This window comes from Haliotis rubra, unplaced genomic scaffold (assembly GCF_003918875.1).
Source record: "Haliotis rubra isolate DU_JTF1 unplaced genomic scaffold, ASM391887v1 Scf226, whole genome shotgun sequence".
NCBI lineage: Eukaryota > Metazoa > Mollusca > Gastropoda > Lepetellida > Haliotidae > Haliotis > Haliotis rubra.
This window is the reverse complement of record NW_025766292.1, coordinates 806,060-927,914: the sequence shown is the minus strand read 5'-3', so window position 1 is coordinate 927,914 and position 121,855 is coordinate 806,060. Positions and strand designations below refer to the sequence as shown.

Here is a 121,855-nt window from a genome sequence, read left to right as displayed (position 1 = left end):
AATAATATACAAACAGAAGATTGGTACAGCCATTTTAGTAACTTGTTCTCTGACTGGGATGACAGTGAATCATGTGACCAGTCTGACACAGGAGTGAGTAATTCTGATCATTCTGAAATTAATTCAAGCTTCGTAGAAGATATTCTTGACACCTCAGTTACTAAGGAGGAAATACTTCATAGTATCACAAACTTAAAAGGTAATAAATCTTCTAGTATAGACTCTACCATATCTGATTTTTTTAATCACTTTACAGATTTACTATTGCCACTCTTAGAACTGATATTTAGTATCATCTTGGAAAAGGGATACATGTACCCAAATCCTGGTGCACTGGCATAATAGTTCCTATACATAAGAACGGTGACCTGAAAACTATAGGGACATAAGACTATTAAGCATATTTAGCAAAATATTTACATCTACAATAAATAAGAGATTAGTTAAATGGGCAGATACCTTAGACAAGATAACAGAATCACAAGCTGGCTTTGGAAAGGGATACACCACTATTGAAAACATATTTTCTTTACATTCTATTATTCAGAAATATCTTTATCAAAAGGGACACAAATTCTATGTCTTATTTGTACATTTTTCGAAGGCATTCGATTCAATAAACAGAAATACTTTATGGAATCTCTAAGACAAGCAAGGTGTCAGTTGCAAAATGGGAAAATTACTGCCAAATATATATGACAATGTGAGAATTTGTGTAAGGAGTAATAATGAATTATCAGATACATTTGTGAGCCAATTAGGAGTCAGGCTAGGCTGTATATTTAATGATAAATGATTTAGCAACCCAAATCCAAGAAAACTGTTCAGACAGTATCCTATTACATCCAGATATAATACAAATATTCCTGTTACTATTTGCCAATGACATCATATTGTTTTTCAAGCACAATTAAAGGCCTAGAAAGAGAGATTATTGAATTAGATAATTATTGTGATAATGGAAACTAACTGTAAACCAGGCTAAAACATATATAGTCAAAATATGTCCAATTTTGTTATATACTGCAGACCTATGGGGTTTTCAAACGTTTGATGTTATAGAAAAAGTCCATTTGTATGCATGCAAGAGATATCTGGGCGTAAACACAGCCACGTCAACTTGTATGGTTTACAGAGAATGTGGAAGATATCCATTGAAATGGAATCAAATATAATAATTATTAGATACTGGTTAAAATAATTAACAATTCCTTCATATTGATTGCCAAGAAAATGTTATGATATGATGATACTATATGATAGCCTTGGAAAACGTAATTAGGTAACAGACATAAAACACTTGGTATCAACTGTCCGCGATGACTGGCATGAATCTTATTCTCATTTTGTCTTTTCAGTTAAACAAAGACTTAAAGATATATTCCTTTAAAATTGGTGAACTCATCTCTCATTATCTAATAAATGCTATCATTACAAAATGATAAAATATTCCATATATACAGAAGATTATCTTTCAGTTTTGACCATAAGGGACCGTTCATAATGACCCCCAGTAAAATTTCATGTGCAAAGTAAGTGACCCCACCATGTCAAGTACAAAATCAATGACTCCTCCTTCCTATAATATTTAAGCATAATTTAAAAAATATGTTTGTACAAAATTGCTCTCTCACTCACTCTCACACACACACTCTCTCTCTCTCTCACACACACACACACACACACACACACACACACACACACACACACACACACGTGTACAAAATTCATCATATTCAAAGTATTCGGGCAACCTTTCCGCCAATGTGAATAAGAATTATTGTCGCCGATTTCATTCGTGAACGTCAGATGACATTGGGAGAAGCGATTGTAAAATCTTCACGACGTTAACAATTGATTTGAAGGTTGTCTTATTTGGAAAGACTTCCGCCCGTATCCCCCCTTCAATTTCATTCTAGTCAAATCATATCACATGAATATATATTCTTCATCTGATAAGGATGAGTTTTAGTACGTTTCTTTGATTGTATCTGAACATACTGAAATACTTATGCAACTTCTAAAAATGCCATTCAAAGAATTTTTTCCTCATCGTTAACATTTAGAGGGGGATACGGGCGGAAGTCTTCTCTATTATTTTTCCGATACGCTGAAACATGAGTGATTTATCCCCGTTAAGAGAGCTTGTTGTGTAAACATAGCGAGATCAGTAGTCAGTTAGGAATCGTGAACTTGGGAACAGTTGCTTCCCTTTGACCGCCATAACAGAGTACAGCTGACTGACTGACTGACTGACTGACTGAGTTTGGTTTTACGCCGCTTTTAGCAATATTTAGCAACATCACGGCGGGGGACACCAGAAATGGGCTTCACACATTGTACCCATGTGGGGATTCGAACCCGGGTCTTCGGCGTGACGAGTCAACGCTTTAACCACTAGGCTACCCCACCGCTCCGAGTACAACGGAATTGTACAACGGAAGCACAAAACTACTGGCAGTTGTATGCAGAAACAGGATCCCTCGACAAAAAAGCTTGGTTTGAGTAGATTTTATTCTGTCACAAATTCGAATTTCTACATGTATGTGGTTATCCTGTAGTGAATGAACTTACAATATTTCCAAGGATATTTTCAGCAACTCTAGAGGATGACCTCAAACTGCCGTTTACCCTCTCCAGAAAATATTTTCTCAGAATATTAAACTATCATGCACTTCTCATCGTCAGAATGTTTATGTGATTAACATCTCTTTGAACCTTACAACTAATAAGGTATCGTTCGATTTGTGATCTGAGATGAAACCTTATCCGCGACTGAATAAGTTAAAGTCGCCCCTTCAATATTTTAACCATGAGTTGTAAACCCGAAACCAGCGTACTCCTATCTAAGACACTCAAACCGCACGATTAACCCATTTACGTCTTTCTTAGAATTCAAGGCTATCATATTCATTCATTAGTAAAATACATGTCCTTGTTTCCCAAAGTCCGTACACACTCAGTCCGGCTTAATCTTGGCTGTGTACGAGTTTGTGACAAAGTTGTGTTTCTTTTGTCTCCAAACGAGTAGTGTCTGGTAATGCTCTCACTTTACGATATTGCTGGGGCTTTAAACGTGTGATATCTTGTTCAGCCTGTACAATGGCTGACCAAAATAATGCTAGTCGTACCAACATTGGTGGCCATTCTTCTTACGGGAAGGTCAGGTCCACGAGAAAAGCAGGATTTTGAAAATGAGGACATGTCAAGCGAACAAATCTTTAATTTAAACCAACTGCTCTCGTTCCTTTGAAGTCTGAGTTAAAGAGACTTTACTTGTATAGATCGAGCACTGTAATTATGCCTACAGACATTGAGGGCTTTTCAGGAGTATAGATTCCCGAGCACCCGTGTCATTAGTCGCGACCACGCCCACTTTCTACCCCCCTGACCCACTGAAGGAGGGTGTGCGTTTCACCATAAGCTAGATTAACAGTTTACACGGTAAACAAATAACTCTATGACCACCCCGCCGTATGTGCGAGCTGGTCACGCAACTAACGACCAAACCCGATACGCTCGTAAACAAGCAATTTTACGGTGATTGCAGTTCTAAAAGGATTTGTAGTAAAGTTCAGTGGAGATCCCTTTGCCCTGTTTTGTGATAAATCACCAACATGAATGTCATGCCCAGAAATGCTCGGTAATATGAATGCGTGCACAGTCATGGATCGACCTCTCTGTCCTGCACGTGCGCCCGGGCCCGCATGCTGTAGGTCATGTAGTGCGTCAGCGGGGCAGTCCAGGATCAGAGAGGCAGAATCCCTGGGGAACAGATACAGTTGGTTTTCGAAAACAATCTTGGTGTACCTTGCTTTAATGAACCGTATCAATAATCCATGTATATTATTCTTTTGAAGATTTACTCATTGGTGATGATTGTGACCTTCCTAGAACAAATGTGGACATGAAGATCATTCAATCCAGGATGTATTGATATAAGCTACTGGATGTGTTTGTTCCGTGGGACACTGGCTTTGGTTGTATTAGGTGTTTACGTTGACATTTCTTAGTTTGGGTATTGGTTTCGTCCTTGACCTGGGTATTCCTGTCATAGTATCGTCGTTTCGCCGTGCTGATAGTGTCCTGTACCTTGACTAGGCCATAACATACGACACGAGTTGTCAGTCGCTCAAGTAAATCGACGATAAGATCGTAGTTCAGAACGCCACCATTCCCATGACGTCATAGTGGCGAATTTCGGAGCAGACGATAGATCCCTGTATTCCATGTTTTTGTGTGGGAGTCCAATATAATGTATACCATAGCTGTGTGTCATGCTATCATGCCATTTGTGTGAGATTGCTGTGTGTCATGCTATCATGCCAAGTGTGTGACCTGGATGTATGTCATGCTATCATGCCAAGTGTGTGAGATTGCTGTATGTCATGCTATCATGCCAAGTGTGTGACCTGGATGTATGTCATGCTATCATGCCAAGTGTGTGACCTGGATGTATGTCATGCTATCATGCCAAGTGTGTGACCTGGATGTATGTCATGCTATCATGCCAAGTGTGTGGGATTTGCTGTATGTCATGCTATCATGCCAAGTGTGTGACCTGGATGTATGTCATGCTATCATGCCAAGTGTGTGGGATTTGCTGTATGTCATGCTATCATGCCAAGTGTGTGACCTGGATGTATGTCATGCTATCATGCCAATTGTGTGTGACCTGGATGTATGTCATGCTATCATGCCAAGTGTGTGACCTGGATGTATGTCATGCTATCATGCCAAGTGTGTGACCTGGATGTATGTCATGCTATCATGCCAAGTGTGTGAGATGGCTGTGTGTCATGCTATCATGCCAAGTGTGTGAGATGGCTGTGTGTCATGCTATCATGCCAAGTGTGTGACCTGGATGTATGTCATGCTATCATGCCAAGTGTGTGAGCTGCATGTGTATCAATCGTTTGTGTACCGAGTGTAGCGTGCACATGTCACCTATAGCTGCGGCTTCCGCGGTAACACAACCGAGGTACACACATGAGCATTCAAGACAACAATTAGCACACTGTCTTTACCTGTTGTCTATCTTTTCCAACTTTCAACTTAAGTTTCATATATATGTGTTTTAAATCCCCTTAACCAATTACTCAGTGGTGATATTAGTGTGTTGAACACAGTGACGGTGCAGTTACCAACACTCAGGCTGACCGGGGCGGTGGGGTAACCTGTGTAAATCGTCCGCTCGCCACACTGAAGACCCGGGTTCGGTTCCCCACATGGGTACAATGTGTGAAGCCCATTTCTGGAGTCTCCCGTCGTGATATTGCTGGAATATTGCTAAATCTCACTCACTCACTCTCTCACAAGCTGACCAGCTTGTATGTGTCAATCTTTAACACACATCGACCTTGTTGCCCACTGTCCACCTTGAGTATGACCCCTGTGGTCAGTGTATAACACCACTGTATGTGTGAATGTCAGATTTGTATAACACTCATGTATTCAATCATAAATCTTAGGTATAACCTGCAGTGACTTTGGTGGTGGACCACAAACCTGCGTCCCTCGCGTGTCATGTTTAGCATACAAACTTGATACTGTTCAATGTAAGCACATTTTAAGCAAGCAATAACCATCCTTTGAGCTTTTCATAGTATAGTGGTTACTTTCCACTTAGCAATAGTTCAAATCCATTTCCATGTGACGTTGGTCATGGGAACATTGTCAAGTCGTGCTGCTATATGCATCCCCGTGAATATACGGCGATATTCCCTAATGGCAGGATAAGGGGGATGAAAGGCAGCTTTGTCTTCTTAATGTTTAATGACTTGACACTAATAGACATAATTGAGAGCCACTTGATAATAAGCTTAGCGCGTATGAGAGAATATCGATAGACATCGACACAGGTTTGCCGGCATAATGTAACGGTAATGATGCGTTCATAAATAATAGCATTTCGCCACAGGGTCACATATTGTACCCTTGTAAGGTCTTTGCATTTGCTGAAACAAATCTGTTGACATTTGTATCAGCCGTTTTGCCATCAATGGAGGTAGATCAAACTGAGTAGTGTTAATGTTGATCCTGGTGAGTGTTTTAAACCGCTTTGCCCGCACATACCCCGATATTGTATAGGAGTGTAATGTATTTCAAATGTCTTAGCTACGATGCTTTGTTGTGATAAAAAAGAAGACATATATTCGTTTATTTGGTCTCACACACAATGAATTTCAGGTCTGTTCTATTTTTATTTAGCAGATTAACGACAAATAATCACAACCCGTTGGTTACGACAAATATATCCGACAGAGAAATATATATAACTTGACAGATTCCCTCTCGACACATCAACGTATTTGTTGAAATCCTAACGTTTCACATCAGTAGGAACTAGTGGTCAAATGATATATGCAAGATATTTAAATGGACGACAAATATTTTCAGTTCTAAAGTGGCAAAGTTATTCTGCATATTTTTGACATACCAACTAGATCACCAGTCATTCTGAAGAACATCACTCTTCAAGTTCTTGCACGGCTGTCAACTTTTTGGACGATTGATGTCGACATGAATTTCATATGGCACGTGCTTTTGTCGGTGCTCGTGCAACCTCATGTTGATCTTATATTGAGGCGTCTATATCCCTGGTGTGTGAAACATCGGGCTCGGGAAGCGGAGGGGTGAAGCAACGGTGTTGCAATTTACCAAGATCGACTTAGTCCAAGTGCTTGTGGCAAGGTAGGTTGTACATCTGTCATCAAACGTTTGTTTCACCTGTCCGGACTGGTCGTGTTTGACCGGTGTCTGTCGCCATTACATGTGACTGACTGCGTGATGCTGATTGACTCGTGAGCTGGAATAGATGTGTTTTGGAAAATAAAGTATGAATTACAGTGAATTATACCTATGATGTCTGTAAGGGTTTACTCTTCTACACTCGCAGTCTCGATCGACGAAACTGCATAAGGTTTGAACATTGTCGAATATTAAGTGTGAGGGTAGAGTAGCCTCCCTTTGATTAGGCTTCCGGTGAGATCAATAACCTGATTATTGACACTGACACTTCATAAAACAAGAATATTATGGGGTTTGTTTTCCTTCCAGTTCGTTTATTTACTGAAATATTAACTAAAATAAAGTCTACATTGCCATCTTCATCATAAATTCGTAATGGTTTTAAATAATGTTGGATAAAACATGAATATCCATCTTTGTAAAATGATTGAGTCGGATATAATATGAGGTACCCCGGCTTCTACCCCCCAAAAAGTTACTTTTTACAATAATATTTCGAACAGTGTGTTGTTCACGGTTGACACTGACCTGTGATACAAATGTTTTCCCTTTTGTCAACATTTCTAAACTTGAAATTATAGATTTTTATCATTAGTTTCATTAGAAATCTGGAACTAACTGACGAATGTTTGTCTAAATTTTGTCTTTTTTTATGGTGAATATCATTTTGTTTTCCATCCTATACTGTTTATAATGAAGTTTAAATACACTGAGCATCGTTTCTTTTCCAACTGAATGTTTAACACTTTCTTTCTTGGACTGCTTTACAACTGGGATAAATTGTGGTAAGAGATTTTCAAGAAGAAACTTTCAATATGTTTAACTCTTTGACGATATCAAATAATTAAGGTATTTGTCAGTATTAAGTAGCTGTGAACACCATTATCAGCAGATGTTCGGTGCAGCAATATTGAAATTAGATCTGATCTCAAGGTGTTTCAACCATACACATTAATTAAGCTTGGTGATTTGTAGATAGCGCCCGCAGAAACATGTGCTGGGACAGATCAGCACCAGTAGTGATGAATATCGTGTGTAGGTCTCAGCTGAAACAATAATAGATATTCAGTTACCACCCATGCCTGAAATCAACTGAGTACAAAACCATTTACTTCAGCGGATCCTATACACACGTGTATAGAATCCTGTGCACTCCCATATAATACATTTATGTATCACTTTTGCATGTTTAGTTACAAATATAGCGCTAAATTCTGTGTTGCAAATGTATTTCAGATTGAGTTCCAATATAACTTGATGTGCTATTTTTGTCATTTTTTTGTGAAAAATTAGCATATTTAGGTGAAATTGTTATAATTAGATGGACCATGTTACATGGTTCACCTGGTGTATACCTTTGTATAAGTTGCTGATACATATCGTCCCAGTAAATAATGTATTGTGACGACAAGAAGTTGAAATATTGAAGGGAGTGTTGAATGTAAACGTGGCCTAATCTCTTCACGGTATGATCATTTGTGTGTGAATCATTTCATCATGGTATATATTTCATGCCAGAGGAGGTTGTGAAACTAGTTGTGTAGCTAAGTGTCTGCAATGCACATTGCACGGCCTTTCTGTGGCTAAAAGGTTAAAGACACTAGGTTAGATATTTATTAAAACACCAATTGACTGAGAATATATTTCCACAATCAATTTAATGCATTTTTGCTTAAAATATAAATCCATTGTTTACCAAACCGATAAACTCCATGTCTAAAAACGCATTGAACATGATCGGTGATGTATAGTATTAACCACCCTATGTTAAGTTATATTCATATACTAGAAAAACAAACCTATCTAATTTATCCTAGGCCTATAAAATATGAACTGTTCGGTGTACATATAAGGTGGCCTGAAATGTTTTGAAGCAGTTTCGTGCAACACAAAAAAACCCAGACCCTTTCAAAGTCTCTGTATGCCCCCTATCTGTGGATGGCTGAACCATCAGCCTAGTTTCAGAAGGCCTCATCCCGCAGATTTCCATAAGTACAGCTCATGCAAACTCTTCCTTATAAAGAGGTGTTTAGATTTAATAAGTCGTAAAAGGATTTGACACGAAGACGCTCTACTCGGGTGTGGCGATTGCTTTTTTTTTTTACTGTGAAATTATGTGTTTTCACTACCGTCTTATGAGAAGGTGCAGTTGTTGTCCTCTTGTTACATGAATATTACAACATAAATCAGCATTATTTTCAACTAGAATTTCAATGCAGCTTAGACGAGCCTATTGTACAAACCTGGAATAGATGTGGCGTTTTGTGTAAATTCATCGCTGTGCGTTTGTCTCAATATACAGTGAATTTTAATCGAGGGAATATTACTTTCAAGCTAAATAGGGATTAAAGGTTTATTACAGACATATAACGCATGGGCACTTCAACTCGCTTGTATAAACAACCCATGAAGAAATCCCCCAATAAAATCTCCACTGACGTCCAGGAAGAACCAGTTGGGGGACTCTATATAATGAAATGTCGTTCGACAAACTTCAGGTTATGGTGTAGTAATGAGTTTGTTGGATGGCCGAATAGGCTTCAGTCGGATACAATTCAGTGTGTCTTATATGCTACCAAACAGTAGGTCATCGAGGAATCATCTGTTGTCATTCGAAGTCATTTCAGTGCGTATTGAGAGTCACAAAGCCGAACAACTTAATGCAAGCATTTTTTCAGGGCTTCTCCATCCTCTGTTAAGCAGTAACAATAATTTGGAATACATATATTAGGATGTATAGGTTGGATGCATAAAATCGGAGAGAGATCTTTTGCTTCATATGGTTGTTTATTTTATCCCGTAGGTTTGAAGGAAAACGTTTAACCCAAGTGAGATTTTTCTTGAACGCCACCAATCATTATACAGATAGAGTGAATGACAATATGAAGGCACTTGAATAATACATTTTACATCCGTTCGGGAAATTCTCTCTTGATTCGTTAAGATTTACGTACGTATTTGGATATATTTCTAGGTGAATTTGCATAGCTCGTATATTGATGCACTTTGTACTTATGCATATTTGAATTTTGATGATACAGCTAAGACAGGTAAAGCTGTTATAATAGTACATATAGAGGGGCAGTTAAAGTGCCCCAAATACAGGGGGCTCCAATGTCGACACAACAACACAAACTTTACATCAGTATTCATTGTATATCCTCATATACTTATTTAACTTCAGTCAAGACAGCTGCCAATTTTCAAGATTGCTGCCATTTATCACCCTCTTATTTTGTAAAATTATGACCCAGTATGTCTTATAATTGCCAACTTACGGCTGTCAGAGTGTTATTTCTGGCGTTCCTTACCCGCTGAGACGAGACTGATTTTAATACCTTGAAACCTCTGAGATAACTGTGTTAATCATTTCAGGGTTATGTCATTGACCATGTCACCATCAGTTACGGCTTGTATTGCTTTTATTAGACAGTGATCTGAAGTAACAGTTGATTTGGCGCACGAACCTCTCAACAAGATAGAAGGTCACGTTAAGAACCCAAGTTGTTTTTTCCAATCTGTATTATTATGTCAACACAATGACGATCTGAGTCTGAAATATGAACACAAAATTGATAATGGTGACAAAATAATAACATTAATCGCTTTTTCTGAAATGAACAAAAATATCCTCCACTAGAATTGCAAAGTCCGCCAATATATTTAAAAAATATTACTTGTATAAAAGTAATGCCGAATAAAATAATTACGGATAATGAGTTTATTAATTGTACACTAAATGCACGGTTTCCTAAAAACTATCTCCACAATTATCAATTGTCAATAACCTTTTTTCAGTATATCAGGAGGTACACAAACCTTTTATTGAGTGCATATATACGGTGACTATCGACGTCTGGTCAAAGAATATCTTCCAACTCGGTGCATTTTGGATCATTACTTATGACAATTGTTATGATCAACAATATGTTTTTCATTTTGCTACCTATATTGATACTATTCATGAAACTAGTTTATTACATATTCTCAACACATTGTTTTGATTTAGTGAATAATTTGATTCTGTTATTCCCACTTCATTGCGGCATTTATTCAACTTCATCACTGAGATAGTGAAACTCCAGAAAGTTCAAGGCGAACATGTCAATAAAATCAAAACCTGCATTATTCTTGAAGTGAAATATCGTGTTCGACTAAATGTTAGTTCTTCTGTAAAGAGGGACTGCCTTTTTGTGGCAACTATTTATGAAGTATTGCTGGACTATCCGCATTTGTTCCTTATCTCCAATCTGAAAGTGGAGAACAGCTACAGTTCGTTTGAGTCAGAAACGGACCGATGAATTGCAAATTTTATCATTGTACAAAATTGCCACATAAATATAAATAGTACACATGTTTATCATTTACTAATACCCAACAGCTTTCCTATATTTGACAATTTTCCGGACTCCACCAAAAAAGTTCTTTAAGAAACTATCATTAAAATTTTGACACAGTTCACAATTTGTTACGAGGGAGGAGTGCAGAGAAAGGGACAGCCAGGTGTTAGAGAAGCACGTGCACAAGTGCCCACCAAGTTATTGATTCATTAGCCTGTGCTGTGCCGTCTCCATCCTTTCTCGCACACCTGGCTGTCCCTTTCTCTGCACTCCCCCCTCGTAACAAATAGTAAACTTTGTCAAAATTTTAATGATGGTTTCTTAAAGAACGTTTTTGGTGGAGTCCGGAAAATTTTCAAATATCAGAAAGCTGTTGGGTATTAGTAAATAATAAACATGTGTACTATTTATATTTATGTGGCAACTTTGTACAATGATAAAATTTGCAATTCATCGGTCCGTTTCTGACTCAAACGGACTGTAGGTGAGATGCTGCTATATTTTTTCTCGTGACAGAACACAGTTGTTTTATTAGTGACGACCTCAATAACAGATGTTTATCTCTGACGTAATGGCAAACAGCCCGATGATAAACGATAGTCCACATTTCATGTGGTCATTGTGTGACCTCACCAATACCTCCTAAATCATGGTGTTTGGTTCCACAGTATATTTGGGTTGTCATCCTTATAACTGTTGATAGACTGGATCAAACTGGTAGTGTTCTCCCTGCATCTTTTGGGGCTCATACGCCTCAATAAACTGACGTGTTGTGACATCAAAACACGATGACTCACTCACTTACAAAACTATCCTGGAATGTCAGATGCAAATGGAGACAGCTGAGTGTATTATAGTATGGTTTCTACGTACATCACATATTGTATCATTTTGTAACACGAGGACTTGATACACCCACATCATGTTGTGACGTCCTCATCCCCCTCATCTCAGCCAAATATAGGAAATACACACATAAATTGGCAGTTCTGTTTGACAGAAAACATGGTTTATAGTAATAATTGGCGAGTTTTTTACAAAAATACAGAAACTACTTTATTCAGAGGCATTCCCATTTAATCCAGTAAAGTCCAAGCATGAAGTGCTTGTCTTTCGTTAGATGTGTCACTTGTACTAAAGCGTAAACGATACTGAAGCAAACATCGCGAAGTGCTTAGCCTTGGTTTTCGTTTCGGCGGAATAAGAAAGCCATATGAAAGATAAGGAAATCCAAACATCTAGTCGCTGACTTCTTGCTTCATCGACTGTTCACTGACAGGAAATTTATTTTATGGAAAACGGAAAGAATATAAACAAATACAAAATAAAAAGACACCAGCCCATGGCCAGACATCTGCACACGTGTTATTCAGGAAGACTGAATATGCTTCGTAAACAAAACTTGACAGACAACTATATCCCCATATCCCCACTTATTTCATGGAGCCGTTGGGGCCTCGAGTACAGGTCAACAGCGACCAGCTGGTCGGGAGAGGCGACCACATGGCTCGGCTGGTCAGTCTGGTGTGTCGTCGTACCCCCACAGCGTGGATTGAAGCTCACTACATCATTCTGGATTATCTGACGTCGGTGTTTGCGGACAGCAGTCATGTATCTTGTTGTCTTGGTAAATAATTTCAAATATGACCAAAATGATATTTGAAAAGTAACAGTATCAAGTCGGCTCTGCTTGGAGATGGAAGGTAGCAAGGTGATCTCTGTGTCGTACTCCAATATCCCAGATTTCTATTGAGGCACACATGTCATCTCTGTAGGTTCAACTACACGTCTGCAGGTAGGTGTATATATCAATGGGGATATATAGAAAGAGTGAACTTTATCTAGACTACCAGTGATAATGATTTAGTATAAAAATAACGAAATATTTCAAATGGATCTGTACGTGAAATTTAGGCTTTGACAGAATTGTGCTTGCTGACCGATTTCCTGGACAATTAAGGCCATTTTGTATGGTGATTCTAGATAGTGTGGTGACTCTAGATAGTATGGTGACTCTAGATAGAATGGTGACTCTAGATAGTATGGTGACTCTAGAAAGTATGGTGACTCTAGATAGTATGGTGATATTGTTAGCTCCTGCGACAAAACCTTATATGTTTACATGGAACTATGTGCCTGAATACATCTGGCTATGATGCATTGTTCATAGCACATCATTTGTTTTGATCATATGTTTCAAGCATTTCTAGGGACTAATTCCTGTTTTTGATACATTGTCAAGCAACCCCATTAACGTCTCACCCCCAAACTCCGCCGCAGAACAACAAATTGTCGGGCCTCACAAGCCAGAATGTTGAAAAGTATTGATTCTAAGTACAATTTATACCCCCTTTGGTGAATGAAGTTAAATAATCCAGAATTGGCCTTCTCCTTGGCGTATACATAAGTACTGGCGCTTCCCGGAGACGGCGACACAAGCATCAAGCGTCTGTCTGGCAGAGCCTCTAATACATTATACATTACTTCGTTACTGGAGAATGGTTGGGAATTGTTTGGGTTTTGTTTTGTTGGTCTCAAGTGACAGCTATCTTCTATGTACCAAGTATGATGATGGACTGTGTCCTATACATGAATATTTGAAGTGGAGTCTCAGTGGGGGGTGGAGGAATTATATGCCTTGTCTTCTAGTTTCTTTCTGAATATAGGTCAGATCCACTGACGCGACTGATTTGTCTTGTTGATGATAATGACGATGATGTTACGGGCGTTGATGGTTTCCACGCCTACCTGTCACATAATGATGGTCATGGTATCACAAGGCGTTCCGTGTCAACTGACCACAGATATGTTCTTGAGAAATGTTTGGACTGTGACGCTGAGTGCGGCTGAAAACAAACAAAACCAATCAGGGGGATTCAGTCTCCAGCTGTCACTATTTCATAATTATGTAAAATGTGCTGTATGTGCGCCCCCAGTACAGCCGATGAGTGACGCAGAGCTCTGTACATAACAATAAAAGATGGGATACAGCACCTCCAACTCTCTCCTTCATGTTATATATCCTGCAAATAAACAGGAGGCACCATAAAACCCCACTCGCCAACTCACCCACTGACTATATGTGTCAATCATTCGTAACAATACCAGAAGAAATTGAATAGTCATAGAAATATCTGTTTTACAGATGAAATACCTTTTATGGATACAACATTGACAGACTTAGTCACTCGTGTAGTTCTTAAGGCTGTTGTTGCCATGGCATAGTTTTGATGGATTTAACATGAAAAACTAACGTCAAAATCTGACGTTAACATGGATGAGTTGAATATAGCCTTGGCCGCTGTCAACGGCTAATGTGGTAACGCATGGTCGCTGATATGATGGTAAGACGGAGGTCCTGTGTGCCGCCGTGTCAGCTGGAAGTAGGGATATATGCAGGTTTTACTATGATGATATTCCAGCTATCTGAGGACCGTGACGAAGTAACTGGATACCCGGTGTCACATTTACCTAATCCCATAATTCCTTTCTTTTCACTTCGAGTTGATTCATGAGACTTGTTGTGATAACCGTATCTTGTATTCTAAACAAAATTCATCATAAGGTGTTGCATTGTCACACTTTTTAAAAATGAAACTGTAATCCATCGTCACGTGAAATGTATCTCGGGGTTAGCCGAGACTCAAATCACTTTAATTCTTCGTGACGTCAGCGACACCTAGTTTGTTGTGTCGCTGTAATGAGCTCTATTGTAACGAGTTTACACGGCCACCCGCACACTGACCTAGTTGCAGAGACAACGGATGTAACCTCTTGACCTCCACTGGCGGGCTTGATGTAACTGTTTCAAAGGGTAGTGATGGGCTAAGACGATACTCTTTTGTTACATATTCCAACGTAAACATACAATCAATTATCGGTATTCTTCAATGTGTTTACCCATTTAGAGGAAGGGGAGGCGCACAATCTCTTTTCCTAACGCCGTCGGCAGAATTCTTTCTAAGTGAACGTCACACGACCCTGGAACTGCCATCCATTGCTCAGGCCTCATTGTAGATGATTCCGCTAGTCACAGAAGTAGTTTATCAACCGGAAGCGGATGGTGACACATGCGCATTAGACTATCTTCCGTCCACATGATCTCTTAAGGTTGGATCTTCCAATTGAAATGTGACCTTTGGGCTATGTGTATAATGCCTGACTTGAGATATAGCGTAAGGAAGCAAATCCCTCGAGAGCTCAAGACAATACGCCCAATAAACTACAGTACGTCAAATTTAGTTTTTACACGCTTGACAACCAAGACAAGCCATGCAAGTATAAAGACGAAGTTACCAAAGGTACCCTTTGAACTGGCGGGCCTTTACAGGATCTTTATGTACTGATCGGATGCAGAGACGTGCTACATCTGGCTATTGTACTTCAGACATGAACATTGTGTGGCCATTGCGAGATAACTGGATATGTCACACACTGAGGGCATCACTGGGACAGATGCAGTAGCTTAAAATGACTTGAACCAGTGTTTATACCCAGAATTAAATTTAGAGAATGTTCATTATTTGATTAAATAATGCCCAAAAGTAAAACAATATTGAATACCCCCCATCCCACCCCACCCCACCCAAAAATAAAAATAAAATAAAAACAAACAAAACCGATCAATATCTTGTGAAACATACCATTTGAAGAAATACTCAGTATCAAAAAAAATTATCCAGAGCTTGGCCTTCGATTGATGTTACTGAGTTTTCGTGAAAAGGTTTTCAGGTTGTATACTTTTCATATCTCTAGTGGGTATTTGTAACCATCCCACGCTCTTGCTTGGTGCAGAGACTATTTCTCAATGATAAACTCCATAAACTGATGACAAGGGTACTGCATGAAGATGGCTCGAACCAGTTAATGCACACACACAGCACATGCCCGACTTGTGGTCTATGTTGATTCTGCAGACTGACAAAACTGACGTTTGGTCGTAATGCTGCCTCTCACACTCAGGTAGATGATCTACTAGCTGTGTCTGCGTTGTATATGGCGGATTAATGTACTTTGGACCTTGTATTTCCCGTGATTCCCATGTATGTGGACTCTACTGAGTTATGCTTACTTTCTGCCATGTTCCGGATTGTGTTGACGAGTCTGTATATGTGTTGTTCTTGTCACTAAGGACATCAAACGATAAACAAGAATATTCACTTAAACATTATACATTTATATATGACGCCCTGTATAATCTATCTACTCTGAAAGCCTTCATATGCTCTGTGGAAGAGGATGTTGGTCATGGGGGTTGACAGGAACCTTTTGACATCCTTGGATCTATTTGAGTGCCACTGCAAGCTCCTCCACAGAGTAGCTCCAGCTCAACTTAAGGTTCTTTCCATGCTTTGTGGTCTCGCCTAGTGGCACCACTATGTCGTGCATGACGTAATTTTCCCCAAGTTGGTAAAACGTTGTGAGTTCTTGTCAGTCGATTGGAACCAGACTATGAAGTGAAGACACACACCAACACCATGTACATGATGCTCTGTCTCGGTGTTGGCCAGTGTGTGTCTTCTGAGGACCGGTGTTAAGTGGTCGCACATTCCTCATCTTGTCATGAGCTTGGCAACTGTATTATGAACGCTCCGAAGCCGGTCCAGATGAATTTGCAATGTTGCAATAGTTTTCTTGCAAGATTTCTTGCGCGACTGCAGGTTGAAAATTACTCACCCCAACCCAATTTTACAGCAGCTGAAAAAAATGGCTATGGATGTGATGTGAGTTATGATATAGCATCATTTGTAACACCGATCACTGAATCCAGCGTCTTGAGGAGAGTTATGATATAGCATCATTTGTAACACCGATCACTGAATCCAGCGTCTTGAGGAGAGTTTTGTCTGGACAACGGTTCATAGTGACTGAATGTTTGTGCGTGTTCAATCTGTATCTGGTGGCGACTGGTTGCTCTGTTCGGTATCGGAAGTGACTGTTGACGTTGACTGTAACGAAAGTACCTGTGATTGTGTGGTTTCAGGTCGAGAATCGCTTACATAGGGTAGCAGAAACGGCCCTGCATATAGTCCATGAAGGATTATCATGGCAAACTGTCAAGATTGAAATGACCGCCAAAAATTCAAGAAGCAAAAAATGTATAGTCAGTTTCATTTCCATTGTTGAACCGTTTTTAAAAAAAAAAATTAATGTAAGGATGAGAACAATTAACAGATCTAATCACCTATGCTCGAACTAATTACCAGAACACTTGACTTCATAACTGTCACCTCAATTATAAATGACGGTTGATTGCGGCAGCTCGACCTCCTGTCCGCCTCAGCGACTCAGGACTCCACGAGAGGACTCCAGAAGATGACTAGTGGTATTGGAAGACTGGCTGTCCATGGGAAAGTTGGTTCATCGAATGCTATTGATGGGCCCGCTGTGACAGCCACACAAAGCCAGTCAATATAGCCCCTCAATGCATATTTGCCATCAGATAAACTTCCAGCAGAATCACCTCACTGCACGCCAGCCTCCGAGCTCCTCCGGTGAATCACGTGTGTAATTCTGTTTCCTCCGTGGTTTACCGGTATCGATGTTACACGGACCACCAGCAAAATATTGTCGTCTGCTATTTTACGCGTGCGTGTTGCATGAACCATAGCAGACGATAAGCCCGTCAGTTCCTGAGCTACATGGAAAGCCTCTATGGGGCATAGACAAGGATGGTCTCAATCTTCGTGTTCCATTAAAACGAGCGTCAACCAAACCGGAAAGCATGTACGTGTTTTCATAATACATATAACAATGTTCTCACCCTGATGATGAGCGGAGGGGAGACATAAATGGAAGGAGGTCTCATCGCGGGTGATGGTGCTAAAACCAATAACAGACGAGGTAGGATGAACGTGGAGGTATAGAGAGAAGGGCTAGGTACAGTACAACCAGAAATTATTGAGAATTTAAAGATTGTAATGTTTTATATTTTTTTCACTCATTACTCACGTATTAAATGTGAATAGTAGCAGAACATAACTCCAGATTCAAACACAGGTGAACAGTTAGTATTTTGTCAAGTCACCATGGGCAGCAATGCAGGCTTCAATGCGGCGGGGCAAAGAAGTTAGAAAGTCGTGGTCCATGCTGTCCCAATATCGGACCTTTTGTCATTTCAGCAATATTTGTCAGATTTTTCTTATTGACACTTTCCTTCATAAGTCCCCAAACATTTTCTATTGGATTTAGGTCAGGGCTATAGCTCGGCCAATCTAATAATGTCATAGTTTGGGTCCGAAACCAGGCCTGTGAATGCTTTGAACGATGTTTTGGGTCGTTGTCCTGCTGGAAAATCAAAAAGATTCCATAGAACACGTGAGCAGATGGAAGTAAGTGTCCCTCGAGAATATCTGTGTACCGCTCACTGTTCATATTCCCTTCAAATACACAGAGGGGCGTTGCCCTTAACACAGATATGCCACCCCACACGTTAAATTTCGGACTGTACTTTGGGCGCTGATAAAAAGGGTTTTCAGTTTGTTTGGTCCAGAATTTCAGTGTATTAGGAAACAGCCACACGGAACTTTCATCTGAGAAAATCACATTGTCCCAGTTAAAGTTTCTATGATGTAAGCACCAGTTCAACCTTCGCTCCTTTTGTTCAAGTTTCATGATCGGTGATGGAATTCCTCGACTTTTCTGCCAACCCATTGCATGCAGCTCAGTTCTTGTCACCTTACAGACAGCCAAAGTTCCTCTATCAATCATATCCAGCCTTAAGTTTCTAAACTCTTTCGTTTGTTTTTAGAAACAAGAATACCAAGCCGCCTCTGTCACCGACAGTCAATTTTCTAGGCCTACCTGCGCCTCCCTGGTGCTCAATGCCATATCCATTTGCAATATTTTTCAAAACACGATAAACAGTGGACAAAGGGATGCCTGTTCTACTTGAAATCACTTTAGCTGATCTGATGTCCTTGTTATAATACTCTAAAATCAACTTCCTCTTCTCTAAATCATCCATACTGAGGAACACTGAAAATGTCGTCTGCTAGCAAGTAAACAAAGGGGGATAACTCTTCACAAACTAATGAAAAAGGATTAATGGAGTTGTCTCTCTTGAATGAAACCAAGCACTTGATAGCTGGTCACGGTTGTTTATACTAGAAATCCAATTAAACATATTCCTAAAATTCTCAATAATTTCTGGTCATACTATATAGAGAAAGGTAGGATAGAGAGATAGAAAAGCTTGTTGTGATTTACTGAGCCATGCTGGGGACTCACGGGACGACACGTGTCTTCATATATGAACTAGGATTTTGATGGCGCTGTTCCTGTAGGTTTTAACCCCGGGGCGTCTCAGTGCGTGAGAAACGTGGGGTAGTCTCTCCTGGCTTCGTGATAATGAGACATGCTTCATTAACTTGGGCCAGATATAAATGGTTCGAATAATAACATTTTATCTTTCGATCTGTACACCACATCAACAGTTGATCATTAGCATCAGAAACATATCTAGAGAGGTGTTTAGACAAAGTGGAATATTGCTTTGGTTCTTAGATGTCGATTCAAACTGTGTCAACGATTTAGTTTAGATGGCAAGGGCAGCTGATTCCATATCGGATTGGACATGTGTGTTTTAGCTTTGATGTTCACAGCAAGGACACAATTCGTCACAAAGGTACGTCGAAGTCAGGGGCTCAGTTCGTCACAGCCGTATGTCCAGGTCAGGAACAATACCACTGACGGAGCCACCTATACAGGACCAATACCCCACTACCACTGACAGAGCCACCTATACAGGACCAATACCCCACTACCACTGACGGAGCCACCTATACAGGACCAATACCCCACTACCACTGACAGAGCCACTTATACAGGACCAATACCCCACTACCACTGACGGAGCCACCTATACAGGACCAATACCCCACTACCACTGACGGAGCCACCTATACAGGACCAATACCCCACTACCACTGACGGAGCCACCTATACAGGACCAATACCCCACTACCACTGACAGAGCCACCTATACAGGACCAATACCCCACTACCACTGACAGAGCCACCTATACAGGACCAATACCCCACTACCACTGACGGAGCCACCTATACAGGACCAATACCCCACTACCACTGACGGAGCCACCTATACAGGACCAATACCCCACTACCACTGACAGAGCCACTTATACAGGACCAATACCCCACTACCACTGACGGAGCCACCTAAACAGGACCAATACCCCACTACCACTGACGGAGCCACCTATACAGGACCAATACCCCACTACCACTGACGGAGCCACCTATACAGGACCAATACCCCACTACCACTGACGGAGCCACCTATACAGGACCAATACCCACTACTACCACTACCACTGACGGAGCCACCTATACAGGACCAATACCCCACTACCACTGACGGAGCCACCTATACAGGTCCAATACCCCACTACCACTGACGGAGCCACCTATACAGGACCAATACCCCACTACCACTGACGGAGCCACCTATACAGGACCAATACCCCACTACCACTGACGGAGCCACCTATACAGGACCAATACCCCACTACCACTGACGGAGCCACCTATACAGGACCAATACCCCACTACCACTGACGGAGCCACCTATACAGGACCAATACCCCACTACCACTGACGGAGCCACCTATACAGGACCAATACCCCACTACCACTGACGGAGCCACCTATACAGGTCCAATACCCCACTACCACTGACAGAGCCACTTATACAGGACCAATACCCCACTACCACTGACGGAGCCACCTGTACAGGTCCAATACCCCACTACCACTGACGGAGCCACCTATACAGGACCAATACCCCACTACCACTGACGGAGCCACCTGTACAGGTCCAATACCCCACTACCACTGACGGAGCCACCTATACAGGACCAATACCCCACTACCACTGACGGAGCCACCTATACAGGACCAATACCCCACTACCACTGACGGAGCCACCTATACAGGTCCAATACCCCACTACCACTGACGGAGCCACCTATACAGGACCAGTACCCCACTACCACTGACGGAGCCACCTGTACAGGTCCAATACCCCACTACCACTGACGCAGCCACCTATACAGGACCAATACCCCACTACCACTGACGGAGCCACCTGTACAGGTCCAATACCCCACTACCACTGACGGAGCCACCTGTACAGGTCCAATACCCCACTACCACTGACGGAGCCACCTATACAGGACCAATACCCCACTACCACTGACGGAGCCACCTGTACAGGTCCAATACCCCACTACCACTGACAGAGCCACTTATACAGGACCAATACCCCACTACCACTGACGGAGCCACCTGTACAGGTCCAATACCCCACTACCACTGACAGAGCCACTTATACAGGACCAATACCCCTCTGCCATTGACGAGTCATTTCAGATGCCAACTGACCTCAGAAGGCCTTTGACCGAGTTTGGTTGGATGGATTGTTTCTCAAACTGTATAATCTCGGTATAAGAGGTAAAATCTGGAGACTGCTTCGAATGTCATACTTGTCCATGCAATCATGTGTTTCCTATGCTGGTTTCCTGTCTGATAGCTTTAGAATCAGTCAAGGTGTAGGACAGGGGCGAGTCATTTCCGCTTGGCTATTCAGTCTGTACATCAACGATCTAATGCAGAGTTTAGATAAGTCGGGTCTAGGTCTCCAGCTTCCATGGGGACACTGTCCAGGTATTCTTCTTGCTGATGATACTACTTTAACCTCCAGCAATCCACATAATTCTCAGACTCTTCTAGAAGCTGTGTACGATTATGGTTTGAAGTGGAAATTGAAGTATAACGTCAGTAAAAGTGCCTTGCTTGTATTCAATACAGACAGATATCTTACACCAGTCAGTCTGTATCTTGGTTCTGTGGCCATCCCTCTCATGCAATCTGTTACGTACGCTGGAGTTCAGTTGTCTTCATGTAATAAATCGTATGATAGAACAATGTCATCATGTGAAAAAGCACGTAAACTGGTTAATATGTATCATGACCTTGGCTTGTGCTATGGTTCACTCAATCCCTATTTGTGCTTGTCGTATATGGAACAATGTCATTTTACCATGTGCTTTATATGGTTGTACTGTTTGGAGCAGCTTAACGTCAAAAGAATTGGACGTGTTGGAGTTAACACAAAGGTATTTCTGTAGAAAGGTACAAGGTCTGCCTAAACGCACTGCTTCTCCTGTGGTTCTAGATACCCTGGGCCTACTACCAATTCAAGGGTATATAGAAAAATCTTGTTTGCTTATGTTTGGTAGAATCTGCCGTCTAAATGATGCCTATGTTGTTAAACAATTATTTCTTCATCGTCTATTTGAATCCAGATGTATGACTACCATTGGTAAATCCCCGTCACCTATCCTGTACATGGTTAAGCTCGTAAACAAGTATGGCTTGTTTGACGCTGTTAATACATACATCACAACAGGGGTTATATGTACTAAAGCAAAATGGAATGATATTGTTAAATCCAGAATCTGTGATGCTTACGAGAGTCTGTTGTGTCATCAGATAGCAGTGAGAGAGGATCTCTCAAGATATTGCCTTATCCGAGAGCCTTTTAATCCAAGTAGACTGTGGGAACTAGCCTTGATTAAAAGCCTAAATTTTACAAACTCTCTCATATTATTCACATTGGCTGTAAAAGATTGAATCCAGAGAGTGTATATGTGGAATAGTAGCTTCTGATATTGTTAAACATGTTATTATGTCCTGTACACATCTTAATGATTTGAGAAATGAAATGTTTGAAAGGATTTGTGATATTATATCAATATCTGATTTTGTTGACTTTTGGGAAAATGATGACGATGTAATAATTGCTGATTTACTTGGTGGATCTTGTACAACACTTGGTAACTTAAATATGACAGAATGGGCGGAAGTTATGTTATTAGTGGCTGAGTTTATGTCAGTCTGTCATTCTAAAATATCTGCACAATTAACTGTCTACTGAGTCATTGTATATTCAACTTGACACTTTCTTGTAACATGAAACAATCTTCATATTTTTGGAGGAAATAAAGATAATCTATCTATACCCCTCTGCCACTGACGAGTCATTTCAGATGCCAACTGCTCGACCCCCAATTTGCCTGTCAGAGAGCCTTTGGGAGACATAATTCAAGCTCTTTCATTTACGGGACACATATGTTTTGGTTTAGCACTTGAAAACGTAGTAGAATAATCCCTTGCTCGATAAATATGCCGAAACGTAAGCTTATACCAACAAAGAAATATCATTAATATTTTTGTTAAAAAGGTCATTTTGCCGTAGGGTATATTGAAATGACAGTTTTGTCGAGTTTCAACCTTGAAACAGAGTACACTGCCCCTCACGTCAATCTCGTTCCAACAAAGGGAGAACGCCAGCGCAATCCCGGACCCTATACAAAGTCAGCCACAGCTTAAAGGGTTATTTGATGCGAAATATATGTTTTGTAAAGAGCTATTTGTTGAAAGAATATTCACTGTAGTGGGTAGCCGATGGGAAAAGTTTCTGCTGCCAGGGTCCCCCTATCTCTCTCCCCCTCCCCCTATCTTCACGTGGCAGGTAAAGTCAGCTGTGAGGGTATACCACCTTTGTCCAGCCCCGACGGGTGGTGTTTAAGAACGTAGTCCTGCCCATATCAGCCCGTGTACAGGGCAGAAGAAAGCCAAGTACATTGCACCTGTTCTGTCAACGTAAAACTCTCCTCAAATCCAAGACATGACAATGTTGCCTTTGTGGATGCAATTTATGATCGAATAGTGAATGATGCTTGAGACTTTTGACTAGATGGTCGGCAGCGATTCAGGGTATTTAATCCGGTGTTAGTTGAAGTTGATTAACGAACCGTAGACTGCTGTATTGTAGAAAGCGACACGGGCATACAGATTTTAACTTCCATTGTGTTCTTTACGTACATAATTATTGCTTATAAAGCCCTTAAAATATATATGGATAATAAGCAATATAAGATATCTGAAGGTTCGTACTCTTTAGGAGGGGATCATCTGTGGTTTGTTGGTACAGTCGGATTACATGGCTGGCAAGTGTGCACCCAAACTTACCCATGGCCCCATCGCTGTGAACGCCGTCCATTAGCTATCCGTCTGTTCAAACACTGTCGTACGTCACATACAAAGCTACAGAACTAGGTTCATTTCACAATTACTGTTAAGAAGACCACTAAGGTTTAGCCCTGTTAATAAATGCCATTGATTGGAAACATCAGTAAACATGCACTGCCTCAACTGTTTCATATTTAGATCTATGCATAAAGACGTAAGACTACATCATTCAATGTATGTTGATCATTGCCAGAATTATAATCGTAGAATGTTTGTATGGCTAAATTGCTCACAATTCGCAAACAGCGGAAGAGAGGATGTAAATCAAGCTAGGGCCCATGCAGGTAGCAAAAGTAATGTAAGTCCTTATGGTCCCTAGGGATGGGGACAGGGTTTTGTTGCTTATATTCAATCTTAACAATAAATTTTACGACGTTGATGCGTGAACTGTTGTTATTTTGATGTTATTTCAAGTCTGAAAACACAACTAACATGTGTACCGGCCAACATATATAAACTTCACTCCCTCACAAGAACACAACTAACATGTGTACCGGCCAACGTATATAAACTTCACTCCCTCACAAGAACACACCTAACATGTGTACCGGCCAACGTATATAAACTTCACTCCCTCACAAGATCACAACTAACATGTGTACCGGCCAACGTATATAAACTTCACTCCCTCACAACAACACAACTAACATGTGTACCGGCCAACGTATATAAACTTCACTCCCTCACAACAACACAACTAACATGTGTACCGGCCAACGTATATAAACTTCACTCCCTCACAACAACACAACTAACATGTGTACCGGCCAACGTATATAAACTTCACTCCCTCACAAGAACACACCTAACATGTGTACCGGCCAACGTATATAAACTTTACTCCCTCACAGAACACAACTAACATGTGTACCGGCCAACGTATATAAACTTCACTCCCTCACAAGATCACAACTAACATGTGTATATAAACTTTACTCCCTCACAAGAACACAACTAACATGTGTACCGGCCAACGTATATAAACTCCCTCACAACAACACAACTAACATGTGTACCGGCCAACGTATATAAACTTCACTCCCTCACAACAACACAACTAACATGTGTACCGGCCAACGTATATAAACTTCACTCCCTCACAAGAACACACCTAACATGTGTACCGGCCAACGTATATAAACTTTACTCCCTCACAACAACACAACTAACATGTGTACCGGCCAACGTATATAAACTTCACTCCCTCACAAGAACACACCTACAGCAAAATATTTAGCTTTACACTACGAGGCTTAACAAATATTCTGGATGGGGAGAACAGTTTATTGTGTTTATGCACATGATGTGAGTCTGTTTCAAAACAGAGATCAATACTATTATATATTGAACCACGTATGTCTTAGTTTACAAGTTCATTGACGAAAACCGCTTCTGGAATTATTCTGTGTTGAGGGTTTCGTTTTGACTCAAGGGTATCCAGTTTGTTATATAGTCTTCAAACAAAGTTGGGGAACTTCCAGTTTTAATTTACGATTGAAAACATTGGGAGATATATCGGAGTCAATATGTTTGTAAGACCATAGTTGTTTGTACAGTAATCGCTCTTGAAAGATGATTGGTGTATGACGTGAATTTTGCATGTGTACGATTTTTATTTTCAAACAAGAAAACCGACAAGAAACAAACACTAATAACTGTATGATGCAAGATGATTGTCAAAATTAATGGTCTACAGTGACTTATGAGCCTTCTTGAAAACGGTCAAAATCAAGAATGACACCCCATGCACGTGTATGGGGCTACTGCGTTGTGCACGCGCATCCCATGCGTTGCGTTTAGGGGCAGTGATAAAGAGAAATGCTGGTGCGTTCATAAGATGACTGACTTTGAAAAGTTTGTTAACGTCAAAATTGAAAGTTCAGGTTCCCCTACTTTTCCTTTCCAGCACACATAATGTGTTTCTGGTGATAGCTAACACGGGGTATTCTATTCCAGTTCTATGTTTTATACAGCGTACTTCTCATCGAATCTGGCAATTGACATGGTCATCAACGATCGCCAAGATACTTGGGTTTAAATGTAACTGTATTCTTCGTATGCGATAACACCTTTCAAACGGTCGCAACTACAGTTGTATTAACATTCAACAAAACCTGTCAGCTGAACCCGCTAAGTCACAAACAAGAAGTAGGTGGTGAAGCTTCATCAACGTGTGTAAATGTTTTTGCACAATGTAATTAAGTGCTATCGACACTCAACAGTTTCCGAGCTGTCATCCCTCGTCATTGATTGGCGCGTCAATGCTGTGTGTGTCATTGGCCAGCTGTGTTCTTGTGGACAGGCCTCGTCGGTCCTGATCACTGACGTCTCACTCCAGTGACTGATCAAGTCAAGCGTGGTGATGGTGTGACAAGATGGCCCCTCTACCATATACACTCGTCGACTCGTCACCTCTGGGCATGAGGTCATCTGAGGTCGCTCGCAGCGCGGGTGCCGTATGCTAGTTGGGGACAAACTATTAGTGGTAATACGACAGAGATTGGTTCCATGATAATACACGTACATTTACACATTCTGGGAGGCATGTCAAATATCGTTCATGCAAGTGGTTTTCAAAGGAACGTGCTCATACGGGTTGTTTTTTGGTGTGTTTTTTTAAAATTTAACTTAAATGTTATTTTTACACTGAATAATACATTTATGCTGTATTTATCATTTAAAACTTACGTTTCTAATTTCACGGCTTTAAGAATAATTATGTGCTAATTGTATATAGATCACAGTAGAGATCCGGCTTCCCATCTCGTATACTGATCCTTGCGATCGTCTTATAGTCCGTTTGACTTCATTTTAGACCGATGAATTGGTCACTAAATCTAATAAATGCAAAAATAAATGCATAAAACAAACAGCCACGTGAGCGAGTTGTACGTGTGAAATTGAAATTTCACTGCACACGCTTGTTGATTACCTGGCTGTTCTACCAGCAAGTGGTCCTCCTTCGTAAGAAATAGCGAAAAGTTACAACAAAATAATGATCGTTTGTTAAACAACTTTTTTATTCGGGTATCCAAAATTATGAGACAAAACATCAGAGTTGGTCTGTCGATTTCATGTGACTGTGCAAATTTTGATTTTGTTGCATTTATTTTATTTTGTGTTAGTGCCCACCAAGTTATTGATTCATTAGCCTGTGCTGTGCCGTCTCCATCCTTTCTCGCACACCTGGCTGTGAAAATTGTCAAATATAAGAAAACTGTTGGGTATTAGTAAATGATAAGCATGTGTACTATTTATATTTATGTGGCAATTTTGTACAATGATAAAATTTGCAATTCATCGGTCCGTTTCTGACTCAAACCAGGGAGACTCTATAAGGGGGAGTGGTCACTCCTCGGAAAGCTCCTAAGCTATGCCTCGGCTCGTCACGTGACCAGTGCAGCCAATATGGCGGCAGCGTAGTTTTTAAGATTGAGCCCGGTTTATTTTCAACAGCTGATTACATACGCTGAGTGTTGTGACAACTGAAAACCTACATGTAGAAGATAAGTTACCTATTCTGTCACTTCATTTCAAGTCAAATACTTGTTATTAGTGTCAGTATAAGTACAGTAGCTTTGTAGTAAAGTTTCAAGTGGGCATGTTGTAGCTCACTGGCTTCAATTCTCAGTACACAGCGGAAAAGACTAACTTATATCGCTAAAAACTTCTTTCACATATTCGTTTAATTTTTAGAAGGGAAATATACCCTTTGTTAAAAGGTGTTTTGCAAGTAATAGTGATATTTTTATAACTAAAAAAATTTGTTAGGTGTATTTGAGGTGTGTGAAAAATATGACATATCGCCGATCTGCCATTGAAATACTACAGGGCGTTGTTTGAGTGTTTCTAGTTAGTGTTCAAAACATCTTTCACATACACCTTCAATTTTTTATGAGGGGAATATACCATCAGGTGAAAGGTGTTTGCAAGTAATAGTGATAGTTTTATAATTTAAAAAAAATTGTTAGTGTGTATTTGAGGTGTGTAATAAAAATATGACATATCGCCGATCTGCCATTGAAATACTACAGGGCGTTGTTTGAGTGTTTCTAGTTATTGTTCAAAACATCTTTCATATACACCTTCAATTTTATGAAGGGAATATACCATCAGGTGAAAGGTGTTTGCAAGTAATAGTAATAGTTTTATAATTTAAAAAAAAGTTAGTGTGTATTTGAGGTGTGTGAAAAATATGACATATCGCCGATCTGCCATTGAAATACTACAGGGCGTTGTTTGAGTGTTTCTAGTTATTGTTCTAAAACATCTTTCACATACACCTTTAATTTTTATGAGGGGAATATACCATCAGGTGAAAGTTTTTTGCAAGTAATAGTGATAGTTTTATTTTATTTTTTTGTTAGTGTGTATTTGAGGTGTGTGAAAAATATGACATATCGCCGATCTGTTCTGATACGCCATTGGTGCTTGTGATGCTTGAGTGTTATAGTTCTAAAACTTCTTTCTTTCTTGTTGATCTTAGTATATGACAAAACTGGAAAGGTGTTTGCAAGGCTTTGTGATAGTTCTAAACTTTCTGTTCTTGAGGGGTCTGTGACAGTGTCAGTTAACATTCTGTCAATGCCCATGTCATTCCACACATGCAATAAGATATCTGAATTAGTTACTAATGTAAAAAAATAGTGGTGGTGCTACCATATCTATAGTTCACTGACGTATGTCACTACCACAGATATACCACACCAGGTTTTGTAATGATAGTAAGACATTAAACACCCTGAGTGGTGGTGCTACCATATCTATAGTTCACTGACGTATGTCACTACCGTATGTCACTACCACAGATATACCACACACCGAGTGGTGGTGCTACCATATCTATAGTTCACTGACGTATGTCACTACCACAGATATACCACACACCTGAGTGGTGGTGCTACCATATCTATAGTTCACTGATGTATGTCACTACCACAGATATACCACACACCGAGTGGTGGTGCTACCATATCTATAGTTCACTGACGTATGTCACTACCACAGATATACCACACCCTGAGTGGTGGTGCTACCATATCTATAGTTCACTGTATGTCATGTCACTACCACAGATATACCGTATGTCACACCACAGATATAGACACCCTGAGTGGTGCTGCTACCATATCTATAGTTCACTGACGTATGTCACTACCACAGATATACCACACACCCTGAGTGGTGGTGCTACCATATCTATAGTTCACTGACGTATGTCACTACCACAGATATACCACACACGAGTGGTGGTGGTGCTACCATATCTATAGTTCACTGATGTATGTCACTACCACAGATATACCACACACAGAGTGGTGGTGCTACCATATCTATAGTTCACTGATGTATGTCACTACCACAGATATACCACACACCGAGTGGTGGTGCTACCATATCTATAGTTCACTGACGTATGTCACTACCACAGATATACCACACCCTGAGTGCTGCTACCATATCTATAGTTCACTGACGTATGCCACTACAACAGATATACCACACACCAAGTGCTGGTGCTAACATATCTATAGATCACTGATGTATGTCACTACTACAGATATACCACACACCGAGTGATGGTGCTACCATATCTATAGTTCACTGATGTATGTCACTACCACAGATATACCACACACCGAGTGGTGGTGCTACCATACCTATAGTTCACTGACGTATGTCACTACCACAGATATACCACACCCTGAGTGCTGCTACCATATCTATAGTTCACTGATGTATGTCGCTACCACAGATATACCACACACCGAGTGGTGGTGCTACAATATCAATAGTTCACTGACGTATGTCACTACCACACATATACCACGCACCAAGTGGTCGTGCTACCATATCTATAGATCACTGATGTATGTCACTACCACAGATCTCATACACCCTGAGTGATGGTGTTACAACATATATATAGTTCACTGATGTATGTCACTACAACAGATATACCACACCCTGAGTGCTGCTACCATATCTATAGTTCACTGACGTATGTCACTACCACAGATATACCACACACCCGAGTGGTGGTGCTACCATATCTATAGTTCACTGATGTATGTCACTACCACAGATATACCACACACCGAGTGGTGGTGCTACCATATCTATAGTTCACTGACGTATGTCACTACCACAGATATACCACACCCTGAGTGGTGGTGCTACCAAATATCTATAGTTCACTGATGTATGTCACTACCACAGATATACCACACACCGAGTGGTGGTGCTACCATATCTATAGTTCACTGACGTATGTCACTACCACAGATATACCACACCCTGAGTGCTGCTACCATATCTATAGTTCACTGACGTATGTCACTACCACAGATATACCACACACGGAGTGGTGGTGCTACCATATCTATAGATCACTGATGTGTGTCACTACTACAGATATACCACACACCGAGTGATGGTGCTACCATATATATAGTTCACTGATGTATGTCACTACCACAGATATACCACACACCGAGTGGTGCTGCTACCATATCTATAGTTCACTGATGTATGTCACTACCACAGATATACCACACACAGAGTAGGCGTGCTACCATATCTATAGTTCACTGACGTATGTCACTACCACAGATATACCACATCCTGAGTGGTGGTGCTATCATATCTATAGTTCACTGAGGTATGTCACTACCACAGATATAACACACCCTGAGTGCTGCTACCATATCTGTAGTTCACTGACGTATGCCACTACCACAGATATACCACACACCAAGTGGTGGTGCTACCATATCTATAGATCACTGATGTATGTCACTACTACAGATATACCACACACTGAGTGATGGTGCTACCATATCTATAGTTCACTGACGTATGTCACTACCACAGATATACCACACACCGAGTGATGGTGCTACCATATCTATAGTTCACTGATGTATGTCACTACCACAGATATACCACACACCGAGTGGTGGTGCTACCATATCTATAGTTCACTGACGTATGTCACTACCACAGATATACCACACCCTGAGTGCTGCTACCATATCTATAGTTCACTGATGTATGTCACTACCACAGATATACCACACACCGAGTGGTGGTGCTACCATATCTATAGTTCACTGACGTATGTCACTACCACAGATATACCACACACTGAGTGGTGGTGCTACCATATCTATAGTTCACTGACGTATGTCACTACCACAGATATACCACACACCGAGTGGTGGTGCTACCATATCTATATAGTTCACTGATGTATGTCACTACCACAGATATACCCACACCCCGTAGTGGTGGTGCTACCATATCTATAGTTCACTGACGTATGTCACTACCACAGATATACCACACCCTGAGTGGTGGTGCTACCATATCTATAGTTCACTGACGTATGTCACTACCACAGATATACCACACCCTGAGTGGTGGTGCTACCATATCTATAGTTCACTGATGTATGTCACTACCACAGATATACCAAACACCGAGTGATGGTGCTACCATATCTATAGTTCACTGACGTATGTCACTACCACAGATATACCACACACCCTGAGTGGTGGTGCTACCATATCTATAGTTCACTGACGTATGTCACTACCACAGATATACCACACACCGAGTGATGGTGCTACCATATCTATAGTTCACTGACGTATGTCACTACCACAGATATACCACACACCCTGAGTGGTGGTGCTACCATATCTATAGTTCACTGATGTATGTCACTACCACAGATATACCACACACCGAGTGATGGTGCTACCATATCTATAGTTCACTGACGTATGTCACTACCACAGATATACCACACCCTGAGTAGTGCTGCTACCATATCTATAGTTCACTGATGTATGTCACTACCACAGATATACCACACACCGAGTGGTGGTGCTACCATATCTATAGTTCACTGACGTATGTCACTACCACAGATATACCACACACCCAGTGGTGGTGCTACCATATCTATAGCTCACTGATGTATGTCACTACCACAGATATACACACACTGGTGGTGGTGGTGCTACCATATCTATAGTTCACTGATGTATGTCACTACCACAGATATACCACACCCTGAGTAGTGGTGCTACCATATCTATAGTTCACTGACGTATGTCACTACCACAGATATACCACATCCTGAGTGGTGGTGCTACCATATCTATAGTTCACTGATGTATGTCACTACCACAGATATACCACACCCTGAGTGCTGCTACCATATCTATAGTTCACTGACGTATGTCACTACCACAGATATACCACACACCGAGTGGTGGTGCTACCATATCTATAGTTCACTGATGTATGTCACTACTACAGATATACCACACACCGAGTGATGGTGCTACCATATCTATAGTTCACTGATGTATGTCACTACCACAGATATACCACACACCGAGTGGTGGTGCTACCATATCTATAGTTCACTGATGTATGTCACTACCACAGATATACCACACACAGAGTGGTGGTGCTACCATATCTATAGTTCACTGACGTATGTCACTACCACAGATATACACACACATATACCACACCCTGGTGGTGGTGCTACCATATCTATAGTTCCATATCTATAGTTCACTGCTACCATATGTTCACTGACTGTCACTACACAGATATACCACACCCCTGGTGGTGGTGCTACCATATCTATAGTTCACTGATGTATGTCACTACCACAGATATACCACACCGAGTGGTGGTGCTACCATATCTATAGTTCACTGATGTATGTCACTACCACAGATATACCACACACCGAGTGGTGGTGCTACCATATCTATAGTTCACTGACGTATGTCACTACCACAGATATACCACACACCGGTGGTGGTGGTGCTACCATATCTATAGTTCACTGATGTATGTCACTACCACAGATATACCACACACCGGTGGTGGTGCTACCATATCTATAGTTCACTGACTGATGTATGTCACTACCACAGATATACCACACACCTGAGTGGTGGTGCTACCATATCTATAGTTCACTGATGTATGTCACTACCACAGATATACCACACACTGAGTGGTGGTGCTACCATATCTATAGTTCACTGACGTATGTCACTACCACAGATATACCACACACCCGAGAGTGGTGGTGCTACCATATCTATAGTTCACTGATGTATGTCACTACCACAGATATACCACACACCTGAGTGGTGGTGCTACCATATCTATAGTTCACTGACGTATGTCACTACCACAGATATACACACACCCGAGTGGTGGTGGTGCTACCATATCTATAGTTCACTGACGTATGTCACTACCACAGATATACCACACACCTGAGTGGTGGTGCTACCATATCTATAGTTCACTGACGTATGTCACTACCACAGATATACCACACACCTGGTGGTGGTGCTACCATATCTATAGTTCACTGATGTATGTCACTACCACAGATATACCACACGGTGAGTGATGGTGCTACCATATCTATAGTTCACTGACGTATGTCACTACCACAGATATACCACACACACCGGTGGTGGTGCTACCATATCTATAGTTCACTGATGTATGTCACTACCACAGATATACCACACACCGAGTGGTGGTGCTACCATATCTATAGTTCACTGACGTATGTCACTACCACAGATATACCACCCTGGTGGTGGTGCTACCATATCTATAGTTCACTGATGTATGTCACTACCACAGATATACCACACACCGGTGGTGGTGCTACCATATCTATAGTTCACTGACGTATGTCACTACCACAGATATACCACACACCCGGTGGTGGTGCTACCATATCTATAGTTCACTGACGTATGTCACTACCACAGATATACCACACACCGAGTGGTGGTGCTACCATATCTATAGTTCACTGACGTATGTCACTACCACAGATATACCACACACCGAGTGGTGGTGCTACCATATCTATAGTTCACTGATGTATGTGTCACTACCACAGATATACCACCACACACTGAGTGGTGGTGCTACCATATCTATAGTTCACTGATGTATGTCACTACCACAGATATACCACACACCAGTGGTGGTGGTGCTACCATATCTATAGTTCACTGACGTATGTCACTACCACAGATATACCACACACCTAGTGGTGGTGCTACCATATCTATAGTTCACTGATGTATGTCACTACCACAGATATACCACACACCGAGTGGTGGTGCTACCATATCTATAGTTCACTGACGTATGTCACTACCACAGATATACCACACACGAGAGTGGTGGTGCTACCATATCTATAGTTCACTGACGTATGTCACTACCACAGATATACACACACCGAGTGGTGGTGCTACCATATCTATAGTTCACTGACGTATGTCACTACCACAGATATACCACACACCCTGGTGGTGGTGCTACCATATCTATAGTTCACTGATGTATGTCACTACCACAGATATACCACACACCGGTGGTGGTGCTACCATATCTATAGTTCACTGACGTATGTCACTACCACAGATATACCACACAGGTGGTGGTGGTGCTACCATATCTATAGTTCACTGATGTATGTCACTACCACAGATATACCACACACCGAGTGGTGGTGCTACCATATCTATAGTTCACTGGCGTATGTCACTACCACAGATATACCACACACTGGTGGTGAGTGGTGGTGCTACCATATCTATAGTTCACTGATGTATGTCACTACCACAGATATACCACACACCTGAGTGGTGGTGCTACCATATCTATAGTTCACTGATGTATGTCACTACCACAGATATACCACACACACCGGTGTGGTGGTGCTACCATATCTATAGTTCACTGACGTATGTCACTACCACAGATATACCACACACCCTGAGTGGTGGTGCTACCATATCTATAGTTCACTGATGTATGTCACTACCACAGATATACCACACACCGAGTGGTGGTGCTACCATATCTATAGTTCACTGACGTATGTCACTACCACAGATATACCACACACCTGAGTGGTGGTGCTACCATATCTATAGTTCACTGACGTATGTCACTACCACAGATATACCACACACTGAGGTGGTGGTGCTACCATATCTATAGTTCACTGACGTATGTCACTACCACAGATATACCACACACCGGTGGTGGTGCTACCATATCTATAGTTCACTGATGTATGTCACTACCACAGATATACCACACACCGAGTGGTGGTGCTACCATATCTATAGTTCACTGACGTATGTCACTACCACAGATATACCACACACCCTGAGTGGTGGTGCTACCATATCTATAGTTCACTGACGTATGTCACTACCACAGATATACCACACCTGGTCGGTGGTGGTGCTACCATATCTATAGTTCACTGATGTATGTCACTACCACAGATATACCACACCCACCGGTGGTGGTGCTACCATATCTATAGTTCACTGACGTATGTCACTACCACAGATATACACACACCGGTGGTGGTGCTACCATATCTATAGTTCACTGATGTATGTCACTACCACAGATATACCATGTACACCCTGAGTGGTGGTGCTACCATATCTATAGTTCACTGATGTATGTCACTACCACAGATATACCACACACCGAGAGTGGTGGTGCTACCATATCTATAGTTCACTGACGTATGTCACTACCACAGATATACCACACACACCGAGTGGTGGTGTGCTACCATATCTATAGTTCACTGATGTATGTCACTACCACAGATATACCACACACGGTGGTGGTGCTACCATATCTATAGTTCACTGACGTATGTCACTACCACAGATATATACACACACCCTGAGTGGTGGTGCTACCATATCTATAGTTCACTGATGTATGTCACTACCACAGATATACCACACACCTGAGTGGTGGTGCTACCATATCTATAGTTCACTGACGTATGTCACTACCACAGATATACCACACACCCTGAGTGGTGGTGCTACCATATCTATAGTTCACTGACGTATGTCACTACCACAGATATACACACACCCTGAGTGGTGGTGCTACCACCATATCTATAGTTCACTGATGTATGTCACTACCACAGATATACCACACACCCGGTGGTGGTGCTACCATATCTATATCAGTTCACTGACGTATGTCACTACCACAGATATACCACACACACCGAGGTGGTGGTGCTACCATATCTATAGTTCACTGACGTTTGCCACTACCACAGATATACCACACCCTGAGTGGTGGTGGTGCTACCATATCTATAGTTCACTGATGTATGTCACTACCACAGATATACCACGCCCGGGTGGTGGTGCTACCATATCTATAGTTCACTGACGTATGTCACTACCACAGATATACCACACCCTGGTGGTGGTGCTACCATATCTATAGTTCACTGATGTATGTCACTACCACAGATATACCACACACACTGGTGATGGTGCTACCATATCTATAGTTCACTGACGTATGTCACTACCACAGATATACCACACACACCCTGGTGGTGGTGCTACCATATCTATAGTTCACTGGCGTATGTCACTACCACAGATATACCACACACACCGAGTGGTGGTGCTACCATATCTATAGTTCACTGACGTATGTCACTACCACAGATATACACACACCGAGTGGTGGTGCTACCATATCTATAGTTCACTGACGTATGTCACTACCACAGATATACCACACCCTGGTGGTGGTGCTACCATATCTATAGTTCACTGACGTATGTCACTACCACAGATATACCACACACCCGAGTGGTGGTGCTACCATATCTATAGTTCACTGACGTATGTCACTACCACAGATATACCACACACCTGAGTGGTGGTGCTACCATATCTATAGTTCACTGACGTATGTCACTACCACAGATATACCACACACGGTGGTGGTGGTGCTACCATATCTATAGTTCACTGACGTATGTCACTACCACAGATATACCACACACCCTGAGTGGTGGTGCTACCATATCTATAGTTCACTGATGTATGTCACTACCACAGATATACCACACACCGAGTGGTGGTGCTACCATATCTATAGTTCACTGATGTATGTCACTACCACAGATATACCACACACCCTGGTGGTGGTGCTACCATATCTATAGTTCACTGGATGTATGTCACTACCACAGATATACCACACACGAGTGGTGGTGGTGCTACCATATCTATAGTTCACTGACGTATGTCACTACCACACATATACCACACACCGTGGTGGTGGTGCTACCATATCTATAGTTCACTGACGTATGTCACTACCACAGATATACCACACACCGAGTGGTGGTGCTACCATATCTATAGTTCACTGACGTATGTCACTACCACAGATATACCACACACCTGAGTGGTGGTGCTACCATATCTATAGTTCACTGACGTATGTCACTACCACAGATATACCACCACACCCGAGTGGTGGTGGTGCTACCATATCTATAGTTCACTGACGTATGTCACTACCACAGATATACCACACCCCGAGTGGTGGTGCTACCATATCTATAGTTCACTGATGTATGTCACTACCACAGATATACCACACACCGAGTGGTGGTGCTACCATATCTATAGTTCACTGGACGTATGTCACTACCACAGATATACCACACACCGGTGGTGGTGGTGGTGCTACCATATCTATAGTTCACTGACGTATGTCACTACCACAGATATACACACACCCTGAGTGGTGGTGCTACCATATCTATAGTTCACTGATGTATGTCACTACCACAGATATACCACACACCCTGAGTGGTGGTGCTACCATATCTATAGTTCACTGATGTATGTCACTACCACAGATATACCACACACCGAGTGGTGGTGCTACCATATCTATAGTTCACTGACGTATGTCACTACCACAGATATACCACACACCCTGGTGATGGTGCTACCATATCTATAGTTCACTGACGTATGTCACTACCACAGATATACCACACACCGAGTGGTGGTGCTACCATATCTATAGTTCACTGATATATGTCACTACCACAGATATACCAAACACCGAGTGATGGTGCTACCAAATCTATATTTCACTGACGTATGTCACTACCACAGATATACCACACACCCTGAGTGGTGGTGCTACCATATCTATAGTTCACTGACGTTTGTCACTACCACAGATATACCACACACCCTGAGTGGTGGTGCTACCATATCTATAGTTCACTGATGTATGTCACTACCGCAGATATACCACACTCCCAGATTGGTGGTGCTACCATATCTATAGTTCACTGATGTATGTCACTACCACAGATATACCACACACCGAGTGATGGTGCTACCATATCTATAGTTCACTGACGTATGTCACTCCCACACATATAGCACACCCTGAGTGATGGTGCTACCATATCTATAGTTCACTGACGTATGTCACTACCACAGATATACCACACACCGAGTGGTGGTGCTACCATATCTATAGTTCACTGACGTATGTCACTACCACAGATATACCACACACCGAGTGGTGGTGCTACCATATCTATAGTTCACTGACGTATGTCACTCCCACACATATAGCACACCCTGAGTGATGGTGCTACCATATCTATAGTTCACTGACGTATGTCACTACCACAGATATACCACACACCGAGTGGTGGTGCTACCATATCTATAGTTCACTGATATATGTAACTACCACAGATATACCACACACCGAGTGGTGGTGCTACCATATCTATAGTTCACTGACGTATGTCACTCCCACACATATAGCACACCCTGAGTGATGGTGCTACCATATCTATAGTTCACTGACGTATGTCACTACCACAGATATACCACACACCGAGTGGTCGTGCTACCATATCTATAGTTCACTGATATATGTCACTACCACAGATATACCAAACACCGAGTGATGGTGCTACCAAATCTATATTTCACTGACGTATGTCACTACCACAGATATACCACACACCCTGAGTGGTGGTGCTACCATATCTATAGTTCACTGACGTTTGTCACTACCACAGATATACCACACAATGAGTGGTGGTGCTACCATATCTATAGTTCACTGATGTATGTCACTACCACAGATATACCACACTCCCAGATTGGTGGTGCTACCATATCTATAGTTCACTGATGTATGTCACTACCACAGATTTACCACACACCGAGTGGTGGTGCTACCATATCTATAGTTCACTGACGTATGTTACTATCACAGATGCTGAAGACCCGGGTTCGATTCCCCACATGGGTGCAATGTGTGAAGCCCAATTCTGGTGCCCCCCGGCGTGATATTGCTGGAATATTGCTAAAAGCGGCGCAAAACCATACTCACTCACTACTATCACAGATATACCACGCACAGAGTGGTGGTGCTACCATATCTATAGTTCACTGACGTATGTCACTCCCACAGATATACCACCACCGAGTGGTGGTGCTACCATATCTATAGTTCACTGACGTATGTCACTACCACAGATATACCACACACCTGAGTGATGGTGCTACCATATCTATAGTTCACTGACGTATGTCACTACCACAGATATACCACACACCCTGAGTGGTGGTGCTACCATATCTATAGTTCACTGATGTATGTAACTACCACAGATATACCACACACCGAGTGGTGGTGCTACCATATCTATAGTTCACTGACGTATGTCACTCCCATACACACATATACCACACCCTGAGTGGTGGTGCTACCATATCTATAGTTCACTGATGTATGTCACTACCACAGATATACCACACACCGAGTGGTGGTGCTACCATATCTATAGTTCACTGACGTATGTCACTACCACAGATATACCACACCCTGAGTGATGGTGCTACCATATCTATAGTTCACTGACGTATGTCACTACCACAGATATACCACACACACCGAGTGGTGGTGCTACCATATCTATAGTTCACTGATATATGTCACTACCACAGATATACCACACACTGAGTGGTGGTGCTACCATATCTATAGTTCACTGACGTATGTCACTACCACAGATATACCACACACCCTGAGTGGTGGTGCTACCATATCTATAGTTCACTGACGTATGTCACTACCACAGATATACCACACACCGAGTGGTGGTGCTACCATATCTATAGTTCACTGATGTATGTCACTACCACAGATATACCACACTCCCAGATTGGTGGTGCTACCATATCTATAGTTCACTGATGTATGACGTTTGTCACTACAGATATACCACACACCGAAGTGGTGGTGCTACCATATCTATAGTTCACTGACGTATGTCACTACCACAGATATACCACACACCCTGAGTGCTGCTACCATATCTATAGTCCACTGACGTATGTCACTACAACAGATGTACCACACCCTGAGTGGTGGTGCTACCATATCTATAGTTCACTGATGTATGTCACTACCACAGATATACCACACACCGAGTGGTGGTGCTACCATATCTATAGTTCACTGACGTATGTCACTACCACAGATATACCACACCCTGAGTGGTGGTGCTACCATATCTATAGTTCACTGACGTATGTCACTACCACAGATATACCACACACCGAGTGGTGGTGCTACCATATCTATAGTTCACTGAGGTATGTCACTACCACAGATATACCACACACCGAGTGGTGGTGCTACCATATCTATAGTTCACTGAGGTATGTCACTACCACAGATATACCACACACCGAGTGGTGGTGCTACCATATCTATAGTTCACTGACGTATGTCACTACCACAGATATACCACACACCCGAGTGGTGGTGCTACCATATCTATAGTTCACTGATGTATGTCACTACCACAGATATACCACACACCGAGTGGTGGTGCTACCATATCTATAGTTCACTGATGTATGTCACTACCACAGATACACCACACACCGAGTGGTGGTGCTACCATATCTATAGTTCACTGACGTATGTCACTACCACAGATATACCACACCCTGAGTGGTGGTGCTACCATATCTATAGTTCACTGATGTATGTCACTACCACAGATATACCACACACCGAGTGGTGGTGCTACCATATCTATAGTTCACTGATGTATGTCACTACCACAGATATACCACACACCGAGTGGTGGTGCTACCATATCTATAGTTCACTGATGTATGTCACTACCTGGTAAACAGCTCGATGTGTATGTTGTCTTTAATGTTTTTTATACACCCACACGCCCGCCAGCGCAAACGCACATATATCAAAGACGGTGATTATTTATGCTTACATATGATGAACAACAGGCTGAGGAAACCGTTAAGGGTGTTCTATAGTTAGTTTAGATAGTTTAGGAATAAGCTATTTAGAAGTTATTGTCAAATATGATGGTACATTTACAAGACGATGTGGATATTAAGCATATATTAAAAGTGTCAGTAGATAATAACAGATGATCCTTGTGTGACTCTGTCGACAGTGTATTACATTCATTCCCTTTTATATTACTTCGAGTGATTTTCACATAACCCGATCAGTTATGACCGATAACCTATGGTGTGGAAACAATGCCCAGGATCCAACATCACCCCAAATAGAGCTATACTGATGATAGAAAACAGGTGTAATCAACATCACCCCAATAGCGCTATACTGATGATAGAAAACAGGTGTAATCAACATCACCCCAATAGAGCTATACTGATGATAGAAAACAGGTGTAATCAACATCATCCCAATAGCGCTATACTGATGATAGAAAACAGGTGTAATCAACATCATCCCAATAGAGCTATACTGATGATAGAAAACAGGTGTAATCAACATCATCCCAATAGCGCTATACTGATGATAGAAAACAGGTGTAATCAACATCACCCCAATAGCGCTATACTGATGATAGAAAACAGGTGTAATCAACATCACCCCAATAGCGCTATACTGATGATAGAAAACAGGTGTAATCAACATCATCCCAATAGCGCTATACTGATGTAATCAACATCATCCCAATGGCGCTATACTGATGATGAAAACAGGTGTAATCAACATCATCCCAATCAATGATCAGATGTAATCAACATCATCCCAATAGCGCTATACTGATGATAGAAAACAGGTGTAATCAATCATCAATGGCGCCCTGAATAGCGCATCACCCCAATAGCGCTATACTGATGATAGAAAACAGGTGTAATCAACATCATAGAGCCCAATGATAGAAAACAGGTGTAATCAACATCACCCCAATGCTATACTGATGAGAAAACAGGTGTAATCAACATCATCCCAATAGCCCAATATACTGATGATAGAAAACAGGTGTAATCAACATCACCCCAATAGCGCTATACTGATGATAGAAAACAGGTGTAATCAACATCACCCCAATGATGAGAAAACAGGTGTAATCAACATCACCCCCCTATACTGATGATAGAAAACAGGTGTAATCGCATCACCCCAATAGCGCTATACTGATGATAGAAAACAGGTGTAATCAACATCATCCCAATAGCGCTATACTGATGATAGAAAACAGGTGTAATCAACATCACCCCAATAGCGCTATACTGATGATAGAAAACAGGTGTAATCAACATCACCCCAATAGCGCTATACTGATGATAGAAAACAGGTGTAATCAACATCACCCCAATAGCGCTATACTGATGATAGAAAACAGGTGTAATCAACATCACCCCAATAGCGCATATATACTGATGGTAGAAAACAGGTGTAATCAACATCACATCCCAATTTAGCTATACTGATGATACTCAACATCACCCCAATGCTATATGATGGTTGAAAACAGGTGTAATCAACATCACCCCAATTTAGAGCTATACTGATGATAGAAAACAGGTGTAATCAACATCACCCCAATAGCGCTATACTGATGATAGAAAACAGGTGTAATCAACATCATCCCAATAGCGCTATACTGATGATAGAAAACAGGTGTAATCAACATCATCCCAATAGCGCTATACTGATGATAGAAAACAGGTGTAATCAACATCACCCCAATAGAGCTATACTGATGATAGAAAACAGGTGTAATCAACATCATCCCAATAGCGGTATACTGATGATAGAAAACAGGTGTAATCAACAGCACCCCAATAGAGCTATACTGATGATAGAAAACAGGTTAATCAAATGGAGTACAGGTAAAATAGCAACGCATTTCAGTTTTCTTTCTGATTCGATGCGAAACGGGGCGTCTTCAATTATAAAAATATGCGTGACCTGATTCTGAGAGGATACCATATTTCTGGCAACCAGGCTTGACTAGATTCAACCTGAGTTACCCAGAGTTTCTCGAGGATAACTTAGGACAGTATCCAAACCAACACGCCAAAAATGTAATCTTATATGTTATACGCAATGGAGACAGAGACAGAAAAAAGCACAACAGCCATGTGACTTACTGCAACAAACATCTAGGAGGGGTACAAGTGTTTCACTGATTGACAAAATTGCCATTGTAACTTTGCTATGTAATGCATATAAACGACAGAACAGTTAGAAATAACAGTTACAACATCAAACGAAGTGCAAAAGCATCACAAAGTCGCATTATTCATTCATTTGATTATTTATATCAGCAATTGAAAGTTAGTTTTCACTGACGCATATCAGAACACCCATTCTCTATTAATACCTGTTCAATTATCTTCATTTAAATGATTTAATATGTGATTAAATCAAAAGATAATGGAAAATTTGAGACTTGGAGGCTTGTGACCAGAGCACCACATCCCAGGGGTTCTAGAGATATGACCTGCTTACATCAACATCAATGTCACCTAAATCAGTTCACATGAGCTGCTACTGGTCAGGTCCCATTGGTCAGCCCACAATGGTCAGTACGGCTGAATAGTATTTTCAACAGAATGCACACATATACTGAATGACTGGCCTCGACGTGTGATTGAAGTGATAATGAGTGATGCGTCGGTAAAATATCCGACTGAATCTCCGGTCACTTCATGGAAGTCACCTGTGCCCGGGATCAGATACTGTCCGTTTAGTTCCAGGCACTGGCAGTTGAAGTAGTCGCTCCATGCATTTGAAAGAAGGATTGCTGAGTGGGACAGATGTGACTAGTCATCCAATACACCCATATAACGGCGGGGGAGTTTGTGTATTGAAGGCTAGATATATATAATAAGCATAAATTATGAATGCATATATATTTACCGAAAACAGTTCATATTTTCAACCAATTTGTTTTAACGTATTTCATTAGGCCAAAATGTCATCATTTATAAATGTTCTACGCACATATAGATATTAGTAAAGTCATTTTTTTTTCGATTCTGATTGTTTTTCCAGCAGCTGTAATGTCCGTTGCCTGCATGTATCTTCACATGTATGTGTGTGCAGTGACAATATATTACCCTCATGAAAGTGTCTTTTCAAAACTTAACAAAGGAACTATATTTTACCCCATGACGGAAAATCATTCATCTCCCTATCTCTCCCCTGCTGTATAACCCGCTCACCCCTGTTTTTACATGAAAGCTTCCTCTAACCTTTACAGTATAAAAATGAATATTTCCTCAAAGAAACTACTTTGTGTGGATGAGGAAGAGCGGGAGTATCCCCCCCCCCCCCTCCCCAGGTTGACACGGACCATGATTTATAGGTGAAATCAACACCTACAGGAGGAACTGGAATGGATTCAAGATAACGCTATCATGCGTCGACACAATCTCCCGATCAATATTGCAATTTCTCCATATATAAACCTGAGCTTCATATATGTATGATCGGGGAACTGTCTTCAGTGACACTCTAACAATCGTGTTTTGATCGTTTTGCTTACTAAATACAGTGCTATATATACCTGGCGCGGGGGATAACCTCTTATTATAGTCAAGACGTGAAAAGGGAAGTACGTACGTATTTTTAAAATTATTTTGTTAATTTTTTATGAATAAAAGTATTCCTACAAATTTAATTATAAAATTCCACTTGAATACCCAAATACCATGGTGTTAATGTTTCATGAAAAACACAACTAAAATGTCATTTGAATACTATATTTTGCTATTGCAATTTCTATGTAGAAATGTTCCTTGAATATTTATCTCGCGTTCACCCATTGGAACATCGATGAAAATATCCAGCCCAACACCAATAGTACTTAAGGATTAACAGACAGACTTTTGTCCGGAATAATCAGAATAGCTCTGATTGACAAAAAATCTGATGTGTTCATATTCCCTATCTAGTGTCAATAGCTGGTTGTCTGCTAATATAGTTGATGGTCCACTAAGCTTATAATCTTCTCTCAGCCAAGACAATGTCTCTCGATATATCACCTCCAAATTTAACTCGCTTGCTATTGTGTACTCGCTTACCCCAAGGAGCTCAAAAACCGATTTAACGCTACACTGACCATCGGTTGAGGAATCCTTTATGTGCACAAGAACATGAGACGACGAAACGTAAATGTATGGTGACAATCTCATCACTGACGGGCAGCAAGGTGTCATGGTGGCTGTCATCGTCAGTGTTCCCTGTGTGATGGTTTATACCAAATCTCATACCCCCTCTTGACACACAAAAACCTCAAAGAAACTGCGGCTCGATCTCACGACCGATGGCATCGTGGCAAGGCCATCACGCTGGTCCGGTGGAAGCTAGCCCCAAATGGATTTGTCCATAAAGATGTGGGTTGTAACTTGATCCTATCTGACGACTAGCGTCGGGTTTTACACAGGTCAGTTTTAGTTGGTGACGCAGGCCTGAGTTAGATCCTGGGTGTTCTCTTACTTTGTAACTCTGGAAAGCCTTTCACAAACTGATGATATTGCTCTAAATTTGAAAAGCTTGATAAATTACTCCGCGGGGCTTCCGTGGCACCACCCAGCGGTGAGTTCTCCTGGCTTAAACACCTCTCCCTCTGCTATAAGTTCCCATCTTTAACATAAACAACGGCGTGACAATGCACCCGCCTGCTGTTACTGATGCATCGTAGTCACCCCTTTCTCCAAACTTTGAAATGAGCAACGACAGAAATTGCTTTCGGTACCGCCTCCCTGCTTAAAGCGTTTGCATTAGTCTAGTACACACAAATTACTAATTGAGAAATATGATGATTGAATCGAGTAAAAGCTTCCGCTTTGACGCACAAAGTGGGGCACATTACATTTTAAAGAACTTATTAATCCCTTTTTCCAAGTTAAACGTAGCCCCGAGCGATTTCCGTTTTTGAAAACGTTAAGAAAATTGTCTTTATGTTTTTTAGACTGTAACATGTGGCCAAGCGTTAGTCCCACAAGGAAGACAACTTTTCCAAAGTTTAAAATTTACATCCTAAACTGAGCTCGGTATCAATCTGTCATCCTTAACACAAACATGTCAATTTAAGATGAATTAAGGTATCTAGTCATGATTTCTTCAGCTCAGCTGACATGCTTAAATTGATAAATATCGCTCAAATAGAGCTTGCAAAAGCTGATAGCATATCTGTGGAACATTTGTAAATGAGTTATTGTACTAAAACATCGAGATGTGTAAAGCACCTGAAGCCACGTTGGCATCTGGCAAACGGGGGAAATACATTTTAGTATAGCGGGTATATTGCTGGTTTTATGTTCCCAATTCCACAGCAAATTGTTTTCATTGAAGCTAAAACCCTCATCTTACACGCGGTATTGAAACGTTGTATTGAAATGCCTGTGTGAGCCGTTCTCTTCCCAGGAACAATGACAGTACCTTGTCATCTTGTCAGCGCACAGACTCACAGCCAGTACACATGAAGTGTACTCTGCTATGTCAGGGTATTACCGGCAGTGTTTTGTTGAAGGGCTTAGGTTAGGTTTACACACTAGTATCTTCTCAGTGTACGTAAATGTTAATTAGACGAATTCTAGACACATTTCTCGACACATTTCTCATATTTCCTCGTATATACCCAGAATGTGTTCTTTTGAAGCCATGTTTTGTCAGACAATGCAATGTTGTACACTCAGTGAAGTTATGTTCTTGTCTCTGACAATGCAATGTTGTGTACACAGTGAAGTTATGTTCTTGTCTCTGACACACAGTGAAGTTATGTTCTTGTCTCTGACAATGCAATGTTGTGTACACAGTGAAGTTATGTTCTTATTTCTGACAATGCAATGTTAAACAGACAGTGAAGTTATGTTCTTGTCTCTGACAATGCAATGTTGTGTACACAGTGAAGTTATGTTCTTGTCTCTGAAACACAGTGAAGTTATGTTCTTGTGTCTGACAATGCAATGTTGTGTACCCAGTGAAGTTATGTTCTTGTCTCTGACAATGCAATGTTAAACAGACAGTGAAGTTATGTTCTTGTCTCTGACAATGCAATGTTGTGTACACAGTGAAGTTATGTTCTTGTCTCTGAAACACAGTGAAGTTATGTTCTTGTGTCTGACAATGCAATGTTGTGTACCCAGTGAAGTTATGTTCTTGTCTCTGACAATGCAATGTTAAACAGACAGTGAAGTTATGTTCTTGTCTCTGACACACAGTGAGGTTGTGTTCTTGTCTCAAACACACAGTGAAGTTATGTTCTTGTCTCTGACAATGCAATGTTAAACAGACAGTGAAGTTATGTTCTTGTCTCTGACAATGCAATGTTGTGTGCCCAGTGAAGTTATGTTCTTGTCTCTGACAATGCAATGTTAAACAGACAGTGAAGTTATGTTCTGGTCTCTGACACACAGTGAAGTTATGTCCTTGTCTCTAACACACAGTGAAGTTATGTTCTTGTCTCTGACAATGCAATGTTGTGTGCCCAGTGAAGTTATGTTCTTGTCTCTGACAATGCAATGTTAAACAGACAGTGAAGTTATGTTCTTGTCTCTGACAATGCAATGTTGTGTACCCAGTGAAGTTATGTTCTTGTCTCTGACAATGCAATGTTAAACAGAGAGTGAAGTTATGTTCTGGTCTCTAACACACAGTGAAGTTATGTTCTTGTCTCTGACAATGCAATGTTGTGTACACAGTGAAGTTATGTTCTTGCCTCTGGCAATGCAATGTTGTACACACAGTGAAGATATGTTCTTGTCTCTGACAATGCAATGTTGTACATACAGTGAAGCTATGTTTTTATCTTTAAAAATATTATGTTGTATACCCAACGAAGCATGGGGGCGGCGGGCTAGCCTAGTGGTTAAGACCATTCGCTCCTTAAGCCAAAGTCTCATGTTTGATTCCCTACATATGTGCAATATGTGAAAGCCATTTCTGCTGTGTTCCGCCTTGATATTAGCTGAAGTATTGTTAAAGGTGGCGTAAAACAATACTAACATACTCACTCTTGTCCATGGGAGTGGGAGAGAGTGTTTCTGGGTATATAATGTGATATGGTGGAAAGGACAGGGACTTCCCATGCTTATTCACTGTGGTGTTCTGGAATGGATCTCTCATTCTCTTACTCATTGCAGTATGCGTGAGAGTAGAATGTTGTCGTTTAGAGGTATTCATTGTGATATACTGGAAGGTCTTCTGGCTAGGAATATATTGCGGTAGAGTGAAAGATCTCGCTTGGAAATCATTGTTGTTTGCTTGAATGTGGAAGGTTTTCTTTTTCGGTATTCGTCGTTGTATGCTGAAGTGTGGAAGGTTTTCTCGGTGGGAATACATTGTGGTTTTGTTGAGCATACTAACATCGCTGTATGTTGGAAGATATCCCTGTCTGGAATACATCGTTGTAAGTTGGAATGTGGAAGGTATCCCTGCCTGGAATACATCGTTGTAAGTTGGAGTGTGGAAGGTATCCCTGCCTGGAATACATTGTTGTAAGTTGGAGTGTGGAAGGGATCTCTGCCTGGAATACATTGTTGTAAGTTGGAGTGTGGAAGGGATCCCTGCCTGGAATACATTGTTGTAAGTTGGAATGTGGAAGGTATCCTTGCCTGGAATACATTGTTGTAAGTTGGAATGTGGAAGGGATCTCTGCCTGGAATACATTGTTGTAAGTTGGAGTTTGGAAGGTATCCCTGCCTGGAATACATTGATGTAAGTTGGAGTGTGGAAGGTATCCTTGCCTGGAATACATTGTTGTAAAGTGGAAGGGATCTCTGCTAGGTAAATAATATACATGGGTACATTCAGGGTGATTGGTGGTATAACACACTTTTCATAACACGGTGAGGGCCGTCTCTCTAATTGTAGGTGTGTCACGTGACATAGATGCCCCTTGCGTTGACATTAGTACCAGCGGGTAGAATTTCCAATAATTCACAAACTGTCAAAATGTCAAAATATTCCCGATATTTCAGTAAGCTGATACAATATAATCCAGCATATATTTCCGCCATTGCTCGGAAAAACCTCCAGGCCTGTTGTGCATCCTGTGATGTTCAGGTTGGAGAATATAAAGAGTCCGCGCAATAAATCTAGATTCCCGATTGATATCTGAAGTGTCGTATTTCATGTCGATAGCATCGCCCTTGTCTGCAGGTGCTACCCCAGTTGAGATGGGTAAAACGGCGTCTCCGTGCATGACATACTTGTATTCGGAGCGGGTAATGAAAATCTCAGTTTGGGGGGTAAGGCAGTTAAACCGTAAGAAATTGTGATAATTTGTATATCAACGATTGTTGTTTGAATGACGGTTAGGTTTTATTTACCGAATATTGGAAATATAACTGAGTGTTTTATTATTATGTTTTGCCTTATGTCCTGCCGGCCACGACTTACAACAGTTTTATGAAGCTCAATCGCCGACTAAATCCTTCAGACATTGACGCTCCCACCTTCTCACACCCCATCACCTTCCCATCCGCTCACCCACTCTCTTACCCACTTACTCACCCACTAACGTATTCATCTACTCAATGTGTTCTCCCCTGTACTGGATCTGACATCATTCATCTGTTGTCCCTGGGTACTCCGTACTGGATCTGACATCATTCATCTGTTCTCCCCGGGTACTCTGTACTGGAACTGACATCATTCATCTGTTCTCCCTGAATACTCTGTACTGGAACTGACATCATTCATCTGTTTTCCCTGAATACTCTGTCCTGGAACTGACATCATTCATCTGTTTTCCCTGAATACTCTGTACTGGATCTGACATCATTCATCTGTTCTCTCTGTGTACCCTGTACTGGATCTGACATCATTCATCTTTTTTCCCTGAATACTCCGTACTGGATCTGACATCATTCATCTGTTTTCCCTGAATACTTTGTACTGGAACTGACATCATTCATCTGTTTTCCCTGAATACTCTGTCCTGGAACTGACATCATTCATCTGTTTTCCCTGAATACTCTGTACTGGATCTGACATCATTCATCTGTTCTCTCTGTGTAGCCTGTACTGGATCTGACACCATTCATCTGTTCTCCCTGGGTATCCTTACTGGATCTGACATCATTCATCTGTTCTCCCTGAAAACTCTTTACTGGATCTGACATCATTCATCTGTTCTCCCTGGGTATCCTTACTGGATCTGACATCATTCATCTGTTCTCTCTGTGTACCCTGTACTGGATCTGACATCATTCATCTGTTCTCCCTGGGTACTCTGTACTGGATCTGGCATCATTCTTCTGTTCTCTCTGTGTACCCTGTACTGGATCTGACATCATTCATCTGTTCTCTCTGTGTACCCTGTACTGGATCTGACATCATGCATCTGTTCTCTCTATGGACCCTGTACTGGATATGACATCATTCTTCTGTTCTCTCTGTGTACCCTGTACTGGATCTGACATCATGCATCTGTTCTCTCTGTGTACCCTGTACTGGATCTGGCATCATTCATACGTTCTCCCTGGGTACTCTGTACTGGATCTGATATCATGTGTCTGTTATCCCTGGGTACACTGTACTGGATCTGACATCATTCATCTGTTCTCCCTGGGTACTCTGTACTGGATCAACATCATTACTGGATCTGGCATCATTCATCTGTTCTCACTGGGTTCTCTGTACTGGATATGACATCATTCTTCTGTTCTCTCTGTGTACCCTGTACTGGATCTGACATCATTCATCTGTTCTCCCTGGGTACTCTGTACTGGATCAACATCATTACTGGATCTGGCATCATTCATCTGTTCTCACTGGGTTCTCTGTACTGGATCTGACATCATGCATCTGTTCTCTCTGTGTACCCTGTACTGGATCTGACATCATGCATCTGTTCTCTCTGTGTACCCTGTACTGGATCTGGCATCATTCATCTGTTCTCACTCGGTTCTCTGTACTGGATCTGACATCATTCATCTGTTCTCTCTATGTACCCTGTACTGGATCTGACATCATTCATCTGTTCTCCCTGGGTACTCTGTACTGGATCTGACATCATTCATCTGTTCTCCCTGGGTACTCTGTACTGGATCTGACATCATTCATCTGTTCTCACTGGGTTCTCTGTACTGGATATGACATCATTCTTCTGTTCTCTCTGTGTACCCTGTACTGGATCTGACATCATGCATCTGTTCTCTCTGTGTACCCTGTACTGGATCTGACATCATGCATCTGTTCTCTCTGTGTACCCTGTACTGGATCTGGCATCATTCATCTGTTCTCCCTGGGTATCCTTACTGGATCTGACATCATTCATCTGTTCTCACTGGGTTCTCTGTACTGGATATAACATCATTCTTCTGTTCTCTCTGTGTACCCTGTACTGGATCTGACATCATTCTTCTGTTCTCCCTGGGTTCTCTCTACTGGATATGACATCATTCATCTGTTCTCCCTTGGGTATTCTGTACTGGATATGACATCATTCATCTGTTCTCTCTGTGTACCCTGTACTGGATCTGACATCATTCATCTGTTCTCCCTGGGTTCTCTCTACTGGATCTGGCATCATTCATACGTTCTCCCTGGGTACTCTGTACTGGATCTGATATCATGTGTCTGTTCTCCCTGGGTACACTGTACTGGATCTGAGATCATTCATCTGTTCTCTCTGTGTACCCTGTACTGGATCTGACATCATTCATCTGTTCTCACTGAGTTCTCTGTACTGGATCTGACATCATTCTTCTGTTCTCTCTGTGTACCCTGTACTGGATCTGACATCATTCATCTATTCTCTGGGTACTCTGTACTGGATCTGACATCATTTGTCTGTTCTCCCTGGGTACTCTGTACTGGATCTGGCATCATTCATCTGTTCTCCCTGGGTACTGTGTACTGGATCTGACGTCATTCATCTATTCTCTTGGTACTCTGTACTGGATCTGACATCATTTGTCTGTTCTCCCTGGGTACTCTGTACTGGATCTGACATCATTCATCTGTTCTCCCTGGGTACTGTGTACTGGATCTGACATCATTCATCTATTCTCTGGGTACTCTGTACTGGATCTGACATCATTTGTCTGTTCTCCCTGGGTACTCTGTACTGGATCTGACATCATTCATCTGTTCTCCCTGGGTACTGTGTACTGGATCTGACGTCATTCAAATATTCTCCCTGGGTATACTGTACTGGATCTGACATCATTCATCTGTTCTCCCTGGGTACTGTGTACTGGATCTGACGTCATTCAAATATTCTCCCTGGGTATACTGTACTGGATCTGACATCATTCATCTGTTCTCACTCGGTTCTCTGTACTGGATCTGACATCATTCATCTGTTCTCTCTGTGTACCCTGTACTGGATCTGACATCATTCATCTATTCTCTGGTTACTCTGTACTGGATCTGACATCATTTGTCTGTTCTCCCTGGGTACTCTGTACTGGATCTGGCATCATTCATCTGTTCTCCCTGGGTACTGTGTACTGGATCTGACGTCATTCATATATTCTCCCTGGGTATACTGTACTGGATCTGACATCATTCATCCATTCTCCCTGGGTACTCTGTACTGGATTTGGCATCATTCATCTGTTCTCCCTGGGTACTCTGTACTGGATCTGACATCATTCATCTCGCCATTCTGTGTATTCTGTACTGGATCTGACATCATTCATCTGTTCTCTCTGTGTACCCTGTACTGGATCTGACATCATATGTCTGTTCGTCATGTAAGAACACTTGTTTCATCGTGTATACAATACCAACAGCCATCTGTATTGTATGAGTTGGACGAGAGATACACATTGTTGCCAGGTATGTAGGGTTGACAGATATGCCAGTGTTCCAGCATATGGCGAATGTCAGGTGTTGATCCAAAGGAAGTAGGGCGTCAAACGCGTGTCAATACATGGTTCATCAGAATTCTACACTTACTGACTAGCCATATTTGGCCCTGATACTGTTAACTGTTTATAGATGTACAAGGTATTTTATTCGTCTTTCTTAAACTTAATATTAATACAACCGATTCTCCGGTAGTGTTTCTTAGTTAAGGACGATACTGGCACTCTCTGGCAGGAAAAAAAGCCAATCTATCTATCAGTATTTGCTTCGTTGTTGTTACATGAACTAGCTGTGGGTTTTTTCCAAAACCGTAGTATCCGTACTACATGTCATTCTGTTGTACAAATACATGTATTTTTAACACCATCACCTTTCATCTACGCCCGCTTTGTTCATTTCTGATGTGCATGTTCGTTTTGTTTTCCGGAATTCTAAGCATCTTAAACTATTTACAAATGTCCTTATATAGAAGTAATTTCATCTAGAATAATGTCTCTTCGGTGCGTAAGGTGGAGCACCTTTGATCGATTGAAATGAACACATGTCTATATCCCTCGGTACATATACCTCCATGACTAATGATATTGTGACATATGACACTCAGTGCCGGGCTGTCAGTCATGCTCCGTGCTTGTAAATACTATGATTATCCACCATCTTGTTTTGTGGTATTTAGTCCGCTGTTAGGCGTTCACTCCGCCATATCCGCCCCTCGAATAATTCACATTGACGATCTGACTGGACCAACAGACCGTGACTCCAAACTGCGACAAGAGTCTGACTCCATCAAAAAGCGAATTGAGATAAGCAAGGATGGAGCTGTTGCACCTTGGCAAAGATATATGTTAATCCATTTATCTCAGCATTACGCCTATTTCACCACACAAAACTGTTTATTTTGTACAAAGTGTTCATTCATGTATTTATACCATGCACTTGTACATATATCACTGTACATATATCACTGTACATATGTAAACCACATGTACTAATAACTGAACACAGATGTTTATAACTAGTTGTTGTCGTTACCCCAGGTACAGCCATCTAGCTTGTGAAACAAATATCACATATTTAATAAAGAGAACCGGGTATCCGCTGATGTGAGTGTGGATCATTATATGGCATTACAGGCATCATGGTTTATTTAGTACTTCTGTTCAATTATCTGTTTGGGAAGGCATATAACAATGTTATTGTCTAAATCGATTGTAAGCTTACTCTCTTTCCTGCCTTTCACGGAACGGTATTCAATAACTCCAATAAGGTGATGGAAAGACTACTGTCACATTTCAGATAGATAACTACAGGAATAGAATTGTTTGTGGATATGTTTTTAACAAAATGTGTTGAAAATTACTTACCCTATTTCTTGTAGTGTAAATTCAGCAAACTCGTTTCTGGGGTTCATTTCCAAGCCGAGTGTCTATGACTGCTTCTGCAGTGATGTTTTCTTTATGTGTCGTGTAACTTTTGATGTTTATGTGTCGTGTAATTTGAGATGTTTATGTGCAGAATATATTTCCGTACAAACACTTGTAGTTCCAGTTGCATGGTTATTTCTTACATTAGGATATTCAGATATGTACACATTGCCTTGTTTGGTTATTTCTTAAATGTGGATATTCAGATATGTACACATTGCCTTGTTTTGATCGGTTGTCATTGTGGGTATTTCGCGCCTATACTAATCTGAGGGCTTAGCAATATTCTTCCGTTACGTTTGCACATTCTATGTAAATATTTGATAACTGTATTCAACTGTTTACATGTATAATTATTAACTAAACTATTCACCACAAGGTAACTGTTTGCACTGAGTTTTTTCATGATATTCAAACACAAATATTTATCATCCTGAATTTGTGTACGGGTGTTGTGTTTGTATGCGTTTTGTGTTTTGTGTGTTTGATCCTTCGGGTTTTTTATCGCAAAGTGAGCAGCCATTTCTATAAGTTATACATTCTTCCAACTACAGGTATTTCATGCATGCATTTTACTTCCAATCTGCCTAAGTGCATAAACTGGACACTTTGTTTATGTCAGCTGATCACGTACAGGGCAGGGGCCGTCTTCCTTAGCACTCGAAACCATCGTGGTTGTGGTCAACGTGGACAGGGTCGGCAGTGCAATGCTGATTGTGAAGTCGAAGATTTCGCCAGGTGTTCTGAAAAAAGTTTAGTCGTTGTAGTTAGTCAAGCACAACTGCCGTTGACCTGTGTTGTAGGTTGCTGAATGTAGGTTCATGACTTAAACAGGTTGACAGATTATTTCTATGACACTGTCATCATCTTATGTCTGTTATTAGATGATGTATCTCCCAGGTTGATCTCTGCCATACGGTGAGGGGTCAAGACACGTGGTACTTAATTGAAATCGTCTGCACGGAAATATTTCATGCTATATTTTCATGGAAAGGTACAAACCAAACCCATCGCGGAATTTATTTTAATGTGTGTTGTTTTCAGTGTCAGAAGGACACGGTTCATCTTGATGTTGTTTCTTCGTAACCACTAAAGTTATGCCTCTTGTGTTGCTGACATCAACCTTTAGGCCGACTACCCGTGAAGATCCGGGGTAGAATAGGTCTTCAGCAACCCATGCTTGCCACAAAAGACGACTATGCTTGTCATAAGAGGCGACTGACGGGGTCGGGTGGTCAGGCTCGCTGACTTGGTTGACACATGTCGTCGGTTCCCAATTGCGCAGATCGATGCTCATGCTGTTGATCACTGGATTGTCTGGTCCAGATTCGATTATTTACAGACCGCCGCCATATAGCTGGAATATTGCTGAGTGTGCCGTAAAACTAAACTCACTCACTCATTCACTTTAGGCCGACAGTTAAGTGCTGTTACAGAAACTCGGCTTGTTTGTCTCTTCACTATACCTTCTGTACATCGACCTCGAATGTCTTAGTTGACTAACAGTTATCACTGAATAAAATTATGTATGAAGCTGTGTAAAAATAACTGCCTGGAGGAATTGCCAAGTCAGTTTTAAAAATGAAAATGGATGAGTATAGGTTGCTGGTGCCCCCGATATGGGACCGGAATAAAGGCAATAAGTTGTATTATTGAAGTACGAACACTCTTCCTTTTCTCTGTTAATGGGACTTGGACACAATTGATTACACTTTTAAATGATTTTGAATTTTAACATCTGTATTCACAAAAGTTTGTCAAATACGAGAATTCTTGATACAAATAATATCTTTTCAGTAAACAAAGGCCACATTCTGATTAATTGCAAGATAACAATTTTCTTATCACATCCAATTGTTAATGTCAACTGTACAACTAAGAGTTATATGTCAGTGCGTAGGCTACATCAAGTACTTTGTTGATACAGATACCCTGTCATCTCTCATCGTCATAGTTAACCAAAACTTTTCCGGCACATGGCAATGCAACTTGTGAGTTATCATTTCATCCGACGTATCAAAATATGTTTCAGAAGAACTAAATATATTATTTGAACACCTTTGAATTGAATCAATATTCTTCAATATGCATTTTGTGGACCTAGCAGTGATGACGTGGCTGAACATATGTAAACATGTAAACAAATGTACCGTTATGGTAAACTCAATACTTCCACTCAGAACATTGTTTGAAATTCGATTGTCATCTATTATCAGGGGTTTTTTGAAACAAAATCTGGATTTTCTCATACATTTTTTATAACTTTACATTATCTACAGACCCAAAGGAGGTTTCATCTGCGCAGTCGCATTAACATACTGTCATTCTCTATACTGAATATCATTAAGCTGTACATGACAGAAAGAATATTGTTTCATCGTAGTAAATTATTTAGGACAACACATATTTTGAGATCGTATATTGTGTTCTACCTACAAAGATATTTTGTTCCAAGTTTGAGAGTATATTTTCTTATCAAATTGCCGAGTCACGATGAGGACAATGCAAGGAAACCTTGGCGATAAGAATCAGCATTGTCGGAGCATGTTTTCACTCCATTATATGATATCGTTTGATCTTGCCAAATGGGGAGGTGTGAAAAGTTGGCCCACCCGAGCTCTTAACAAAACGAAACAAGTCATGCAGACAGTTGGCTCGCATTCCCTCATCACAGTGTCAAATGAAGGGAAAAATATACTCGTTAAAATTCAGATTTATTTATCATATCTTGTCTTGCATAAGCTAATAACTGCTCTCCGGTAATATACAGCTACTCATAATGTATATAAGAACACAGAGATATGCCGTGGGTGTCATTTCTGCGCATAACCTGTTGAGAAGGGGTTAACATTTTGGTTTGTTTTTTTTCTCACGAATTTCTTGCTGAGGGATGGTACGCTTCTGCACTGGCTATGTGGGAGGAGATAATGTGAACACGCTGGAATTTATTTCCCTGAGTTTTACTCAAATACATGTATAGCAAAAACAGATTTGGTCTGCGCATATACATGTAGTAATTTGAGTGTTAAAAATCAACATTAAATCTAACTGGAATTACTTTAACCCTTTGATGGTCATTTTAAAATGACTATAGTCTCTCGTAATTTAAATTCATAACAACATATTTTTAAAGGCCGCGAATGTTCTTCTCAGTCGTTCCTATGGACACTTGCGTGCGTGACTCGACTCGTGATATACGACAGATACCGGAGCGTAACAGACACTGAAGCGGACACGTGCCTGTCAGACTCTAACGTGATGGACAGACTCTATGGGCGGACACGTGCGTTTCAGACTCTAACGTGATGAACGACAAGCACTATAGAGGGCACGTGCTATTCGGGCTCTAAACTTATAAACGACAGACACTATGGGCGGACACATGCGTTTCAGGCTCTAAACTGATAAACGACAGACACTATGGGCGGACACATGCGTTTCAGGCTGTAACGTGATGAACGACAAGCACTATAGAGGGCACGTGCTATTCGGGCTTTAAACTTATAAACGACAGACACTATGGGCGGACACATGCGTTTCAGGCTCTAACGTGATGAACGACAAGCACTATAGAGGGCACGTGCTATTCGGGCTCTAAACTTATAAACGACAGACACTATGGGCGGACACATGCGTTTCAGACTCTAACGTGATGAACGACAAGCACTATAGAGGGCACGTGCTATTCGGGCTCTAAACTTATAAACGACAGACACTATGGGCGGACACATGCGTTTCAGGCTCTAAACTGATAAACAGACTACAAATCTAGCGGCGTATAGAGCGTCGTCGGCATCTCAAAACAGGAGATACAGGAAGTGGCGGCATCCCTCACCTCTGATACATCTTCTGATACATCTTCTGATACATCTGTATGTTTTCGTATGTTTGTTGTTTAACACTGAAGTCACTAATATACCACCTGTACGATGCCAGTGGTCAGTAATCGAGACAGATAACCCAGTGAGTTACATCATGAGCATCGCCCCATGTAATTAGATCGCTGTATTCTTAATATTTATGTTTCAGTGAAAATAGATCCCTGTATTGGTCGTGACAACTGTTGACATATGTAGAGAGAGGCGTATACAGCCCTCCCTCCTCATTTGCAAGGGTATATATTGATCTGTTTAGCCTCGCCCGTCATACATGTGACAAGTCATGCGTGGATTAATTTAAGGACTTGCTTCATATTTATTAGCATTGTATTTTACCATATTTATTTCATTGTAATATTGTCATAAATGAATTTTATTATTTGCAATGGGTCTTATGGGGATATGATATTATTAGTTAATTCAAAAAACACTCAACTGCGTATAGTATGTCCACAGATATGATTGATCTATATCAAGTTTTGGTAATATATCTACTTAAATTTACATTTAATTAATCGAAGCCTGATAATACATTTCACTTGATATAATATATTATTTTACTTGTACTGTAATATATTATTTTGCTTGTACTGTATGGGAACAAGTATTATTGGCTTTATTGTATCTAATTTTGTAGGGAGCTCTTTGTACTGATTGCCGGTAGGATGGGACATTTCAATAAACCAGTGCACGCTTGTAGAAAATACACATGTTCATTTAATCATTTATTGCTTTTATGCTTCTGTACAAATCCCATCTGTGAATCTCACGTCACCTGAGTCATCCGATTATCGCAGAAATAACCATCCCTTGCAATGCTTAGTTAGATTGGAATATCCAGAGCTGTAAACCATTTCCTCAGAAACATGTTTCCTACGAATGTGCGCCACGATTTATTTTTCATTTTGATTATCATTGTAATATCTATTGAATCACAGTTCATTGTGTCGTAATGTGCTGTACAATAAACATTATACATGTCAGAGTCGTTTTGATATCCCACAGTCATACGCTATGGCGTCAGAGGCTGTTGAGTGAAACTCAGATCTCACGTTGTCAGTCATGTGTCGTCCTTATCAACTCTGGGCAGTTCGTGTTTAAATGTGCATGAAAATATTCTGGTTAAATTGTTCAGAATCTGTTCATAGAATGTTTTAGTAGTTACAGTAGCTAGTAGTGGATATATATGGGAAGATACCATCAGTGGAATACCTGTTTTTTTAGGTCCGTGCAAAATGCCGTGTCAGGTGCAGGTCCTGAAACCGAATAATTATGTTTGACCCAAAATAGGTACATGGATAGATCTAGCAGTTCCGTGGTACCTTTAGATAGTTAGAAAGGTTTTTAAAACATTGAACATCTTTTTTTAGTTTCAATGGCAACAACTTTGACTTGGGTTAAATTTGGGGCAGTGCTCGCTTCCTGAGATCATACCGAAAACTTTGTGCAATTTCATCAAACTAAATTTGATATATTTTGGGGTGATATGGTGCCGATTGATAGTTTGTCTTTTGTTAGAATAAAACAGAGTATCCGCAGCTATAACTTTATTAATGAGAGTAGTGCTCTTTTTCAGAGCAGGTCACACCATACGATATATATTCACCAACCTGGAAAATAGGTAGGTCTAGTGTTAAACTGGCGCCTTTAATAATTTGGATTAATTTCAAAAGAAAATATTGTTCAAGTTTCCATAGCATCAAGTTTCATATATCTTTTATACGACCAGCATTTATCACTGTGGGCAATATCGAAGAGTTTGTCGCCATGTAGCTGGAATATTGCTGAGTACAGCGTAAAACTAAACTCACTAAAACTCGAAGAGTTTGTCCTCTTGTCTTGTATACTTTATCGCTGACTCAAACAGTTCAGAACATTTAAAGTACATTTTAGAAAGTATTCTCCTTGACGCCATGGTCGTATCGGCAGCACGACAATCATGGTCTAATGGATCAAATGCATATAAGGAACTAACAGAATATAGAATGTTAATGGAAGAATTTAATATCTTTTACCAGATCATTTCTTATTTTGTCAATCTTCCTATCGTTTTAAACTTTACTCGATGCAGTTTGGTTTACAGATGAACGAAGGAATTCATGTGCATTTATCTACAAGACAATGTCTATAAATTTGTTTATTTCAACCTGTTTCATTAACTAATTTCTTTGATTTTAAAAAGAAATGCGTCGCAATTTACATCAGTCATATGTTTTATTCTGTTTTATTTATAACTGTCAAACAATTATTCCGATCTCCCATGTGCACGGTGCTCGACATTTAAACAGTAACGGGTTGATATGGTGGTGTATGAATATTTCAACATTCTTTAAGTACCTTCATTGCATCCATCCATCTACCAAGCAGCAAATATGGCCATGTGTTGTATTTGGTACCCGGAGACCTGCTACATCTAGCGTTTGATGTCAGCTGATGAACCGTGAACCTACTGAGACATCTTGAACTTCTTACTGAACAATTAACTCCGGAATCTAATTAGAATGAAGACGGTGCCATCCCGGTGGTCGGTGGTATAGAAATATTGTCAGTCATAAATCTAAATAATTACACATCACCTCTCAAACTGCATAGCATCCACAGACTTCAGTGTAATTATAGCGTAGATAATCATGGTGTTGTTGAATAATTCATTGAGGAGAAATAAGTAACGGGAACAACTTTGTTAAAACTGTAAGTTGATACAAACACATAGGTGATCTTGTGAATAAAACAGCGCCATCGTTGTTTAGTATTTGACAATAGTTGAATGACCTGAAACCAATTAAATTTTAGTAAATAGGTCAGGTTATCATATGTTTACCAACAGTTCATTTTTGAAAACTGAATGGTTGTCGAAACTATGCAACATCATAGAATAAATTTGTATTATATCCTCCGCCATAATACATAGTCACAAGTATTTGTGGACTATGTATTCCGTGTTAGTATCATCAAATATTAACTGCTTATTAACAGATTTCATGAATGTCTCAACATAATAACTCATACTATGTTTTTCGCATACACATCAAATCTGACTCGCAGCTGGGTGTCTTTTATTTCCATCCTTCAAAGAGAGGTTTTAATAGAACTAGGTTCATATACGTTTCAAAAAGTTGAACAAAAAGTGCTTCATGGAATTGTGTTGAATGTTGTGTTACCTGCAGGTAGAAGCAGCAGGGTGGATGTTAGACATTATTACTCAACTCAACCTAAGTCAGTCTGAAGACTATGTGTGTCAGTAATCCAAGGTCGTGAACTTCAGAAACACAGTTTCAGTAAATGTTCAAACAGTTAATATTTTATGATAACTTGACAGGATAATCATTCTCATTTCATTCCAACTGAAAGTACAGATTACCCACCCATGCGTTTCTACACTGAAGTCGTTCCTTTACAGCATATTATGTGACGGGCAATTACAATTCATGCTCCAATAAGCTTCAATGAGCGGACCATTTGCCATTCTTCTCACTCCTGGAATAGACAATCAGAGGTGTATGTCGGTAGACTATAATTTCATGATTTCTTTTTCAAATAAGTAAACTCACATAGTTAATATCCTTCATTTCGTATATATGTAGAAGGGGTCGGTAAGTGGTAGATAACATTTGCCTGTAATAGGTTCCAGAGTTCAGGCACTCAAATAATATCGCAGTCTGCCATGCTAGGTGTATTATTCCATGACGTGAACACTTGATATATAAATAGTACATATTCAAACTAAATAGCTGGTTTCAATTCCTAAAGCGAAATAAGGGAATTCACAATAATACGTGCAATTAGCATAAATAATAAACAAAAGCACAACATGTAATATTGACAAGTTTGTGAGGAACATGTGCAACGCGCAAATCATTGGACGGTCGCTCTACCATCACACTGATTCACCTGAGTGTAATTTCATAAATCACAACATTTCACGGTAATAGCTTTATTTACTGATCGTCGTTTGCCAAATCATATTTGAACTTAACATTTTATCAAATACTTCTAAACTGTTTGTACACTGATAAGGTGGCTTGTTATCTCATGTGATACTCCGATTTTTTGCTTTATACAAATTTAAACATTCGGTTACGCTTTGATGACTAAATACACGTACATGTTTTTTTTATTTTGTTTCCACGAAATCAGTTGACGATTCACTGATTTTGATGAAGAATTCATCATTTTGATAAATGTTGTTTGTGGGTTCTTTTTTATTCCCAATTCGTCTGCCTGTATATATAGTATGGGTCTCAAACAGCCATCGCCCTGGTCTATAAGCTTATGTACGGTAATATATAATATAAGCTTATGTACGGTAATATATAATATAAGCTAATGTACCAACATGCTCTCAACTATTGCACTCTGTCAAAGTTTCCAGACACATGACACAAATACTTTTGTTAATGCGAAGCCAACAAGGGTTTTTCATGTGATAGCACTCATTAGCGTTACTTGGAAATCTGGAACAGGTTCTTTAATTGTAAGGTTGAGAGTTCAGTGGCGATCATCACGATCAATATTATAGTTACATTGTCAAAATACTGTTACCAAGTACTGGTGTAATCATTGCATGTATGTTACACTGATAGTTACATTGTCAAAATACTGTTACCAAGTACTGGTGTAATCATTGCATGTATGTTACACTGATAGTTACATTGTCAAAATACTGTATACTGTTACCAAGTACTGGTGTAATCATTGCATGTATGTTACACTGATAGTTACATTGTCAAAATACTGTATACTGTTACCAAGTACTGGTGTAATCATTGCATGTATGTTACACTGATAGTTACATTGTCAAAATACTGTTACTGTTACCAAGTACTGGTGTAATCATTGCATGTATGTTACACTGATAGTTACATTGTCAAAATACTGTATACTGTTACCAAGTACTGGTGTAATCATTGCATGTATGTTACACTGATAGTTACATTGTCAAAAATACTGTATACTGTTACCAAGTACTGGTGTAATCATTGCATGTATGTTACACTGATAGTTACATTGTCAAAATATTGTATACTGTTACCAAACTGGTGTAATCATTGCATGTGTGAATCATTGTCATGTATACTGTTGTTGGTGTAATCTGATGTATGTTATAGTTACATTGTCAAAATACTGTTACCAAGTACTGGTGTAATCATTGCATGTATGTTACACTGATAGTTACATTGTCAAAATACTGTATACTGTTGCCAAGTACTGGTGTAATCATTGCATGTATGTTACACTGATAGTTACATTGTCAAAATACTGTATACTGTTACCAAGTACTGGTGTAATCATTGCATGTATGTTACACTGATAGTTACATTGTCAAAATACTGTATACTGTTACCAAGTACTGGTGTAATCATTGCATGTATGTTACACTGATAGTTACATTGTCAAAATACTGTTACCAAGTACTGGTGTAATCATTGCATGTATGTTACACTGATAGTTACATTGTCAAAATACTGTATACTGTTACCAAGTACTGGTGTAATCATTGCATGTATGTTACACTGATAGTTACATTGTCAAATAATACTGTTACCAAGTACTGGTGTAATCATTGTATGTATGTTACACCGATGCTTAGATTCTCAAATAAAACTGTCTTTTCTTCACCTTACTATGTTTCTACAACGGTTAATTTGTAACAGGTCTTGATATCGCCCGACTATAAACTATGCAGAAATCAGATAAACGTTTCCGTTTATTGAGCACATTATTGATAACTACACAATTTATACATTGTCAGTGCAAAAGAATACCCTTTCTTGACTAGCCTCGGATTCCACTTCGTTTAAAGGGCAGATATAAATAATGGTATGTTTTCAGTAATAACTAATGTCAGCAATAAGCTGTACAAGATGCGTGCTCACTGCACCTGTAATGAAGATGTTGACAAGAGTGGTTATAGTTGAACTGCTCTTCGTTCGTCCGCACAATTCAACTATCATACAACACACAACGATTGCAGATTGTCGGTAACAAAACCAAAATAACGACAACGTAATCGTCCAATATGTTGCCATGGCGACCGTTGTTGTTCTCATGACATGCACGTGCATTTCAGTGAAATGTTAATCGATCGCTTCTACCTCACAGCTGGGGGTACATAGTTAGGAGAGGTAAAACTAGAAACAACTTCAGTCCCGTCCGGACATGTCTGAAGCCCTCTGTCTGCCGCCGCGGCCTGAATCAGATAAGCATCTTGTGACACCTGGGATATAGCGGGTATGCCGCCGCATACAGCGGTTACGTCCCTTTGACGGATGTTTTCATATCGTCTAGACAATGGAGACATTAGCCCACGTGCATGATCATGTATTTTCTCATATATCACTAATTTAATGATCATATATGCAGCCAATGGTGTACGATGTCGTGTGACTAACTCCACCCTTCTTTGAAGGTTATGTTTCAGTATTATATTTACCTCATGTATTACCAGCTTTGAGAGACATAAAAAGTTGGTGTACAAAGAATCAAGGCCTTTATTACAGTTACACAACCGACGTTTCGGTTCTGACATGGTTTGATAACAGTTTGCGATACTACAGCGACACGTTGCTCCTAATTGGGATAAAGCAGTAGTTCATCTATATGTCTCATATTACTTCAAATATTTTAATCTTTGAAATTCGTAGAAATGCGAAACATATTTCCTATTTACCTGATAACAGATACACTATATCTGTGTATCTGTGCGTGAGAGCAATCAGAGGTAATGTCGCCATAGATCCGAGGCTAGTTTATGATTACACTGCAAATATCTTCTTATACGTTAACGGTGTGCCACCATGTACCGTCACATATATTCACGATAGACTGCAGTATATTACAGGTGGTATGCTAGGCATTGCTTCAATGGTGTGTTCTTATAGGTTAACAGTGTGCCACCATGTACCGTCACATATACTCACGATAGACTGCAGTATATTACAGGTGGTATGCTAGGCATTGCTTCAATGGTGTGTTCTTATAGGTTAACGGTTTGCCACCATGTACCGTCACATATATTCACGATAGACTGCAGTATATTACAGGTGGTATGCTAGGCATTGCTTCAATGGTGTGTTCTTATAGGTTAACGGTTTGCCACCATGTACCGTCACATATACTCACGATAGACTGCAGTATATTACAGGTGGTATGCTAGGCATTGCTTCAATGGTGTGTTCTTCGCTGTATTAATTATTTTCGATTCTCTCTAAAGACATATATTTAAGTCATCATAACAAAGAAAAATTGTGATCACGTTTTGGATGCCATCATTTTCGTTTTTAAAGCCCCGATTTGGCCATGCTTCTTGAACAACAGCGACTACAAGTGTCTATGGAACTAACTACGTGTTACAGGTTAAAGGGGGGACAGAGACAGTAACATGGAAGAAGGGGGAATTATTCAGTGAAATATAAACAACTAGTTTGAAGTCATTTAATTATTATACCAGATGAGGAGGTCAGGAACTGTTCCATAAAACTGGGGTTGGCATTGTACAATACAGCCTCAGACTAAGCCAAGCTCATCCCTGTAATAGCTGACCAGTTCTGTGTTCGGACGATAGGCTCCTGGGACTATCGGATGGTGTACAGTGTTTATAGTATGTAATTGGTGGAAGTAGCACTTCTGTAGCTAAGACGTGGGACCGGAACTCTTGTAATACAAGTTAAACTAATAACACTACATGTCAGTTTACCTCACCCTCGATACTGTCGAGTAACATGGTGGACACATGTTGAATATATATCCTAACCATGTAGCACATTGAGCGGTTCACGAGAACACAGTGAGTTTAGCGTTACATCGGTATTATTTCTGTCATGTAGCTGACTACACAGATATACCACAAGTACTGGCCTACACACGCTTGACGCGCTGTGTTACATCTGTTACATGTTACATGTGTTATCATGCTCTGTAGCTCACCTTACATCCACCCTGACCTCATGCTGTGACATCTCAGTCACACGTCTGTATATGTGTCATGTCTCAATATGTCTCACGTCTATAATATTTCGTCTCATGTCTACATATATTCCGCTTCAAACCAATCTATATATTTCTCTAACGTTTACATACATCTTGTCTGAAGTACATGCACATCTCTCGTGTATGCAGATAATCAGCTGAGGAGGATGAAGACACAAATCCCACGGGCTCCTAAATGGGTACCTTGAGTATGATGCCAAGACCCATACACACAATAACCCGTGGGGCAACCCGACGTAATGTGTGTGCAACCCGCCATGGTTGTAATTAGAACGCTCTTCAATATACATTTGCCTCATACATAACTGTCAGTCAGCTTTGATATTATGTCAATTTTAAGCAACGATATTGATAACAAAACTGGAAAATCGTGATAGACTGGGCGTTACCCAGATTAACACATACCCTATCCTCCCCTAACCCCCAGTCATCTACAGCTTCCACCCATGCACCTGTAATGATTGCTACACTTACCTGCTGAAAGGAATTTACCTGTAATTAACGGGGTATGAAACGAGGGTAGAACGAGTTTGGCAAGAGGTTGAGACAGGTCGTTAGGTAGACACCTCCTTGACAACACCCAAACCTGTCTAGATGCTGTTTCATGAGCACTCTCAAGACGCTTGGGACAAGCCACCCCTCTGGTGACGGGGATCATTAGTTCCGCCTGGGTTAAAACTCTGGGGCCGGACGACACAGCAAACCGCCCTAACAGTTAGTGTAGCTGGTGTTCAAAACCTGTAGCACTTGTTCCATATATGATATCTATACAACTGGGAAGTCCTTGTGTATTCAGAATTTAATTCTGTTGAATACATTATTGTCATACATATAATACTCCTAGCGGAACATGTTGTAAGATAGTGCCATAATGACCATAAACAATATAGTATGTGCCCATTGTTGCCCACATTCAGTTTGTCCATGGTCAGTTTGGGTGCACCTCCAGCTGTTTTCAAATTTTGAATTAAACGATATTTTCAGTTCCGCTGCCTGCTGCCATTAAGTAATTGTTATGTTTCGTAATATTGTTTATTTTAAAGAGAACTAGAATACAATCGGTTGGAATTCCGTTTGTTGTTCAGTTGGACCACTTTGAAATTCGAGCGTCCGCACTGTACTTTTAAACGTTAAATGTTTTCCTGTGTAATCAGCTGAGTCACAACCTGTGAAAAGGGATATGTATGTGGTTCCACTGACCAATCAGCTGGCCGGGCGTGGCGACCAATGTCGGCTATGTGGTGCCAAGAAAACGTAAAGAATTTTTTGGAATCTGTAAACGAGAAGATCCCATAAATATCCTGGGTTAACCTTCGCATTGTGCCTTGATCCCGGGTAGGCTTGGGTTTCAGAATGAGGTGCATCCTTTCCAGTACCGTATACATCAGGTCAGAATCGAGCAGAGACAGTCTGACTTAACCTGGCGGTTGACCTGATGTGTGGTGGCATACATGTACGGGTAGGCGGACCTACACTCAGGGAAGTGTCAGGGATCCTTTGGAGGAAGCGGGTATGTCATCGGGTAGATGGATATGTACTCGGGTAGGTTGGTATATGCCTGGGTGTGTGTATGCCCAGTAGTTGTATATGTATTACTCGAGTACGTTGGCTTTGTTAGATGGGTATGTTCTCGAGTAAATAGATGTACTTGGATAAGTGTCAGTGCTCTCGGGTAGGTGGGTGTTTACTGGGATAAGTGTCCATGTTCTCGGGTAGGTGGGTGTACTGTGATAAGTGTCAATGATCTTGGGAAGGTTGGTATACAATTGGTTAGTCAGATATATTCTTTGGGAGTGTTGAGAAAGTTTCCTGGTATCTGGGAATCTGTATGTAACCGACTATTAGCTTAGTAAATGGGTTTGCATAAAGGAGAAGGCATTTATTACAATTAGTACGGTACTGCTTTTGTATCCTCTTGGCTTTACTGCCGCTAAAAGGTCCAAGTTAAAGCACGATTTAGCGTAGGCGTAATATTATCTTTCTTTACGCATATTCTTTTTTGAAATGCCTTTTTCAGTTTTATTCGACTCTACTTAACGGTACTTGAGAGTTCTGTGAAATCTTTGGCATTACAGAATTACAGTTAATGACAGTTTCTACTATTATTTATTCTGTTAAAGCTAACCATTGGAATATAATACCCTTTACCCCAAACCGAAGTTGATGATGTCTGCTATGTTTCGATGGCTGGTTGTAAAGTTCTGAGCCTAACTACGAAGAATCTAAAGTACATCGATCACACCTTGCACGAGTGAGGTAGCATACTTTCCATGCTTGCTGCATCAACACGCCTACCATGTGTGTCTGGCCGGTGTACTCTTGCCTCAACACGCCTACCATGTGTGTCTGGTAGGTGTACTCTCGCCTCAACACGCCTACCATGTGTGTCCGGCCGGTGTACTCTTGCCTCAACACGCCTACCATGTGTGTCTGGTAGGTGTACTCTCGCCTCAACACGCCTACCATGTGTGTCCGGCCAGTGTACTCTCGCCTCAACACGCCTACCATGTGTGTCTGGTAGGTGTACTCGCGCCTCAACACGCCTACCATGTGTGTCCGGCCGGTGTACTCTCGCCTCAACACGCCTACCATGTGTGTCTGGCCAGTGTACTCTCGCCTCAACACGCCTACCATGTGTGTCTGGCCAGTGTACTCTCGTCTCAACACGCCTACCATGTGTGTCTGGCCGGTGTACTCTTGCCTCAACACGCCTACCATGTGTGTCCGGCCGGTGTACTCTCGCCTCAACACGCCTACCATGTGTGTCTGGTAGGTGTACTCTCGCCTCAACACGCCTACCATGTGTGTCCAGCCAGTGTACTCGCGCCTCAACACGCCTACCATGTGTGTCTGGCCAGTGTACTCGCGCCTCAACACGCCTACCATGTGTGTCCAGCCAGTGTACTCTCGCCTCAACACGCCTACCATGTGTGTCTGGCCAGTGTACTCGCGCCTCAACACGCCTACCATGTGTGTCCAGCCAGTGTACTCTCGCCTCAATACGCCTACAATGTGTGTCTGGCCAGTGTACTCTCGCCTCAACACGCCTACAATGTGTGTCTGGCCAGTGTACTCACGCCTCAACACGCCTACCATGTGTGTCCAGCCCGTGTACTCTCGCCTCAACACGCCTACCATGTGTGTCCGGCCGGTGTACTCTCGCCTCAACACGCCTACCATGTGTGTCTGGTAGGTGTACTCTCGCTTCAACACGCCTACCATGTGTGTCTGGTAGGTGTACTCTCGCCTCAACACGCCTACAATGTGTGTCTGGCCGGTGTACTCTCGCCTCAACCCGCCTACCATGTGTGTCTGGCCAGTGTACTCTCGCCTCACATCGTCATAGTTGGAGCAGTAGATATAATACATACGCGGGCTAGCTACAAATATTTTAGCCCAACTATGATGGACTATACTGATGGTGTTGGCTGCACATTATACTTCAGTATAATCCCTCTGCCCTCGGTACTGGAGTGATCGGATCCCTCTGGCATTAAAGACTTCATTTCGGTGGTGTAAAAGGTCCTTTACAGCAGAAATGACGTCCTCACCGCGCTGCCTAATCAGATCATGATATCACCTTCCAGGAGGTTGTCCACTAGAAGTATTCCTTCTTCTTTGAGAAGTGGGGCGGTGGGGTAGCCTAGTGGTTAAAGCGTTGGCTCGTCACGCCGAAGACCAGGGTTCGATTCCCCACATGGGCACAATGTGTTAAGCCCATTTCTGGTGTCCCCCGCCGTGATATTGCTGGAATATTGCTAAAAGCGGCGTAAAACTAAACTCAGTCAGTCAGTCTTTGAGAAGTGTTCCTGTGGAATCAAAGTGGCCATCGTCTCCAGGTCATTTGCATTCATCGGAGACGGAGACGTTGGACTGTTTCCAATCCTGTATTTAGTCTCTAGTCTGCGTCACCATGGGTTAAGAACCACTCAACCTTCTTCAAAACTACGTCATTTATAACGACAGAAGATGGATCTGGAGCGTCAGGAGCCTTGAAACCCAGCATAATGTAATCTTTGTTATGCTGAAACCTCAGAAGGATCTAATCTCTCTCTCTTGAGAGATGCATACTTCATTTCAGCTGAAATACATCTAGACTGTGACTGCCAGCTTTGTCCATTTTCATCAACAGAGAATACCTGGTCCGTGCAGGTGGTGTAAGCATGGAATTGTACTTAATGCTGGTAGAGTGGGCTATACCGATATCTTGGTTAGCATCAAGACTTTTCTCGTATAAGCTTGCGGGGATGATGATGATGATGATGATGATGGTGATCAAGGAAAATATGTTGATATGAATTGGTGGTGATGTTATTTTCATTATAATTGCATTTGTTTGGTTTTAATCAGGACTAGTTATGGATGATGATGATGATGATGATGATGATGTTGACGACGACGACGACGACGACGATAACTATGATAATGATGTTGATGTTGACGACGACGATGATTATGATGATGTTGGTGACTACGACGACGATGATGATGATGACGGACGTTGACGAAGACTACGAAGCATCACAGTAGGCCTATCCAGTATCCAGTTATAAAGGGTTTATTAATCACCACCCCCTCTCGGTGATGAGAGGTCTGGCGGGGCGGGTGTTTATCTACAGCCATCTCGTCAATATCAATATTCGCGCCATCATACCACGCTTTTCGACTGCCATATTGTTCCGTCTGATTGGGACTTGTCTCATGTCGATTTAATGTCCAACTTGAAAGTTCTGACATATCGTTTGATCGGGAAATTAGCCATGTGGTGTTCTTTGTTAATATCTACACCAGTGATTAGTAGCACCTGGTGCCTTAAGCACACGTGTTGATTTCCGTCGCTTGATTTATGAGGCTTTGAAATTCGATTATTGATTTCATTCCTGGCAAAGGTGTTGATATAACACTGAGAGAACAGCAAAAAGCTTGCAGTGGAAAGACAGCATACTTCATTTAACAGTGACCATGATTGTTAAAGTTGTATATACACTGTTGTGTCTCATGTTCTCCACATACACCTCTTTATGTTCTATCCAGTACAGAATCTGTCTTAAGTAACCCATGCTTGTCGTACGAAAAGGGACCGGGTGGTCAGGTTCGTGACTTGGTGGACACAGGTCATCAGATCCTAATTGTTCAATAGTCAGTCACTCGGTTGTCTCGGTTATGTACAGATGGAAGTCATATAGCTGGAGTATTACTGAATGCGATGTTAAACAACAAACATGTTTATGAGCGTTTGCCGGAAGACCGAGATCGGTGGTTCTGTTCCCCGGCCGTGTCATACCCAACTATTGTTACCCATTCTGGCAGGGGCTATAACAAGGGCTATTCGGAGTCTGTATACTGCGAATATATTCTCAGTAAAGTGCCGATTCTAGTACCTAGTTGGTTTGAGTCGAACCCACACACTCATAGTCAGGCACCTGATCGCCAGCACACAAAGTCAGCCATCTAACCCGCTCAGCCACCGTCACTTCCACAAAAATGGAAGTCGGATAACTGGCAGTCTTGACCATGGTCTTTGTGAACCCCTCTTATAAGTGTCAGTTGGAACGGCTCCCACGACCGAAAGCTGTGGTGCATATAGCTACTGACACACGGTGAACTATTGCTGTTTTACTAACAGTTATGGAAGTTTATAACTGTAGAATAAACATGGGTCCGATGCCAGCAGGATACACGTACGTTGTACATGTGTGTTTGATTCATCTTCATGGTTTTGAGAACGAAATATATTTGCAACGGCGTCCTTGTACGTGGGTGTGAGCTGTTGTTCGCTGCGAGTTACACAAATATGTAGGGCTGCAGGTTTTAAAGAGGCGCTTGGGGATAACTACCCTTTCAAATTGTGTTACTTCTGCCTGAGAACATGTATAAGACCCTCCCTCTCGCAAGGTGTGTTGGTCGGTGTAGTTTTTGTGACGCATTGTTTATAATGCATCCGGGTGTGAAACCATCATGTATATTGTAGACAACCTCCTACATTGTCATAGGACAGCCGCTCCCATTCCTCCACCCAGGGGGTGTCAGGGGGGCTTCTGTACACTATATGCTATATGTTACATGATCCTTGATTTCTTTTTCGAACGGTACAAGGACGCTTGAGGTATGTTGTCGTGTCACAGATCTGCCACGCGTAGCTCCCTACCAACAGAATATCCTCCATATACAGACCTGTGTTACACGTAACTCATGACCACATTGTCACGTGGCTGTTTAATATGTGAGTGATTTTCTGCAGAATCCTACAGGTATCCTACATGTATCTTACAGGTATCCTACAGGTATCTTACAGGTATCCTACATGTATCTTACAGATATCCTACATATATCCTACATATATCTTACAGGTATCCTACAGGTATCTTACAGGTATCCTACATGTATCTTACAGATATCCTACATGTATCTTACAGGTATCTTACATGTATCCTACAAGTATCTTACAGATATCCTACATGTATCTTACAGGTATCCTACAAGTATCCTCCAGGTATCCTACATGTATCTTACAGGTATCCTACAAGTATCTTACAGGTATCCTACAAGTATCTTTCAGATATCCTACATGTATCTTACAGGCATCTTACAGGTATCCTACAAGTATCTTACAGGTATCCTACATGTATCTTACAGATATCCTACAGGTATCTTACAGGTATCTTACAGGTATCCTACAAGTATCTTGCAGGTATCCTACATGTATCTTACATGTATCTTACAGGTATCTTACATGTATCCTACATGTATCTTACAGGTATCCTACAAGTATCTTACAGGTATCCTACAAGTATCTTACAGATATCCTACAGGTATCTTACAGGTATCCTACAAGTATCTCACAGGTATCCTACATGTATCTTACAGATATACTACATGTATCTTACAGATATACTACATGTATCTTACAGATATCCTACATGTATCTTACAGGTATCTTACAGGTATCTTACAGGTATCCTACAAGTATCTTACAGGTATCCTACAAGTATCTTACAGGTATCCTACACGTATATTAAAGGTATCCTACTAGTATCTTACAGGTATCTTACAAATATCTTACAGGTATCCTACAAGTATCCTACAAGTATCTTACAGGTATCCTACATGTATCTTACAGGTATCCTACAAGTATCTTACAGGTATCCTACAAGTATCTTACAGATATCCTACATGTATCTTACAGGCATCTTACAGGTATCCTACAAGTATCTTACAGGTATCCTACATGTATCTTACAGATATCCTACATGTATCTTACAGGTATCTTACAGGTATCTTACAGGTATCTTAAGGGGAATCTTACATGTATCCTACATGTATCTTACAGGTATCCTACAAGTATCTTACAGGTATCCTACTAGTATCTTACAGGTATCTTACAGGTATCCTACATGTATCTTACAGGTATCCTACAAGTATCTTATAGGTATCCTACACGTATATTTAAGGTTTCCTACTTGTATCTTACAGGTATCTTACAAGTATCTTACAGGTATCCTACAGGTATCTTACAGGTATCTTACAGGTATCCTACAGGTATCTTACAGGTATCCTACAAGTATCTTGCAGGTATCTTACAGGTATCCTACAAGTATCTTACAGGTATCCTACATGTATCTTACAGATATGGGGCGGTGGGGTAGCCTAGTGGTTAAAGCGTTGGCTCGTCACGCCGAAGACCCGGGTTCGATTCCCCACATGGGCACAATGTGTTAAGCCCATTTCTGGTGTCCCCCGCCGTGATATTGCTGGAATGTTGCTAAAAGCGGCGAAAACTAAACTCAGTCAGTCAGTCAGTCTTACAGATATCCTACATGTATCTTACAGGTATCTTACAGGTATCCTACAAGTATCTTACAGATATCCTACATGTATCTTACAGGTATCTTACAGGTATCCTACATGTATCTTACAGATATCCTACATGTATCTTACAGATATCTTACATGTATCTTACAGGTATCTTACAGGTATCCTACAAGTATCTTACAGGTATCCTACAAGTATCTTACAGGTATCCTACACGTATATTAAAGGTATCCTACTAGTATCTTACAGGTATCTTACAAATATCTTACAGGTATCCTACAAGTATCTTACAGGTATCCTACAAGTATCCTACAAGTATCTTACAGGTATCCTACAAGTATCTTACAGGTATCCTACTAGTATCTTACAGGTATCCTACATTATCCTACATGTATCCTACAGTATCTTACAGGTATCTTACAGTATATTACAGGTATCTTACAGTATCCTACATGTATCCTACATTATCCTACAATGTATCCTACAGTATCCTACAATGTATCCTACAGTATCTTACATGTATCCTACAGTATCTTACATGTATCCTACAGTATCCTACATGTATCCTACAGTATCTTACAGGTATCTTACAGTATCCTACATGTATCCTACAGTACCCTACATGTATCCTACAATGTATCCTACAGTATCTTACAGGTATCCTACATTATCCTACATGTATCCTACAGTATCTTACAGGTATCTTACAGTATTCTACAGGTATCCTACATGTATCCTACAATGTATCCTACAGTATCCTACAGGTATCCTACATTACCCTACGTGTATCTTACAGGTATCCTACAGTATCCTACATGTATCCTACAGTATCCTACAGTATCCTACAGGTATCTAATAGTATCCTGCATGTATCCTACAGGTATCCTACATGTATCCTACATACAGACGTTTCGTTCTTATGATGCCGTCTTAACAGATGCCGTGACAAACCCCAAACTATAACTCAACGCAGCAAAGTGTTGCCACACCATTTAAAGGAGGAGATTTCACTACTTTCCCCATCGCGTGGACCACTCGTGAACGGCAGAATTCTGTGGGAAAAGTGAACACATCACTGAGAAAGTCAAGGACGAAAGTAAGGGACGTTATTCTAAAGGACAACGATGAAACCTTTGAATGAACAGCAGTTATTCAGCATTCGGTCGGTTGTCAATACTGCTTATTGTATGAATTAAAGAGGACCGACATTATTTTAAAATCGATCCATTGAGACAAAAATTAAAGATTATTGTGGTAAAAACAGATGTCGATAATATATTGATCAGTACATTTCAATGAATTAATGAATTAAGATACATGAATTTACTAAACAAATGGACAATGTTAAGTTTTCACGGCGCATTTTTGAGATCCCCATTCTTAAAAGTACTAGATAATATGTATCTTTCAATAATTTCAATAACCTATGTATTATTTTATTTTTAAAATTGAAACAAAGCTAAACAAAATGCTAATACCTTTGCTTGAAACAATCAAACATGTTTTTTCCATGTATACTATACACATATTCTATTAATTGTCTTTCCTTGTTAAATAAATATATAAACTTTAAATTCTAAATTCTGTTCTTGAGAGCGCTCGTATGAGACAATTCTCGATGTAAAAACTGACCTGGAACGCTAATGGTTTTGCACTTTGTCATTCTATGTAGATTGATTTACTTTATAAAACTGCAATAGTATTGATAGAAATGCGACTAAGAAGATATTGCGGTCGACATTTTCCGCTACAGGAATACTATTACATTGAGCAAGGGCTCGTCTAACCACGGCCTCTAAGTTATACGAAAGGTCAAGGACACTTCTGTAGCCTGCCGACACCATCTGCTTTTGGCCTTCCTAAATTAGCGAAAAAGTATACTGTTTCACACTTACACTTGATACAACATGTATCTAAGGCTATCGACTCCTAAGTTATGGAGATCGCTATCTCGGTTAATGTTGTTACTGACGTAAATTCTTTACTGACTTCTTGAGTGCTCGAAGGATCGATTTGAATCGTAAAGTTTAACATCATTTTTAACATAAAGCTGATTATTTAATATCTATTACAAAGTGGTCCAGCATCTTGGATGAAGATAAATAGACAAATAACAGGTGTTGAGCTGTCTTAGATTCACAAAATCTTACAATACCTTAGGCCTGTATTACGACAGTCTATGATTTCGATTACTTCACGATAATTTTAAGCCTGAAATTGTTTCGAAATCCACGTAGTTCCACAATCTCCGGACATCCCCTCCTCATCGGGCAATCAATCTGCACATTCAGCTGGTGTACTAATCTTCCACTGATTGACTTTCATGTAACCATCAAGAGACAGAGAAAGAGATTCAAGAAGCGTGGTTGCAGAGCAGGGAGAAAGATACCAAGGTCAATCAAAGTTATTACATCATTTTGTTTTCCTAAGCCAAAAACTGTACCAACAGTGAGTCCCCATAGCAACGAGTGCAACAAGAGAAAGTACAAAGTTCAAATTATGCATGTTAAATGCTCGCTCGGTACGCAACAAATCCAGTGAACTTAATGAATACATGGTGGAGCATGATATTGACATTTGTGTAATAACAGACTCGTGGTTGAAGAAAGGCGATGATACCATAATCAGAGATATGTTGCCTGATGGATACTCTTGTGTTCTACAGAACAGGGAATACAGGAAAGGTGGTGGCATCATCGTTTTATTCAAGACCCCTATCAGCGTCAAACCAACAAAAACAGACGCTAATAACTATGAATCTCTGGAGTTTTTGGATCTGTGTGTTAAAATAGGAAACACCCATATCAGGCTTGTACCAGTCTATAGGCCCCCTTCTTCACAGACATACAGAGTTTCTCAGTCAACAACACTGTCAGACCTGGCTGATTTAATTGAGGTTGTCTCCTCAACTAATCATCATCTTTTGATGGTCGGCGATTTTAACATCCATGTGAATGATACTGGAGGTTTGTTATCTGAAAACTTCACGGATATTCTGTTCGCTGCAGGACTGACGCAACATGTATCTTCACCCACACATAAGAGTGGCCTTACACTTGATCTCGTCATCACCAAGACAGATGACGTCATAGTTTCGTCAGTAGACGTCGTTGATCATGGCCTCTCTGATCACTTTAGTGTGTTTACCTCCCTTAATCTGCAGAAATCTGGACCATTACGGAAATGTGTTACATACCGAAAGACACGGGACATTGATGTCGACAGATTTGTCATTGACGTCTGTGAGTGTTTCTTGAGCAGACCAGTTTTAGATTCCACGTCAACATGTGCACACATTGTGGATAACAAGCCTACAGCATACAACGATGTATTGTCTGAAGTTCTCCAAAGAAAACTGCAAGAATTGTCATACGACCAAAATCGGTGTGGATTACTAAGGATATTCTCAAAGCAAAACATAAACGGCGTCGGGTAAAAAAGACCTGGCGAAGTACCAAACTGGAAGTTCACAGGCAAATATTCCAGCATGCTCCTATTACAGTTAATGAGCTTGTTGATAAATCCAAGTTAGCCCACATCAAAGACAGTATCAGTCAAAATAAGCACAACTGCAAATAGTTGTTTTCCCTGGTCAAGAAGTTGACTGAGGTGAAGGTGATGACTGCCGACCGAAGTGAGTCAGAATCCAAACTTCAGGCTAACACTTTGGTTGAGTTCTTTACCAACAAAGTTGACAAGATAGTGTCGGACATTACCAGACAACAATCACATCAGGACCCTTATATGTAAAATTTCATGGTTTAGGACTTTATCATTTCTACCAAATCTGTGGATCAGATTTCATTAAGCTTGTTCAGGAGGCCCCATGCCAACTTGATCCAGTGCCAACGTGGTTATTCCGTCAGTGCTTGCCGGTAGTGACGACAGCAGCATGTTCTGTGATCAACAGCTATCTTGACTCTGGTATAGTACCTCAATGTTTCAAGCAGGCACTCGTGACGCCTTTTCTCAAGAAACCGTCTCTGGATCCTCTGGAACTTAAAAACTACAGACCCGTATCAAACCTTCCTTTTCTTTCTAAAATAATGGAGAAAGTGGTCATGAAGCAACTCAATAAACATGTATCCAAACATAATATCGAGGAACCTTTTCAATCTGCCTACAGAAAATCCCATTCGACAGAAACTGCTTTACTGAGGGTGTACAATGACGTCCTCCTATCTTTGGACAGACAGGAAGTTGTTTTGCTGGTTCTGCTGGATCTGTCTGCGGCTTTTGACTCTGTGGACCATTGCATTTTGCTATCTCGCCTCAAGCACACCTTTGGCGTAGCAGGCACAGTTCTAGCTTGGTTGGAATCTTACCTTGACAAGAGATCTATGAGCGTACAGATCGACGGAGTCAGTTCTGATCCTAAGGACCTGAAGCGTGGAGTTCCACAAGGATCTGTGCTGGGTCCTGTCCTCTTTTAAAAAAAACATATTTTATTCGAAAATGAAATGGATTGGGCACAGGTTATCCAACTTAGGAACGCCCTTTCCCAGAAGTTACATATGTCATATTTACAATATGAAAACACATTGACAACATAGATTTGTGGAAGGAATTTACAAGGTATTTAAAAAGGATGTGTACAGTATATACAAGAATAAACCTATAAAAAGCTTTCAGTGACCTTAATATATCTATGTACATGTCCTGCCCTCTTTTCGATGTACATGCAGCCTCTAGGAAGTATAATTCGTCAGCATTCACTCAACTTCCACAGCTATGCAAATGATCAGCAGTTGTACATTGGCATAAAGCATAAGAGAATCCAGGATGGAGTTGACCAACTATAGATATGCATCAAGTGCATCCAGGACTGGATGTCAGCTAATGTTCTAAAGTTCAACAGTGATAAAACTGAGTTTATCGTCATAGGAACACCTCAACAGCTAAACAAAGTTGATAGCACAGACTTTTGGTGGGAACATCTTCAAAAATCTTGGAGTTGAAATGGACAAAATTATTGCTTGTCAGAAAAAGCACAGGCACTCAAAACTGCAAGAACCGCCAATTTCAAGCTCCACACCATCGGTAGAATCCGAAAATATTTCGATTCTGATACCTGCAAAACGTTGATTCATTCTTACGTCTCGTCCCATCTGGATCAGGCGTTGTCTCACATCTCCAGAGAGTTCAAATCAAAGCAGCCCACCTCATAACCCGCACTAGACTACATGAACGCATCACTCCAATTCTCAGAGAACTGCACTGGCTACCCATCAAACAGCGAATTCCGGGACATCACCGACGTTCAGGTCTATATGTTCCACCTTGTCCCACAATCTCCGGACATCCCCGACCTTCAGATCTATATGTTCCACGCAGTCCCACAATCTCCGGACATCCCTGACCTTCAGATCTATATGTTCCACGCAGTCCCACAATCTCCGGACATCCCCGACGTTCAGGTCTATATGTTCCACCTAGTTCCACAAGCTCCGGACATCCCCGACCTTCAGATCTATATGTTCCACGCAGTCCCACAATCTCCGGACATCCCTGACCTTCAGATCTATATGTTCCATGCAGTCCCACAATCTCCGGACATCCCTGACGTTCAGATCTATATGTTCCACCTAGTTCTAGAATACCTCCGGACATCCCCGACCTTCAGATCTATATGTTCCACGCAGTCCCACAATCTCCGGACATCCCCGAACTTCAGATCTATATGTTCCACGCAGTCCCACAATCTCCGGACATCCCTGACGTTCAGATCTATATGTTCCACCTAGTTCCACAATCTCCGGACATCCCCGACGCGTTCAGATCTGTATGTTCCACGTAGTTCCACAATCTCCGGACATCCCCGACGTTCAAATCTGTATGTTCCACGTCGTTCCACAATCTCCGGACATCCCCGACGTTCAGGTCTATATGTTCCACGCAGTTACACAATCTCCGGACATCCCCGACGCGTTCAGGTCTATATGTTCCACGCAGTTACACACTTTCTGGACATCCCCGACGCGTTCAGGTCTATATGTTCCACGTAGTTACACAATCTCCGGACATCCCCGACGCGTTCAGGTCTATATGTTCCACGTAGTTCCACAATCTCCGGACATCCCCGACGTTCAGGTCTATATGTTCCACGCAGTTACACAATCTCCGGACATCCCCGACGCGTTCAGGTCTATATGTTCCACGCAGTTACACAATCTCCGGACATCCCCGACGCGTTCAGGTCTATATGTTCCACCTAGTCCCACAATCTCCGGACATCCCTGACCTTCAGATCTATATGTTCTACGCAGTCCCACAATCTCCGGACATCCCCGACGTTCAGGTCTATATGTTCCACCTAGTTCCACAATCTCCGGACATCCCTGACCTTCAGATCTATATGTTCCACGCAGTTACACAATCTCCGGACATCCCCGACGCGTTCAGGTCTATATGTTCCACGTACCGCAGAAATTGATGATTCCAATCTTGACCTTTAAACACGGGGAATACATGGAATCGTACCATTAACTACCGTGACTGGTCAGTAGGATCGACTGGTCGAAGGCTCGGGCTCTAATCTCTGAAGCCCATTAGTGGTGTCCCTATTATGATCTTGCTGAAATATTGTTTACAAGGCTACGCAAACCCACACTCACTCACTCACTCACTCACTCACTCACTCCAGGATGCCCTACTTGTCAGTGTCCTACTCTTGTGTGTAACGCATCGATTTCTGTGACACTGTGCCGGTGTGATTATTGACATGCTTCGGATGATTGAACTCTTTCAACAACAGGACAACGACATCATTCGTGTCCGCGTTATACGAGATGAAAACGTGATGAAATGAGTTGCATGGTGAATTTTTGCACACTTTTTTTATACTCGAAATAACTACTATATAATTCGTTTCTAAATATTTCCATGACACATCCACGGTATGACCTTTGACCTAAACGCCGATGTTACAGCCGGGATGAATGCTGCCTCTTCAGCAGGCAACGACGTGAACCCACCCTGAAAATACCCAAGTGCCGTGGTGGAGCCGTGAGACTGACAGTCTGACGCATCAGGTGACTGAAATCTGCATGCTTGTTCATTTCACATTGCGGACACATTTTTCTCATGGACAAGACAGGTTCTCAAAAAAATGCTATTACTGTTTCGTTATAAGTAAGTAATACCTGTTCTGCTGGGATTACTAATACAAATTAACATGAAAAATGGTGACGCGTGAATAAAGGATAAGTTTTTGGGGTCTTTGGTATGTTGGTGTATTTGCAGATCAGGCCCCATACAGCGCTCTGTCAGCGCTCCATTAAAACTGGCATGAGACGTAAACACCATAGTGATGAGATATGTATAGTCTGAGTTGAATAATACTGTAGAGCAATAATGCAACCCCCCCTGAGAAGTTATCATACATATCATTGTCCATTCATGGCGAGCAAATACACCCAGGTGGGTTTCAGTACTGTCTCAGGCATCAAATCTTCAACAAAAGGGAAATGCAGCATTTCCAAATGTGAACTGACCGTATCGAAAACATTTGTAGAAGTTGTAGGTGTGTTTTAAACGTGCCTGGCCTCGTGGACAAGACTTGTTAAAGGCAATATGTGATATTAGAATGTTTAAGTTTAGCCTACTAATGCTCCAAATTTCAAAACTAAAGACGTAAGTATACATAAGCTATGGAGTTCTTCATCATCGACAGAATGATGGATTAATGACGACGGGGAGATGTCGTTGAAACTTTCTGTGTGATACCTATTTGTTTGTGAGATACCTCTGGTTGTATGATACGTATTTGTATTTGTGATGCATGTGCTATTATGTGATACGTGCATGGATTCCTGACATAGCTATTGCTATGTTTGTGTGATGCCTCTGTGTTTGTGTGATATTGCTATATCGGTGTGATGCCTCTGTATTTGTGTGATACTCCTATGTTTGTGTGATGCCTCTATGTTTGTGTGATGCCTCTATATTTGTGTGATGCCTCTATGTTTGTGTGATGCCTCTGTGTTTGTGTGATACTGAAATGATTGTGTGATATTGCTATGTTTGTGTGATGCCTCAGTGATTGTGTGATGTTAGTATGTTTGTGTAATGCCTCTGTGTTTGTATGATACTGCTATGTTGGTACAATGCATCTGTGTTTGTGTGATATTGCTATGTTTGTGTGATGCCTCTGTGTTTGTGTGATATTGCTATGTCGGTGTGATGCCTCTGTGTTTGTGTGATGCCTCTGTTTGTGTGATACTGAAATGATTCTGTGATATTGCTATGTTTGTGTGATGCCTCTATGATTGTGTCATGTTAGTATGTTTGTGTGATGCCTCTGTGTTTGTGTGGTACTGCTATGTTTGTGTGATGCCTCTATGTTTGTGTGATACTGCTATGTTTGTGTGATGCATCTGTGTTTGTGTGCTATTGCTATGTCTGTGTGATGCCTCTGTGTTTGTGTGATACTGCTATGTTTGTATGATGCCTCTGTGTTTGTGTGATATTGCTACGTTTGTGTGATGCATCTGTGTTTGTGTGCTATTGCTATGTTTGTGTGATGCCTCTGTGGTTGTGTGATGTTAGTATGTTTGTGTGATGCCTCTGTGTTTGTGTGATGCCTCTGTGTTTGTGTGATGCCTCAAGGTTTGTGTGATATTGCTATGTTTGTATGATGCCTCTCTGTGTTTGTGTGCTATTGCTATGCTTGTGTGATGCCTCTGTGTTTGTGTGATGCCTCTATGTTTGTGTGATGCCTCAATGTTTGTGTGATGCCTCTGTGTTTGTGCGACATTGCTATGTTTGCGTGATGCCTCTGTGTTTGTGTGATGCTGAAATTCGTGTGTGATGCCTCTCTGTGTTTGTGTGATATTAGTATGTGTGTGTGATGCCTCAATGTTTGTGTGATACTGCTATGTTTGTGTGATACTGCTATGTCTGTGTGATGCCTCTGTGTTTGTGCAATATTGCTATGTTTGTGTGATAACTGCGCGTTTGTGTGATATTGCTATGTTTGTGTGATGCATCTGTGTTTGTGTGATATTGCTATGTTTGTGTGATCCCTCAATGTTTGTGTGATACTGCTATGTTTATGTGATGCCTCTGTGTTTGTGTGATATTGCTACGTTTGTGTGATGCCTCTGTGTTTGTGTGATACTCCTATGTTTGTGTGATGCCTCTATGTTTGTGTGATGCCTCTGTGTTTGTGTGCTATTGCCATGTTTGTGTGATGCCTCTATGTTTGTGTGATGCCTCTGTGTTTGTGTGATACTGAAATGATTCTGTGATATTGCTATGTTTGTGTGATGGATCTGTGTTTGTGTGCTATTGCCATGTTTGTGTGATGCTGCTATGTTTGTGTGATGCCTCTATGATTGTGCGACATTGCTATGTTTGTGTGATAACTGCGCGTTTGTGTGATATTGCTATGTTTGTGTGATGCATCTGTGTTTGTGTGATATTGCTATGTTTGTGTGATGCCTCAATGTTTGTGTGATACTGCTATGTTTATGTGATGCCTCTGTGTTTGTGTGATATTGCTACGTTTGTGTGATGCCTCTGTGTTTGTGTGATACTCCTATGTTTGTGTGATGCCTCTATGTTTGTGTGATGCCTCTGTGTTTGTGTGATACTGAAATGATTCTGTGATATTGCTATGTTTGTGTGATGGATCTGTGTTTGTGTGCTATTGCCATGTTTGTGTGATGCTGCTATGTTTGTGTGATGCCTCTATGATTGTGTGATGTTAGTATGTTTCTGTGATGCCTCTGTGTTTGTGTGGTACTGCTATGTTTGTATGATGCCTCTATGTTTGTGTGATATTGCAATGTCTGTGTGATGTCTCTGTGTTTGTGCGATATTGCTATGTTTGTGTGATAACTGCGCGTTTGTGTGATATTGCTATGTTTGTGTGATGCATCTGTGTTTGTCTGATATTGCTATGTTTGTATGATGCCTCTATGTTTGTGTGATATTGCAATGTTTGTGTGATGCATCTGTTTTTGTGTGCTATTGCTATGTATGCGTGATGCCTCTGTGTTTGCGTGATATTGCTTTGTTTGTCTGCTGCATCTGTGTTTGTGTGATACTGCTATGTTTGTGTGATATTGCTATGTTTGTGTGATGCCTCTGTGTTTGTGTTATACTGAAATGATTGTGTGATATTGCTTTTTGTGTGATGCATCTGTGTTTGTGTGCTATTGCCATGTTTGTGTGATGCCTCAATGTTTGTGTGATGCTGCTTTGTTTGTGTGATGCCTCTATGATTGTGTGATGTTAGTATGGTTGTGTGATGCCTCTGTGTTTGTGTGATACTGCTATGTTTGTATGATGCCTCTATGTTTGTGTGATATTGCTACGTTTGTGTGATGCCTCTGCGTTTGTTTGCTATTGATATGTCTGTGTGATGCCTCTGTGTTTGTGTACTATTGATATGTCTGTGTGATGCCTCTGTGTTTGTGTGCTATTGATATGTTTGTGAGATGCCTCAATGTATGTTTGACACTGCTATGTTTGTGTGATGCCTCAGTGTTTGTGTGATGTTAGTATGTTTGTGTGATGCCTCTGTGTTTGTGTGATACTGCTATGTTTGTGTGATGCCTCTATGTTTGTGTGATGCTGAAATTCTTCTGTGATGCCTCAATGTATGTGTGACATTGCTATGTTTGTGTGATGCTTCTGTGTTTGTGTGATACTGAAATGATTGTGTGATATTGCTATGTTTGTGTGATGCCTCAATGTTTGTGTGATGCTGCTATGTTTGTGTGATGCCTCAATGTTTGTGTGATACTGCTATGTTTGTGTGATACTGCTATGTCTGTGTGATGCCTCTGTGTTTGTGTGATATTGCTATGTTTGTGTGATACTGAAATGATTGTGTAATGCCTCTGTGTTTGTGTGATATTGCTATGTTTGTGTGATGCCTCAATGTTTGTGTGATACTGCTATGTTTATGTGATGCCTCTGTGTTTGTGTGATATTGCTATATTCGTGTGATTCCTCAAGGTTTGTTTGATATTAGTATGTTTATGTGATGCCTGTGTGGTCATGTGATACAGCTATGTTTGTGTGATGCCTCTGTGTTTGTGTGATATTACGATGTTTGTGTGATGACTCTATGTTTGTGTGCTATTGCTATGTTTGTGTGATGTCTCTGTGTTTGTGTGATATTACGATGTGTGTGTGATGCCTCTCTGTTTGTGTGATTCTGCTATGTTTGTGTGATAATGCCTCTATGTTTGTGTGATGCCTTGCTATGTTTTATGTTTGTGTGATGCCCCTCTGTGTTTGTGTGATATTGCTATTTTTGTGTGATGCCTCCGTGTTTGTGTGATATGCCTTGTGTGTTCCTCTGTGTGATACTGCTTTGTTTGTATGATTGCAATGTTGATGATGCCTCTGTTATGCCTCTTTGTGTGATACTGCTATGTTTGTGTGATGCCTCTGTGTTTTGTGTGATACTGCTATGGTTGTGTGATTCCTCAAGGTTTGTGTGATACTGTTATGTTTGTGTGATATTGCTATGTTTGTGTGATGCCTCTGTATCTGTGTGATACTGTTCTGTTTGTGTGATGCCTCTACGTTTGTGTGATGCAGCTATGTTTGTGTGATATTGCTATGTTTGTGTGACGCCTCAATGTTTGTGTAATGCAGCTATGTTTGTGTGATGCAGCTATGTTTGTGTGATGCCTCTGTTTGTGTGATGCTTGCTAGCTATGATTGTGTGATGCCTCTGTTTGTGTGATACTGCTATGTTTGTGTGATGCCTCTTATGTTTATGTGATTGTGTTTGTGATGCCTTATGTTTGATTGTGTTTGATATTGCTATGTGATGCCTGCTATCAATGTTTGTGTGATGCCTCTATGTTTGTGTGATGCAGCTATGTTTGTGTGATGCCTCTATGTTTGTGTGATACTGCTATGTTTGTGTGATATTGCTATGTTTGTTGTGATGCCTCAATGTTTGTGTGATTCTGCTATGGTTGTGTGATTCCTCAATGTTTGTGTGATACTGTTATGTTTGTGTGATATTGCTATCTTTGTGTGATGCCTCTGTGTTTGTGTGATACTGAAGTGATTGTGTAATGCCTCTGTGTTTGTGTAATGCCTCTGTGTCTGTGTGATACTGCTCTGTTTGTGTGATTCCTCTACGTTTGTGTGATGCAGCTATATTTGTGTGATATTGCTATGTTTGTGTGACGCCTCAATGTTTGTGTGATGCAGCTATGTTTGTGTGATTCAGCTATGTTTGTGTGATGCCTCTGTTTGTGTGATGCAGCTATGTGTGTGTGATGCCTCTGTTTGTGTGATACTGCTTTGTTTGCGTGATGCCTCTATGTTTGTGTGATACTTATGTGATTGTGTGATGCCTCTATCTTTGTGTGATGCCTCTGTTTGTGTGATGCAGCTATGTTTGTGTGATGCCTCTATGTTTGTGTGATACTGCTATGTTTGTGTGATATTGCTATTCTTGTGTTATGCCTCAATGTTTGTGTGATGAAGCTATGTTTGTGTGATGCCTCTATATTTGTGCGATACAGCTATGTTTGCCTGATGCCTCTATGTTTGTGTGATGCTGTTGTGATTGTGTGATACTGCTATGTTTGCATGATGCCTCTGTTTGTGTGATGCAGCTATGTTTGTGGTGGCGCGTGGTCCTGTGGTGGCGCGTGGTCCTGTGCTTAAAGCTCAGGTCACAAATCGGTGAAGTTAAGCAGCGTCGAGCTCGGAGAGTCCTTGGATGGGTGACCGTGTTTGGCAGCTTGACTCCTGAGAGTTTCTAGGACTTGAGTCTTGCCCCACAACGAAGCACATGTGACACATGTGGTCTCACCTTAGGCAAGTGAGTTTGTTCAAAATTGTCTCTGTTCACCCAGCAGGAAAATGGGTACCCGGTGGAAAAAAGTCATATGACTATAACCTTCTAGCGCCTAACAGGCAGCTTGGGTTATCCGGGGTAATAATGGCCTTGATTGTTAGCGCTATGAGCATACCTAGTGTGGAGTTTGGCGCTATATAAATGGACACATTATTATTATTATTATTATGTTTGTGTGATGCCTCTATGTTTGTGTGATACTGCTATGTTTGTGTGATATTGCTATTCTTGTGTTATGCCTCAATGTTTGTGTGATGCCTCTATATTTGTGTGATACAGCTATGTTTGCGTGATGCCTCTATGTTTGTATGATACTGCTATGTTTGCCTGATGCCTCTATGTTTGTGTGATGCTGTTGTGATTGTGTGATACTGCTATGTTTGCGTGATGCCTCTGTTTGTGTGATGCAGCTATGTTTGTGGTGGCGCGTGGTCCTGTGGTGGCGCGTGGTCCTGTGCTTAAAGCTCAGGTCACAAATCGGTGAAGTTAAGCAGCGTCGAGCTCGGAGAGTCCTTGGATGGGTGACCGTGTTTGGCAGCTTGACTCCTGAGAGTTTCTAGGACTTGAGTCCTGCCCCACAACGAAGCACATGTGACACATGTGGTCTCACCTTAGGCAAGTGAGTTTGTTCAAAATTGTCTCTGTTCACCCAGCAGGAAAATGGGTACCCGGTGGAAAAAAGTCATATGACTATAACCTTCTAGCGCCTAACAGGCAGCTTGGGTTATCCGGGGTAATAATGGCCTTGATTGTTAGCGCTATGAGCATACCTAGTGTGGAGTTTGGCGCTATATAAATGGACACATTATTATTATTATTATTATTATGTTTGTGTGATGCCTCTATGTTTGTGTGATACTGCTATGTTTGTGTGATATTGCTATTCTTGTGTTATGCCTCAATGTTTGTGTGATGCCTCTATGTTTGTGTGATGCCTCTATATTTGTGTGATACAGCTATGTTTGCGTGATGCCTCTATGTTTGTGTGATGCTGTTGTGATTGTGTGATACAGCTATGTTTGCGTGATGCCTCTATGTTTGTATGATACTGCTATGTTTGTGTGATGCCTCTATGTTTGTGTTTTATTGCTATGTTTGTGTGATGCTGTTGTGATTGTGTGATACAGCTATGTTTGCGTGATGCCTCTATGTTTGTGTGATACTGCTATGTTTGCCTGATGCCTCTATGTTTGTGTGATGCCTCTATGTTTGTATGATACTGCTATGTTTGCGTGATGCCTCTATGTTTGTGTGATGCTGCTGTGATTGTGTGATGCCTCTATGTTTGTGTGATGCCTCTATGTTTGTGTGATGCCTCTATGTTTGCGTGATGCCTCTATGTTTGTGTGATACTGCTATGTTTGCCTGATGCCTCTATGTTTGTGTGATGCCTCTATGTTTGTATGATACTGCTATGTTTGCGTGATGCCTCTATGTTTGTGTGATGCTGCTGTGATTGTGTAGTGCCTCTATGTTTGTGTGATGCTGCTGTGATTGTGTGATGCCTCTATGTTTGTGTGATGCCTCTATGTTTGTATGATACTGCTATGTTTGCGTGATGCCTCTATGTTTGTGTGATGCTGCTGTGATTGTGTAGTGCCTCTATGTTTGTGTGATGCCTCTATGTTTGTATGATACTGCTATGTTTGCCTGATGCCTCTATGTTTGTGTGATGCCTCTATGTTTGTATGATACTGCTATGTTTGCGTGATGCCTCTATGTTTGTGTGATACTGCTATGTTTGCGTGATGCCTCTATGTTTGTGTGATGCTGCTGTGATTGTGTGATGCCTCTATGTTTGTGTGATGCCTCTATGTTTGTATGATACTGCTATGTTTGCGTGATGCCTCTATGTTTGTGTGATGCTGCTGTGATTGTGTGATGCCTCTATGTTTGTGTGATGCCTCTATGTTTGTATGATACTGCTATGTTTGCGTGATGCCTCTATGTTTGTGTGATGCTGCTGTGATTGTGTGATGCCTCTATGTTTGTGTGATGCCTAGACGCCTGTTGGATACCTATATGTTTATGCAATACCTGTTTATTTGTATATATACATGTTTGTGTCTGTGAGATGTACCCTTTTCGTGTATGTTTGCCTGACTTATATGGTGTGAACTATTGCAAGTCACATCCACCAATCCCTGTACATGTAATTGTTTAGAAGCAGCTCAAAGCCAGTTTCGGAAGAGACGAAGAGTCGACAATAACGACCTAATGTATAAATGCGGGACTGTCAACATGCCTAACAAAGTTGTAATTTAACACATGTGTTTTGATTGTTCATTGAGACCTCTGTAACCTGGTTGAACGTATTAGTAGTCCAGTCTACCGACCAGTGTATCACTACTGACTGACATGTGCGTATTTCATAAACTGTGTTTCGTGGTGTTGGCACTGGTCCTGACAATGCCTTAATAAAACACAGACATGTTTAATATTGTTTTAGCAGCAACATTATCAACGCAGCTGTTACGACCACGTGACATTTGAATGATGTCACGTGTCTCAAAAAGAAGGAAAATCCCACCTAAAACGCAACGCTTAGTGCATAGGTCCGCATTCAGCACTCGCTTCAGTTGTGTTTGTTTTATCCCCCTCGTATGACGAAGAACTGTAGTGAAATGCAGCGCAACTTGTTGGCTGTAGTGCTTGAAAACTGTATAATCTTATGATAAGACAATCCTAGTCATCTATATTTACCTTTAAGATTCTTGGCACCAATAAGAAACATATTCTTATATTGTCTATATCTAAATATACTTATGCATTCAAACTATGCAAGATATATTTCGGTAAAACAATAGGACTCCATATCTGTTGTATAAATCACTTCAGGATGTCCATTGTCTTAGCATATAATTGCTGCTAGTGCTAACACAACATCGGCCCAAGAACACTGCTCGAGATGATGTAAAAAGGGCAAACAAGGATTTCCCAACACAGGAGGAAATGGTTTATGTAGATTGTATAATAGTGATCAATACATACCTCATACTGAATGTACAATTTGTATCTTTAAAAGTGTTTTCCCTGGTTTGTATTATATGCAGTTTAGTGCCAACATGTCGATTTAAGAAACATAATTATATTCATCAGACTTTAACAAATTCATCATAAACTCTGAACTGTGTTTCATTTAAAACCGCAAAACCACAGACCATGAACAGGTAAATTTAATTAAATGAAACTATTTTTACATAATTTGGATATATGTATGCAGGATAGATGCAAACGCAATGTGGAAATTTTAGAAATCATTAAATAGACAAAACCATCTAGGCTCACATGCATGAGTGCTGTTCTTCAGAGTGGGTTACATATGAACAATTAACATGTGAACTTGTAATGGAACGGAATTTTCTCTAAATTCAAGTCAGTTGTGAAGGTCACACTCGACTTCCCACGTAATGTGGGTCAGATTAGTTCCGCTGTTGCCCGTGTCAAGGTAATGCTAAAAGTGCAGGATTTCATGCTCTGGTTTGCCTGTAAAGGATTCAGAATACTTTTTTGTCCAACTTTTGTGAAAACAAGCCGAATGTGTTAACATTTTCTATCTTGTTAAAACGTCTAAGTTAAGTAAATGCTGATCAAAACTACTACACGCATGCTATATCTATCGTCCTGTCATAAGATGTAGTATATGTACTATTGCCAAGCAATGTAGAACTGGAGTGATACTTGGATCACACAGACTGTTCAATCTGATCAACACAGATTTTATAACTTATATGATTCTAATTTTATTGGAGATGAGTTCCACTATTTATTTAAAATGTAATTATTTTGCAGACATGTGTAAATCATTGCTAAAAGATCCTCATTGTTCCTGGCCGAGTTTGTTAAAGTTCCGTCAACTTTTTTAAAGTAAAATATCTCCCCTTAAAATGTATCCAAGCTTATTAAGATTGTTTGTAAACACTTTAATTGATGTATCATTTAGTCATCTTGTTGTACATTTTGTTTGTACTCCTTTGTTATACTCATGTACCATCGATGGTGGTGTATTTTGAGTAATAATAAACGAGTGATGTATGTTAGGAGGTCCAAGTAAATGCTAATCAAAAATACTACATGCATGCTCTACATGTATCTTCCTGTCATAGAACATGTACTATTGCAATCTAGCCTACTGTAGCCTATGTGTATCACACAGACTGTTCAGTCTGATCAAGTTCTGTTCTGACTGTCAACACCATGCCGGCGCTTGATGCTGTGTCTAAAGCGTTACGTTAAAGTCTACGAATGGGTTCCCATTTTAATGTGACAGAACGTTATGTCAGATGATGTTGAAAATGTCGGACCAAGCTAATTGTGTATCTCTTTGATGCCTAACTCGCTCACTAAATTTGACCCAATATGACTGACCCTTTGATACCTAACTCACTCACTAACTTTGAACCTATATGACTGAGTCTTTGATACCTAACTCACTCACTAACTTTGAACCTATATGACTGACTCTTTGATACCTAACTCACTCACTAACTTTGAACCTATATGACTGACTCTTTGATACCTAACTCACTCACTAACTTTGAACCTATATGACTGACTCTTTGATACCTAACTCACTCACTAACTTTGACCCTATATCACTTTGATACCTAACTCACTCACTAACTTTGAACCTATATGACTGAGTCTTTGATACCTAACTCACTTACTAACTTTGAACCTATATGACTGAGTCTTTGATACCTAACTCACTCACTAACTGAGAACCCATATCACTCACTCTTTGATACCTAACTCACTCACTAACTTTGAACCTATATCACTCACTCTTTAATACCTAACTCACTCACTAACTTTGAACCTATATGACTGACTCTTTGATACCTAACTCACTCACTAACTTTGAACCTATATGACTGACTCTTTGATACCTAACTCACTCACTAACTTTGAACCTATATGACTGACTCTTTGATACCTAACTCACTCACTAACTTTGACCCTATATCACTTTGATACCTAACTCACTCACTAACTTTGAACCTATATCACTGACTTTTTTATACCTAACTCACTCACTAACTTTGAACCTATACTACTGACCATTTGATACCTAACTCACTCACTAACTTTGAACCTATATCACTGACTCTTTGATACCTAATTCACTCACTAACTTTGAACCTATATTACTCTCTCAGTTTGGTATAATCATTAAAGTATTGTGTTCGTGATCTGTACAGCTATACTGGCATACAGACAAACCAAAATACATAAGCTAGAAAAGTAATGGATAGATTTACATTAAACAAATGTTTAAATTTCGAAAAACGTTTTTTAGAACGTCAGGAGGATGCATTGCAGGGAATCGGTAGCAATGTAATTGTGTTGTAACAATCCCCAGAATGATGTCATATCTATTCTATATTATATATTTATTGGGTTTAACAATACTGCCTAATCTACTTTAAAGATCAGATCCCAGTTTTAACCCCGGGATTTCAAAAACATCTTAATCACATTTCTCTTCATAAAACATTACGACCTTTTTAGAGTATTAAATAAGCATCAATTGCGCGGACAGGCGAAATGCAAGAATCCGAGGTGTAAAGTTTGCCATTTAATTATGACAGGTCCATCAATTTAGTTTTCCATTTCAAAGTTTTATTCTTCAAAGTGAGGGGTGTCGGTTTCAGACGGTTCTTCATTTCACCCGGTCTTAGTTAAAGACGAGGTTGAGGAAAATTGAACATGAAGGAAGTTAATTATCCCATGCCGAAATTGACCTAAGTTAGAGGCAACAAGATTATGTTGTAATCCGATACTCCCAGCGGGTTGACGTGTCTATTTCGAAGAGGTCTGTATTTCAAACACCCCATGCTGATTTTGAAACCGGTAGCGTCCACTTTTGAGGAGGAAAATCCGCAGTGTGTAACATTTTATATAGTTATCTACGTTTTTCTTAAACAATTTGCCCTTTTCATAACTTGTCTGAAAATGTAAATCATTGTTTGGAATATGAACATGACAACTGTCTATTGTTGTTGCTTCCTTGTGTTGTAATTATGAGGAAGTGTATTCTTTTCTCATTTCAATTAATTTGTGTATTTTCGTATGTTTTAATTGTGCTATGTCAACAAGGAAAAGTTTCCTGATAGTGAAATGAGTTTCTGTTGCCAATGTAAGGCAAGCTTTTGTGTCCTAACCCAGCTTTCATTCAGAAGTCTACGTCCGTGCTGTGGTACATGCTCCTTTTACTCTGCGATGAACCAATTTCATAGTCTGCCTGAGAAACACGGCACCACGCAATTCGGAGCGTAATATTCTTACACATCGTTCTTTCAAAGACTACGTCGAACGTGTAATTAAATCAAAACCCAAACTCCATAATGATGCATTATCCAATCTAAGAGTCCTTTAGTCAGTACTGTACTTAATCTTAACGTTCCTCTACAAGCGGAGAAGCATGGATAAAGTGCTGGTGGTCACTACACTGCTTCAGAATTACACAATGTAACACGCTTTCCAGGCATCACCTGTATAGTGAGCCCCTGACAAGAGCCTGTCATTTATGTAGGGTAACGTGGCCAATAGATATAGTACTAACAGCATTTTGCAACTTGGCCTTTGGATGTCCCCAGATCCTGATCTCACCAAGCTGGTCAGATGTGGTCTTTTATCATACATACCTTGATATGCGGCGCCCATCTTTCTCACTCATTTGACCAGTGTATCAGAGGTTGGTTGACAGGCGGACAATTCTTTGTTATCTCTACAGCAGGATCAGGTTTTGTGGTAATTCTGTAAGATATCACTGAACCCCAACAAGCAGGTCCATTTGTATGTGAGAAAACTTGAAAAAATGTATCCCCTGAAGTTGAAAGATTGCCTATTTATTTCGTAATATGTTATTTTGGGATTACAAAACTAAACTATTTTCACGTTAAGTTGTATATATTTTGAGTTACAATCCGTGCAATATCAGTGTTTGGCAACTCGTGAAGTCTGCTTAAAATTTGCGTTACCAGACTCTCTGACCTCTGAAAATCCACATTGTCTATAGAAATAGATCAGAAGCAAGTTGTAGTGCTTCAATGGTTTAAACGCACTCACAGAAAATCAATAAATGCACAAAAGGCGCAAGGGTGAGTGAGGGAATTAGTCAGCACAATATATACACCTTACTCGAACATGGACAGAACAAATTAGGAAACTTGATCATTCGAACCCCAAGGTATAAAAACGAATAACATCTCAATACTTAAAGACTTCTCGTGTCCATCCAAATATAATGATTGTTCCTATTACGGATAAAAACAGACACTGTGGTAAAAAGATCTCACATATAAGTCAACATTATAACACAGAAAAAATTAACATACTTTTCGTAAATGTCCATGCTCTATCGAGTCGTGCTGTCCTACGTGAGATGAATGGTATCTACCGTGACTGAAACACTTTTTTGTGTTAGTAAGAAAGCAGAGAGCATAATCAACTTATGATTAGAAGCTTTGTCACTGAAATTGTCTTTTAATTTACGTGAAAATACCTACAGACAAAGGAAAGAACAAGTAAACAAGTATTCTATTAAATAACCCATCAATAAATTACGTCAGATGATGATTCACTTGACAGTCTATCACACAAATGAGGGATACATAAAACAAATAGAGCTACAAGAGAAATGCTCCTCGTTTGGGAGCTCCACAACTTAAATTGTTATATAACGTAAATTTACAATCAAGTTGCTTTGCCCTGTTACTTTGTTTTCCCCAAGTACATACTATGGTAGCAATGAGGGGGCAGCCAAGGCTTTAAACCAAGAGACAACTGTAACTTCCAACTTTAAAACGATAATGAGAACAATGAGAACATGGCTTTTTACCAAATAAACTAGGTTTCCTGGTGGTAACGAACATTTCACTTGTAATCTTCAAACTTCTCTGCAACCAGCTTTAAGTCTCCATGACTCAGTTTGAATATTCACTGTGACTTGCCACATGATACTGGTCCATTAACCTTGCACAACACATCTGTGCAGCGCTTAGTGTCACACAAACTGGTAACGTACATTTAATATTGGATCAATTTAATCAGTATCTCACCAGCTTCAATCGAAACTTGTCATTCTGATAGTCCATGTAAGTTACATAAACATAATTAGCCTTACAAGATTTGTTGAATTATTCTAGGCATTAACGTACATTTCATTTTTAGAATTACTCTCGGATTTGAATTTTTGTACACTGTGTAACTGTATATAGCACTTTGGAAATGATGTGAATTTGTGAATATCCTAAAAGAAATGACTGCTACCTTTATATTTGACAGACAAATGAGTCTGATGGATAACTAATTTTGCTGTAAAGGAATCGTAATGTGTTGGTCGCGTACATTTCTGCAAAGGTGGGGACATACAAGAACTGAAGTCTAACTTTGGAAGAAATTCATTAAGATTTAAAATAGATGCTTGCATGTGAAGTGTGCATGGTATTAAGGAGGGAAAACAGCACAATGAACTTTGAATGTAGCTGCAATAAGACCAGATCATAGTGAACTTGGTGGACTATCAGGTTGGGACAGTAATGTACATTTCATTTTCACTTACTCCAAGCCTTATTTCAGATTAACTATTGTACTTGTGAAGCTGAATGTGTTGGTACAAGTTGCATAGATGAAACCCTTTATTTACCTACCACACACAACATCATGCAAAATAGATGACAGTGGGGCATCAGTTGGACCTGCTTATTGGGTTTCTGTGTATAATGATTGAAGTCAACAATCTATGGTTTGTTGGGTATATGTCAGAGCCTTGTGTCTTATGTGAAACTGATTGAGGTCAACAATCTATGGTTTGTTGGATATATATCAGAGCCTCGTGCTTTCTGTGAAACTGATTGAGGTCAACAATCTATGGTTTGTTGGGTATATGTCAGAGCCTTGTGTCTTATGTGAAACTGATTGAGGTCAACAATCTATGGTTTGTTGGATATATATCAGAGCCTCGTGCTTTCTGTGAAACTGATTGAGGTCAACAATCTATGGTTTGTTGGGTATATGTCAGAGCCTCGTGTCTTCTGTGAAACCGATTGAGGTCAACAATCTATGGTTTGTTGGATATATGTCAGAGCCTTGTGTCTTCTGTGAAACTGATTGAGGTCAACAATCTATGGTTTGTTGGATATATATCAGAGCCTCGTGCTTTCTGTAAAACTGATTGAGGTCAACAATCTATGGTTTGTTGGGTATACGTCAGAGCCTTATGTCTTCTGTGAAACTGATTGAGGTCAACAATCTATGGTTTGTTGGATATACGTCAGAGCCTTGTGTCTTCTGTGAAACTGACTAAGGTCAACAATCTATGGTTTGTTGGGTATATGTCAGAGCCTTGTGTCTTATGTGAAACTGATTGAAGTCAACAATCTATGGTTTGTTGGATATATGTCAGAGCCTTGTGTCTTATGTGAAACTGATTGAGGTCAACAATCTATGGTTTGTTGGATATATATCAGAGCCTCGTGCTTTCTGTGAAACTGATTGAGGTCAACAATCTATGGTTTGTTGGGTATATGTCAGAGCCTTGTGTCTTCTGTGAAACCGATTGAGGTCAACAATCTATGGTTTGTTGGATATATGTCAGAGCCTTGTGTCTTCTGTGAAACTGATTGAGGTCAACAATCTATGGTTTGTTGGGTATATATCAGAGCCTCGTGCTTTCTGTAAAACTGATTGAGGTCAACAATCTATGGTTTGTTGGGTATACGTCAGAGCCTTATGTCTTCTGTGAAACTGATTGAGGTCAACAATCTATGGTTTGTTGGATATATGTCAGAGCCTTGTGTCTTCTGTGAAACTGACTAAGGTCAACAATCTATGGTTTGTTGGATATATGTCAGAGCCTTGTGTCTTCTGTGAAACTGATTAAGGTTAACAATCTATGGTTTGTTGGATATATATCAGAGCCTCGTGCTTTCTGTGAAACTGATTGAGGTCAACAATCTATGGTTTGTTGGATATATGTCAGAGCCTTGTGTCTTCTGTGAAACTGATTGAGGTCAACAATCTATGGTTTGTTGGGTATATGTCAGAACCTTGTGTCTTCTGTGAAACTGATTGAGGTCAACAATCTATGGTTTGTTGGGTATATGTCAGAGCCTTGTGTCTTCTGTGAAACTGATTGAGGTCAACAATCTATGGTTTGTTGGGTATATGTCAGAACCTTGTGTCTTCTGTGAAACTGATTGAGGTCAACAATCTATGGTTTGTTGGGTATATGTCAGAGCCTTGTGTCTTCTGTGAAACTGATTGAGGTCAACAATCTATGGTTTGTTGGGTATATGTCAGAGCCTTGTGTCTTCTGTGAAACTGATTGAGGTCAACAGATGAAGTACATGGGTGTACCTAGAGCCTTTTGTATTCATTCCACTCCATAGGAATCGATGTTGTACACTTGAAGTGATACCATCAATATGCATATAAGTAACACATTATATTTGGGGAATTAAATCTGTGGGATACCTCAAATTTGTGTTTTATTGTCATGTCATTGAAGACACTCAGGTACTAGAACTGTCAACTGTCTCAGTATTTTTTGTCTTTTCAGAACAAAGCGACTTTTTCTGCCCTTTTTTATCCCCCGTGATTATTTGTAAACTAAAGCGTCATCGATAACACTCCCTGATTATCTAGAGGGACCAACCATTTTACATGTTGTCATCGCTTTATAACAGTTTCTTCGGGATCACGACACATTAGTTTTCACACCATCCACAGGACGATTTATATAATGCGTATTACCTGAAAACAAAACATCTCCCAACATTTTCGGTAAAAGATTGTTTATTCATTGAAGTCCCCGCTTTGATGAATATCAAATAGATATAAAATGGTATTAATAGTATCAATACCTTCTTCATTATTCGTTCTGGTGAATATTCCCATAAACAGGTGCACCACTCTAAACAGAGCCAAGGAGATGAGTTCTTTATAGTTCTCTTTTCTAAAGAAAACAAACGACATGTGTGACTTGTTCAAGTTTAGCTAGGGCAATCAGCTTGCAGTTCTTGTCGCATTTGCACATGTGATACTGATTCCCCGGCTGACAGACAATAACCCGTTTATTTTACCCAGTTGAAAAGATTCAAAACTATCAAGCACTGTCGTAAACCATATAAATAATTTGTGTTCACACTGCTTCTTAAACAAATAGTATTTCCAGTCATTGTTGAGTTACATAAACACTTCACTTTTTACGCTAACACGACCCTCGTACGACAGCGGTCGTAAAATAGACGGTCGAAACTAAGAAAGAAGGCTTCATGCTCTTCTCGACTGACTGAGCAATGGAGGGGGGACATGCTGGAATGTGTTCAACATGCATTTCTCATTCTTGCTATTTGTTCAGTAAACGACACGGAGCAAAGTAACCTCATTGTCGATGCATTGCCTTTGTCATTTCCACTAATCAATAAATCGCTTTGTTACTCAAAATGTAAGCAAAGTGTATCTTTGCCCAGCATTGATTCAGGGGACGCGAGACATGATGAAGAAATCGTACTTTTAGTAGTGGTGCTGTATAATAGCTGTGTCCATTCATGCTACTACATAAATAATAACTGTAATTAGGTTGGTATTGATTTGATGTCAATACAACTTCTAGAGGGGTGTGTTTTTGTTGACTTAATTATTGCTGCCACTGACATGTGGAAACACAGCATTGTGGTAATGATAGACTGGGACATACCCGAGAAGGATATCAATTGATTATTGTATCAGTCATTATGTCTCTGTATACTCAGAACCAAAAGTAAAACCACGGCTCTGTTAGCTGCTCTTCTCCGGAAGAACATTTCAGCACTAACAGATGACACTTATATAGGAGACTGCAGATCGTCCCCACATAGACCTGCAGCAAAATCCCATTACAGAGCTAGAGCGGATCGTCCCCATAAAGAGCTGCAGCACATCGTTACAACACTGATCTGCGGCAATTAGTCCCCACACAGATCTTCAGCACACCTTCCCCTCACAGATCTGCAGCACATCGTGCCCACACAGATCAGCAGCTGATCATCCTGCACATCATCCCGCACATCGCCCCGTACATCATCCCGCACATCATCCCGCACATCGTCCCGCACATCATCCCGCGCATCGCCCCACACATCGCCCCGCACATCGTCCCGCACATCGTCCCGCACATTATCCTGCACATCGCCCCGCACATCGTCCCGCACATCATCCCGCACATCGCCCCGCACATCGTCCCGCACATCATCCTGCACATCATCCCGCACATCGCCCCGCACATCGTCCCGCACATCATCCTGCACATCATCCCGCACATCGCCCCGCACATCATCCCGCACATCATCCCGCACATCGTCCCGCACATCATCCTGCACATCATCCGCACATCATCTCGCACATTGCCCCAACAAAGCGCTAGTCCAGATCACTGTTTTATAACCTACTGCTGTGGAGTTCAGCACTATAGGTTCGGCCTCGGCTCTGTCACCTGATGTTACATACCTGTATAATTTTGCGTGCGAAGCTTGAAATGTTCTGGGAACGTATACAGTTCGCACGAAGGTTATTTGACATGAACATGTATTTACGTTTTAGTTAAATTCACTGACAATAAAAAAAATATTGTTACGTATTTTGAACGGCATAAAAGCATACTTTGCAAACTCAAACATTTCAGTTCCCAAAATAAGTGGAATTACTTAAATTTATTTTAATCTGATGCTAAATATCCTGGACAGACAAACATATCTAAAGCCGTTTTGAAATGTCATAAAACAATTTTGATCCGTTTTAAGGTAGATACGAAAATAAGAAATCAATTGCGAAAAGAAGACAGTCGTTAAATGGCCTGCCATGTTTTCAGTATTGACCCTAGAGACCCGGAAAGGAAAATTCAGATAATTACAGTGGTTGATTGTTGGGCTGAATGCAGACAACTTGCAGCGCTTGTGGAGAGCTCAGCGAGAGATACGGCGAGTCTATCCACAGTACCTGATGACCAATAACCTTTTGTTCACTTTCATAAAAGAAAATCGTTTTGCTTTCTTCTGGATGGTGAAACTGCCATGGCAGGCTAGATGCCATCCACGAGGCCTTGTCATAAGCGATCTGGTTAATGACAGGAGACGACTTGCTCTCGCACACAATCTGTTGTGGAACGATGTGACAGAAGTCGTCGCTTGGTATTTCATGATCATTTAGAATTAATCGTTCACCACAATGTATCTGTTATTATTAAAACCACTTGCACAATATTTTGCCCAGGGTTAACATTTTACAAAGTGCGTTTAAAATCCTTGCGTTAGTCGTTCGTGCATCAAATTTATATTTCGACCATTGTTTAGAATCTTAGTGTGAATGTTCACTTTCAGTGACTGTCCTAGAGCTTAGTAAAGGTAAGCATCATAAAAGTGATTATTTGTAGGATTTAGATGGCAATTTTCTTCTTGGAGCGTTTATTGAAAATACCAAACATTCTGTTTGATAAGGATCTTGTGCTGCATATCTTTTCGAATCATGACAATGTCATCACTGACAAATACTATCTAAACTGCTCGCAATAAGTAGCAACTGACACAGAAACAAGATGTATTACATTGGATGGAGATGGTGATGATGATGAAGGCGGTGTTGTAAATATTGCCTTGATGGTGATGGGTGCCTGGGATGTGAGAATAGTCTCCCTCCTGCCGCAGCAGCAGCAGCAGCAACTGTTGATACCATCAAGGACAAAGAGTGCCGGGCACAGTACAATATTCACATATGTTTCATGATGGACCTGCCATGTTTCCCAGTGAGTCATGCAATATACATGTCCTGAAGCCGCCTCCTGCTGAGAAGGTTGTATGGGCCTATACAAATGCACGGATAAACGATTTCTTATGAAATGTTATTCCTACAAATTATTTGCGCTTTCCTCTTTGTAAAACATCCTGTAAACTCGAAGTGCTGACAGAATGGGTGCCACATTAGGGGTTTCATAAGGACACTCCCCTCACCTACACCCCTTCCCCTGCCCCCTTCCCCTTCACATATTCATCCAGTACTTATTCCCATCCCCTTCTCTATTCACTCCATCAGGGCACAAGCCTCCACCCACCCTCACCCCAACCCAACCCTCCATCCACCCTGAACCCTGTGAGGTTTAGTTAATGTATAGCGAGTGTACTAAATTTCCTTTGTCAATTCTCAACGTGAGTTACATTCTCGTAGACAAAAGAGAAATGAAATAGCAATACTGATGCTTGAAAAGTTATTCTGAATCTGTACAGCTAATATACAGATTCTATTCAGCAAACGTTTCATCTCGTGTGGAGATAAAAGAAAATACAAAACAAAATTTTAGCTTTGATAAAGTATTGCGGTTATCATAGTCTCCTTTTGCGTAGCGTCGGCTTCAGGTGATATTGCTTTAATAAGTTTTAGATCAACTTCAAACATTTTTTAAATAAATCATCAAAAATAGATTGGAAAACATCATTAATTTTCGTTTGGTCGAGTTAATGATCATTTTCTAAATGTCATATTGAGTAATGAAATGTCTGTCCTCGTTCATTGCGACTGGTATAAAATGTTGGCCTTGGTGGTGATATGCTAATTACAGCGACACATCTGTTGCCAATGTGTATATCTCAACTTCACATCAGTGGCGTATACTGGCGCCGTGCTGATGTCTGCAACCTCGACTGACAGCCATCCAGGAGGTCGGTCGTCTAACACCCATTTCATGCAAGCCATCCGCACATATTTGCACACATTACCACTCCGTATATTCAGTTCGTCCCTGTACGGCAGACTGTACGTATGTGAATCAAGGTAAATGTAAAAGTGGCAATGTCACTCGGTTGACCTCAACATATACCAAAATTGTAACTTTATTGATTTTTGTTCCATTTTTGCGTTAGCTTGAAGTGGAATTATCGCCCTTGTCCACAATTCCCCAAATCGGGCCTCCATCAAAACCCACTCATTGTAGTGAGTGTATCGAATTCCACACTAAATTATCTCTCTGTTTTTTTATTGTAACATAGTGGTGTTGAAAATAAATCTTATCCAGTTCCATTGTTCCGAATGATATTCCTTATCTATGAAACAGTATGGCAAAGCTTGGGGTATAATGACTTCATCTTGCAGGCTTCGTGGGTAAAACTCAGTACCTGTAAAACTTGGGCTAACGGGGTGAAATGTAGATTGCATTCTTTACCTACAAAACTTGGGCTAACGGGGTGAAATGTGGGTTAAACTTTTTACCTACAAAACTTGGACTAACGGGCTAGAATTTAGTAAACTTCTTTACCTATTAAACTTGAGCTAACGGGCTGGAAAGTGAGTAAATTTATTTACCTATAAAACTTGGGCTAACGGGGTGAGTTGGGTAGCCCTTAATCTCTTCTGTTTAAGCACGTTCGGCTTTCAGTGGTTGCTTATATCGCCAGTCCAATGTTGGTGTTGTCTGGATCCGGGTATGTCCTGGCCCACGTCATATAGCTGCAACATCCCCAACTACTGTCTGAAAACATTGGTCGGTAAATCTGTACAAACACAACCAGAATGGAAGTCGTGCACCTGTACCTTTCTAATGTGTACAAACGCTGTTTTCTATTTTATGAGAACTTATTCATATGAAACAATAAGGGAGAAAACCTGAATACGTTTGAGTTATCAATGTGTAACGGCTGAATGATGAAAATCTATATTCTTTGGGTTTCTTCATTTCCTTGCGGGTGTTATAAAACTGCATTCCACATAATATTCATTTCTACCAGACAGGGAAAAGGGATACACGCTCCCAAATGTAGGTCACATGGAAGGGGTACATGCTCCCTAATGTATGTCACAAGGAAGGGGTGCATTCTCCCTAATGTAGGTCACATGGAAGGGGTACATGCTCCCTAATGTAGGTCACAAGGAAGGGGTGCATTCTCCCTAATGTAGGTCACAAGGAAGGGGTACATGCTCCCTAATGTATGTCACAAGGAAGGGGTGCATTCTCCCTAATGTAGGTCACAAGGAAGGGGTACATGCTCCCTAATGTAGGTCACAAGGAAGGGGTACATGCTCACTAATGTAGGTCACAAGGAAGGGGTACCTGTTCACTAATGTAGGTCACAAGATAGGGGTACCTGTTCACTAATGTAGGTCACAAGGAAGGGGTACATGCTCCCTTATGAAGGTCACAAGGAAGGGGTACCTGTTCACTAATGTAGGTCACAAGGAAGGGGCACATGCTCCCTTATGAAGGTCACAAGGAAGGGGTACCTGTTCACTAATGTAGGTCACAAGGAAGGGGTACCTGTTCACTAATGTAGGTCACAAGGAAGGGGTACATGTTCACTAATGTAGGTCACAAGGAAGGGGTACATGCTCCCTAATGTAGGTCACAAGGAAAGGGTACATGCTCCCTAATGTAGGTCACATGGAAGGGGTACATGCTCCCTAATGTAGGTCACAAGGAAGGGGTACCTGTTCACTAATGTAGGTCACAAGGAAGGGGTACATGCTCCCTTATGAAGGTCACATGGAAGGGGTACCTGTTCACTAATGTAGGTCACAAGGAAGGGGTACCTGTTCACTAATGTAGGTCACAAGGAAGGGGTACCTGTTCACTAATGTAGGTCACAAGGAAGGGGTACCTGTTCACTAATGTAGGTCACAAGGAAGGGGTACATGCTCCCTTATGAAGGTCACAAGGAAGGGGTACCTGTTCACTAATGTAGGTCACAAGGAAGGGGTACCTGTTCACTAATGTAGGTCACAAGGAAGGGGTACCTGTTCACTAATGTAGGTCACAAGGAAGGGGTACATGCTCCCTTATGAAGGTCACAAGGAAGGGGTACCTGTTCACTAATGTAGGTCACAAGGAAGGGGTACCTGTTCACTAATGTAGGTCACAAGGAAGGGGTACCTGTTCACTAATGTAGGTCACAAGGAAGGGGTACCTGTTAACTAATGTAGGTCACATGGAAGGGGTACATGTTCACTAATGTAGGTCACAAGGAAGGGGTACATGCTCCCTTATGATGGTCACTATCACCTGCTTAAACCATCTGGTTGTTGTTTTGGATAAAACAAATGACAATAGTTGTGAATAGGACCCGTCATTATTTTTACCGTCGCACTATAAAAAGATGTGTAAAGATGATCTGTAGATTTCTGATGAGTACCTTCACAACTGCTTGGTCGTACAATAGTAGTTTATGATTTCCGTTTTTCCTTTTGTACTCTAATATAGGGTGTGCTGTTCTTATACTAGCACGGCCATTTTTCAGGTAAACATCGCATGCTGATTACCAAATTCTGGCTACGTTGTGTTGTTCACCAATTTCCCTTTCAATGTACCCGTGAAGGTCCGGGTTAGAATGTACCTTCAGTAACCCATGCTTGTAGTAAGAGGTGACTAACGGGATCGGATGGTCAGGCTCGCTGCCATATAGCTGGAATATTGCTGGGTGCGGCGTAAAACTAAACTCACTCACTGTCTTCAATGAATAGTACAGTGCCTCCAAACAATTAGATGTTAATCTGTAGAGATATCTATCAATAGTGCTACTGTCATGATAGACTGATTTTCGGTAATCTCAGACTAGAACCAAAATAACTCAATTATGTAAAAATATCTCATTTGTATATCATAACACACGTGGCAAACTAAAGAGAAAGGTTCATCGCTTAACCCATTGGGCTTTTTGTTTCTGGACTGTGGTGACCTGAGATGCCATTACACCGCTGTCTTTAGAAGTTCCGGTTAGAATTGATCTTCAGCAACCCATGCTTGTCGTGTAAGAGGCGACTAACGGAATCAGGTGGTCAGGCTCGCTGACTTGGTTGACACATGTCACCGTATCCCAACTGCGTAGATCGATGCTCATGCTGTTGATCACTGGATTGTCTGGTCCAGACTCGATTATCTACAAATCGCCGCCATATAGCTGGAATATTGCGCAAAAGTAAACTCACTCACTCGCTCTTGCTGGTCTGTTTGTGCACGTGAGTAGGAAATTCAGCGCGGATTGGCAAAACTCAAAACAAGGGAATTTGTTAAACTTAAGCTTCAAGCATATCGCACATCTGAGGTCCTAAAATAAGGATGAAACAGCAAATATTCTCCTGTTGATTTACCTACTTGCACTAGATATAGGACACCGGTGAAACCGCCTTCATTTGTATTTGATATTTAAATTAAGAATTAAGAAAGACAGTATTGGTGCGTTCTTTCCTCCAAGATTTTAAAGAGCGACCTACGGCCATTCAAGATCTCAGGGGAAGTTTTTTAATATTATGGTAGACATGCATAGGACATTTCCAAGATATTGTCCTATTTGGACTTAATTACCATGTGTTCCGTGTTGTTTGTTTGTTTGTTTGTTGTTTGTTTTTCAGGCGAACACTTTACTTGCAACTGCGGTTATTTGTGACGGGTTACAACGGCTGGCCAGAGCATGCTCACCTTTCCAGGACAATTGGCATAATCAGTATTTGATCATCATATATATGGTTTATAATGGTTTCAGCAGAGATTCTTATGATTTTAAGTAAATTACACTAAACCATCTTGGTGAAACGGGACCAGAAAACTATTATTTCTTTTTTAAACCATTTTATATTTATCGAAACACAATATAGCATTGTCTTAATCTGTTAAATCTCTAATATAGAACGTTGTAACACTGTTTATACAATGGATACATGTTTGTAGCCGCGACGTGGACAGTGCGGCCCTGAACGGCTCACAGTCAACTGTCGGCTCGGCACTAGGAGGGCTAACACTTCACGTATCTTATGAAAGTGTGCTGAGCTGGTCTGTCGACAGGCACCCATCAGTGTTCTCCACTAACGCCATTCAGAGAGCAACCAAACTCAGACATCATAGAACTAACTTGAGGTCTTTCTTTTGACGCTAGTTGCAATGCATCAAGTTTGGGTTTGTTTATTATGGTAAAAAGTAATAGTAATGTTAAATGAGCACATAACATGCATGTTTCCACTGATACGTCATTGGTGCTCACAGGCTTGTCACTTTGTGTCTACATATTCAATTATGTTATGTTATGAAAAATATCTGGAAAATAGTATATACATCTAATAAAGGTTACTCTTTTCTTGTCTTGTATATTTTCATAGTTGGAAATTTAAGTTTTATCTATAAGTGGCAGGAGTTGTTGTTATAAAAAATACCGTCATGCTCTGCTGTATAAGAAATTCCTGTAAATAGTATGTTGCTGTTGCTGTTGCTGTTGTTGCTGTTGCTGTTGTTATAGTATCCTGAATACCAGATCTAGTTTTGAGAACAGGGGGCAATAGTTCGGATTATACAGTGAAGTTATAACAAATCAAAGCAGGGATACATACAAAATATAATTCTTAAAGCACGTAATAAACATTAAAAAGCTTTTGGCCGAGGCGTTTTAGTACACCGCACCTAATTGCAGGTGGTGGCAAACCATAAGCCGAGCTAATAGAAATCAAGGATCGTGTACAGAGAAATATACCTGGATTATCTTCTAAGAAGAGATATTTGGCAATCTTCTTTCCGTCGTTAACGTTGTGTAATGAAACTCCTCTGTGTATCTTTGTATAATGTTGTCTTCTCATGTCTAGTCTTGTGTCAGATTTTCCCACATAACCATGATTTTGCTCCTTCCCTAGTTTTTCTAAGAGATGTGGGGCGGTGGGGTAGCCTAATGGTTAAAGCGTTGGCTCGTCACGCCGAAGACCCGGGTTCGAATCCCCACATGGGTACAATGTGTGGAACCCATTTCTGGTGTTCCCCGCCGTGATGTTGCTGGAATATTGCTAAAAGCGGCGTAAAACCAAACTCAGTCAGTCAGTCTAAGAGATGTACAGGTTTTGCCCAATGCAAGACCTCATGATGCCTTTCGTGTATATATCCTGTTTCTGTTCTGGTGATACAAATTTCAAAGTGAGTTATACTCCTCCATTATGCCTTCGTGTAATTTAGTTTTCGTCACTAGTCTGTGCATAAACACTGTTTTGTAAGTTTTATAGGTTGTATATAAAGGGACACGTAGACAATGAATTATTTCCTCCAGAGTCATTCACCCTTTATCGTCTAGCGAAGACCTATCGTTGCCTTGGGGGTGTCAAAACATGTACAAAAATCTCATTCATCAAGATCAATATGTTTGTCTTTGTTCTGATAAACGGGAGTGGGTTTTTATTTTGAATGTTATAGGTAGCCATGTTAGTTGTCTGGGCGTATCTATATATGTTATCTGGACGAAGCTATATATGTTATCTTGGCGTATATATATATGTATCCTGGACGAAGCTATATATGTTGCCTGGACGAAGCTATATATGTTGCCTGGACGTATCTATATATGTTATCTGGACGAAGCTATATACTAGTATGTTGTCTGGACGAAGCTATATATGTTGTCTGGACGAAGCTATATACTAGTATCTTGTCTGGACGAAGCTATATATGTTGTCGGGACGAAGCTATATACTAGTATGTTGTCTGGACGAAGCTATATATGTTGTCTGGACGAAGCTATATATGTTGCCTGGACGAAGCTATATACTAGTATGTTGTCTGGACGAAGCTATATATGTTGTCGGGACGAAGCTATATACTAGTATGTTGTCTGGACGAAGATATATATGATGTCTGGACGAAGCTTTATATGTTGTCTGGACGAAGCTATATATGTTGCCTGGACGAAGCTATATATGTTGCCTGGACGTAGCTATATATGTTATCTGGACGAAGCTATATATGTTGCCTGGACGAAGCTATATATGTTGCCTGGACGAAGCTATATATGATGTCTGGACGTAGCTATATATGTTATCTGGACGAAGCTATATATGTTGCCTGGACGAAGCTATATATGTTGCCTGGACGAAGCTATATATGTTGCCTGGACGAAGCTATATATGTTGCCTGGACGAAGCTATATATGTTGCCTGGACGAAGCTATATATGTTGCCTGGACGTAGCTATATATGTTATCTGGACGAAGCTATATATGTTGCCTGGACGAAGCTATATATGTTGCCTGGACGAAGCTATATATGTTGCCTGGACGAAGCTATATATGTTATCTGGACGAAGCTATATATGTTGCCTGGACGTAGCTATATTAGTTGTCTGTAGTTCCCTTTATCGAGGGTTAAGTCTTCCTCCATGTAGGGTTAAAACAGCTTCTTGTGAAGCTGCATCGTTATGGTTTCATACATGAATCATATTGGAACCGCCAGGGAATTAGTATAGCTCACTGAGGACAGCCTAGTGTCAAACGTTATAAACATGTTGTTCGTGGAACTGCTGCAGAAGAGGGGCGGTGGGGTAGCCTAGTGGTTAAAGTGTTGGCTCGTCACGCCGAAGACCCGGGTTCGATTCCCCACATGGGCACAATGTGTTAAGCCCATTTCTGGTGTCCCCCGCCGTGATATTGCTGGAATATTGCTAAAAGCGGCGTAAAACTAAACTCAGTCAGTCAGTCAGTGCTGCAGAAGATCACTGCCAATATGGTACAGCCAGTCAGGTGCATCAACTTCAACAGACACAAACTGTAGCAAATCAAAAACAGAGTGACTGGATTAAGTCTGCCTTTGGGCATTATTGTCAACTGACCACTGGTTGGTCAGACATGTGGTTTAACAAATCTGCTCTTGTCACAGAAGACACTACAATGACAGAAGTTAAACCAGCACAACCGCAGTTCACGTGAAACTAGACATCGCTGTGGATCATTGATTGAGCTGAAAATTATTTCTGTGTCGCTGTATACATCTTTATTACAATGTGGAATATAGAACAAACTATATGGATAACAACTTCTTTTATTCGTGAGTGCGACGTTTCGATACAGATTCTTGTACCGTTGTCAAGCATGAAGCGTCGAAACGTCGCGCTCACGAATAAAACAAGTTGTTATCCATATAGTTTGTTCTATATTGTACTTCCCAACTTCTAAAATGCCATTCAAAGGAGTTTATTAAAATGGTAGATCCCCTCCACATATAGTCTTATTTACGGTTTGAAACCTAGGCACCAATACCGTGAAAACATACAGCTTATTTAAGGGTTATTTAATTCATAGCAGATGAAAAACGAACTCTTTAGGTTGGTTTGGTAGCTGGAGGGGTGGAGGGGTATCTTGTTTTGTTGGGGGTGGGGGGAAGCCTAAATTATCATTTTTATTTAATTTATTACATATTAAGCTTCTGACATGGCAGATTTCTATCTTCTTCTGCTTCGTGTAAAAAAAAAATTCAATTTGCAGATATATTTACCACAAGGCTAGTTGTAGTTCGCTACCTGTGGTATTTACATTGGAATGGCACCAGAACACCGATGAAGACACGCAACTGTCTCGCGTCACGGCCGAGCATGTCGGAAGCTATTACAATCCTGTCTGTCGCTCATTCATACTGTATGAACAAAATTATGAACGGCGTGAAAGTCAACGGGTTAGAGTAGCATGTTAGTCACGGTCAAACGGCTCGACTGGTCATTTCACGCACGATATCCGCAGTCATCACGCACGCCCGTGCTAACAAGACGTGTTGGGGATGGTTCCCCAGCTCCGAATACCTGCTCGGTCTCAGTCAGAACGGTTGATTGACATACCAGTGTCTTGCGTGATCGATTATGTTAATAATTCGAAATCCTATTCCTCTTCAGACTGTATGTATATTTGATTAGTGAAGTTTCGAAGGCAATACTGGCGTTTGCTTCCATTTATAATATCAGTACATCGTCGAGTATTTTGTAAAAAATATTGGGAACATGTAATGATTTTTTTAAACTGTGTAAAATGCCTCGCAAATAATCTACTCTAACCAACGAAAGTTTGGAGGGGGTTTTATTTATTTTTCTTTTGAGGGTTTTGGAGGTATAATTACGTACTATAAACATTTATCGGTTTTGTTTTATTCAGAAATCCATAACAAGGGGGAAAAACAAGCTGAAACATTTCAAACATAAACCAACATAAGTGACATAACTGCCCGAGGCCAGGTGGAATCAAGGGTACGGTGTTTCCGATTTGTTCAAGTCCTTCAGTGACATTACAGAGCACACGTACAAAGTAGGTTCACGCCGGCTGAATTTCTGCCGTCATTATGTGGGCTATCTCTGTCCTGTTTTGGAGCAACATTCGTGTTGTAGAAATACGTTGATGACTGCTAGTAAAGAGTCATACAATTGCTCTTCCTTCATAATTTTTTCATTTTTCCCTCGTCAGTGTATAACACGTAGATTCATTATGTTCTGGTATTTTAGAAAAAAATATGAAAGAACAATGTATCGCACTTTTAAAAAATATTTAGTAGTAATTTAATTTCTGTTAGGCACAGGGCACAATTTTGTGTTTTATGTGATATTTCTTTGTGCATAGTATTTGAGTGGTGATGTAATAGGGAATATATACATTTGTTTGTAAACATATCCATTAGATTGTTTTTAATTAACTTAAAATAATTTACTTACCGACGTTTCAATATAAATGAAAGTTTAGGTTACAGACCCGGTCTCTTCAACACTGGATAGTCTTCACTGTTGACTTTTCTGTTGTCAAGTTTATGAACCATTTGCAATTCACCTTTTAAAGGGCCATATAAAATCAAATAAAAAGACGACTTTCTTTATTGATTCCTAAGGCAATAAACACGTTTTAATGTAAAATACGCAAACTTAAAATCCAAGCTAATCCGCTAATCCCATTAACATACTGAAGTGTGAAATCGACATGTATTCACACTGCCTATCTACAATGTCAACATCATACTTTGACACCAAATGTGGGAACAATTTCTAATTCAGAACTCTCTTCTATTAACAAAAGAGCGAAAGACGTGTTGAGGCTTTTTTCAATGGTCGAGAAACGACGGCGACCACTTCGTCGAAATACTAACATCTATTCGGCAAATATATCTCCGTGATCAAATATTTCTATTCACCTGGCTTCTCACTTCGGGGGGTTTCCCTCTTCAAAATGAATTGCAAATTCTTTGAGCGGCCTGCTCGTTATTGTATCCAGAAATAGAATAGTCTCACAATAGTGTTTTAGTAATAACTGTACTCCACGGCTTCGCTGTATGTTGCATTTGTAAGGGCCAGCTAGCCCGGGTGTGAAAACACGAGTAAACCCCGAGAATATCCCATAAACAAGATGACAGTTGACCTCTTTACCCCGGGGGAAGGGGAGTGGTATAGACTTGTTTTTCGGGGGGTAGGGAAGAACATAAAAATAGGTTTTAAGACGCAGCCTAGTTTGTGATTATTGTAGGTCTTGTGTGGCATGTTTATGTTGTCAATATCAGTGAGGGGTACGCATATGATTTCAATACGTAAATTATAGGTCACAAATGTCACAAGTTTGAAAACTATTTTTCAGGGAAATATATTAACCCTTGAATGTGTTATCGCTCCTTTGCGCTATATATGCATAAAAAGGTGCATGCTTTTAAACTTTTAAACTCTCAGTTTTCTCTGAAATTACTTTTCCGCACAAAACCGAGAAAACGGGTCAGTTTAACAGTAAATAGATAGGTATGTTGGTTGGTGGCCGTAAATAGAAAATTGATGACATAATCACTGAAATTATATATGCCTTGGGCGGGATAACAGTTGGCTGGTATTAAAAAAGGGTACAATTACGGGGGCAGGGTAGATTGCAGGGGTGGGGGTATCAGTGGTTCTACTCGCCCCGCCAGAGGCAGTCTGCGCTCCCCCCTACCACCTGAATGGAGAATTACTATGGTTGTGAGACAATAGTGGTACTTAACGCTTGAGTGACGGAATGTTGACAGGGTTTGACAAGTTGTAGTAATTACTGGTATGTTTTTGTAGCTAGAAAAACATTCTGAAACGACAGCCACAGCATTGCTTTAATTATTTCGCTTGCCACTTGATCACATTTACAGTAGCGATTAATGGCGGATGTGTTGATACTGGTTCTGAATGCTGTATAAACACGAGTCTATAGTTGTACATATCATGTTGATGTCACTTGTACAGTTGTTGATGTCAGTTGTATAGCAAGTGAATATCACTTCCACGACAATTTTTCTCCGTAATGTCATGTCAAAGCAGTTGTACATCTCATGTCATTATCATTGACCACATAGATCCTATATATAATAAAATCGATGCATTTACAAAAAAGTTGACCATGTTTATCACCTGTCACACATAGACATTAACACTGACAGCTGATGGTTATGAGATTACAATAATATAGGTCATATTGCGATGAAATGTATCAGCTATGTCAATTTCATAAAGTCGGTAGGAATAACCCAAACATCCATGTTGCTGGTTCCTTGCAGTCGTCTCCAGTTGGTGTCAAGCCAGGGTTAATGTGTGGGCCCGTTGATCAGTTGAAGGTGGTTATAGGACATATCTTGTTGATTTCACTACAGGTAGCTAGTCCCGTGCAAGCTGTCAAGACACACCTGTGAAGTCGTTTAACGCGACCAACATAGGTATATTCACAGCGGTAAATTTCAGGCAGTTATTGTGCACGAGTGTGTATAAGCAAAGCGAACATCTTGAAACTGTAGCTAACTGCTTGTTAAGTTTCCCTGAGCACGCCACTATATATACCACGTCACCAAATCTCCCCCGAGGGTAAAGAAATAGGAATACATGAAGCAGGTCTTGTATCAAATAGTGCGTAATAATATACCTTCACAGGCTACACAACACACATCAAAGCACGAGTAGCGAATAAACTTAGTTTATAGTAAGCTGTAAACGCAAGAAAAGGTTGATTGGGAATAGAAATCCTCGGTTTTGAAAGGTATGTCGCTTTGCTTCAACTCCAGCACAGCTCGGCTAGAGGCGGCTTATGGCGCCCGCGACACGCTCGGCCAATCACGGTCCAGGAACAACTTTTAATATGCATGACTCGGGGAAAAGGGCCGAGTGATACAATGGGGTACAATCCTTGTAAGGACTAGAAGCAACAAGCTGGCCGACACGAGATTGTAGCTCAGTCCAAGACTTGCGGGTAGGAGCTGGTGTGTCTTGGAATAGTTAATATCGATAAAGTATCGTCAGTCAGCCGTGGATCGCGGCAACCACTTTGATCAGCAACTTGAACAGGTAAACACAGGTAGGTGGGTGGGAATGCACCTGTAACTTGACGTCGAAGACGAGCTAGGAAGCTTGTTTTCCTTCTAACCTTGGTGCGGGAGTTAGATCCGGAGTTGTCCTCTACTCTACATGGGCTGTTTCAGGTGTCCCCGGGCTGGTTGTGTGTGGCGTATGGACAGTGTTAGCTGTGATTGAGGACTTGTCCTGCGTTCAGCTGTTACACTTGGTTAAGGAAGGGAGAAGTCAGACAACCAATAGGACGGAGAGAGAAGCCGTCGACCCTCGCTCACTCAAGCCTATAATGTCGCAGCCCAATAAAGAAGGCAAAGGTATGTCCTGTGTTTTTCACTTTGCTTCGTAATATCTCGCCACGGTTCCTGAATCGGCACTCAAGCAGCAAATCGTCGGCTTGTCAGCGTCAGGATAGTCCTTGCATCAGTTCAGTCTGTCTCTCGTGACATATGCCTGGTGCTAGGGCGACACGGACACCCGACCATCTCGTAGTTAAGCAACATCTACTCTCAATTGGCAGCTGAGTTTTCTTTAAGATTGCCTGCAAGTAAACACTCTTGTCCTATCGCGTATTTGGTTTGGCAATATTAGTTTGTGATATACGCGTCTGGATTGGGGGTGTTAAATACTCATAACCCCAGAAGCCCGTGATAAACTTGGAGTTACATACCACGGATTACTTTCATCTTAATATATGCTACCTTTGTTGTAGCATCTTACTTATGCACCATGTTGACACCGGTAAGTACAACGAAATATAATATTGCCATCAAACAACATGGTATACAACTTTCCTCATTGTACTGTCTAAAGGTACTTAATTTTATTTACTCAAAATTTCATCAATTTTGGGTAAAGTGAAACTTTAAAAGATAGACTCATCTTTTGTCGATAATTTGAGACATGCCATGTGAGTTCTGAAATTTTAATTATGAAAGTTAGTTTTATGGCTATTTTCTACACATTCAGATGTATTCTGTATTCCATAAGACATTTCTCAAGTCGATATTTTCCTATAATATCTTATAGCCTAAATGATAAAAAATAATCGATAAATATAGTGAAATACCAAGTTGGCATATTTTCCTAAATTTATACACTGGTTCTTATGCTTGTTTTAAAAGAGGATGTTATGAGACGTGCTCCCATAAAGAACATGTCATTCGCCATGTATTACCTTACCTTTTTCATGTCAATTTCAAAGTGATGTGTTTGCTTGACAATTTTGATGAATCCCCTGTTTTCATGTTATTTCCCCAAGATTGAGTGGAACCTACAATTTCAAGCGAGAGAAAACGCTACAATGAATCAAGTTGCAACCCAGCCCAACATTACTATGGAGAAACAAGGTAGATATATTGAGTTCATCCCACTGTGCACCCTGCCATGCATCTTAGTGTTGTGATGAACCGTCGTGATGCGTTCCACTTCTCTTCACATTAACGCCTCTTCTCTCCATACATTGTCTTATCTGGTGATGTTGTATTCCCCGTTGACATGCTGTATAGATAGTTTACACCGCAGCAGACATTTCCTTTACATTTAGTGCGCCTGTGTCTCTTCTTGAATTCATTAATTTAAATATAGGATGGTTAAGTCCGAAACATCCTACCGTAAGGTACTATTTCATATAGTTTTAAATCCAGTGACCGACTGAGTAATGTGAGGGTATTCTACAAGGCGCGTATAGGAAGTAGGCGTTATACAGGGTTATACATTATCTCCTGCCCTGTTGACTGCAGATGACACGGGACGGTCGACATAGTTATCAATCCGCTGCGGGCTATTCCTGACCTACGGGTACCCCACGTGTGGAAGGTATTCGCAATCTACTGTGTTGCCATGGTTTATGTCACCTATTTAGTTTATATTAAATATGTAAAACGTTTGTGGTTAAGTGGTACAGTCTAAGGTTTCTTTGATGTCTCCTATTTCCACCTGACACTTGATTTGTAACTGTTATAGTAACGTGGAGCGATGAGCCCTATATGCCCAAAAGCAAAGGGCATAATTCTAGTTATTTTAAATATGTTTAAAAGAAATTTGTTGATGGCTTAGCGCGTCATCAATGTATATTCACAGTACGGTAAGTTTTGTGGGTGGTTTCTGGTCATTGCTGGCACCTCTGGCCTCCTTGAAGAACTGTGAGTGTATGAAGTATGAACCACTGACGTGACAGGCTCTATGTGCTGGGTACATGGACCTATATGTATAGGACGAATATTTCCACATATGAGTATTCGTCAGCTGCTACATGTTCGCTAACACGTCAAGAGACATTCAGACATACCGTATATTAATTAATCTAACATAATGCTCGATTTTATACCTCCCTTTTGCTGAATTTTAATTTACACGTCAACGCCACGATGTAATAATATTCAAATCCCTCAGTCAGATGTCTGTATTCTCCACTGACTGGATTAAGGCGAACGGTCTAAAAATACTTTATTGTGGTAATTTACATGTCCCGAAAGCAATCATATTTCCTTCATTTTGTTGAATGAACTATCACCCCAGTTAGATGTAAACCGCACGAATACCTTTGCATGTTAAGAAACACTGTTGTAGTTCCTAATTGGTAAACAAAGCAATATGCTATATGATATCTTCGAGGGTCACTGCAATGGGATGTATGCGACGAACACTGCTAGATGATGTTGTTCCCAGCAAGGATGTCTGTGACATGAATCAGTATGACACATCGATTCTCCTGTCGATTTCAGTGTCCCCAATGACACGTATCGAACTGGGATGACATTTGCTGTGGACATCATACTTTAAAATAGTTTTAACCCGTGTCCCGGGACATGTCTAGCGCTGCATAGCAATTGAAAATATGAGCCGTCAACATGAAGTGACTCGTTTCAAAGATTGCATTGATTATAAATGTTAAGTATTACACTGACAAACCTATATCCATAAGCTGATGGCAGACCAATCACTGCTGACAACTGGGAAGTTGCTATCAACATATTATGAAATCGACCATTAACCCGTGACATGAACGTTTCTGATGTTTATGACACAAAATCTGAGACAATTCCTTTGGCGTCACATTGTGAAAATAAATATTTCGGAATATGTTTAGACCTCTGAAATAGACATTTATCGTAAAGACAGCAATAGACACCGTCAAGTGTGCTGATTGAAATTATTAATGGGTGATAATGAGACTCTGTATGTTGCTAAAAAACGGACATTACCCCCCAACAAGATCAAACCGAAGCAAATCGATCACGGCTTTCGAAGCGTGAATTCCAGAACATAGTTTTGGTATTGATGACATGATCGATACTGCATCACTAGACCACTGATCCTGTGTAATGTTTATTCTTTAATTAATCCCATTGAAAGTAGATGATCGATCTCAATTTGTTTTGGTACCACGATCAAATAATAACGAGACTGTTAACGTGTTCTTAACTTGTAGGCAATAAAACATCACAAATGAAGACATTAAGTTTTCATGATGAAATGTATTTTAATGACTTTCTGTCTGTCGAGATATTACTTGGATTACAAGTAATGATTTATCTACAACTTCTGTTAACATCCTAATAATTTGAGTTGAAGCAATATTTTTATCCCATTTACATTCATTCAGATACTGATCTCTGAAGTTGTTTCTGTGTCTACCAGTTCTTACAAAGTCACCATACTTATATATGTGTGTAAAGTAACATATGTTTCATTGAAATTCAGCTGTCTATCATACATAAGCTTAAAACACATTCTGAGGACATCGCCTTTCAACTTGTATGTCTCACAAACTAGATAGATGCATTTCACATAAACACGCACCTTCTTTCCATATGTGAAGGCAAGAGACACTTCGCCGTGTTGCTAATTTACTCTAATTGACAGGTGCAATAGTCGCCTCCTTTCTTACGGGTCCCAGGAGAAATGCCTGAATTATTAACCATATTTTACATGAATAAATAAGCCTCGATTGTTGTGTCATCTCCGTTGACAATTACTGCTGGTTTGTTTCTGAGAAGGGAATAATAGAGAAGAAAACACCAGTACTCAAGCAGCCCTGAAGTGCTGCCTAGCGGCCAAGAATAATGACTTATTTATAACGTATCTCTTCTTTGTCTGTTTACAGTTAATAGTAAAGGACACAACACCTCTCCTTGTGGTCGGCTTAAATTTCCATATGATTGTTACTTAAACTACGTCCATCATTTATGGGGGAAATTACTGAGACAGCCATTTCTAGCTGTCGGCAAGGAATGATGCTAATTATTTATCATGAGATTTAAATAATATTGAGCATTTGTTTTCAATACATGTTTGATACTTCAGAACAAAGTGGGATAAAGTATAAATAGTTCATAGTGGTTAGTTAATGTTGATGTCCAGAAACATGCTGATGGTATTTTGAATTGACAAGTGTGCACAATTCCGTTATTTTCCCCCTAATCATCATCTACTTGGAATGTGCTGTATTTGAAATATCAATGCAGACATCAACTCTGTGCAAGCCAGACAGGGAACAGATGTATTGGGAAAACATACAATATCCAGCATAAATGTTATTGTGTCTATTTCCATTAACAATAGGCATGTAATTGGCATCTTTTTGACATCATCAGTGCACACATTCCATTTAGTGGCAAGCCATTCACCTGATACATTTAACAATTTGTCTGTTTATTGCTTGACTGACAGCAGTTAACCAAAATTGCTGTGAACTAGATCGACTGACATAGTGCAGCAAGCGTTTATCAACTAGCCCGTCGTGTCAATATTGACCAATATTTAATACCTTTATGTGTGTCGTTGCTGCTGGAATTGGTTTATACAGTCACCGTGTAAGCTTTTCAATGTTCATAAGGACACCAGGGAACCCGAGGGCTCCAGCAACTTATGTGTGGAGGGAACGCACACAAGGAAGTATAGTATTGTTTTCAATTAATCCCTCTCTTCATTGATCATGGTAGGGCCATTCTCTGAACAGATCACTGGGATGTGTATGTTTCCACGATAGAAGGGATGTATTGTATGTGTACAGGTTTTCCCCTATGAGCTACATTGGTAATACATTTGAGCTTGCAGTCATGGAATTTGTTTGTTTGGTCGTAAAATGATGCAGAAATATGTTGGGCATTCTTGGGATAACTGTTTGCGTTGTGCAGTTTCTACCATACACCATCTATAGAGGCGTGTTTCATTTCTCCACTGATGAACATAAAATCGCTTTTTGACGATGGTCTTGCAAAACTGAAATGTCTACTACTACTTCATCAATCCGTCACTACAGGGGGACGACTGCATCCTATGTATAAAGAAACCATCAAGTTACCATTAGACGAAATAGTCCTTTCAGAAGGAGATACTGTAAGAAAATATAGACCGACTTTGATCGTTGGGACACAGGGTAAAGTGGCCTATACTAAGAAAACAATATGGCGACCCTTGTATACCCGGTCTTCTGTCCCTTAGTAATGACATATATTTGCCTGTCAGGATTTTATCCAACTTTTGTCTAGTGACTCGTGAATAGGATCAACCTGTCATTTAGCCATATTGTAATTCAAGTCGGTATTTCTTTGTTAAATGAACTATGTTCCTTCTTTTGATGATAGCCTTTCTTGTATAAAATATATCCAAAACCATTTGCAGTGTGTTGCAGAAGCCTAGCCAAGCAGAAATTCGCATATATGAGGCTATATCTGCTGATAAGCTTTTTAAGAAATGTTTTCAGCAGTTTCTATTGGGCAATGAGGGAGAATGATGGCAGATTCACCCTGGTGTGACGAACGCTCTTTCAGGATCGCTCAGCTATCACATGTTTAGGCCATCAAATTTTTCAACAAGGAACCCATGCTGGGCCCAAACCAACTAGCAGTATTAGACGTCCCACAATAGCATAAGCCCGAGCATACATAGAACAAGATGTTCCTTAGCTTGGATTTGTCAGCAGAATTGAAGTGCAGGGGGTTGATTCGACAGACAAGAGTTCCTTTGTAGCAGAAGGTTTTTCTATTGAGAATCGTAGAAATATGTTCGCCTCCATGTCTTTTATTCCTCCTGTCAAGTGATTTTGACTCATTTTGGCCAGCCATAGGGGTTCCAAATTGGTAGGGTGGTTCATGTGGGTAAGGCAATATGGTTTTGAGACGTGACACATGCCTCGAGTACCGACATCCTCTTCTGTGTAGGCTAACTCAAGTGAGGGCAAAAGTTTTCAGGATTGCTATGGAAATATGGAATGGTGACATTGCTTAATAGGCCAGTGGGTGGACATTTAGTTTCAATGGAAAACTATGGAGCAAACAAAATCTGCATTTCCTATTAAAAAAATAATCGGAGTCCACCAGATAAAAGCCCGTGCGGATATTAAGTCATAATGTAAACGACATCAGTTTGGACGGATGTTTAAAAAGATTTTGAACGTTTAGCGTGTATAAACATGTCTACCTTGCATCATATATCTTGCAGAACATATCATCCCATACGTCAATGACTTTCATGCATATGTCTTGTGTAAGATCCAACTCTGAATGTGTAGTCTTTTCAACCTTCATTAACCTGACAAAACTACTACCGTCAATTGTCAGGGTACTACAGCTCTCAGTGTAAGTAATACCAGTGGGGTGTTCGGTCCAATTGAAGCCATCAAGTAGCGTGTCATTATTCGAGATATTGTGTTCCTTCTTAGTCAGGTGTCTCAACTTGTTTAACACATGCTTTTCTGAATACACCGTCATCAGTTACTTCATTCATCAAGCCAGACATCTTTTGTCTTTGCTGACAATAAGAACCGCCAATAGATTTTTAAATTATCTTTTGAAATGGGAATCGGTGTGTCTTATGTCGTCATTACTGGCAGGGAGGATATAATCCGCGGATTTGGATGTACCCCCAGGGGACACGCCTAGTTAGCCGCTTGATCCCCTACTATTTAGGTGTATTTATAGAACTCCAACAACAGGGTATGTGCTTCGCTACATCAGATGAGGACAGGGTTGATAGTGAAAATCGTAATCTTGCAATCTGTTCTTTTATGTTCAGGGGATAACTTTAAAATTGGCAATCGTTTGATGTTTTCATTTCTGGCTTGTGGAAGTTTAGTTGCCTGGGCCGGATGCACATGCGTATGTTTTAACGTTTACAATTGTCTATTTGTAAATTTGAAAGCTTAGGGTGCAAATAAGTTTTAGAATGTAAACACTCGAATTCTGTTTTCTGATTTGGAAACGTGACTTAGAGAAAACCATAAAAACTGGGGAAAAATGTACCAATCTGTAAATCTGCATGGTTTACGAGGAATGTAGACTATTTAAACCTTTCACAAGAAGAGACTCCAGGCTTGGTGGTGGTACAAGGTCATCAGGGGGCTAAAAAGCAATTTCGCCCAGTACCTGAATTCATTTGAGCTATTAGCAAAGTAGTTACTGTCGATAAGCATTGTGTGAGAGTCATCAGCCATTTTGGCAGATTGTATAGGAGCGAAGGTGACGGGCAGGGCCTGGGGGTGACAATTGTGCCCTTGGAGTGGACTCCTGCTCAGCTCCCTCAGTGAATGGCCGGGGGGTATTATTGCTGGTACAGGTTCTGACATTGCACTCCAAGGGAGTGTTAGTGAATGTTGCCTTTATGTCTTACAGTGCAAGTTTCTATGTTGTTAAATACTGACGTACACTCTCCCCACGCGGTGTCCCAATCCCCCCACAAGCCTTGCTTGTTAAATACTGGGTGTATTGACTGTCACCTTTGAAGTGTCAACTGTAAAGATTTTCCCATTCAGCTACGTTCACTGTATAAATGTATTATGAATTACAATATTGCTTGTACTACCGACCCTTTAGCCAAGAGTTCTACCGTACCAGAATAGTGTGCACTTCAACCGCGATCAGGCGTCGCACCGACGCAGACCAAAGTGACAATGAAACCTATCGTAAGCAAACAGGTAAAGGAAAGCATATTCAACCAAATGAAAGTCATGGTATGCTTTATTGTCACACCTGGAATGTACAGGTTTTTATTTCATTGAGTATTACTGTTTATGTGTGAATTAATTAACGCAATAAGCCACGTGATTACGACGTTGGGAAGGCAGCGAGGTCAGACTGGCAAGGTCAGACAAGTTGTGGATGTTACGTATGAGTGACTCTCTGACTGAGGCATTTCAAGTGGCTGTTGAAAGTCCTTCATCAGCCAACATTGCCTCCGTTTATTTTGATCGCGACTCGACCAAGCATGGCCGCCGGTGAGGCCACGCAAAGCAGAGTCGCTTACCTGTTTGGTGGACTGTACATCACAGTGGAATGTGCCGTGGAAACCTTCACATGGCATCCAGCGGGTCTCTATGCCAACGTATTGTCATTCAAATAAACTCGCAGGGGGTTAGGGGGGTGAAGAAGACATTAAACTGGTCTACGAGGGCAAAATTACAACGGGGCTCCCATCACAGCGCTTTCAGTCGGAGCTTTTATTATGCTTGCCCCAGGCGAAATAAATGGCAGATATAAAAGATAGACCCGATGATAAATTGGGTTGTCGGTGTGAGCGAAGGCTTCTGCGCTGGTCGCATTTCTTTACCTCGAGCCATTTTGACACCTGATTTCAAGCCCTCG

The 121,855-nt window shown here is 40.7% G+C and overlaps 1 protein-coding gene and 2 long non-coding RNA genes across 8 annotated transcripts; 2 read left to right on the top strand and 1 right to left on the bottom strand.

Annotated features, from left to right (window-relative positions):
• Positions 1 to 6,189: 6,189 nt before the first annotated feature.
• Positions 6,190 to 67,277, bottom strand: LOC124277715. 6 transcript variants are annotated; one of them, XR_006898902.1, is made up of 7 exons: positions 67,042 to 67,270; positions 61,926 to 62,037; positions 61,268 to 61,332; positions 60,898 to 61,031; positions 59,773 to 59,816; positions 55,317 to 55,425; positions 6,190 to 6,808 (listed from the first exon to the last, which is right to left on the bottom strand). It is a non-coding gene; the product is annotated as an uncharacterized LOC124277715 (long non-coding RNA). The 6 variants fall into 6 exon arrangements; XR_006898903.1 differs by lacking the exon at positions 6,190 to 6,808 and adding an exon at positions 13,125 to 13,936; XR_006898904.1 differs by lacking the exon at positions 6,190 to 6,808 and adding an exon at positions 26,103 to 26,667.
• LOC124277716 lies at positions 41,941 to 42,848 on the top strand. Its single transcript, XR_006898908.1, has 3 exons — positions 41,941 to 42,100; positions 42,465 to 42,512; positions 42,637 to 42,848. It is a non-coding gene; the product is annotated as an uncharacterized LOC124277716 (long non-coding RNA).
• A 12,267-nt stretch (positions 67,278 to 79,544) lies between the features above and the next one.
• LOC124277699 lies at positions 79,545 to 80,105 on the top strand. The gene has a single exon (XM_046713428.1). It carries the CDS (start codon positions 79,545 to 79,547, stop codon positions 80,103 to 80,105), a length of 561 nt encoding a protein of 186 aa, XP_046569384.1.
• The last annotated feature ends 41,750 nt before the right edge of the window (positions 80,106 to 121,855 follow it).

Coding starts and splice junctions, on each gene's coding strand:
- LOC124277699 (XM_046713428.1), top strand. CDS start 79,545: ATGAACGCATCACTCCAATTCTCAGAGAACTGCACTGGCTACCCATCA.